General features: G+C 38.4%; 1 protein-coding gene across 3 annotated transcripts; it reads right to left on the reverse strand.

Annotated features, from left to right (window-relative positions):
• Positions 1-26653: 26653 nt before the first annotated feature.
• STAM (signal transducing adaptor molecule) lies at positions 26654-100151 on the reverse strand. Of its 3 annotated transcripts, XM_003257686.4 has the most exons (14): positions 99907-100151; positions 83202-83286; positions 58553-58628; positions 58376-58471; positions 54831-54977; positions 49617-49707; positions 47697-47889; positions 46039-46133; positions 42623-42711; positions 38400-38487; positions 37597-37651; positions 36873-37026; positions 33661-33836; positions 26654-28080 (listed from the first exon to the last, which is right to left on the reverse strand). In XM_003257686.4, the coding sequence occupies exons 1-14, from the start codon at positions 99944-99946 to the stop codon at positions 27843-27845; spliced, it is 1623 nt and encodes a 540-aa protein (XP_003257734.1). In that variant the 5' UTR covers positions 99947-100151; the 3' UTR covers positions 26654-27842. The 3 variants fall into 3 exon arrangements, with proteins under 3 accessions (XP_003257734.1, XP_030675097.1, XP_030675099.1); XM_030819237.1 differs by lacking the exon at positions 58376-58471 and having other exon boundaries at positions 99907-100142; XM_030819239.1 differs by lacking the exons at positions 83202-83286; positions 99907-100151 and adding an exon at positions 70301-70404.
• Positions 100152-121631: the final 21480 nt, after the last annotated feature.

Genomic DNA, 121631 nt, shown 5'->3' on the forward strand with positions numbered 1-121631 from the left:
GGTTTCATCCTATTGGCCAGGGTGGTCTCGAACTCCTGGCCTCAAGTGATCCACCCACCTTGGCCTCCCAAAGTGCTGGGATTACAGGTGTGAGCCACTGCTTCCGGTCACCTTTACCTTTAAAGACGACCGCAAGAGTGTTAGCACTCATGTGACGTGATCTGTGACCAGTGTTTTTTACCTTCTGGAATGCTCTGGTCACTGGCTGTGGTTTCTTTAGGAGGAAGGCTGTGATTCTCGCTTTCTGCCCACCACGAGTCCAACTCCATGTAAAGAAACTGTTGAGTGTGTTCACATTGTCCTTTGAACACTTCCTGCGTACAGATCATGGCAGTCCCTGTTAACTCACCACTGCTTAAGGAGATAACACAAGTGCCCCGCAAAGACCCGAGGACGTTGGTGGAGTAAGTACACTGGGCGAGTTAGGGCTGGGAAGGGTGACCTGCCCACAGTCCATCTCCCTTCTCCAGCCACATCTTCTTGAATGAATGGGTCCTGGGCCATAGTGTCCAGCCATCTATGTATAGCCTGGCACAAACCAGGTCAATCGGATTCTCACCCTTAGGAATTTGAACTCAGAAACATGGGGAGAATTTGGTAAGTGGAGCTAAAGAAGGTCATGAGTTTGAGTCAGAATTAGAGCAAGCCAAACTCTACGGGCTGGAACCTCCAGTCCTGGCATGTTGTCAATTCTATCTGATGAATGAACAAATAGAAGCCAGGCGGTGAGGGAATAGAAGAGTGAGTTGAGCAAGGAACCTGGGAGTGAGAAGGCTAGGAAAGATCAATACGGGGAAGCAAGCGTGCCAAGAAAGACCAGTCTTTAAAGGGGTCTGAGTGGTTGAACTTTCCAGCTCACATGTGTCCTTACAAAAGGTGGTCTTTGTTCTTTGCAAGAGAAAGGGCTTGAGAATAAGACAAAGGAGTGTGTTTATGAGCAGAGGCCAAATACCATTCAGAACCCCATGGAAAATTACCAGAAAATACAGGGGAAAGGATGGAAAAAACTCAAGAGTTAATCAGAGAAGGCTTCTCAGAGGAGGTAAGCTTTGTATCGATCTTTCTGTTGACTCAAAGCGGTAGCTGTATATTGCTACAGCAATTTTCTCTGTATAGTATAATAATATTTCCTTTGAAAAATTGTTCTGGCTGGGTGCAGTGACTCACATCTGCAATCCCAGCATTTTGGGAGGCCAAGGTGAGAGGATTGCTTGAGGCCAAGAGTTTGAGACAAGCCTGGGCAACATGGCAAGACCCTGTCTTTACACAAAAAAAAAAAAAAATTAAAAATTTAGCCAGGCATTGTGGCACGCACCTGTAGTCCCAGCTATTAGGGAGGCTGAGGTGGGAGGATTGCTTGAGCCCAGGGGTTCGAGGCTGCAGTGCACTTTGATCGCACCTGTGAACAGCAAATACATTCTAGCCTGCAAAACCCTGCCTCTAAAAATAATAATGATTTTTTTCAAGGAAAAATAGCTCTAAGAATGTTCATGATGTAGTAAGACACGGAAGATGGTGGAAGAGAGAAGCAAGTTGCGGATACTATGTCTAACAACATCAATGGTACAATCTTTTTGCTTTCAAATATTGTAGTTGTAGGTTTCTACATAAATTTTAAAATCCAGGAAGATACTTGTCAAACTGTTCACAGTGCTGTCCCTAGAGAATGGGTGAAGTGGGGTGGAGGGAGTTTAATAACAATTTTGTGCCTTTTTTTTTTTTTAATCTTTCCTCCACCAATTTGATTTCCTTACTTTATAGAAGCCAAATAATCAAACTGCACTTCAATTATCCTTTTAATGTAAGTACCTAAGAACAGTGAAATAGTCAAGAGGCAAGCAGAAGACAGGAGACAGGCTTGAACCACTGTTTTCTGGCTGGGTCTTTGGGTGGAATTGGATCATCCTCTCCTGCTTTCACAGGAAAAGGCTGAAAAGGGAAGCTTCATCCTTCTACAGACGCTTGTTTTCTCTTCTGCTCTTCTGTGCAACCTTTTCTTACTCTTCTTTTACAAGCGGAATGAAGTCTTCCCTCCTTTCTCAAAACACTTTTTTTTTTTTTTTTTTGAGACATAGTCTTTCTCTGTCACCTTGGCTGAAGTGTAGCGGCTCACTGCAATCTTGGCTCACTGCAACCTCCGCCTCCCGGGTTCAAGCGATTCTCCTGCCTCAGCCTCCAGAGTAGCTGAGATTATAGGCATCGGTCACTATGCCCAGCTAATTTTTGTATTTTAGTAGAGATGGGGTTTCGCCATGTTGGCTAGGCTGGTCTCGAGCTCCTGACCTCAAGTGATCCACCCACCTCAGCCTCCCAAAGTGCTGGGATTACAGGTGTGAGTCACTGTGCCCAGGCTCAAAATATCTTTTGGATACTTGTAGGGTAGCACAAATGATAAAAGGTTCTTATACCATTCACTTACACACTGGGTCCCTCACAAAACCGTGAGCTCCTGGAAGGCAGACAGCATCTGCCTCTGCACACAACGGTCCCTTAATACGTATTCCTGGAAAAAAGGAATGCACAAGAGAAGTATAAGAGAAGTGGAGACGGCCAGGCACAGTGGTTCATGCCTGTAATCCCAGCACTTTGGGAGGCTGAGGTGGGCAGACTGCTTGAGCCCAGGAGTTCGAGACCAACCTGGGCAACATGGCGAAACCCCATCTCTATGAAAAATACAAAAATTATCTGGGCATGGAGGTGTGCACCTGTAGTCCCAGCTACTCAGGAGACTGAAGAGGAAGGATCACTTGAGCCCAGGAGGTTGAGCTATGATTGCGCCACTGCACTCCAAAGCTGGGCAACAGAGTGAGACCCTGTCGCCTTCCAACTCAAAAGGAGAGAGAGAAGTGGTGAGTTAGGAATAAAAATTAGAAAAAAAAAATTTAAAGAAACAAGAATATGGCAGAGAAAAAAAAAAAGAGAAGTAGGCAGCAGAAGGAATGTGCAGGGATTTGATCATGGTTAACTCTTTTTTTATTCCAAGGGAGAGTCAGCTGTCTCCCATGCTGACGTTTCAGAAGGAGAAATCATGTTCTATGAGTCTCAATTCAATCTACTTACTCAGTCTACAGGCTTCAATGTCCTCGCTCACTCCTCCTTACCCTTGCAAGGCTTGGCTCCAAATAAAGCTACCAGATCTCTTTCTCCATAGCATGGCTCCTTGGGGTCTCAAGGTAAAAGAGAAAAGACAAAGTCGCTGTGGATTGCAGAATTGATTAATCTCATGATGCCTGTTGCAAAAGACTATGACCCTTTCCAAGCATTCACCACCACGGCTTCATAGATGTGAATGCTACAATATTTCCCCAGCCTTCTCCAATCTGTGGGTCCTCAGAAAATGCACACGCCCTAATGGGTTTGCACCATTAATGAAGGAGACTGGAGAGGACTGTCTGGTATTTGTCTGACCCCAGGCATGGCCTTCAATTATGTCAGTCTTCAGCCCTTTTAAGGCGTCATTTGCCTGAATTTTACAGAAAGGATTTGGAGGCAGCGAAGGTTCCTTCATGAGGGATAGAGCAACTAGCGACCTTGGCAAAGAAAAAGAAAGCTATTATGCCAACACTAAGCTACCGGAAGGAAATAATCCCAGATCCCTGACTTGGAGACAAAGACAATGGGAGATGAAAGAGGGTTTAAGATCACCTACCTACCCTTCAGCTGGAACCCGTTTACTCCAATCCTGATTCCTGCCCTTCTAAGTCCTCTGATGAGTGTGCCATGCAGTTGCACTGTGGTAACTGGAAAGACATGGAAGGGGACACCCAGATTCTTTACTTGGATTAACCCAGTACTGATTCGAGGAACTCTGTGCCTTAGTTTGCTCTTTAATGCTGGGTTTAACAGCTTCCTGGTAGGAAACAGATTTGGGTTTCTGAAGCTGGATCCGTGGTGAAAAGACTGAGCCTTGTGGTTAGAGTTCACTTCCATGTAGGAGTGTTGATGCAGTGTTTTTTATTTTAGTAAGCAGAAGATATCATTCTGTTCAGGGGAACACCTGTTCTCCACACTTCCAACTGTCATTTCCTTCCTGCAGGCAGGAAGTCAAAAATCGAGTCTCCAAAATTGTTAGGAAGATCATTTGTAATCTCAAGGTTTGCTCATTGTTTTCAGCGTAGGGTCTGTGAAACACAATGTACAAACTGCCAGGAATGTTCTGGCATATCTGTGGTTTGTTTCCTGTGATCTTATGATGTGCAAAAAGACAGGAGCTAGTGGCAGTGAAACTGCTCTTGGGATGGAGCTGAATGTACATAGAGCCTAGGGAAGAAGTGAAAGTAGGTTCTGGGGCCTGGTTTACTGATTATTTAAAATTTCCAGAGTTCCTGATCATGATACACAGGCATGACCAAATAAACCACTTGAAGTGAATTTAGTAAGATGATGTTACTATCTGATTTAAGCCCCCTTGACCAATTTTATGCTATCATAGTCCAGATTATGCTAAATATATACTATAGGAAAAAGTATTATTTCATCTGTTTGGCTATCAAATAAGCAACTTTGTAAAAGCAAAGATGACAGTCTATTTACTTTTGTAGCCCTTTTATAACTGGTGACTCTGTTGTTGCTTTTTTTTTTTTTTTTTTTGAGACGGACTCCCACTCTGTCTCCAAGGCTGGAGTGCAGTGGTGAGATCTCGGCTCACTGCAAGCTCTGCCTCCCAGGTTCACGCCATTCTCCTGCCTCAGCCTCCTGAGTAGCTGGGACTACAGGTGCCCACCACCAAGCCCAGCTAATTTTTTGTAGTTTTAGTAGAGATGGGGTTTCACCGTGTTACCCAGGATGGTCTCGATCTCCTGACCTCGTGATCTGCCCTCCTCAGCCTCCTAAAGTGCTGGGATTACAGGTGTGAGCCACTGCACCCAGCCGATTCTGTTCTTGAAATTAACAAAATGTATAGGAAATCCTTACTTAAAAAAAAAAATTACACTCCCTTAAAATGTCATTCCATTAAAATTTCCCAGATCTTAAAAGAGAAAGAAAGTGAATTAAAATTTCCCACTCCACTATGTAGCCACTATCACACAAATTGTGTGTGTGATAATGTGTAAATGAGCTAGAAATTTTTAAAAAACTATATTAAAGGAAAAAAGGAAGTCACTTCACTGTTTGCAACAATTCTCAAATTTTATTTTTCAAGGGACTAAAACAAGTTAGCCTTTTGGTATTCCGGAGTAACAAATTTAAGCAGACAAAAATGTAGGTACAGGCCTAATCAATGAGCATAAATTCATCCCAAAGTTCACAAGGATGCTTTAACCTAAATTTCCCACATCTTCACTGTAGAGGACTTGATAAGTTCGGAACTCTCCAATTCTTCCTTACGTAACTTAAAATATCTTAAAATAACTATTACTAGTCCTGCCCGCCATATATTCACAAAGTAAGCAAAAATGATAATTGTGCAGTTAATGTGATCACTGTAGATAAAAGTTAAAATAAAATTTCTAGCCGGGCACGGTGGCTCATGCCTGTAATTCCAGCATTTTGGGAGGCCAAGGCGGGCGGATCACCTGAGGTCGGCAGTGGTGAGCCAAGATCACGCCATTGCACTCCAGCCTGGGCAACAAAAGCAAAAATCAAGAAAAAAAAAAAAAAAAATTCCGACTGATCTGCCTGTATGCAGTGCTTCCTAACTCCACTGGGTGGCGCAGGTTTGGTTTTGTTCTGTTTTCACCACAATTTTTGAGTTGATATCTATATATACGTATGTATTTTTTTGAGACACGGTTTCACTCTGTTGTCCAGACTGGAGTGCAGTGGCACAATCTCAGCTGACTGCAACCTCTGCCTCCAGGATTCAAGCGATTCTCCTGCCTCAACCTCCCGAATAGCTGGGATTAGAGGCATACACCACCATGCCCGACTAATTTTGTATTTTTAGTAGAGACAGGGTTTCACCATGATGGCCAGGCTGGTCTCGAACTCCTGAACTCAGGTGATCTGCCTGCCTCGGCCTCCCAAAGTGCTGCGATTACAGGCGTGAGCCAATGTGCCTGGCCTTGAGTTGGTATTTTAAAAGATATTATAGGTTTGAAATCTTCCAACCTAAATTATTCCTTTTTAAAATGTAGGCTATTAAGTTGGGAGTCTTGTGGAAGATAATACGCCGTCTTGAACTATGTAAATTTGGTTCATTTAGTTTGATATTTAGTGAGGTACGTCAGAGCTCATCTCAAAAGCCACTAAGATCAAAGCCCTAGGCTTCATAATTTTCCAGGCCTTCCACGATCTCTCCCCTACCACCTCTCTCTCTGACTAAATTTCCTCTCTCCTTGTCCTCCTCAATATTCTTCAAACACACCAAGCATAAGGACTTCTGTTCGACTTTGCCCTGTTATTCTCTTGGCCTGGAAAACTCCCAGAGAAATCCAAAAAGCCAACCGCCTCCTGTTCTTCAGGTCTTTTCTTAAGTGACATTTTCTCATGAGACAACTTATCTAAAATTTCAACACCTCCCCAGCTTCCTATTCCTCTTTCTGCCTCATTTTTATCATTTAACACTATCTAACATAATATTTTACTTTTATGTTAATTGCCTGTCTCCCTCAAACTGAAATGTAAGTTTCTTGACAGCAGGAATTTTTACCAATTTTTTTTCCTTGTGACAGAGTTTCGTTTTTGTTGCCCAGGCTAGAGTGCAATGGCATGGTCTCGGCTCATTGTAACCTCCGCCTCCTGGGTTCAAGCAATTCTCCTGCCTCAGCCTCCCAAGTAGCTGGGATTACAGGTGCCCGCCACCACGCCCGGCTAATTTTTTTTGTATTTTTAGTAGAGACGGGGTTTCACCATGTTAGCCAGGCTGGTCTCAAACTCTTGACCTCAGGTGATCTGCCGCCTCACCCTCCCTAAGTGCAGGGATTACAGATGTGAGCCACTGTGAGTGGCCACCAATTTTTTTTGAGACAAGGTCTCACTTCTCACTCTGTTGCCAGGCTGGAGGGTAGTGGTGCAATCCTAGCTCACTGCAGCCTTGAAATCCTGGGCTCAAGTCATCCTCCCACCTCAGCCTCTTAAGTAACTGGGACTTAGGTGGTGCATATCACCACCTTAGCCACCTCCCACCTAATTGTTATTTAGTAGAGATGGGGTCTCGCCATACTGCCCAGGCTGGTCTCAAACTCCTGTCTTCAAGTGATTCTCCCACCTCAACCTCCCAAAATGCTAGGACTATAGGCATCAGTCTAATTTTGTTTGTTTGTTTGTTTGTTTGTTTGTTTTTTAACAGTTTAAGCACAGAGAATGTGCCAGTTGTTATAAAGGAAATTTTACCTGAACCTCCAGGTTGAGCACATGAGTTCAAGACCAGCCTGGGCAACATGGTGAGACTCCATCTCTACAGAATATCAAAAACTGGCCACACGTGGTGGTACACGCCTGTAGCCCAGCTACTCAGGAGGCTGAGGTGGGAGGACTGATTGAGCCCAGGAGGTCAAGGCTGCAGTGAACTATGATCATGCCACTGTATGCCAGTCTGGGCAATAGAGTGAGATCCCATCTCAAAAAAAAAAATATTACAATAAAATTCATTTAAAAATTGAGCAGACCTTTATTGCAATTCATGAATCAGGACAGCATCTCATTCTATAAAATAGGAGAAGAACCTTGATGAGTAGAGCAGAAGAGACTGGCTGTATAGACAGAAAAGGGCTGAAGAAAGCAGAAATAAGAAACGAACAGCAGATTGGTCTTTTAAAAGTTACTTTATAAGTTTACATCAGAGGGGGCTTCCTTAGCATGTTGGCTCAGGTACACTGGGCCCCTTCTGATTGGCTGCTATAAATCTCCAGGTGTTTGGAAAACTTCTCAGAGTTCAATTTGATGACATGGCACTTTCAACTTTCAACGGGTGACTGCATTTGGGTTTAGTCTGATCTGCTGGGAGCCTAGATCAAAATAATGGCCTCCCATAAATTTCATTTAACACTAGTCTAGCTGGATTCTTTCAAAGGTCCTAATCGAAATACACTAAATTTGCTACAAAACACTGAGATAACGGAAGACTAGATCTAATTATTCAGCTGCAAGCAATATTGGTCCCTATTTCTTCTTATCATACTTACATTCTAACCTTGTGCTGTAGTTTCAAATGCATATTTCTCTTACTCATTTTACTTCCTTAAAGGTGGTGACAGTATCTTGTGTTGGGGGAACCCCAAGACCACCACCCGTTTCAATAAATGTCTACGAATCACAGGAGTCAGATATGACTGTACTCAGGGCAATGATTTTTTACACTGAAAGAACTTGAAGGAAAATCAACAAAGGGAAATGGCACAGGGGGTAAAGTCCATGGGAAACGGGGTACCAGTTTGCACAGGTCCTCTCCCAGTCGAGTCAAACAGGACATGCTGAGTTTCCACAGCAATGGGCCATGACAACACATGAAATGTTGCCACCAGGAAAGCTCCTCAGCGACTCAGTGCCCACGGTTTTTACTGGGTGCTGGCTGCCAAGGCACCTTTTGCCTGCAACCCACCAAAATTCCAGACTCCCAGAAGGAAAGTAGGTGTTCAGCATAAACCACATCATTGATGCAAATCGTTTAGGCACAGTGAGCCACTCTTATCAATTCCGGGAATTGTGGGAACCCTCCCGAAATTTAAGTTCCCAGACGCCAACCAAGGGCAAACTTTGTAAACAGGCCTTTCAAAAGACAGCAGTCCAGCCTGCTCGGTGAACTGTTTTCTGTCCACTTACTCAGTGTTAGATCCTTCTAGTGCTTAAACATCTGCTCAATTCTATTTTCACCTTTATATCATTGTTAAAATGAAACAATGGGAATTAAATGAAAACATCATACATATCAACAATTAGTTACAGTTTTAAACTGTTTGCATGTATATTTTTTAAAACTGTGTCTTGCCATTTGAGTATATTGTTTGTTCCTATATTATTTAAGCATGGATAAGCCAATTTAATGTAAATACCTAGTCATCATCGTAAGTACAGAAGTAAACAAAATGTAATAGTTTAAATCACCACCACAGAGGTAGTGGCCCAGGTATGATTTCTATTTTCAACATTTATGTATGATCTGACTTAAGGTATTTAAATTAATCTATATGACCCTCCTCTGTAATAACAATAATACTTTGAACTTATAGTACAAGGCCAGTATCAGACTGTTGATAGATTGATTCAGGCTAGTAATAAACCTACTAGTCTCAATAATTTAAAATGTTTGGGTAACTGGGAGCTGGGTGTGGTGGTGTGCTCCTATAGGCTCAGCTACTTAAGAGGCTGAGGTGGGAGGATCACTTGAGCCTAGGAGTTCAAGATCAGCCTAGGCAACATGGCAAGACCCTGTCTCTTTTAAAAAACAAAAATTTTTTTGAGTGACTGGACAACTCTAATTGCTGGTAGGATCCAAGCCTACTGATGCTAACAGATATTTCAGCAAGACTCTGGTGGAGTCTGAAGTAAGCCCCTGTGGTTCACCAGGGGGTTATAAGAATGACTTCTGCTGTGCCATGACAGGGCCCAAAATGATGCTCTAAAAATGAGACACTGTGTCCTTGGGAAGAGAAGAAAGCGAAGTGAGACATCTGCCTTGGCATATCATCAGTGACTTTTATCATCTTTTTTCTCCCTGGAAGATGCTAATGACCACAATCTACAAAATCCTGCCTACTGCGTTTCCTTAACAGACTCCACTCTATTGCAAAGGCCTCGTATATGCTTAGAGGAAAGCACAGAGATTCCTTTGATTTTGACTTGGAATATAACTGGTTCCTCTTCACAGCTCCTGGCTATCATGGGAATAATGAGACAAGAGGCTCAACTGGTAGGATGGGGCAAGATTAGGGGAAGCCTTGAAATCTAGGCTGGAGAGTTTTAAACCAACTCTAGGATAGAGGTTCATAAGAAAGGCTACAGAAAAGAGTTCTAGGCCGGGTGTGGTGGCTCATGCCTGTAATCCCAGCACTTTCGGAGGCAGGCGGATCACCTGAGGTCAGGAGTTTGAGACCACCCTGGCCAACATGGCAAAACCCCATCTCTACTAAAATTACAAAAAAAAAAAAAAAAAAAAAAAAAAAAAAGCAAGGCGTGGTGGTGGGCACCTATAACCCCAGCTACTCAGGAGGCTGAGGCAGGAGAATCTCTTGAACCTAGGAGGCAGAGGTTGCAGAGAGCCGAGATCATGTCACTGCACTCCAGCCTGGGCGATAGAGTGAGAGTCCGTCTAAAAAACAAAAAAAAGAGTTCTAAAGGGTCCCTGAAGCACCTGAAATCATACGTAAAACTCTGGGCAGGAGTATTTTTCTGGTGAAAGTGTCCCTAGCTTTCTTCGATTTTCAAAGGTGACTCTGACCTCAGAATGTCTGTGAAGCTTTAGACCAAGTAGGTGAAGACACTTGCTGGAAAGGAGGCAGCTGCACAGTATCAGTGTTTCCCAAACTAGTGTGACCTAAGGACTCCTGGGGGTGGGGAGGCACTTGCTAATTATAGCTTTCCAGTCCCATCCCAGATTGACTCAATCGGAATCTGCAGGCAAAAGGCCTGGGAATCTGTATTTTACCAAGTACCCCTCTGATGTCGTTTGGAAAATAGAGGACTTCGGCATCTTTAAAATCCAAATGCCAGGTTAAACATTTCACAACTCCCGGATTTTTATGGGCCTATTTCTATTGGTAAAGGCCTGTAGTACTCTATTTCTTGAGGGTTGCTAGGAAAATGGCCCCTCAGGGGCTCACTTCTGATGTTTTCAGAAGACATGGCTCTGAAATTCCTTGCATCTAATTCTCTTCTCCAGAAAACTCAAATTGAATCATTTTAAAAATCTTGATCCATATTATAATTCATGATGTGAATCTCTAACAGAAAATTAAGACATAAAATCAACAGCTACCCCTCATCTAGCATATGGCCTATAGCATGACCATCCTTCTAATTCTGCGGAGAAACATCAGCTCCCGCTCTTTAATTGTTGAGAAAACCCAGAATGGTCCACATATTAAGGAAATAAAATTGTAAAAATCGGTGCATTCCAGATGTCATGAAAAAACAGTGAATCATAAATGAACTGTCCTGCAGTGTTATGTTTTTTCCCAAATAATCTGTCTGAAGTCTAGATCATCTTCTGTTAAATGGCTAATTTGGATTTTTCAAGAGTCAATCTCAGCAGCACCACCTACTGATAATTTAAATTCAGTACTTTACGTAAATTCTTAGCAAGGTACACAGCAAACAATTAACTCGAAAGAACCTAGAACATGTTTTGGGTTTTCATAAAATAATATGCATGGTAATATAATTGCTAGAAGAAAAATTTAATGTTTTTGCAGGTGGTGAGCTACACAATGCCTGCTTCAATTGAGTATGTCTCCAGCATGCTGGCTCTCCTCCACTTCTCTCTCCCTGTCCTCAATATTTCCCCATCACTCTGTATTCGAGTTGGGTTTGGCCAGCGAGAGGACTGGCAGGAGGCCAACGGGCAGCAGGAGAAGCGAGGGTGTTGATTCCCTTGTCCCTCTTTCCCACTCACTGTGCCAGTTTCAGCTCTGTCAGTCCGTCCCTCCTCCTAGGCCCAGCAATCACTGTACACACTTGCCACTGAACGCTTGCTCCTTTGTGCCCAGGGTGGTGACAGTTGAGGGTGTCTGTTCCCTTGGCCTTCAATAAGTTCTTTCAGAAAAGCCTGTCCCCTGAAGCTCCTGAGTGTGATTCTCCAGGGCTCTGGAGACCCAGCTTGCATACGGTGAAGTGGAACTGGACACCCACTCAACATTTATTAAGTGAATATTGCAAAAATGATTGCTCTTGGCATAATAGCAGATAATAAAGATTCCACTATTTTCCGCGAGAAGCTTAAATTTACACACATGAAGGGGATTAGGGTTGACAAAAACCATTTTTAAGGGATGTGATTCAGCATAACTACTTAAATTTCTATACACAATTGTATCAATCTTAGGTATTGAATAGGTAGAACTTTGGAGCAATTATGTCTCGATAGTTCCCCACAAGAGTCTGACCTAGTTTACTACCATCAGATTAGAACCCTAAGGTTTAGTTAAATGATCTTAAATAAGCAAACTAAAAACCTGGAACCAATTCTTTAACCTACACTTAATGTAGACTTCTGCATTCTAATGAGGCATTCTTACATGCAAATGCTTACTTTGGAGTCCTTCCGTGTGACACGCACACACACACACGGAGAGAGAAAAATACAAAATTCCCCATTAGTGCAAGACCCTGGACAACAAGGACCTGCTTCATTCTCCCCTGTGGCCTCCAGCATTCTCAGGAGGGGCTTCCCAGACAGTGGAGACTGAATCAACTGTTCAATGACAAGATGGGAGACAGCACAGCATGGCGGACACAAGCACAAAGGTTGCCTAGGTTTGTACCGCAGCTATGCCACCTGCTGGATGACCTTGGGCAGATAATCAATCTCTCTGTACCTCAGTCTCCTCATCTAAGGCAGGGGGATATTGGTATCATCCTAGTTTAAATGAGTTATTTGAAAAGCACTTACACTGGTGCCCGTCCCACAGTAAGGACAAGATAAGAGCTTGTTGAATAAAGTGATGGTATTTTTCACATCACCTGGAGCCACTGTAGCTGGAAGGGCCTTTAAGAGAGATATAATTTTCTCATTTTATTTTATTTTTATTTATTTAAATATTTATTTATTTATTTTTGAGATGGAGTTTCACTCTTGTTGCCCAGGCTGGAGTGCAGTGCAATGGCATGATCTTGGCTCACTGCAATCTCCACCTCCCAGGTGCAAGCAATTCTTCTGCCTCAGCCTCCTGAATAGCTGGGATTACAGGCACGCACCACCATGCCTGGCTAATTTTTGTTTTTTTGTTTTGTTTTGTTTTGTTTTTTAGTAGAGACAGGGTTTCACCACATTGGCCAGGCTGGTCTTGAACTCCTGACCTCAGGCGATCTACCGCCTCAGCCTCCCAAAGTGCTGGGATTACAGGCACAAGCCACCATAGCTGGCCAATTTTCTCATTTTAGAGATAAGACTGAGGCCCAGAAAAGGTGAATTCAGTAAGCCACTGCAAAAGGTGTAATCACCTCACTCCTGGGAAGACCTGCTTGCTGATACACATATTTTATACATCAATGGGAGTAATTTTATCCACCAAAACAAAAATCCCTGCCCCTGACCCTAGGGAATGAAAAAACATGGGCTTCCACCCCTATTCTGGGAAAGGTTTAGTCATAAGTGGATTAACTTCTGTTCCACAAGAAACGACTTTTTGTCTTTATTATTACTATCCAACACAACTATCAAGACCTATGAGGGCAAGCTGAAAAGTCAGCCGGCCACAGTTCCCGGAATGCTGACAGAAGGCACAGAGGCATGGCTCCAAGACAAAGAACTATGCTACTCACAGCGTTAGCAGGAGCCAAAGTATCATTTCCTGTGCCAGTTCCTCAAGCACAGGGGAGACACGAAGGGCAGGTGACAAGGGCAAAGGCAGTGAGCTGCAGAACAAAACAGGAGCCCTGAGCTAGATCTCTCAGTCTTTCATCATGGTCAGCCTGCCTGCGCTTTGCTCTAAAGAGAGACACCAACTCCATATTCCAAGGGTGTAAACAAACCTGCCCTTTGCTCCAGAAGGAGACGCTATCTGTATCTCCCAAGGTTGTGTGCTATACAAATATCTTGGAAAAGATGGCCTAGAAAAAGCACTGTCATTTTCTCTGCTTGCAAGAACTACGGAGGATTATCTCCCAACAATTTCTGCCTTTCGTTTCCACACCATTAAGTTTCTGGCAAATTTTTCCATGCATACGCCAATCCATCAGCCACTATGATTAATCTGTCTGACAGAGGCTGGGGCCCAATCTGTTCCATGGCACATTTAATTAAAACTACCACCAATACACTGCAAGCAGTAGGATAAGGCCAACTTCAACCACACCCCAGTGGCCTGGACCCAGCCACTTAACTCTCACAAACAATGAGTTTACCTTCAAAAATCAGATGAACCTGAACTCCCCTCCCTGAAGCAGACCAACGTGGGATGAAAGTAACCATCACCAAGGACAGCCAGCTAATCAGCACCAAAGCCACATCAGTCAGCACCTGAGAAACAGCTTATTCATGGGACCAGGATGCTTAAGTGACACCAACTAAGATTCACTCTCATCAGGAGAGTTCCCTTTTGCTAGATTACCTTTTTTTTACCTCCCAACATTTTTTTGTTTTGTTTTGAGATGGAGTCTTGCTCTGTCGCTCATGCTGGAGTACAGTGGTGTGATCTTGGCTCACTGCAACCTCCACCTCCCGAGTTCAAGAGATTCTCCTGCCTTAGCCTCCCAAGTAGCTGGGATTACAGGTGTGCACCACCGTGCCCAGCTAATTTTTGTATTTTTAGTAGAGACGGGGTTTCACCATATTGGCCAAGCTGGTCTTGAAATCCTGGCCTCAGGTGATCCTCCCACTTTGGCCTGCCAAAGTGCTGGGATTCCAGGCGTGAGCCACTGTGCTCAGCCTTCCTCCCAACTATTTTAGGTTCGGGAGTACATACGCAGTTTTGTTACACGGGTAAATTGTGTCAGGGGTTTGGTGTACATTATTTCATCACCTGGGTGGTGAGCACAGTATCTAATGGGTAGTTTTTCGGTCCTCAGCTTCCTCCCATCCTGCACCGTCCTTTTGCTGGATTTCCATAGTTCTCCATGTGCCCCAAACCTTCCAGGCCACGTGTTTTCTATTGCTGCATAACAAATTACTACACATTTAATGGCTTAAAACCACCTACACTGATTATCTCACAGTTTCTGTGGGCCAGGAATCTGGACAGGGCTTAGCTGAGTCCTCTTCAAGGCTGCGATCAAAGTGTTGGCCAGGGCTGGGTTCTCCTCTGGAGGCTCATCTTGGGAAGGGTCTGCTTCCAAGCTCAGCCTGCCGGCAAAACCATGACATAATGTCAGCAAGGAGTGATGGCCCATCACATTTGCCATAGTCTGTTGGTTTTCAGCAAGTCACATGTCCTGCCCATACTCAAAGAAAGGGAATTAAATAAAGGTCTGAACATCACAAGGAAGGGCTCATGGGGACCCACTCCAGAGTCTGTCTGCCACAGACACATTCTTTAGAATCACGGCCAGGTCCTAAAAGCCACAGTCCTGCACTGTCCAAGAGCAAAAGAATGCGAACCATGTGTGTAATGTTAACTTTTCTAGCACCCATATTAAAAAAAAGTGAAAAGTACATACACTACAATACTGTGCTATGGATGCAATGGTTACTATGAAATAGAGCCCCACCAAAACAGCTTACGAAATAGCTTGCACTGCTGGTTTTTAAGTTTAAATTAATTCAAATGAAATCAGATTTAAAATTCAGTCCCTCAATTGCACCAGCCCATTCCAAGTGCTCAATAGTCCAAATGAACAGTGAGTCTTAGATCCACCCTCTCTTTAAAGCAGGAAGCAATGCTTCAAATATCCCCTGGGTCAGGCAAAAGAGTGAAGTGGTGACGAGCGCTTTCCTTGACCTCTAAAACCTCTTCTCAGGCTTTGATCTTGGCCACTGTCCTTGTCAGGCCCGCACAGCCCAGTTTTAGCAAGAATCCTGCTAAGTCAAAAAGAGAAGCCCTCCTGCCCTTGAGATCTCATCAAATCCCTTGTCCTCCACCCTGGCTAACTGATCACCCTGGCTGGCTCTTAGCAAGAATCTTCTCTATCCCCAAGGTCTCCTCTTAGTGATTTTCCACCCATGAACTACTCCCCACCACCCTTGGCTGTAAGTCCCCATCTATCTTTACTGTATTCCACTGAGCCCAGTTCTGGACGCAAGTCTCTTTTCCCTATTGCAATAGTTTCTGTATAAAATCTCCCAGGCCGGGCGCAGTGGCCCATGCCTGTAATCCCAACACTATGGGAGGCTGAGGCTGGCAGACCACCTGAGGTGGGGAGTTCGAGGCCAGCCTGACGAACATGGAGAAACCCCGCCTCTACTAAAAATAGAAAATTAGCTGGACGTGGTGGCGCATGCCTGTAATCCCAGCTACTCAGGAGGCTGAGGCAGGAGAATCGCTTGAACCTGGGAGGTGGAAGTTGCAGTGAGCTGAGATGGTGCCACTGCACTCCAGCCTGGGCAACAAGAGCAAAACACCATCTCAAAAAAATAATAATAAATGTCTCTTTACTGCTTTGACGAGAGTCCGTCTCTGATTCTCCCCAACAGTTGGGAGGGCTCAGTAGCAAACTGGAGACAGCATGGATAATTCTGGGAACGCAGGCCTCACGTTGTTAGAGCTGGGATTTTTCTTTTCTTTTCTTTTTTTTTCTGAGACTGAGTCTCACTCTGTCACCCAGGCAGGAGTGCAGTGGTGTGATCTTGGCTCACTGCAAGCTCCGCCTCCCTGGTTCACGCCTTTCTCCTGCCTCAGCCTCCCGAGTAGCTGGGACTACAGGCGCCTGTCACCATGCCTGGCTAATTTTTTGTAGTTTTAGTAGAGACGGGGTTTCACCATGTTAGCCAGGATGGTCTCGATCTCCTGACCTCGTGATCTGCCCGCCTAGGCCTCTTAAAGTGCTGGGATTACAGGCGTGAGCCACCGCGCCCGGCCTAGATCTGGGATTTTTCAAGGAGCCGAAAGTCTGTATTTTTGGTGGGAAATCACCTAGACATAAAATATCATCTATTCAAAAAACATTTTTTAACTCTCTGCGAGCCAAATAAAACATGTCACACTGATCTGGCTAAGCCAGCAGCGTTTAACTTCAGCTTTAAGGTACCCATCTCCTACTGTGGTTCCTTCTCTACTATTTTGTCAATTTGAATCACACAGAGTAATCTTATTTCCTGAAAGTTTTGGGGAGCTACAGCACTGCAGTCTTTAAGAAATGACCACACACAGGGAGAATCCCCCAGGACCAAGGCCTCTCCTGGGCGGTGGGCCTTCCTCTTCCCCAGCCTGTCGCATGCCATCCCACCTACCGTTGCTTCCCATTTGACTCAAGGGACAGTTTGACAGGGAAGCAGGAAAGCAGAAGATCTCTTTTCTCATCAGACTCTTTCCCAACTCATAAATGTCCAGAAGAAAACAAAACATATTTTCCTGATTAGTTATACTCATTCTTTTCTATATTTGCATTTTGCCCCAGTTAAGAATGACAAGCAAGACAGGGCAAAGGTTTACCTAGTTTACCTTGGCGCTTCCTACAGCAGAATTAAGATAAAACATGCCATAAAATTGATGGAATCATAAGGAAATGAAAATCATAATGAAATGAACATTGACTTTCAAACCCTGAGAGAGCATTACAATGAAAAGATTGTTTAATGAGGCATTTAGGGGTGCGAAAAATGACCACCTTCCTTTCCCCTGTCCCCCTCCCCACCAAGGGCCCTGCTCCAGTAACTGGTTGCTCAACTGCCTCTAAGGATGGGTGTTGGGCTTCGGATTCCTCAGGTGGATATACAAGGTGTAGCCTCTCAGAAAAAAAAATAATAATAATAAATTTAAGGATTATCATGATAAACAGGTATCAAATTAGCCTGCCTAGGGCCTCTATCCGTTACAGTTCAGCCTTCAATCCACTGGAAAACCACAAAGAGTTGCTTCAGGGAGAGAAAAGGAGGAGCTGAGAAATTGTCTTTAGTCTCTCCATGGATCAGGTAAAGCTGTCAAAGTGGAAAGAAGGCAGGTAGATTTATCTCTGGAACTCCCAAAAAAGGATGACAGCGCACTGGCCTAGACCAGGTATTCTGAGGGTAGCGATGAGAAGCCCCACAGCTTCTGAGGAGGTGGAGGAGCCTCAGAACCCACGGATGGCCACCAGGAGATGTGCGCCTGGCAATCTCCCTTGGACTTGGTGTGCCTTCCTATAAAGCACTCACGGGGTATGAGCCAGACATATCAGTAACACTACGCTACATTCTGGTTATATCATAAATTAACTGGGGTTTGGACCCCAGCCCGGCATCCCAGTCACCAAATTCAGCACTGTTCTAAATGTTTCCTAGAATTTACTATGTTACAAATGAGCTTGTGGAACATGTAAATGAGGGAAGGCTTGTGCAAAAGACCTTCTAACATACAGTGTAACAATTAAATTTTAACACTAGAGTGGGCTCATTGCTATGTTTCCTTATTGTTCATTTTTCAGTAAGTTTACATGTCGATATCAAAATGAACTTGTAAAAAGTCCTGGATTCAAGTTTTCTGATTTCTAAAGGTACTTAAATATTTAAATAAATGCCTGCCATATTTAGTGCGATGAAATGTAAAACTTAAGAAGGCAGTTAGTGTATCTTGAAAATAGTGTAAACACTTAAGCAAATGAAGACCAAACCATCAACAGTTAATAAACAAAAATAAATTAAGGGCATAATGGCTGTGACCACTTATCTCAAAAAGTGATATTTATCCTTAATTTTCTTTTCTTTCCCTGTTTTTTTGGGAGAGGCAGGATTGTAGGGCATATAATTTCTCACAGGCTTTATGTGTTTTGTGTTTTCTTACCAGGTTTACAGGGCATTCAATTTCCCATGGATTTTAAGCATTTTAAGCAAAACACATAAAATAATTATTTGAATCTAAATGTGTTTACATGTTCAGTTGGGATCATTTCTGATCTGGTAAGGGGGAAGAAAGAGTTTTGTATCTTAGATGTTGTCCACAATTCTTATTCATTTAGAAATACCAAGACTATTTTTCTGGGTAGAAATAAATGGTAAATAGCCACTCATTCTCCACCACAAAATATCTTTTAAAGTCAATATTGATATCACATTTGTTTGGAAAACACAAACTTGTTCCAGGAAATTACTAAGGAATATGAGCAGAACTACAAGGAATATGAGCAGAACGCAAATTTCGCAGTTTGCTTATGCATGTTTCATCCAGGAGCAACGCTAGGTGAAATGTGGAAAACGACACCCAGCATCGGAACACACAGAACACGAGTGAGCAGCCTCCATTCACTGCAAGTACTGAGTCACACTTACCCACTCCTGGGATTAGAACTCACCCTCTGATTCCAGCTGACTCTCCTTCCACAGCTTCACCCTAATTCACGAGCTGCAACCCTTCCTATGCCCACTTCTACAGGCACACTTCAGGTCTTTTCCAAGGTAAAGTGCCATATTTATTAACCATTTAACATGTGTCAAACTGTGCTGCTCTTATTAGATTCTTATCTTTACTCTTGGGTATGTCACTGTTCAAGTTTTGGGGTGTTGAGCCTCTAACCCAGTTTTCCCCATATATCCTAAGGCCTCTTTATTGTGCAATTTTGCCGAGCATTCTGATTTTTAGAAGGCAAGTGTGCATTAACAACAGGATTCACTGCATTCTATTGTGAGCATCATTTCATCAAAATTATAGCAATTAAAGTCCAATATCCAAGAGGTATCTGCTGGAAACCACCCCCAATGTTCAGAATTCTCTTGAATTTAAGCATTCTGTATAGCATTTTACATTTCTCAAATGACAGCTCTTGGAATAAACATCTAGAAACAAATGAGTTATAAACAGCATTTGATTAATAAGCCATGAATATTTAGAAATGTATTTTCAAAAGACATTAAACAGTAATTTAGATCATGCTACTCAATTTTAATTTAGTGGTGTTTACCACTTGGTCTATAACGAGCACTAGCACTTCAAAGTTTTAATCTTAAAATATTTACTTGTGACAAAACTACTAAGACATATTACCTAAACACTGCTCCTTTAGCTTTTAATACCACTATCTTCGTTTAAACTTTGAAGAAAATCCCCTGAGACCATTTTAAATTACTACATACATAAAACAAACATTTAGCATAAACCAGGCACTTATTCAATTTTAAGTTTTCCCCACTGCAAGCATAAACAAAATCATGTTTCAACAAACATGCTCTGACAAATAAAAATCTGGAGGCTTTTTTTTTTGCCTTTAAAATATACAACTTAGCACAGTTAAATATCTACAAATGTTGGTGAAAAGTTAAAATAAAAATGTAATTTGCTTCCATCATGCTAAAAACCTTAAGAAAAGTATTCTTTTTCAAATACAAGAGAGGCATGAAGAAAAGTAGAAATACTCTACTACTTGGCTTAATGAAGGAAGCAAAAGCACAGTAATTTAACTCATAGCCTAATGTAATTCTAGTCTAGCCACTAGGTCTTTCCACATGGAATGCTTATTTAACTTAACCTGAAGAGAATCCACTTGACTGTCTGCCCCACACCCCATGTAAATTAATATTCGGCAACCAGCTGAATGAAATAAGACTGTTCTGATGTTTTGATATTAAAATACTTCACTAAAATCTATTAGAATCTAAGTGGCTTTTTTTAAAAAGAAAGAAAAAGGCATTAATTTTATAAACACAGAATTGGCATTTACTATAAGAATTCTTTTTTTCTTGTTTTTTGGTACAGCCCGACCAATATTCCTTTCTGTGACCATTCTTATAAAACATTAGCAAAAAATAGCAAAAAAGATTTTAAAAGGTACCTGTTTACAAAGGGAGACAACACACAATATGATAAACAACCGGAAAAGTTTGTCTTTCCCCCTCAACAAGCATAAAAGCCTTATCCAGTTTACTTAGTACTTGAAGTAAGCCCCAACTTCTTCATCAGATTCCATTAAATAATATAAACTTTTAGGAAAGCTTTTTAGATGCCAGCAAGGTATCTAATCTTCTAAAGTGCAAACAGGAAAACTAAAAACAAGTATTCTTTATTCTTGGAATTGTTTTATAAAATATATAAAATAATAGATAAACATAACTGACAACACCAGAAAAAAGCCGATTTTAAAAACAAATCAACCTTCCTTGAATTTAATGCCTACTTTAATACTTATTTATATTAATAACTTGTAACTAAGCAGTATATAATGGCATTTTTCTAGGCCAAATACTTATGATGCAAAAAAAAAAAAAAAAATCACTGCTGATTTTGCACCTTACTTGGTAGACAATTTTAGCCAGCACAAAAGATGGAAACTACTAGTTTCCACAGTACTCTAGCCTCTCAGCAATACAACAGCTAAAGAAGGGCAAGTGCAGTATACTGGTGACATTATCATTTTCAGTTCACCAAGACCAAGATGCCACTTTGCATACAAGAACATCAAGAATAAAATTTCATGTAGTCTGATGCTACTTATCTCCTTTAGTTTGAGGCAGTATACAAATACAGTATCTGTCCCAGAGCTGCAACTATTTATTTTTATTTTTTCAAATCAACACCAATGAAAGTTAAAGTACTATGGCTGAAGTGCTTCTACTTGGAATGCAGATGTTCCTGGTAAAATCACTCAGAACAAAAGGCTCACCAGATACTAACGGAGATAAAGTACCCCCAGGTTACGTTCAGAAAGTACACTGGTATAACAACATGCTAGAAATCATGCACCCAAGTTTCAGTACCATGGTACCCAGGTCCCATTCAGTGTCATAGGTGAACTATTCAGGCTGAATGGCAGGGATATTTAAGGTAGGCAGAGGTACATGGTATGAAACAGAAAATTTATACAAGCTACAAAAGATCATGATACATTAGCCCTACAATGCATAAATAAGTAGACGACCCACAAAGATACATGGAGCTGCCCCAAATCACATATCTACCAAGATATTCTTTCGACAAAAGATATATCTGGATTAAAATCTAGTTCTCTGAATTCCTAGAGCCATGAGCTGAAATTTCCACTTAATAGCAGAATGGATGAGTAAATTCCTACAACTTAATTTCGTTCTTATTCTTATCTTCAACCCCAAATACCATCACCACTATCCACCCCTTTCTTTAAAAGAAATCCATGTATTCACAAAGTATGATACATTTACAATACAAATTAATAAAACCATTTCTTCATGCGCCATCCACCTTTCATAGAAATGAACTTGTTATAATGGTTCTTCTAAGTGAATTTACCTGTATTCCTGATTACAACTTCTTCAGTCATTTTCAGCCACTCCTTTACAGCGTATTATGTTTTTAAATTACAGAATATCAAAGATACTTATATCAAACCCTTCTTTTCTCTGGAGAAACAGAAACAAATTCTGAAACAGTAAACAGATTTTTTTTCTGTTTTTGGCTCAGAGAAAAATAACCATACATGGATGTCTCACATACATTTTCCTATTTGGCATCTTACCTGGCTAACAGACAATATCACCTATAATTAACCAAAAACATTCTTAACTGTTTATACAGCGTATCTTTTTCTAAAGTAACAAGATAATGTGATCACCCTGCCGTTAAGAAACTTGATGAATCCTGCCATAGAAACAACTGATTACAAACAGTTAATCTTTTTAAATGCCATTAACCAACGGAAACAAGTCCAAAACTAGCTCTTTAATAAGCTGATGGCATATGTTACTGTAATGTGCGTGTGTTTCAAAATTGACTGTGTCTATATCTTTTATTCAGTCTGCTTCCAATTTAGTTATCAACTTGAGGAAAATAAGTAACAATAGTAACTTTTAAAAAGAAAGGACTTTCCCTCTCCTTCAGTGATTTTCGTATTTTAACAGAAGGTTATGACCAGGGTCATGAGAAGTCTTTTAAAACAAACGTACCAAAATGTTTGCATCTAAAAACATAGAACTCTATTTGCTGGTTACATTTCTAGAGTTACCTAAAAGCCATCCAAAGTGAATAAGGTGGGTATTGAATAAGTGGAGAAAAGCTGACTTGGGTTTGAATAGGGAAAGGGCACAAATTTTCTTCAGCTTCTCTGAATGCAATTCAAGATGAAGAACACAAAACTGTACTGAGCTACGGCAGCATCAATGGCCTGAGGATACAGGCTATCACACAGCAGCTACATGTTAGGGTTAACGACGTTCCTTTATGTGTGCAGCTTTCGATGCAAGCCTGAAAAATTTAATTTCATTACCTCTAACCAGAACTCATAGGGTTCTGATTGTAATTCTTTTAGGAATAAGTAATAGAGTCAAGGCAATGAGAATAGAGCATCAAGTTAGAAATCCAGAATGTAAGAAATTCTACGAGACAACTGGCAGGGGTGTTTAAAAAGTCAATGTCATGGAGCATCAGGGGGAGATGACAAGATTAACCCAGATTAGCAGAGAATCAAAGGACATTAGAAGTATGGTTATATATTCCTGGAATGGATCCTGGATTTAAAATACATACATATCTATAAAAGACAGTTTGAGGGACATTCAATAACAATATATTACAGAATTACTGTTAATTTTCTTAGATGTGAAAATGGTTTAGGTTATGTGGGAAACTGTCTAAATCCTTACAAGACGCAAGATGAAGAACTTAGAAATATGGTTTACAATGTTTATAACGTGTCAGTTCACACAATAAAGTATGTGTGTATATACATATGACCACTCCTATATATATATACACACACACGTGCATATATAAACATACATATACAAGGAGATAAAACAAACGTGGCAAATTTTTAATGATTAGCAAATCTAGATGAATAGTAATTAGATGTTCAGTGTTATCACTCTTCCAATCTTTCTGTAAGTATGAAAATTTCCCAACAATTTTTTTGAGAAAGTACCACTTATAGTAACAGATACTTACTTCAAGGGACCAACTTAGTAACATTCTACATCCCCTGCCTGTTTAATCTTAGCCTCTCAACCAAGTGGTCTCCAAATCAGGTTCATATATCCTAGGGCACAGAGAAAGCAAACCACTAAGATATAGAAAGAAAATATTTAAATTTCTATTAATAACTTTTTATCTCATCCTTTTAAGATTTCTATTTTTTGGTGTGTTTCATAATGTACAATATGCATTAATACAGTAGAACTTGTAAAATATTTGTGAATAAATACATATACATATTTTTAAGGCTACACACTCAAAAAATTTGTTACTCATTGGGGTATCTAATCAGAAAATGTGGATACTACTCTTCTATAAAACAGACATGACTTTTTGTTTTTAAGTCTCTGACCACCAAAAGACCATTAAAATCAGTCCCTTTTGCTTTTATCGAGGGGTTTACTGACTCTTAATAATTTATTATCAGAAATTCTAGGTCTAACAGCAGCAGCAAGAAGACAGTAATGACAGTGGTAAGTGTTAGCAGAAGCCAGGGAATCAGAGAATTGGCAAAGTGCAGTTTGGCCACAAGTTAGCACCAATAAAATGTTCAATTTTCTTCATCAAGGAAATCTAGAATTTTAAATACTGAGATTTAAAGCGTTCTAGAATGTCATAGGGAAGAGCATTTTTGAAGCCTGGAAATCTTCAGAAAAAGATACTATCAAGTACTAAGTAATTTCGAAAGAAGACCATTCTAAGGAAGAATACATATAATACAATGAAGGCAGCTTTGCTTAAAAACGTGGGGGTGTGGGGGGCATGTCAGTCTAAAGAATACAGAAAACAGTCTAGGTACTTGACAAGAACACTTAATGGAATCAGGATTATAAAATAAAAGATAATTGAATATAAGGCCTTTGAGAAATATTAGGTAAGTTTCTTCTATAAATTTTATTCTAAGGGGTACAAGCAGTTAATCCAAAAAAAAAAGAAAAACAAAGGAAAATGATACAAGTGAAAAATTTAAACTATAGCTTTGTTATTAAATATTTTAAAAATGATGTAACAGAAGGCAAGCTATAATTATTAGAACTGGAAAGTAAACCAAGAAAATAGATGACAAAAGAAAATAGTGACTTCAATGTATATTAAACAGATGAAAATTTGAGCAATTATACCAATAAATCTCATTTTGGAAAATAATTTCCATAATTTTTATAGTTGCATAGTTTATCATGTAGGGTGCTAATTTGTCTCATATCAACTTGAAGCTTTGGAAAAAAGATGTCTTCAAACTGAATTATATATATATATCGCATAGGAAAGCTCTATCTATCAGAGAAAAAAGATACTGGTCTATTAAGCATTTTAAATACAAAAACTATGAGGTATAGAAACAAAATGCCAGAAGTACGTGAAAAAAGGAATCTTAGGCACATAAAAAGGTCCCTCGCTGCATAGGGAAGATAGGTAACAGTGAAGGAGAAAGACGGAGTTAGAAGAGGCTGTAAAGTCACATTAGGTATGCATTAGAAATCCTCTTACAGGTTCAGGGCACTGGCATAACATCACAGGCCATGGGCCTGTTGGCTATATATGCTAGATTGTAACTGGATTAGATTTTTTCCATTTACGTGTCACTATTTTACAGAAAACCAACCTCAAATTTTATTTTTTAAAAAAAGAGAAATAAAATTTGCTTCACGGAAGTTTACGTTACAGTTATTTATTCCTCACTCTGTCTCCCAGGCTGGAATGCAGTGGCGTGATCTCCTCTCACTGCAACCTCTGTCTCCCAGGTTCAAGCAATTCTCTCGCCTCAGCCTCCTGAGTAGCTGGGATTACAGGTGCCTGCCACCACGCCCAGCTAATTTTTGTAGTTTTGTAAAGACGGGGTTTCACCATGTTGGTCAGGCTGGTCTTGAACTCCTGACCTCAAACGATCTGCCCGCCATGGCCTCCCAAAGTGCTGGGATTACAGGTGTGAGACACCACGTCTGGCCTATGTTACAGCTAGTTCATTTTACAAATTATTCTATTCTTTCAAAATAAGGACAGTTATTAATGAAAGATTTCTTGAAAGTGCAAGACCTGCAGGTTTCAGAACTTAAAAGTCATTCATGATCCTAACTGGCCCCCTCCTATTTCTACCCTCGTCATGTCATTTGAAAGACAAGCCAGTGCTTCACTTTCATTGGAGTTTTTCCCCCTGGTATTTTCATTTTTAACAACGGGAAGGCATAAACTAATACAGTAAGTTTTAAAGTACTCATCATTTAAACCTTTATAAGCCTAGTAATGTAATAGGTAAAGAAAAATGTATATGGGTTGTAATAAGGGTAGTTTTTTCTATTCACTGTCATTTGACTTTTATAGGGCAAAAATCATACTAGAGACTATGTCATTGATTTTCAGCATGAAAGATATCAAAATTAAAGTGGGAAAATGACACATTTAACATTGGTAAACAGGAATTTATCAAAAGACAAAGAAAAATTGGGGAAAAGTATATCAGTTAAACCATAATACTCAAATTGGAGTGGAAAAGATTATAATCTGATTGATGTTTATCGAAAAGTAACTTATAGTATTTAAAATGTGAAATTTGACTTCAGGGCACGGCAACATATTTTAAACACAGGAAATCACAACACAACACTTGAGCGAAACACTTAAGTTACCCTTAAGTAATCTTACAGGTGACTAATTTCACAGGCTCAGATTTAAAACTACGGCGCTTTAAATCGGAGTCTGTGAAATTAGTCACCCTTAAGATTACTGGCCAAAGATTTAATCTTCTCTCAAAAAGAAAATAAACAAGCTACCTGATTACAACAGTCTAGAAAATCAAAATCAAAATCAAAAATAAATAAATAAATAAAAATAAAATTTTCATTTATAGTAAGAAACCTGTTACATCAATTCATTAAATATGATGTTCACCTCAACTTTTCAGTTGTTTAAATAGTGTTAAAATAATAGTATAGCCCAACCAGCGAAATCATAAATATTTAAGATTACAATGTCAGTGGAAAACATTTTTCGCATGAATTAAAAGAAAAGCATTCATTCGAAAATATTCCCAAGTAAGAAGCCAAAATAATTCCACTAGAATTTTAAAAGGCCAGAAAGAGCAACCCAAAAATCCAGTTTGAAAGATAACAATAAATATATAAACTGTTAAGCAAAGCCAGGAATATAGATTACTTTGAAACATCTACTTATTTCCATTTTAATGAAGAATTAAAGGATACAATGTGTTAAAGACATATTTAAAAGACTAGCAAGGGATTAGACAGACGAATCAAATTTTGTTGATATCCCAAATAATTACAAGAGACTTCGAAAATGTAGTGTAATTCAGGTTTTCTTTCCAGTTTAAAAATTTCTATCCATTGCCTCTATCTTTGGTGTCACTGCCACCAATAAACACAGTATACAGCTTAGAAACCTAATTACTATCTTCAACTAGGAAAAGGTAAACCAGCATCATTTCCTTAAAAATAAGAAATAAAGGACATGATCGTACTTAATCTTGTCTCATGGTCCCACAGTACTCTGAAATGTCATGCCAAAATGTAAAAGTTCAAAGGGGAACATTATCATTTGCTATAATTGCACCAAAAATTTAGCTACTGTACGCTGGTGTGATGACAGCTAGTAGTATGCAGAGGCTACAGAAAGACATGTAGAGATATACATACATATATATATATATATACACATATATATACATATATATGTGTATATATATCTCTCTCTTTAGCTCACAATTAGTAAAAGGTTCAGTTTAATACGAAACTGAAACACACGACAACATAATGCGCCTTCGTGTAAATACGCTACAACTTTGTTTTCTTGCAGTTTAAAAGGATATTATAATTACCTTACATTTACACAAAACATTAAGAAACATGGTAGTTGTTTATGATTAAAATAAAATAGCAATGTAAATTAATTTAACACAGTGTTAAATATATTCACATGATCACCACTGTGATTCAAAATGGCCACTAATGCAGTTACATATCAATATATGTACATAACATTTGCCACAACAGTTTTTGTAAGTTTGATTTTCTGCAGACCAGGTTTACGAGACAAATAGCCTTGTATCAATTCTTTCATATTATGAAAGGAATTAAATGTTGTAAGTAGTTTCATTCCTGGGGGGGGAGGGGGGAAGAACCTCTAAAAAGTCAGTGTAAATTGAGGAGAGTTCTACCTTCTTGAATATTTGAACTTGTTGACCTGGAAAGATTCCTATAAGCTGAGGATAAACACATCTTAAGATAGTAATGAATCTCATAACACTGTCAGTGGCATTTAGCAGGTATCTGCCACCAAGAGGAACACCGGGTCCTATAGCAGAGCCTTCTGAGAATATGGTTGCTGTGGCTGAGGTGGCTGTTGGCTGCCTCCAGGCTGAGGCAGAGTTGATGATGTTAAGTTATAGTTTGGCACCTGGGACATATTAGGTCCTGCATTCTGGTACAGAGTGACATCAGCAGTTGCAGCAGCAGCAGCAGCGGCAGGAGGAGGACTATATACTGGCGCCTGGCTGGGATACGTGTTTCCTTGAATGGAACTGACCATTGTACTGCAGAGGAAGAAAAACACTCAGTTAGATCAATACTGATTTATAGAGCAAGTACAGATAAATGGAAAAGCTATTTATTAAGCATTCATTCATACAGTCAATTCATTTAATAATCTTTTACTAAATATCTATAATGTGCCAAACAAACATTGTTATTTTAGGCATTGTGATATCAGGCATCGCATTAAAAAAATGTGTGTTATTTAAGCATTGTGTAAAAAAAGGTGGTGAGGGGGTTGTGGAAGTAAGTCTATACCACCATGGAGCGTCTGTTCCAGTGGTAGAAAAGGGTAACAAACATATGTATCATGTGTCAAGTGGTTCTAACTGCTAAGAAGAAAAACAAAGCACAATACGGAGGACCAAGAGCAGCTGGGGCAAGGGATTCTAGTTTATGCGAGGGGCCTCTCCAATAAGGCAATTATTTAAGCAAAGATGTGGAAAAAGTAAGCGAGTGAGCCAGATAGATTCCCTAGGAAAGTACATTTCAGGCAAACAGAAAGAAGACTTTGAGGAGAGAAAAAACCCGGCACGTTCAAGGAACAGCAGGAGGCCACGAGTGCTGCGGCAGAGGGGGCCGCAGAGGGGGCCGAGGGGAGAGCAGCTAAGATCACCCGGCAGGACTGGGGTGGTGGGGAGGCGGCTGGAGAACACACAGCACCCGATGGCCACAATAAGGGCTGTGGCTTACACTCTGAGTGAGACAGAAAGACACTGGCTGGTTCTGAGCAGAAGGGTGATAAGATTCCACAGGGTTTAACGGGCTCCCTCTGGACCAGGATAGCTGACTGCAGGCTATTACGATCGACCAGGAGAGAGCCGACCGGCAGCAGAGCCACGGCGGTAATGGCGGAGATCGGAGAAAGGGTCAGAGTCTAGATAGATTTTGAAGATAATGCCTTCAAAATATGATAATGAACAGAAGAGTCCAGAATGCCTGAGGTTTAGAACCGAAAAACTGTTAGAAATAACTGGTAGAGTCGCCATTCACTGATTTTCAGAATGCTATGATGGGACTATAGTAGACTCGGGGGTGGGAAGGGTGTGGGGAAGATCAAAGTAATAATCTTAGATCTGTCAAGTTTGATGTCCAAAAAACAGACAAGCAAAGAGAATGCATAGGCAGTCAGGTATTCAAGCCTGTTGTCCTGCATAGGCAGTCAGCTATTCAAGCCTGCTGTCCTGTAGGGAAGTGCGGAGGAGAAATATGCATCTGGGAATCCTCGGCAGATCCACGGCATTCAGAATCACTGGGCTGCATGAGATCCCCTAGGGAGCGGCTGCAAACAGAGAAAAAGGCAGTCCATCTGCTGAGCACTGGACCTTGAGGTCCAGAAGATAAAGAGGCAAGAGGCAAATGAGACTGAGAAGAAGTGGCAGTGAGGCAGAAGGGAAAAGAGAATGGTCACCGGTAAGTGAAGAAAGCATTTCAGAAAAGAGGAGGGAATCACGGACTGTCAAATGGAGGAAGAGGAGAATGCTGAACCGACCGGGAGTCTGGCAATATGGGCATCACTAGGGTCCTTGACAAGAACAGTCCCAGAGGACTAGTGGAAGGGAAGGCCTCATAACCTCATTTCTCTTATTTCCGTGAAAATACAGAAGCACACGCTCCAACACCACACTGATCAACTCTCTGTAGCTGCACCCCCTCACCTACTGAGCTTGCCCACGGCTCCCACCGCTCCGCTGCCAGTACTCCCGTCTCAAGGCCCTGCACTTGTGCACTGCTCCGATTAGAAAAAGAAAGAAAAAAATCCTTCAAAGGGTTGTCTTTATCCACTGCCTCTACTTCCTGTCTTCCTGTTTCCAACCGAATACATGCGTTTCCACTGTACGACACCAAGTTTGCTATGTGAAGAGAAGTACTAAGATGCTGAGAATTCCCCCTACATTTGGATTAAAAATGTAAAACAAGCGATATAAAAAGCAACTGCCAAATTTTGAAAATATGGCCTATTTCTAAACTTTCCTCCAATATTATTTATAAATCTATTGTTGGTAAATTCAATGCTCTTGTACTCGGCACAAATTCATTATTTGATGGTAATTTATTATAAGAGATGGTAATTTAATGCTACATTTCACCAACTAATGTGGTGACCTAAGGCATTATTTGTCATCACTCCATATGTGTGAGATATAAAGTTGATTAGAAGATGTCAAATTTCATACTGTTATTTACAATGGTATGGGCTATAATATTGCCATAATATAGAGTCTATGTGCTGGGTTCTGGAGTCAGAATGTCTGGTTTAGAATCTTAGCCAAGTGGGACTTTGGATCTGTCTCCAGGTCTCAGCTTCCCCATCTATAAAATGGGGGTAATAGTTTACCAACTTCACAGGTTATTATGAGGAATAAGTTACTTTGTGTAAAGCATATAGCACAGTGCTTGGAACATACTAAATAACCCTTAAATGTTAGCATTATTGTAATCATTCTCAATTTACAGTTCCAGCATCCACTGCCTGGGGCAAAACCACGCAATTCACCAATACTTCTTTCTCTTATCTCTGCGCTACACTATCTCCCAACCATGTCACCCAATGTGTAATTATTTGCTAATCTCCTAAATAACTCTTTCCAATTGATAGCACTGTATCTTGCCAACAAATACTCATCATTTCTTGCCTAATATCCACGGTCTCCCAGCTTCTAATCTTGCCCCTACAAATCCATCTACACTACTGCCATTCAAAGCCCTTTCTGAACTTTTTCATTATCCCTAAGATCGTATCTAGAACAAGCATTCTTCGACCTTGGCAGTGTCTTCAAGTATGTCTCTCACTGCTCCCCCACACGCTTACATCCCTTGGTAAGTGTGCTGCTGGAATGCCGATACGTACCATGCCTTTCACACCTCCCATCTTTGCTCACTCCACGGGTACCATGCCATTCCAAACTGCCGCATCTTTGACATGACAGAACATCTTCCTCACTTTTTTTCTACTGGCTAAGAATAACCCTCTTGGAAAACTTCCTCAAACCCTGAGGCTCCTAAAGCACAAGGCATATATCTTTCTTTATTTATAAACCATGTTGTATAAAATTATATGTTTTTTATGTGTTTGCCCCTACTACTCAGTAAGCACCTTGAAGCTAAAGAAGACTCTCAAGTGTCTAACACAGTGCCTGGCACATGCTAACTGTAGTGAACTAAAATCAGAGACAAATAAATACATAAGCTTCAGTGGTCTCAAAATACTAACAGTAATTGTCACTTATTATCACCTTATAATACTACCATCGCTACAGGTAGCTTTAGAAAACTGTCATCAGTGACACCTTCCCCAACAGTAAGACTGTCCTAGGATGACAGAAGTATGAAAAACAGTGAGCTTTAACACCAAAATTTTATGTAACAAGAGATAGCCTCTCAGAAATATATAAACTGAGGAGTGCTAAAAAACCTGCCTACCAAAAACAACAACAATCCTCACTGACCTTGATTTGCCTCTAGAAAGCTCGAGTCAAATATGGAGGACACCTCTAGTAAGGAGACTTCTAACCCTGGCCCTCGCTCCTTCCGATTTCCTCATCCTACATTTGCTCTACCAGCAATTCCTCATTTCCCCGTTGAAACACACAAACACACATCTGTTTTTATATATCGATAAACAGATATTACACATTGTACCTTTATATATAGATATTTAAATGGTCTCTAAGCCTTTGTGAAGCCTTTGCAAGGAATTTTTTAAAAAATACACCTAACTGGTCTCATATAGCATTTGAAATTGTCATTAACACTAAAATACGTATTTATAAAATATTTACTGAGTTCCTAGCCAGTGTAAAACTGTGTGCTACATAGGATGGCTATAGAGGTGAAAGAGACAGTGCCAGCTCTCAAGATATTGTCTTCAGTGGGTATACAAACAAGTAAAAAGGCAACTACCAGCCAGGAAACAGAAGTACACACACAGTCCTCTGACAGCACACAGGAGGAACAGTGCTGAGAGGTGGAAAAGCAAGGAAGATGTCCCAGTAAAAATGCAGCTAAGCTAACAACTAAAGAATATACGGGAATGAGCCAGGACGAGAGAGCTAAATATTTCAAGAAAATGTTCTTCAAAAGACACCTGTTGAAATAAACATGAGTTCCTTGAGAGGTGACATTAACAGCTACACTCTATGGGTAGGGTTGGGCCCATGCCAGGGATTTCACATCCCGAATGTAGAAGCAGAGTCACTCACAGAGAACAGCAGCAGGGTGCCACAGCGCTACAGAACTTCACTGTTAAAGTAACAGGTTATCTCATTCATAAGGATAATTTCCCAAGGCCCTGACCTTGAAGAATGAGTCTCAAGTAATCTCTAGTAACAAGGAAGGTAGAGCAGCACGTGACATAGTCAAACAGAGGACTAGCAGGGGAAAGGTGGCAGTTCCGGCTAAAACTAAATAGCTGAAGGGTCCTATTAAGTCAGGAACCCTAGTGTCTTCTCAACAATTCCTACCTTCTACCCACTTTGTATCTAGTTGTAAAGCAACATGCTACTCTAAGAACAGCTGCTTATTTTCCATAAGGGTATTCATTTCCACCAGATTTCAACTTAAAAAAAATAATCCTGCAAGAGTGCAAGCTACACTTAACACTTTTTTCTAAGATACCTAACCAACCAGGGAATGCCCTGTTTTCTGACACTAGGCCTTGCCATCATTCCCCTTAAGGTCACTTCGGGATACTAGATCTGACAACCAAATAATGCTTGAAAATCCCCAAGCATCTCTAACATGTAACTCTTTGAGGATGAATAGTGCAAGAGAGGGCAGTACAGGAGCATTCCTGGGCAATCCTGACACTGCTGGAAAGGTTTCTAGTTGTGCCTGTGCTACCTAGAAACTTCTGTTGCCAGCTAGAATATCGTAACTTCTAGAATACATGTTGGTAAACTCTTAAAAGCCTATCCTTTATTTGCTTCAAGGAAAAGATTTCAGCTTAGAGTCCCATTAAAGCAGAAAAAAACACATAATAATCATTTAACTACATGACAGAGAGCACTGTAAGTAAATGGCAAAGTAAATGGGCCTCTGTCATCACATATTCAGCCATCTGCCTCCTGAGAAACAAGGGTGCTTATCTTCTTGTATCTTCTTGTTTCAAATAGGGTACCTTGCTATAATATAAACTAAGTTCCAAAACAGGGCAAAAATAAGAAAATATTTGTCTTAAAGAGACAGCTCAGAACTATATATTTTAAAATAACAGAATTTAGATTTTATACAAAATGTGTGGGAAAATGACAAATTATAGTCACTAAACGTAAATTTCATTAAAGACATTATCAAATATCATAGATGCAAATAAAAACAATAAAAACTTATGGTAAGAGTAGTAGTAAAAATATAGGGCTGAAACCAGATTACATGAGTTGAGCGAGTCGGGGGCAGAGGACCGGCTTGCTGGCTGGTACTGGAATACCACAGAGGCTCCACCACTCATTAGCGCGAATGGTCCAGCCGCATGACGCTGACCACAGATATTTATTAGCCAGATTTTATAGTTATAGATAACTGGGAGCACTTAAACAGCTGTAACAGCATTAAGTCCAAACAAGAATCAATAGTAAAATTACTTTGGGTAAGCGGCCGGAGTCTGCTGACTAGGAAGGGCTGGGTTTGCAGACGGCGGGACCACTGCCTGGCTGAGAGAAGACAGCTGCTCCGGCGGAAGACTGTAGCTCTGGAGGTGGCTCATCTGCGCGTTCCCTGCAACCAGGTAGGCACCACTTGGAGGAGGCCCTGCATACACCTGGGACGGTTAAAGAGAAATCATATTCAATTCTAAAATTTTAATAAGCATACTGAACTTTCTCTGTAGAGGTATTCAGTTACAAAAACAAGAAAAATTACCACTCTGGAATCCTTTTTTCTAAGTTATTTCTGTCAACAGGCATTTTGAAAAACACTTTTCAATGAAATAGGCTGTTGATGGTTTTCATTTTTAGTTAAACATATGCTAAACTCATGTTATCTCCATACTGAAGCATTAAAGAAACTTACCCTGAAACTTTATACTAATCTCCCCTTACATTAAATATATTTTAATATTCTGCATGTTGGTATTTTTTAAGGAATCCCAAAGGATATTTAGAAAGTGTATTTGAACTCACTGTTTTGTAGCCATAGACTGCAATGGATACAAGTCACAATTCCTAAACTGCAGTTTACTGAACAATAGAGCAAGCTAACTTTCTAAAGCAGGGGTCAGAAAACTTTTTTGTAAAGGACCTGACAGTAAATATTTTAAGTTTTGTGGACCACGTAGTCTCTGACACAACTACTCGGCTCTGTCAGTAAATCAGAGTGGCTGTGTTCTGATAAAAGTTTATTTAAAGCCGCCGGGCGTGGTGGCTCATGCCTGTAATCCCAGCACTTTGGGAGGCCGAGGCGGGCAGATCACGAGGTCAGGAGATCGAGACCATCCTGGCTAACACAGTGAAACCCCATCTCTATTAAAAATACAACAAATTAGCTGGGTGTGGTGGCGGGCACCTGCAGTCCCAGCTACTCGGGAGGCTGAGGCAGGAGAATGACGTGAACCCAGGAGGCAGAGCTGGCAGTGAGCCGAGATCGCGCCACTGCACTCCAGCCTGGGTGAAAGGGCAAGACTCTGTCTCAAAAAGAAAGTTTATTAAAAAAAAACAAAACATGCAACAGGCTGGATTTGTCTACTTCTGTATTTAAAAATGCATTTTTAATCTAAAGAGATTGAAGTCTTAACTACCCAAAGTCTAAAACACACAATGTCCTAATTTTCTGCGGTATTCATTAGATCCTTCCATTTAGCACTTCTGTTAAACAACAGACCCACACATGGATCCAAAGGGTCTTCATTATAAACACAGCTATACCAGTCCTCATAACTGTATTCTGTCATTCTTAGAAAATTGAACATGAAGGTTTTTTGCTTCTTTGTCTCAAACTGGTGATCAAGACTCTAAAGCAGGTGCCCTCTAGCCCCAAGTTTCTTGGGCCTAGCTGTTCATCTACAGGGTGCTGGCCCCTCAATTCTGCTAAACGTTAATCTGAACACAGTCCGTGCCCACTCTGCATGGAAAAAATGGAGTATTTGGCTAGTTTTATTTTTATTTATTATTATTATTTTTTATTATTATTGCTATTATTTTTGAGATGGAGTCTTGCTCTGTCGCCCAGGCTGGAGTGCAATGGCAGGATCTCAGCTCACTGCAACCTCCGCCTCCCGGGTTCATGCCATTCTCCTGCCTCAGCCTCCCAAGTAGCTGGGACTACAGGCACCCACCACCACTCCAGGCTAATTTTTTTTGTACTTTGAGCAGAGATAGAGTTTCACCGTGTTAGCCAGGATGGTCTCCATCTCCTGACCTCGTGATCCACCCACCTCAGCCTCCCAAAGTGCTGGGATTACAGGTGTGAGCCACTGCACCCGGCCAGTATCTGGCTAGTTATTCCCTGTAACCTCACCTCACCGTGATGAGTTTGTGAAAAGGGGGCCCTTGAAATAGTTGCTTGGGGTGAAAAGACAGCAAAGGGCTCTACACTGTATTGCATGCATTCTCATGTAAAGGAGGGAAAATTCCAGATTAAAGCAGTTTTTAAATTATGGAAATATATTTTGTTGGTTTGTAATAATAAAAACAGGTTTTTACCTCATTTTTTTTTCACTGCATTTAAGTTTTCCTTTTAAGGATAACTAGAAGTTCATTAGATGTTTAAGAGAGTTTTCTGAGCTCTAAAGCATTTTGTGTTTTTTACGAAACTACTTTACTGAGATATGTCTGACCTGCAAAAGGCTATACATATTGAGTGTACACAACTTGATGAAGAACTAAGGTTCTTAAGCAAATAATTACATATGCGCTTTTAAAATATGGGCCTCGGCCGGGCACGATGGCTCAGGCCTGTAATCCCAGCACTTTGGGAGGCTGAGGCGGGTGGATCATGAGGTCAGGAGATCAAGGCCATCCTGGCTAACACGGTGAAACCCCGTCTCTACTAAAAATACAAAAAAAATTAGCCTGGCGTGGTGATGGGCACCTGTAGTCCCAGCTACTTGGGAGGCTGAGGCAGGAGAATGGCGAGAACCCGGAAGGCGGAGCTTGCAGTGAGCCGAGATTGCAGCACTGCACTCCAGCCTGGGCAACAGAGTGAGACTCCGCCTCAAAAAAAAAAAAGGGGAGGGGGCCTCAACCCTGAGGATTCTAATTCAATAGGTCTGGAGTGGGACGGATATATCTGTAATTTGTTTAAAAAGCGTGATGGCTGATTCTGCTGCATACCCCTGTATAAAAGCAATTTCCTTTAAACAACAACAACAAAAAACTATTAGTATAATTAGTATATTATATACTGTAATTGCCAAGTAAAAAAATTCTGCTAAACTTTATTTTAATTCTAAACATTAGTTTTAGAAAGTTTCAAATAGCTATTCCAAATAATCTCAAATGCATTTGAGAATTTCTTTCTTTATTTATGTATTTTAGAGACAGGGTGTCGCTGTTGCCCAGGCTAGAGTGCAGTGGTGTGAACATGGCTCACTGCAGCCTCGACCTTCTGGGCTCAAGCTATCCTCCCACCTCAGTCTTTCAAGAGCAGGGACCAAGGAACATGCCCCAGCCTGGCTAATTTTTTTTTTTTTTTTGGTAGAGACAGGGTCTCACTATGTTGCCCAGGCTGGTCTTAAAACTCCTGGTCTCAAGCAATCCTCTTACCTTGGCCTCCCAAATTGCTGAGATTACAGGCGTGAGCTACCACACCTGACTGTGCATTTGAGAATTTAAAACAACATGGGCTTCTAAAAGCTTACCTGAGAACCAGAAACACCAGACGACTGCATATAATACGGCTGATTCTGTAACTTTGCATACATGGAATACATCGGATCTTCGTTCATTAACTTGGTATATAAGGAAAGGGCCTCCATCACTTTCACATTAAGTTCTGAGAGTTCTGAATGTTTTCTGAAAATGACACAATAATTTGAAGCATAGCTCTTACTAAAATGATATAATGTTCTAAATAATGATACATCAAAATGTCAAAAATAGCAAAAAGTAGTACTAGTAGGCATTATTAAAAATTTCACTTATAACAAAAATATCCTGCATTTTAGCCCTGAAGCAACTCAAACTGTTTGTAAGGTTTACGTGCTGTGCTGAGGGAACTCCAGTTTATTGGACCTGACTGTACCAGAAATATCTTGGTTTCCCTAGTTACTAACATATGGGTCATTTGTGAGCTCTGATAATGCCACTTCAGCAAAAAGGATTACACAGCTAGCCCTTGTTTTTAAAAAGACCTATCTATGCTGGTCCTTTTGACTATATTGTAAAGGTCAATCAAATCCTCACTTTAAAAAAAAAGGACAAATGAGTCTAATTCTCCACATCTAGCACAAGACACGTGAATGAGAGTTGGTTCCTCCACAGTATTTTTTTTTTTTTAAAAGGCAGTTATAGCCCACTTTGCAGTTTATAGTGATAGCTTCAGGAAAGAAGGTACACAACATAAATGCACCCATTTTCTTTTACCTATCAATATCTTCCAGCTTTTCATCAATGAGAGGTCCCATCTGGTGACACATTGCTAAAATGACAAGATGTGAAGAAATATAAGAAAGTACAAGAAAAAAAATGTGAACCTTTGATAGATATTTGTATACTTTAAGGAATAAAAGATTTAATTTGGAGTAATAAAAATATACATTCGTTAACCTTAGTCTACAGAAACCAAAATTGATTTTCTTAAAGTTATAATGGTGACAACTTAATCTAAAATATTAATCTCGAAATCTTAAAGTGCCATTTTTCATTTTACCAGATTCTAAAATGTTGAACAGAACACTTAGTTTGGATAGAAAATCACAAGAATTCAAATTCTGGCTGGGCGCGGTGGCTCACGCCTGTAATCCCAGCACTTTGGGAGGCTGAGGCAGGCAGATCACGAGGTCAGGAGATCGAGACCATGGTGAAATCCCATCTCTACTAAAAATACAAAAAATTAGCCGGGTGAGGTGGCGGGCACCTGTAGTCCCAGCTACTCGGAGAGGCTGAGGCAGGAAAATGGCGTGAACCCGGGAGGCGGAGCTTGCAGTGAGCCGAGATAGCGCCACTGCACTCCAGCCTGGGCAACAGAGCGAGACTCTGTCTCAAAAAAAAAAAAAAGAATTCAAATTCTACCCAAGATTTCAACTGCGTATGAGAGTGAGCCTGGGTCAAGGAGAAATGAGAAATGTTCCATTTTTAATATTATCCTCAAAACCCATTCTTTAACAGGACACCAGTTATTAACCTCTAATTATTCTTTATTTGCAAGGTAAATAGAAAAGTTTTACCTTCAAGATGAAGTAGCTCTGGTAGGTCTGGCTGATCATCACTGGGGTCTGTACTTTGCAGCATCTGTAGCAACTGGTCCATTTTATCCTACAGGAATGAAGTAGTTAATATAAAAAGCTACCAACCTTTATGCAACTTTATGTTTTCACTTTATTAACTAGACAAACTTTTGAAATTCATAGTTATGGAGACTCCAATTTTGCTTTTATGTTTTCAGTGTCCCATGTATTTATTCTCTCTAGTATTGCATGAAGTCAGAGCCTTGAAAGTGCTTCCTATATATTTTTGAGACTGCTCAGGAGGCTGAGGTGGGAGAATCACTTGAGCCCAGGAGGTCAACGCTGCAGTGAGCTATGATCTCGCCACTGCACTTCAGTCTGGACAACAGCGCAAGACCCCGTTTAAATAAATAAATCAACCAACCAATCAACTGCTAACAGAGATTCTCTTAAGCGAGAAGAAATCAAGCCACATTTAAACCTACAATGCGTGAGTTCTTCCACCTCTTATGTCAGGCTAGAGGATTTTGCTTTGTTTCGAAGCAGCTTTAGCTTAGCCATGCCAACAAGTGTACTATCCATCTCAAGATGGCATTGCTTATGACTAACAACTTGTCATTCCTTCTTGCCCATGGTGAATACAGCAGCTGTTTCAGTAAGGCAGAGCTCAGCTGTATCACAGCTGCTCTTCTAAGTGGGACTCTTAGGGTTTATTCTACATTTTCTTTCTACCAGTGTTTCAGTTAGTCCTAAAAGGAAGGAGGAAGACTAGTGGTTTCTCTATTTTCCTATGTGGGAAAGGCTGGAAGGTACCTCAAACCAGTGACACAGATCTATTTCAGAATCTTTTGTTATACAGACCAACGGAATGAATGAAAGCATCATCACATACACACGTCTACACGATATATAAGTATATATGTATTTATGTTTTTTAAAAAATCCAAACAGATCTACTCTACCATGACTACTACTAAAATAATTACAAACCTTTCTCCATGCATGGTTTTTACATGGTTATGCTACTATATACAGGTACGTAGGGCAAATAAAGACTAATTCTAAGCAAAGTAATTATTTAAAATTTAAAAACTACGTTCTGTGTAAAAGGAAAATAGCTTGAGAAACGAATTAATCATCAGAGAGTGAAAGTGACATATGTATGCTAAAAAAAAACTCTTCCCAAGTCAAAATAATTCTGTTTTTTTTTGAAATGGATACCAATTTTCAATGTAAATTATTCACAATTTTCATTTTAAGCAGTCTTAAAAAACAAAAGCACATGTCAAGAAAGTTTGCGTACCACACACAAAAAAAGGTCAAATGAAAGTGAGAGTCCATTAACATGCAGATGGTTTCCGGTTTGTTTGCTTACAGAATACTATATAATATTTAAAATTACTTAGTGTCAAGGAAGTAGGGTTTCTAGATAGATGACTAGTCTGCTTCTGCAAGTATTTTCTTTTTCTTCCTTTTTTTTTTTTTTTGAGATGGAGTCTTCCTCTGTCTCCCAGGCTGGAGTGCAGGGAGTGCAGTGGCATGATCTTGGCTCACTACGACCCTCCACCTCCCAGATTCAAGCAATTCTCCTGCCTCAGCCTCCCAAGTAGCTACGATTACAAGTGCGCACCACCATGTCCAGCGAATCTTTGTATTTTTAGTAGAGACGGGGTTTCACCATGTTGGCCAGGATGGTCTCCATCTCCTGACCTCGTGATCTGCCCGCCTCGGCCTCCCGAACTGCTGGGATTACAGGCGAGAGCCACTGCGCCCGGCCAGCATTTTCTTATATCATGCAATCAGCCAAACATCACTTCTCCTAGCCCAGGTGGATTCCTTACCCTTAGCACAGTCTTCCACAGTGTTTCACTCTTCAAATTTTGTTTCTGCCTCCCATAAAAGATTGCTAAAAGCCCATAAACCCCTTTACATATTTCAAAGATAACATCTCATTTCTCATACGTTTAAAATGTTACAAAGGATAAGATTTCCAGGACATTAAGTGTTCACATTTTAAAATAAAAGAGTCAAAAATTCCGTTAAATATAGCCAAAGGAATTTAAACACCAGAGCAATCTGCACTCACCATTACCATTCAAACAAAGTCTCTGTCACATATTTCAAATTGTTTTTCTCCTTGAACTTATCATATTTCCACTCAATTTCCCCTCCAAAATTTTATCCGAATATACTTGAAAGTTTTCTACTGATGACCATATGGGATTTCTTTGCACTAAAAGTATGTAAACTGATAATACTCTCAGTGTTAGATTCATTCATATGTATAAGGTAATGATTATTATTATTAATATATAAAGGGTCAAAACAACATTAACTATATTTCAAGTTTTGAAAAGTAAAATGAGCCAGGATTCAGCACTAGTTCTATTCCTATTTTTCGTTTTTATAGCTGAAAGTGAGGAGAAATTTTGTTCATATAATCAAGCTATTATAGCAATTTCATTAAGTTCTTTCGGTATCTTCTGAAAGATGGAATGGAATGATAGTGGTCTGTCATTAAAAATTATTTTTAATGATCTACTAGCTGAAAATTCATTTTGGTCCTATTTTTTAAAAACAAAAAATATGGAACCATCTCAGCTGTGTTAACTAGTCATTAGAGCCATTACTTTCTTAATACCAAAACCAATATATGGAATCATCCCTGGTATTTCTTATACTCTGAGGCAATGTACCACGGTAATCTTCACTACAGGCAAGCGGTAAGCCTTTCTTCCATAAAGTGGGAGAGAAGAATTGAAAAGGGAGAGGACGGGGGTAAAAATGAAAAATGGTAGGAGAGAATGCTCTTGGGCAGATCAGTTTAGGAAAGAATGCTATGGTAACTGAGGATCTGAAAAGATTCTCTTTAAATTATCTACACCAGGGGCCAAGCAAACTTTTTCTGTAATGGCCAGCCAGTAAATACTTCAGGCTTTGCTGGCCACATGATCTCTGTTGCTACTACTCAATTCTTCCACTGCAGCACAAAAGCAGCCAAACAATATATACACAAATTTATCTGTGTTCCAGTAAACAGGCAACAGGCTAAATTTGGCCTGAGAGTTTGCCGACTCCTGATCTATATACAATGTGACACTTAAAAAATCCTTAATGGTTTGCTAGGTGCATAATTTAATGTATTATTAAGTTAACTCAACAGTTATGTTAATGTTATTTTTAAAACAAGGCAATAAGTTTGAGTAGAAAAAGACAACCACAAACATACTTTTTATTTTTTCACAAACATGCTTAAAGATGAAAAAGATAGCCAGTTTTAATCTTTTCTTTACATGCAGTAACAGCAGATATTTCTATAAAACTTAACTAAATAGGAATGATTAACTTAATCCAATAAATCTCAAATTTAAATCCCAGTAATACCAATTTGGATACCACTATGTGGCTCCAAAAAGTGTGGTGTGTCACCAAGTTGATATTACATTTTTGAGCATAATTACTAAAAATATACTTTGTTTCAGGTGTGACAATGACATATGAAGACATTTAATATAAAATTAGCATAAGCTTTTCCTCAAATACTAGAATGTGTTCAATACAAGGAGGAACCATGAATCATCTCCAATGATATTCAATATACTAGCACTGCTTTTATGCAGTGATTTATGTAGAAGTAATTTAATGACAATTTTATTTTTACAACAGTAATTTATTTGTTTCACTAGACAGTCAATGAGTGTCCCTTCCTCAGTAATGTGCAAACAATCTTAATATCCTTGTTGAGTATGCCGGGAAACAGGAGTTCTCGCATGATATGAATAGGAGTGTAAAAACCTGTTGTGCTCAACAATTTGACAGTATCTATTAACATGGAAAACACACAAATCCTTCAACTTGATAGTTTCACTCCTGAATATCTACCCTAAAGAAACACAAAGATACATGTTCAAAAACAAAAATCTCACTACAACACTGTAAAAACTGTAAACAACCTAGGAATTCAACAATAGATTAAATAAATCATGGTAAGGCCACTCTACAGAATATTCAGCAGGAATTTAAAATAATGAGGCTCTGGCACGGCAAACAAAGGACTGGAGAGGAAGTTTCAAAAACAACCTGCATCGTCTATATTGCTTGAATTTTTATAAAAAAATACAAAAATTTTTACAACAAAAAAACTCAATCAATTTTTTCTTAAAGCAAAACCATTTAAATTTCAATACAAAGTACCAACTCCTATCACCATGGAAACCACTTACTTCATCAATAAAGGCTGGTTCCGGCTCTGGTTCTATTGTCTCTACCTGAACATCATCACTAAATTGTACCGTCTTCTTCTCTGTTTTAACTGTAAGATATGTAAAAGTTATCTTTTTTTTATAATACATTTAAAATTCTACTTTAAAGCACTTTAACCTCCAAGAGGGATTTGGGGATTTTTCTTATATTCCCAGCAAGCTAAAAGGCGCAGTTTAAGAAATAACTGAGTTGCAGATTTTGGCAGTAATAACAGAACATTACTTTATGAAATTGGATTTCTTAATTTTCTCTTGTAAACATTTTCCATTTTCCATAAAAAGAGATTTCACTAATAATAAGAGTTGTATTTCTGAAAAAAGGTTAATCACCTACTACACATCAGAGTTTAGTAAGCTGGAGGACAAAAGCAAAGTTTTACAATGGCCTAAGTGAATTCTGCACTTTAAAATAAACTCTCTTTTTAAATTACCAATCCTTCAAGAAAAAATTTCATTTGGTAGAAAAAAAAATCTGGTTTGATAAAAAATCCACACTACTCCAATGTAATGAATGGGAAAATCAGCTATATATTATCTGGCATGCCACTTAGGCGTTTAGAGAATGACATCCATGCCAGTGGAGAACTTTACAAGTGGCCTTGGCAGGGATCTCAGTCTTCCAACAAATCAGCCTATATTTTCTAGTTATATAATATTATCATTTGACATTAAAAAGTGGTCATTGAGGGATCAACAATTCATTGGCCAGAAGCACATATTTCTCCTACTCACCAAAGCAATCTTTAAAAACAATTTAACATAACAGTAGCTACATAACAACCTCCAAATACTACCGAAAGGCATATACGACTCTACTAAACAAACTTCCTTTCTATATTTTTAATTCTTACATCAATGTGGTCAATCAATTCATAAAAATATTAAGAATCATGATGGAAAGGAAGATAGGAGGGGGCAATTTAAGGAAGGGAAATAATGTTTATTAAACTATTGAATATGCTTGATGGAATATTACATTTCCTCCAATGAATCTCCAAAACAATCTTATGAGATATGCCCTTTTTATAAATAACGTAGTTTGGAAAGATTAAAAACTCTTATAAAAGAGAAAGCTAATAAATGACAAAGCCTGGATTTGAATGCCAATCTATCTTGCTCTACTAGCCCATACTACTGAAATCTGGCCTGTGCCGGTGATTTTACCCCGAGAACATGAAGTCCAATCACTTGGGTACTGTGTTGTGTGCTTCTGTATAACACAGAAATAGCTTAATTTCCAACCTAAGAAATATAATCATTCCATTCAAGTCACCAAAAGCAAAATTCTACAGCTGATTCATTTTCCTATAAAGGAAAAGAAACATCTGCTGCAGACATTTTGCTTTTTCTATCTTGAGCTATTACAAGTAGAAAGCTGGGACAGCACTGCATTGGCCATTACCCATAAGAAAACACATGGCAGACTTCATACTCTAACAGCTCTTGACACACAAGTTTGCAGCCCCTTTTCTCATAGGAACTAATACTATGTGTGTGTAAAAAAATATATTATTTATATACAATATATAACAAAGGGATTTCACAATATTTTACTGTATCTCCAAACCAAAAGCAAGCTAAATAGGGCAGCTATTTCTCTTTGACAGGCTAAGTGAAATAGACTTCTATTTCCTCAAAAGAATGATGCTCTGGGGATCATGCTAGCACCTGCTCTCCACGCTTGAGAACTACAACCCCATTACATAGGCTCTGATGCTTCAGTTTCTCTTTTAGATCGTCCAGAGTGAAAAATATGAGAAAAACTAGAAAACTCATATTGAAGCTGCATTGCTATATGACTAAAAAAAAAAAAAAAGATGAAATGGCTCCAGGATCTACATGAGATCCTTGACCTTATCTTGAACAGAACTCCAAGCAATTCTATCCTCTCCAGGAACTGATTCAGGACAAAAAAAAAAAAAAAGTCCAAAAACAAACAAAACATCATTACCAGCCCAGGTTATTAAAAAGTCAGCACACTATGCAATGCCATTTAAACAAGGTTGACATGTTTTTGAATTCTCACAGACATAGAAAACATCATTGAAAGACTGGGTCTCACTAATCTGTCTCTATAAAAATGACACCAGACACCCTGGCAATAACTATGACAGCGCATCATTTTCTTAAAGATCTGTAATTTCTGGTTTGCTGTTCAAGCCTTCTCTTGAAAGAGAAGTGAAGTATCTCTTTATTATTAACATATATATTTCTGTATCATTTATTCTATAAATACATAGTGTGTATTATAAGATTCACTATTAGGAGCTGCTGGAAATAAAAAGATGACCAGGACAAAGATTTTTTTTCTAAAAATTCTTATAAACTAAAAAACACCTAAGCATCTTGTGGTTTGTAATTTTCTTTGATCCCTTCTATCTAGCATTAAAAAACGATAATGAGATATTTTGCCAAATAACTGTAGCATATCAACCTATATACATAAGCTCCTTAAAAATTTTAAACATTTTATTACAAACACAAATTTTTCTAGATTTGAATATATTTTTCTGTCTTCCTAAATAGAGGGGAGATTATGACTTAAACTTTGCTTGATGACTAAACTCATCATTATGAAGATTCATTAAAGCACAATATTATGTAGAAATATAGTAAACTGTCTCTCACTACTTAGACCGACTATGTAGCTATGTCTCCTGAAACTGTTAAGCCTGCCACTAGTATCACTTTTTCTCCACGGCCCCACTTTCTAGTTTATTATCCTACTCAGCAGGTTTGTAAATCAAACAAAAAACTTTTATATGATTAGTAAAAATGGCTCCTTCTGAATATCTGACATGTTGCTTGGAGACCACTGCTTTCAAGTCTGAGACTACACACTAGAGAAATGGTCCCAACCTTTGAAAAGGAAAAATCATTCCTGAGGTTATACTGTACTTGTCACACTGTAATCAACTGATAAGAAAAATATGTAATGTATAAATTCTGTAAGACTCCTTAATGAATTTGCATTTTAACAATGACCTCTACATAGATACATATGAAAAACAAAAGTCAGGCCAGGTGCAATGGCTCACGCCTGTAATCCCACCACTTTGGGAGACTGAGGTGGGTGGATCACCTGAGGTCAGGAGTTCAAGACCAGCCTGGCCAACATGGTGAAACCCTGTCTCTACTAAAAATACATACACATACAAAAATAGCTGGACGTGGCGGCGGGTGCCTGTAATCCCAGCTACTCAGGAGGCTGAGGCAGGAGAATCACCTGAACCCAGGAGGCGGAGGTTGCAATGATCCGAGCTCGCACCATTGCACTCCAGCCTGGGCAACACTGCTCTAAAAAGTTCAGTTAACTCAACTTCCATTAAGAAAAGGATTAGAAAACATCATTTATTGGCAGGCTGGAAAATACTTACTCATTTCTGGTTCAGCAGTGAGATCTGCAGTCACAAAATTAGAAGGAAATAACCCTATGCCTTGATGGGTTTCACCTTTCCACCAGTTAGGATCACTATGACAAACAAAAAACAATGCTTTACCATAACAAATGTATTTATTTCTGTAAATCTTTATCTTTTGTAGTATTTAACTTACACTACTACAAAATTTGAATCTCACAATAACCCACTGAAAAAGCCAATGAATCTTCCTTTATTACAAAAGAAGAAGAAGCCTCAGAAAAGGTAAGAAGCTATTAAACACACGGTTGCTTATCTTTTTGACTGCCAATGCATGCTTTGCAGTTATGGACTCTCTCCCAAAAAAATAGGCACCCATACGAAGAAATTGTCAGCTTCAGGTGGTTCACAGGTTCCAGAGTAAGAAGTCTTTGTAATGAGCTATAAAAACAGGCCCTTACTTTCAGTCTCCATTCCTAAATCATTGCTCTTTCTAGTACACAGGAGCAAGGTTTTTTCTTTTCTCCCAGCAGAACAAATATGAAAGATGACACTGTTCACAGCACACAACATTTGCAAAGAGTACACTCCTAGGTGTAAACTCTGGTATATGGAAAGCTAGCAAGCACTCAATACATGTTTTTGAAAGAACAGGTGTAAGGTTTTGTGCAATTTCCAGCTAACCAGCTCAAACTTTATTTTCTTCCATTAAAAAAAAAAAAAATGTTAAAATATGTCGGAATGTTTGTGTCTTCCCAAAATTCACAGGTTGAAATCCTAACCCCCAAAGCAATGGTATCAGAAGGTGGGGCCTTTGGAAAGCAATTAAGTCATGAATGAGATTAGCGACCTTATAAAAGAGACCCCAGAGAGCTCATTTGCCCCTGCTGCCATGGGAGGACACAGCAAAAAGACAGCCTTCTACAAACCAGAAAGTGGGCCTTCAACACACAGTCAATATGTTGGGTCCTTGACCACGGACTTACACTCCAGAACTGTGAGAAATAAATTCCTGTTGTTTATAAACCAGTTAGTCTATGGTAGTTTGTTACAGCAGCCCAAATGGACTAAGGCAGTAAGAGAGACACTACAGGAAGAACTTTAAATCAATTTGAACTGATTTTTAAAAAACACCTGCAAATTTTAATACTTCATTATCAGTAACAAGCATCAGTAACAATTCATTTTCAAGTGAAACATCACAAAGCTATAGTAAAAAAAAAAAACTGATACACTGTATCACCTCCTGAATAAATGTGTAATTCCACATAAAATAAATTTGTTCCATATGGATATACTGTTCTGTGTAAAAAAAACTCAATAGATTATATATTTCTTACAAATTCCATTAAGTACATATACATACTCAGTGTTTTTCTAAAACTGTAACTTTTTAAATAATCTAACAATCTATATTATTAGGTGGAACCAAAAATGAATAGATTAAACTAGGCCTCCAAAACAAATTATAAACTAAGTAATAAATAAGAAAAAAATTAAACAACAAAATAAGAATCCACCCAGTATAACACAAGCAAATCAGCCAACTGTCATACAGAGAAGCATCTGGGTCAATATTTATTATTGTATTTGGTAACTGCAATCAACAGGAATAATATGAAACACAGAAGCCATACATACTTTCATACAAATTTTAAATGTAATATTAACATTACCTGTCATCAAGAACTGTAATAATTTCTCCAGCTTTAAAAGTAAGTTCATTATCTTCAGCAGCTTCAAAGTCATATATAGCACGAACTTTTCGGCCTTCATGTTGGTGGTTAGTTAAGAGATTGGATGTGCTTGGATACAAAGTGGAAAGGGTGGTTGACTGCTGCCTTTGTTCCTTGAGAGACAACTCAATGGCTAGAAAACAATGAGTTTTAAAGACCCAAAATGTTATTATATCCAACAATCCGAAGAAGTAGAAAAAGACATCAAGATAAAAGGTATTCTTCCTTCAATAGTATAGTTAGAAACTAGAACATATCCTGATATACTGAACAAAAATCATTTTGTCAGTTTCATTCATTCATTCACAACTGAAAGTTTAAAAATAAATTAACAAAATTGGAACAGCATAACTCCTATTTTTACTGAACAAATATAATGTAAATTATTCTGGGTAATAAAAAATACAAACTCTTAGATCTACTTTTGTTTTTTAGCTGCAGATATTTTCCTTGACCTTTTTTTCAAAATAATCATCAAAATTGCCTGGAAAGTCAAGAACATCAAGCTTCACTGCAGACTTACTAAATCAAAGCCTTAAAGGCAATCTTGGAGAATCCAGATTTTATTGCTCCAAGGGTAATTCTTATCAGTCTAAAGACTCAACCTAACAAATCCTCCAAAACAGATCTCAAATGTGTCTCTATCTCCACCACTACTTCCCAAGTGCAGACCATCACCATATGTCACTCAGACTTTGAAATGTAATATCAGTACATTGATTATCCTGCTTTCAATTCAACCCAGAACCCTTTCTGCTCTTCCGCTCTTGTTTTAGAGTAATAAAAGAACCAATACGAAAACAAAACTTCAAAGCTACTAAAAGTCAATACAGAAAACTATCTTTTAGGATGTTGAGGTAGGGAACAATATTTTTTTAAAGCCATTAAAAAGTAAAAATCATAACAAAAAAGCAAACAACACTGGCCTTCTCAAAACTTAAAATTTCTACTTGATAAAATACACCATTACCAAATTTAAGGTCAAAAACGAGGAGGAGATATCTACAATAATTACAACAGATAACAAATTAATATTTCAAATAAAGACTTCTACACATCATTATTTTATTTAACAAAAGACAATTTACCCAAGAGAAAAACATAATGACCAGTGAATATACAAAAAAAGAACTGTCTCACTAGCAATCAAAAAAATTAAAATTAAAATAACAGGACATCATTTTAAACCTACCAGATTCACAAAAGTTAAACTCTTAAGACTACCAAGGGTTGTCAGATTAATAATAATAGCTTTCATACACTGCTAATGGAAAAGGAAATCATAGAACCATTTAACAAAACTGAAGATGTACCAATGCCATGATCCAACAATATTGCTTTTAGTCACACATAATAGAGAAAGTCACATATATGTGCACAGAGAATATGTACAAGAATACTCACTGCAGCTTAATTTTAGTAAAAAAAAAAAAATCAGAAATAATCCACAGGTCCATCAGTAGGAAGACAGAAAAATATGGTACCCTCATTAGTACACTGGATAGAACAGTTAATGGATATGCCACATGAATAGATCTCAAACATAATGTTGCATGAGAAAAGCAAGCGGCAAATGGCACTTCGAGTGTACTATCTACAAAAAACAAATTTGTTAGACACAAAAAAGCACTTGATATTGTTTTTGGATACACAGTATAGTAAAAAACTGTCATAAAAACATAGACTGAAAGGATACATGTGACAGTAATTGCCTCTCAAGAGGAAAGGAAAGAATACTGAGGAGGGCAAGAAAGCAGATTTCAGCTTTTGCTATAAAGTTCTATTTATTTTACCTTTAAATATCTCAGAGAAAAAATAAAGGCTTATGTTATTCCCACCATCAGGGACTTAAAAACGCACCTTTTGCTAAATCTTCTTCTTCTTTTTTGTTAGCCACAGTACCAGGATCCTTGGCTACAAGAGCTGGGCTTGCTTTTGCTTGTTCTGCAGCCTAACAAAAAAGAGGAACACAGTACTTGAGGGTTGTTATCAAATTCTCCTCCTCTTATCTACCCTAAGAATTTGCAAAACCTTTTCATCAATCTAGCACAGATTTCTGAAAGAAGAAATCCCAACTGCAGCAGCTTCCACCTTAAAAGGGAGAGGGAAATGAATCAGAATTGGAGGACACAGAGAGCAACTGGACACTTAGAGGAGGCAGCCTAGGCACACCCTCCCAGGTTTGTGCCAAGAGGTTCAACTAAAAGCATATGGTACACAAGTCAGAGAAGACAGACTAGAGAAGATTTCAACGTGTTTAAAAAAACTCCAAAACCAGAAAAGGGGATGGGAGACAGAAAGAGATAACTACTTTAAACATAAATAGTCAAAAAAAAAAATGTAATATCTATTAATAGTTAGATTTATCATTTCCTTTTGGATCAAGTGTCAGGATGTTATCTTCAGGAACTCAGATATATATATATATATATATATATATATATATATATATATATATATAAAACAATATAAATGTTCAAAAATCCTATTTTGTAAACCAAATTACAAGTAGTTAATTCTGAGAGTATATCACTGCCTCTATTAAATTGTGTAAATAAGGGAATGCACAACAAACAAACATATAAATCAATGCACACTTCTGGAATTACAAGCTTCTAAGCCTATGGGCTCTGTGGCCTCTCAGTTTTTGCCTAGCATTCAAGGCAAATCAGAATTTAGCCTATCTTACCAACCTCATTTCCAACCATTCTACCAGTTACCAGAAACTGCTAGCAGTTCCTGAGCAGTCTCTATACCGGTACTTTACAGGTCTCACACTCATTTGCTTCTACTTACAACGTTCTCCCCCTTTGCTCCATTCACTTTTTCCCTTTTGAGTTTGAACACATCAGTCAGTAATCAGCTAAAATATCACTGTCAGTGAAGCACCCTTAACCTGTTAATTACACATTCTCTTGTTTGTTCTTATGATAACACCTTTAAACAAGGTACTGTGATATGAGTGGTTAAGAATGTAAGTTGTGAAGTCAGACAGACATGAGTTCAAATCCCAGATCTACCACTTTCTAGCTGGATGACACTGGGCAAATTAGCCTCTTGGTGCCTCAAATTCCTCATCAATAAAATGAGTACAATATTAGCACCTACACCTCATGGGCACCTCACAGCCTATTTAAAGTATTAAATTAACACATGTGATTCCAAAATCAGATGAGATGGGTTCATTCAGGGTTTAAAACAAAAAGTATGTAACACTACCTCCGGGGCTTATAAGGTATGTAGAGGTAATACACATGACAACTACAGCGTAAATAGAGCTCTACAGATGCAAAGTTGCTATATTTTACATCAAATATTAACTCAAAGTAGATCACGAAAAGTTATGAATGTATATTGTCACTCCCGGGACAAACAATTTAAAAATGAAATTCCAAAAAACATTCAAATTGCCACATGTACGGCACTTAGAACACTGACTGGAACATTGTAACAGGCAATAATCTCAGCTTTTCTTATAATTGTCTGATTACATGTCTGTCTCCACAACCAGACTGTATGTTCCCTGAGGGAATGTGCCTAAATATTACAAGCAGTCAATCAATGTTTGTTGAGGGTATGAAAGGAAAAATATTCGACATTATAATAAAATACAGTTCTACATTCCTCACTTACTGGATTTCGTATTGTCAAACAAATGCACAGGCATTTATTTATTTATTTATGAGACAGAGTCTCGCTCTGTCGCCCAGGCTGGAGTACAGTGGCGCGATCTTGGCTCACTGCAAGCTCCGCCTCCCGGGTTCACGCCATTCTCCCGCCTCAGCCTCCTGAGTAGCTAGGACTACAGGCACCCACCACTATGCCTGGCTAATTTTTTGTATTTTTAGTGGAGACGGGGTTTCACCATGTTAGCCAGGATGGTCTCGATCTCCTGACCTCGTGATCCTCCCGCCTCGGCCTCCCAAAGTGCTAGGATTACAGGCTTGAGCTACCGCGCCCGGCCAGTCATTTATTTTTAGAAGAGCTGAGAAGAAAAAAACTTTTTGGTGTTCACGGAATACAACTTTAAACACTCTCAATTCTGACCTATCTCTAGTTGTAATTTTCTTTAGATGATGTTTTAATTATCAGACATTTCTGAAAACTACAGGTATGCCTGGTCAGAAATAACTTTTATGGTTTATATAAATTTTTGTTCACAATTTGGCAAACTTCACAATTAGATAGATTTGAACTTCTATGGTGTGTGAAGAAATCTCTACCAGTCGAGAAGTGCAGAAATAAGCTATGTGAAGCCGTATGTTTCTGAACTGCACTTTTTATTCAAAGTTCCTTTCTATCATCAGGTTCTAAATGTAACGATAACACTTGCCTTATTAAGCAGCCAACTACGGTAGCAGTGCTGCTAGCCTACTTCTATCTTTACATCAAAAGTTAGTGCTAACAGAACTGCATCAGCAGGAGTCTGGTGACTACCACTTTTCTTAATATTTTTACATTATTTTCTTCTGTACTCAGATGAAAAAAACATACTTAGAAAAATATATCTTCAGAGGTTTTTGTTAAGTATGCCCTAACAAAAATCTAGTCTGATGAAAACACAGTAATAACTTAAGTAACTAAGTGGCTTTAAAATCTACAGGGAGTTCTGCAGTTGAACTTAGATGATTTATTTTTTTCATTTAATGTGAAGCTCTTTACATGTAGGGTTTCTAATAAGCTTTTCAGAAACCACTAAAAAAATCATTCTACCTCATCATATTTTACTTTATATATATATTTCTTGTAGGTGAAATACAGCCACTATGATAAGATTAGCTGTTACATACTTTATAATATCTAGATCAAAGGATGAAAATTAAGTCCTATGTTTACTATTGCTCTTCTATGTCCTGAATCTCTTGAACAAGAGAATAAACTAGTTTCTCCACCAATCAAGACATAATGCTCTTGCCAGTGTTCACTCCACTGTTAGCCTGGTCTAGACAGACACATATTCACTAACCTCTCTATCAAAGAAGGCAGACTCGGGCAGTGAAAAGAACACTGGACTGAGAATCAGCATGCCTGTGTTCTAGTTCCAGCTGTCAACTATGAGTTGTGTCCCTGGGCAAGTCACTTAACCATTCTGAGTCTCAGTTTCCTCATCTGTAAAAATGAGCGGATTAGATTAGAGGCTCCCTAAAACTGTTTCCCTGGCTAACATTCTAGATTAACCAAACAAAGGTACATACAGCACAATCATTAATTCTTCCTTTTCTTACAAGATAAGTCCCTTTGTGGACTGAAATGCAGTTTTCACTTGCACTGAAGGCTGTCCTCTAGAGCAGCAGTGCTTCTCAGACCTCAACGTGCATATAAATCCTCTGAAGATCTTGTTAAAATGGAGATAATGAACCCATAGGTCTGGAGTGGGTTCAACCATGCTGCATTTCTAACAAGCTTCCAGATAATGCCAGTGATGCTGGTCAAACCATGTTTTGAGTTAACAAGAACCAAAGACTCTAGATATTTAGTGGGCTTGCATTTTCTCTACCTAGTGTAGGTGGGTTCTCTGCAGTGAGTCTACTCTTTGATAAACAAACATTGTTTTTGTTGTCAAGGAATGTATAATGTCTTGGATTATTCTGCTTCAGATTTTTCCTTAATTATACAGATTCTAGAAACTATACTGTGTAGTAAAACCCAGCTATCAGTTATGAATGACTAAATTTTCAAAGACATAATTTATCATTGTAAAGCCAATCATAAACCAAAATTTTTTTAAGAAGAAAAATGTCCTTTGCTCCCTTCCTCTCCCAGATACATTTTTGAGTCTTCACATCTCAAGAGTGCTCAGATAAACTGGAAATGCCTTGGGAAGAAAGCACATGTAGGTCTGGATGAATGTAGATAAGCTACATGACTCCCTGAAGTGGTCAAAACATAAGCCCTCCACACTCACAGATTTCTGTTCATGGTTTCACATCGCTCATTACAGTCTGTCCCAGTCAATAAACTGGAGAAAGACAGTGTAGTAAATCAGCACATATTTTAAGCCTCTTGATTAGTTGGGCATCCTAAAGGAAGGTTACCCAAAATAGAAATAGGAATAAAAAAGACATTTCTTGATTTTTTTTCTACACGACATAAAATAGAGACTGAATTTTTTTGGCACGAGGGCGGACAGGAGAGGAAAGTTAAGCTATTTAGCCATACCCACTGGGGAAAGGAAGACTTATGTACTCGTTGGCTCTTACTAAGGAGAAAATGCTTCAGGTGCTTCTCTTCCCATTTACCCCTTCTAGAGTCCTCTCATTGTTAATACAGGAATTCATAAATTTCCTCATCAATAGAATCTCTCAAGTCATCCCTAACTTTTAAGGATATCCTGATTTCTGAGCTGTCATTCTTTGTAGAAAATTATAGCATTAAGAGCATTTAAAAAGACAATGTTACCTAATTAATAAAGCTATTTTGTGTATATTATTAAAACTGTACTGGCCGGGCCCGGTGGCTCACACCTGTAATCCCAGCACTTTGGGAGGCCAAGGCGGGCAGAACACCTGAGGTCAGGAGTTCGAAACCAGCCTGGCCAACATGTTAAAACCCACCTCTATTAAAAAAAAAAAAAAAATTTCCAGGTGTGGCTGTGCGTGCCTGTAGTCCCAGCTACTCAGGAGGCTGAGGCAGGAGAATCGCTTGAACCCAAGAGGCAGAGGTTGCAGTGAGCCAAGATCACGCCACTGCACTCCATCCAGGGCGGCAGTGAGCCGACATCATGCCACTGCACTCCATCCAGGGCAACAGAGTGAGACTCCATCTCAAAAACAAACAAAAACTATATCAAAAAATTTCAAAAACTGCAAAATGTTAAACCAATTCATTTACAAAGAAGTAGAGAGGTTGGAGGACATTAATATTCCATTATAATACTTTTCTGGCACCTTTGAATGCCAGAAAACTAGTATCACTAACTAGCAATACAACTAGTTACTAATACAATTAGTATTAATAACGAAAATTCCTCTGAAGTAGTAAAAATTACCTGGGAATGAAGAAAAAAATTCAAATAAATATATCTATTTAAGAGAAACAAACTGTAGCACACACACAACTTCATTCCCAAAATACCTGAGAGCCAATAGCTGGGAATGTAACTCCTTGTTCCTTAAGGTTCTTAATCATTGCTGATATTAGACTAAGCTGTGGATCATTCTTAAATTCATCTGTCCATTCAACCATAAGAGCCTTTAATTTTTCACATACTTTAGGATGACCCTGTAAAATAGAAAAAGAAATAAAAGAGCACCGATTTCCTAGCCAATGATTTAATACAGACATTTTAAATAGTAAAGTTATAAAGTGATATTTTTTGAATCACAAGTTATGCATAGCTATAGACAAATAAGAAAATATAGTTATTAGAAATAAAACTAATGTTCACACTATGAAAAAACCCATCATGTATATCTCACTTCAAAATTAAAGCATTAAATAGGTAATAACATTTTGGAGATCTGAAAGGACTTTTCAGAATATTTTACAATGAAGCAAGGTTTGTACATCAGTAAGACAAGGAAAAGTGTTTGCTTTTTGCAAAGCAATAAAAAAGTTGGAAGGAGAGAATAAATGATACAGTTCCTTTATTCCGAATTCCTGACTTCTTAATGTTCATGACTATGCATTTTTTCCATGATGCTTAATTATCTGGGGCCTAATTTGAGGTACATTGCACGTTAATCATCTTAAAAATTTAATTTCTTCAAAATAACCTCTTTTTATTCTTTTTTTTTTTTTTTTGGTTTGTTTTTTGAGACAGAGTCTCACCCTGTGGCAGAGGCTGGAGTGCAGTGGCTCACTCTCAGCACACTGCAACCTCTGCCTCCCAGAGGGGGGTGGGGGGTGGAGGTTCAAGCGATTTTCCTGCGTCAACCTCCCGAGTAGGATTACAGGCGCGCACGACCATGCCCAGCTAATTCTTGTACTCTTAGTACAGGCAGGGTTTCACCATGTTGGCCAGGCTGGTCTTGAACTCCTGACCCCAAGTGATTCACCCGCCTCAGCCTCCCAAAGTCCTGCGATTACAGGCATGAGCCACCACACTCAGCCCAAAATAACGTAACTCTTTATGGTTGATGTATAACAAAGATCCAAGTTAGTCTAAGGCAGGTGTACAGGGCATTATTCTTCTGTATTAAAGAAAGAGATAAATGTAGTGAGTTTTCAAAATAAATTATTTTACTCATTGCTTATTAAGGAAAAAAACCTGGCCAGTTCATTAAAATACTAATGTATCTTCATAGTGGCAATAATTTGAAGTCTTGCTATTTGATGTAATAGACATAAAGAAACCTTCACAGATACCAGAGAAGAAATAACTCCTCTATGAAATGTCATGAATGTATTTCAAATCAATACTTACTAAATAATTGGCTAAAGCTTTTAAAAATGGAGGTTAGACTTTTAGATTACTCTATTAGAAGAAAAAGAATTCTTCCTAAGTGTACATGTAATCTGTATTTTGGTCAGGGAGCATATAGTGGATTTGTAAATGCTTTATTGAGACTATACATGAACTTAATTTGTTTAATTTTTAAAAATTTAAAAAATTTAAAAAATTTTTAAAAAGGGCAGGATGTTGGCTGGGCGCGGTGGCTCATGCCTGTAATCCCAGCACTTTGGGAGGCCGAGGTGGGCAATCACGAGGTCAGGAGTTCGAGACCAGCCTGACCAACATGGTAAAGCCCTGTCTCTGCTAAAGCTACAAAAACCAGCCAGGCGTGGTGGTGCATGCCTGTAATCCCAGCTACTCAGGAGGCTGAGGCAGGAGAATCACTTGAACCTGGGAGGCGGAGGTTGCAGTGAGCTGAGATCACTGTACTCCAGCCTGAGTGACAAAGAGAGACACTGTCTCAAAAAAAAAAAAGAAGGCGGGATGTTATTAAGCACAAAACCAATATGTTCATTGTAAAACATTCAGAAAATAAAGAGAAGTCCTCTTGCCTATAGGTAGTCGTTTTTGGAAATGGCTGTTTGCACTATTACACACAGGTAAGTATACCACATTTTTCACCTACATTACAAAAAACATGGTATTAGAATCTCTTCATAAACAGTTGTAATCTCGATGGACATTCAGGACATTAAAAGACATAATGTTTATTAATTAGGAGAAAATAAATATTAACTGCATAAAGCAGGAAAGGGAAAGAATTATCACTTAAACATGATGATTGAAAAGTACAGAATTTTACATTCTTACTATATTTCTATACTGCTTTTTTTCTACTGTAACCTGGAACTACTCATTTTTCCCAAAAACATGAGGCATTTTCCATTTTAACATACAAAAACTTTTTCTTGATTTACAATACTCCCCCTAAAAGAGCCAAAAATAATTACCTTTAGAATGCACAAATTTTTACTGGGGAAACTCACATATTACTAAGTGAAAATTTAAAAATGTCCTGAATTGTGTGACTGGAATTCTACAGTTGAGTGGGCAGTTGTAGGGTCCCCAGTTCTCCCTGCTTTCTTTCTGTGTCCCAGTAGAAAAACAGAGTGCCTTGTCCCGCTCTGTGACTCAGCCAGCTGCATGTTTTCCACCATAGGTTTGGACCCAAACTGGGGCCTTGAACATTCTCAGGCACTGATACAGTTGTTCAGGTTGTGGCCCGAAACACTAAAAGATCAAATATGTTGCTAAACACGTAGAAACCAGCCCCGACCCTGAGCCAAATTCCTTAAAACCTCCTATAAACTGCAGCCCTACTGTGTAAGTTCCCCTAATAAATGCTTTCGACTGATCACCCTGGCATTTAGTGCCTCCTTTTTTGGACTCTCATCTGGCCCTATCTGGAACAGTTTAGGGTAGTCCCTTGTGGGAACTCCCCCGCCACCACTTTTGAGGCAACTCCAGCTGTGGGTTCGGCCAGTAAGAACAGCAGTATAGTATTAAAATCCTGTGATGGGGCCGGGCGCGGTGGCTAACGCTTGTAATCCCAGCACTTTGGGATGCCGAGGCGGGCGGATCACAAGGTCAGGAGATCGAGACCACGGTGAAACCCCGTCTCTACTAAAAATACAAAAAAATGAGCCAGACGTGGTGGCGGGCGCCTGTAGTCCCAGCTACTCGGAGAGGCTGAGGCAGGAGAATGGCGTGAACCCGGGAGGGGGAGCTTGCAGTGAGCCGAGATTGCGCCACTGCACTCCAGCCTGGGTGACAGAGCGAGACTCCGTCTCAAAAAAAAAAAAAACATCCTGTGATGGCCAGGAAGTGGCCTTAATGATAAAGATAAAAACTCAACGGTGCCATAGACTTTTGGCAGTATTTCTGAAAGGTTCTCCATTAGGAAAATACCTTGTGCCTACAAAAACAGTACCTAAAATAGACTGATATTATTTAATTAGATATAGAAATACCTGTTTTCTTATCAGATGAAAGTATGATGGAAAAGAACAGGTTAAAAATACTCTAATATGGCTTGAAAAAACTAACTCAAAGTTACATGAATCCACAGTCTCTTCAACAAAACATAATATTTATTTATATACTGGATAGACACAGCCTAGAAAGGATTTCTTAAAAAGCACAGAATAGTCCTTTGTGAAGATTTAAACAATAAAATATGTGAAGAAAGAAGACTGTCTTAATTTCTGGAAATAATGCTCCTTACCTTATTTAATACGTTGCTTACTTCACTAGCAAAATCTCTTGAACATACTTCTAAATGAAAAATTTTGCCACAGTTTGATACACATGCTCCTAGAAGCTAAAAGCACAAAATCAGAAGTTAAAGAGGCTCAACTGTGGCAGATAATTTTGCGGTACAGGTTAAAACAAAACCACTCACAGTCAAAGCTTGCATAGCAACGTGAGGATCTTTGTGGTTCACTCTTCTCATAATAGACCGAAGACAATCCTTAGGTCTAAAAAATAAGAAAAGTAAAAATTACTTAATAATACATCTGGCTTCCCCCTGCCCCTTAACTGTTATAGACCAAAGACTACGATAAAAAGGGAGACTACGATAAAGTAGACAAATTTAATTTTCATTAATAACATGGTTGAAAAACTGTAAACTAGTTCCTTTAAATTTTTCAAACAAAATTAACAGGCTCTCTTATTAGTAATCGTAGATGAGGCATTTCAGGCTAATTCTGGGTAGGAAAAAAAAAAGCGTTGAAAATAAAATGGTAGGCCATGACTTCCACTTCCAACCAGGGTGGAAAAACAGACCAGACTTACACTCCCATTGTAAACAATTAGAAAACTGGAAAAATAGATTTAAAATACACACTGAGGTTAACTTTTTAAAGACATGAAGCCATAGGCAGCACTGAATGATAATCCCCAAGAAGGAAAATGAATTAGATAAGCCAGAAGTTTGCCTCAACTTTCTGCCTAGAGGCACTTTCCAAGTATCAGTGAAGACTTTCTGAAAAACCCACTCATGCACAGGTAAAAAACTCCATGAAACTGGTCAAAAAGTGACGAGGGCGATATGCTAAAGAGATCCAAAGCTCACACAGTTGTCAGAGATGAGACCACAGTGAAGCATCTATTGAAAATCCAGAGCATTCAGTGGATATACAGGGGAGTTTAGACCCTAGCAACGCAGCTCAACCATACCTACATACCGCCTAACAACATAAGCCACAGACAAATGTAACAACTTCTGAAAAAATAAAGTCCAATACTCCTTAACAGGAATACAACACCTGATGCTCAACAATGTAAAATTCAAAATATTAAGCATTCAATAAAATGATATGACGACATGATATGAAGAAGAAAACTACCATACACAACTAGCAGAAAATTCAGTCAACTGAGAATGCAGAAATAACAAAGATGATGAAATTAGCAGTCAAGGACTTTATATAAGCTATTATATATATTTATAAATATATATTTATATAAGCTATTATAAGTATGCTGGAAATCATCCACATAATGATGAAGAAATGATATATTAAAAAGGGCCCAGAAAAAAGTCTAGAGACAAAAAATATGAAAAATTAAAAAGTAGATGGAATTAATCAGGTAAGAATGAAAGATCAGTAAATTTGAAAATATGCTGAAAGTATCCAAACTGAAGTACAGAGAGAAAAAAAATGAAAAAATTTAACAGAGAGCCACCATTACAAATACTTTTAAGAGAGAAATGAAAATAAAATAGCTTGGGTGCAGTGGCTCACACCTATAATCCTAGCATTTTGGGAGGCCTAGGCGGGCAGATGGCTTGAGTCTGGAAGTTCGAGACCAGCCTGGGCAACACTGTGAAACCCCATCTCTACAAAAAATAATACAAAAATTAGCCAGAAATGGTCCCAGCTCCTAGGGGCACAGTGAATGGCCTGAGGTTGGAGGTTCACTTGAGCCCCAGAGGTCAAGGATGCAGTGAGCTGTGATGGCACCACTGTACTCCATCCTGAGAGATAGAGTGAGATCCTGTCTCAAAAAAAATGTTTTAAATTAAAAAAAAAAACCATAAAAACTATTTGATTGATACACAAAAGATAGAAAGAGAAAACAGAAGAAACATAACCAATCATCTAGAAAAATGGCAGATTAAGATTGTAAACCAACTACACTTGTATCAATTCACTACTGTTAGCAGTTTTCATAACAAGGAATACTAACAGGGATAAAGAGAGACAGCACATAATAACAAAACGGTTAAGTCCCCCAAGAAAACATAATTCTAAATGTGCATGAACACAAAAATAGAACTTCAAAATATATAAAGGAAACATCGATAGAGCTGAAAGGAAAAACAGACAAATCTACTGGAAACTTCAACATGGCCCCTCAATGACTTGATAACACAAGAAAAAAAAGTACTGATATGGAATACCTGAATGACACTATCATGCAACTTGACCTGACTGGCATTACACAACAATCCACTCACTCATGGCACTATACCCATTTTTTTTCATGCGCATGGAAAATTCAACAAAATGGACTACATTCTGTCCTATAAAACAAACACTGATAAATTTAAAAGGACTAAAGTCATACAAAGTACATTCTTTGACCATAACAAAATTAAACTACAAATTGATAACAAAACGATAGCATAAAAATACCCAAATATTTGGAAATCAAATAACAAGTATCTAAGGCTTACATCAAATGAAATCACAGAACCATAATCTCCCTTAAGGACATGAAAATGAAAGCATACTATCCAGTACTCTTTATAAGAATGTTCACAGAGGCTCTGTTCATAGAGTCAAAACCTGGATACTATCCAAATGCCCATCAACAGATGAATGGATAAATTGTAATATATTAACACAATACCTCTTCCCCAAAAAACAGGAATATTGATACATACAAAAATTTGAATTCATCTTAGAAACATACTTAGTGCTAGTCACAGGAGTACTGACAATACCATTTCATTTTATGAAATTCTAGAAAAGGAAATTTACTCTATAGTGACAATGCATATTAGTAATTGCACAAGTGGAAGGAACTTTTGGGAGTGATTAAATCCTATCTTGGTTGGGATGATACTTATATAGGTGTATATATTTGTCAGAACTCATCAAACTATCAAACCATACACGTACAAGGGATGCTTTTTGTTGTAGATAAATCATAGGTCAGTAAAACAGATCTATTTAAATGACAGGCCAAGCACGTAGCAAACATGCATTTCATGGGCATGCTTTATGGTAATTAATGATAATAGTAAAGCAGAGTAATCATCCATATAACCTATGAAACATCATGTGCTTAGGCTCTCAAAAATTATAATAAGCAAAGGACTCATTCAGTATTCAAAACATTCACAGCAAACCAAGTCCTCCATTTACTGAAGTTCAGTTCCTTGCCCATGATGCCAGTTACCGGGCAGTAATAGGCACTAACAAGATTCATACCTGTCACTTAAACATGCTATGTTCTGGCCACAGAGATGCCTCCCAATAAATTGAGATAACATAAACAGGGAGTTATTTATATAAGTCAAAAGGATAGCCTCAAAGTATTAAATCATCAGATGAAAACGACATATATTTTCCTCTAATAACACAATACATTATCAACATCTATAAATTATTTCAACTAAAAATAATACAATATATTATTCTCAAGGGCATATGGATATTACCCAGGATAAACAATGTTAAGCCATAAAACAAGTCTCTACAGATTTGAAAAGATAAAAATCATAGAAAGCATGTTCTCCAAAGACAGTAGAATAAAATTTGAAAGAACAAAGAAATGTAGAAAATTAAAATATGTGAAAATCAACATCCTCCTAAATAGCCAATGGGTCAAAGAAAAAAAATCACAGGAGAAATTAGAAAATACTTTGAGATTAATGAAAAGGAAAACATAACCCAAGAAAACTTAAGGGTGCAATAAAACAGTGAGAGGGAAATTCACACCTATAAGCACCTACATTTTAAAAAAAAAAAAAAAAGACGATCTCAATACCACCTCACACCTATCAGGATGGCTATTATAAAGAAAAACAGAAAAAATGATAAATGTTGACAAAGATGTGGAGAAATTGAAACACTTGTGCACTGTTGGTGGGAATATAAAACGCTACAGGTGCTGTGTAAAACAGTATAATGGTTCCTCAAATAATTAAAAATAGAATTACCATATGCTCCAGCAATTCCCCTTCCGGGTATATACTCCAAAGGACTGAAACAGGCAGGGTCTGGAGGAGATAGTGGTACACCCATGTTCATAGCAGCATTATTCACAATAGCTAAAACGTGGAAGCAACCCAAAGTGTCCACAGACACACAAATGGATAAGCAAAATGTGGTACATACATACATGGAATACTATCCATCCTTTATAAAAAGGAAATTCTGAGATATGCTACAACAGGGATGAACTTTAAAGCCATTACGCTAAGTGAAATAAGCTGGTCACAACAGGGCAAATGCTGTATGATGCCCCTTAGATGAGGTACTAAGAGTAGTCAAAATCAAGGCCGGGCACAGTGGCTTGTACCTGTAATTCCAGCACTTTGGGAGATGAAGGTGGAAGGATTGCTCCAGCCTAGGAGTGAGACCAGCCTGGGCAAAATAGTGGGACCTTGTCTCTACAAGAAATTTTTTAAATTAGCCAGGCATGGTGGCACACACTTGTAGTCCCAGCTATTCGAGAGGCTGAGGTGGAAGGATCACTTGCTGCAGTGAGCCATGATTGCGCCACTGCACTCCAGCCTGGGTGACAGAGTGAGACCATATCTTCAAAAACAGAAAAAAAAAGAGTAGTAAAAATCATTGACAGAAAGTAGAATGGTGGTTGCCAGGGGGCCTGGGGAGCAGGGAATGGGGAGTTACTGTTTAATTGTTTAATGGGTATACAGTTTCAGTTTTAAGGAGTTCTGGAAGTAGGTAGGGACTATAGTTCACAACATTATGCAGGTATTTAATACTATTAAGATGGTAAATTGTATGCTATGTTTATTTTGCTACAATCTAAAGAATTGGTGAAAAAGATCTCAAATCAATAACCTAAGATTATACCTTAAGAAACAAGGAAAAAGAGCAAGTAAACCCAAAGCAAGCAAAGGAGAAGGAGGGAAACAATAAAGAGAGGCAATAAATGAAACAGACAACAGAAACACAATTGAGAAAATCCAATGAAAACAAGTTGTTTCTTTTTTTTAAAGGATCAACAAAACTGAAAAACCTTTGGTTAGACTGGCCAAGAAAGAAAGGTGACTCAATTTATTAGGATCAGAAAATAAAGAGGGAACATTACTCTCAACCTCACTGAAATAAAAAGGATTTTAAAAAACACTATGAACAACTTTATGCCAACGAATTGGATAACCTAGTTAAAATGGACAAATTCCTACAAAGACAGGAAACTATTGAAACTAACTCTATGATATGCTTAGGTGTTCAAAGAAAAAAAGAAAAAAGAAAAGAAACTGACTTAAGAAGAAACAGAAAATATGAATAGACCTATGTAACAAGTAAAAAGACCAAATTACTGATTAAGAAAAGCTCCCATAAAGAAAATCTCAGAAACAGAAAGCTTCACTGGTGAATTCAACCAAATGTTTAAAAATTAACATCAACTCTTCATTAAAAAAAAAAAACACACATACAAATTAAACACCAAAATTAAAAGTTTTGTGCGTTAAGGGATACCATCAATAAAGAAAAGTCAAACCACAGAACGGGAGAAAATAATTCCAAATCATATATATGACAAGGAATTAACAGCCAGAATATATAAAGAACTCCTACATCTCAACAACAAGCAACAACCCAATTCAAAAATGGGCAAAGGACTTGAATAGACATTTCTCCAAGTAAGATACACAAATGGCCAATAAGCACATAAAAAGATGCTCAACATCACTAGTCATTAGGGAGATGCAAATCAAAACCACATTGAGATGCCACTTCACACTCACTAGGCTGGCTATTTTTTTAAGAAAGGAAAGATACCAACTATTGGAAGGGATGTAGTGAAATTAGAACCCTTGTACATCCCTGGTGGGAATGTAAAAACGGTGTAGCTACTGTGAAGTGTGGTAGTTCCTCAAAAAATTAAGCATAACCACATATAATCCAGCTGGGACTCTAACCAATATCCGTACACCCATGTTCAGAGTAGTATTAATAGTATTCACAACAGCCAAATGTCCATCAACAAAAGAATGGATAAACAAAATGTGATATACAATGGAATAGTATTCAGCCTTAAGGAAATTCTGACGCATGCTATATACAACGTGGATGGACCTTGAAAACATTATGCTAAGTGAAATAAGCCTGACACAAAAGCACAAAAAATTCTGTTTCCACTTCCATGAGGTATCTAGAATAGTCAAATTCATAAAGATAGAACATAGAAAAAAGTATCTAGTGGCTAGGAGGGGAAATGGAAAGCCATTATTTCAAAGGTGTAGAGTTTCTACTTGGGATGATGAAAAAGTTCTGAAAATGGACAGTGGTGTTGGTTGCATAATACTGTGAATGTACTAAATGCCACTGAATTATACACTTAAAAAGGATTTAAATAGTAAATTTTGTGTTAAATGTATTTTACCAAAATAAAATCAGTACTAATACAAGCTACAACATAAATGAACCTCAAAAGAATTACACTTACATGAGGTCGGGCACGGTGACTCACGCCTATAATCCCAGCACTTTGGGAGGCCGAGGCAGGCGGATCACCTGAGGTCAGGAGTTTGAGACCCGCCTGGCCAACATGGTGAAACCTCGTCTCTACTAAAAATACAAAAACTTAGCCAGGCACAGTGGCATGTACCCAATCCCAGCTACTCAGGAGGCTGAGGCAGGAGAATCGCTTGAACCTGGGAGGTGGAGGTTACAGTGAACTGAGATTGTGCCACTGCATTCCAGCCTGGGCAACACAGCGAGACTCTGTCTCCCCCAAAAAAAAAAAAAATTAAACCACATGAAGAAAGTTGGTCACAAAAGAACATGTATTGCGGAGCTCCATTTACATGAAATGTCTACAACAGGCAAATCCATACAGATAGAAAGTAGATTAGTGGTTTCCAGGAATGAGGAGAGGTGGGAATGGGAGTGACTGCTAATGAGTACAGCTTTCTTTTTGGGATGATGATTGTTCAGGAATTAGATACTGTTGCACAAACTTATGAACATATTAAAACCCACTGAACTGAATATTCTAAAATGGTAAATTTGATGGTATGTGAAATATATATACATTTATAAAAGTAAAAACATTTATCGGGCAATTTGAACTCCAATGAGCCCTGGAAAGTAAAGCGATATGCTTAAGGATAATTAGTTAGCACTGTAATAAATACAAAAAAATCCTTTTTAATAATTATATAGAAAAATTAGGATACAAGGTAGGATTCCTGATTTTAAGGATGCTCAACTGCCTGTGAGGCTGCTTCCACCTAAAGAGCATGGTGAAAGGAGAAACAACACACAAAAGAACTAATAGTGACTGAATGTCTATTACGTGCCAAGCATTCAATTTTTTTATTCTAAAACTTTTTTCTTCTACTTTACTGATTTTGTAAGATATTAAAATTTTTGGATAGCAGCATCATTAAACTGAAGAAATTAGGTACTTTAACACTATTATTTAGATTTTGCCTTTTTCACAGTTGGACTTATTTTAGGAGCCAGGGTCCATGACCCCATACTGACTTGCAGTTGTGAATACCATGCTGACATAAAAACACAAAACAATCATTTCAAGGCATGGTAAAGGCCAGATATAAAGAATTATTTGAATACTAAAATTAAAATCAGTATAAAATAATCTAAAGATGATTCAGCTCAATATTTTAGAAAATAATCCTGTATACTTTCTTTACCAAATGTTAAATAAAATTGATTATGTATTTTGTTTATAAACCACTTCTTTTTTAAGGTAAGAAACCTAAACTGTGACTTTTGGAAAGGATGGTGGGGAAAGGGGTGTTGAAATGAAACTATTCCTTTTTATTTTAGACATTCCTATGTCGTTTTACCACAGCCAATTGTAAAAACCAAAGCAAAGATATCTCTGGCACCAAAATAAAATTGGCTACTGAACCACTAAAAGGACAGAGCTGCAAAGCCAGTAAGAATGAAGTGCTGATGAACACCTTGTTTGTGCAAACACAGCAGTATCTTTTTACACACTAGCTTAAAATCCCTTCAGAATTGTCTACAAAACAGAACTTACCCACTATTACGAACTGTCTCATTCTGTCCCAGGCATTTTTAATTCACTTTTTAGTATTTCCACCAGATAGATAATACTGAACTTTTATATATATATGTACAATTATTAAATCTTACCAAGTAATTAAAAGTATGGTTAAAATACTATTTTTTAAAAAGGTTCGGGGATTATAAGTGAATTTAACGTGAGTATACTTATGGCTATTATCCTTCCAATGACAAATGAAAGTTGATTACAAGCATGGTGTCTATATAACTCATTCTCTACAGCAGTACGCTTTCGAGAGTGAAAGGTGGTGCTAACTGGACATAACAGAGGAACAGCAGGCATAAACTACAATCGTCCAAGGCAAATTGGATGTTATGGTCACAACGGCCAAAACTATGTTCATCCACAAAATCATCTTTTTATGAATAGATCTGGGTCATATAGTTCATAAGAGGGTAAAGGAAAAGTAGGCAGTATTTCTATACCGTTGCAGCTTCCAATGTCTTTTTCTCAAATCACAGACCAGACAGAAAACAGACTTTGCAGGAATGTACATAACTGCCTACACAGCATATGTCAGCTGATGAACTGAAAGCATCAAATTCAATTTCATTATTTACCAGTATTACTCCTGTCTCAACAAACTGCACTGTCAGATTCAAAGAAAGCAGATTTAAGATGGAGCTCCTCTCTATCACATCCTCCCTACACCCACTCCTGCCCCATCATACCACTCTCAACCATTCAGTTTCTATGTGAAGTCATAACTATTAAAAACAAGTCAGCTCATGCCTGGAAGTAAATGAAAATTAAGGCGTGAACCTTCCTTAATCAATCAATCTTCACACACAAATATCCAAACTGTGCTACTGTGCTTTCTTTTGCAATCCACCTTTCTAATTTCCCAAACAAAACACAAACTCTGCAGAACTTGAAGCTCTTAAGGCAAACGTGCAAAGGACAGATTTTTTTTTTTAATGAATTCTATCAGCAGTCACTTCTCTGATCTAATGGTAAATTAGGAAAACTTCTCATTTTTGCTCATTCATCGTGTTGGAAGTACTCAGATAATCTGATTCCACCACATGGAGTGCTATTTGTATATATCAGTGCGAAAGGATACCGGCCCTTTGGATTAATCTCATTAGGAAAGCAAGACTTTCAGGGTGAATCACCTCCATAAAAATTAGAGAGACACTGTTTAAAAAAAATTCAATAGGTACCAAAGAACTCTGTTAATAATACTTTCCATAACTAATGTTCATTAATTACCTTCTAGGTGACAAGCATTATGCAAGGCTTTAGGAATAAAGTAGTGAACAAGAGGAGACTGATTCTGCTTCATGAAGTTCACAGTCCAGCCTAGTGTCTTTTTCTAAAACTTAAGTGAATCCCTGTATAAGTTAAAACTGTGACATAAACATAGTTGTCCAAACTTTATATAAACTATAATACCATGTTTAAAACCATCAATTTCAGAAAATGCTACTATGTTCTTTTTTTTTTTTTTGAGACAGAGTCTCACTCAGTCTCCCAGCCTGGAATGCAGTGGTGCGATCTCAGTTCACTGCAACCTCCACTTCTCGGGTTCAAGCAATTCTCCCACCTCAGCCTCCCAGCTAGCTGAGATAACAGGCGGGCACTACCATACTCAGCTAATTTTTTTATTTTTAGTGGAGACAGGGTTTCACCACATTGGCCAAGCTGGTCTCGAACTCCTGACCTCAGGTGATCCACCCACCTTGGCCTCCCAAAGGGCTGGAATTACAGGCATAAGCCACCGTGCCCAGCCGAAAAATGCTATTATCTTTAATTTGGCTTTTATGAATTTTCACAAACTAAAATCTTTATCAGGCCATGTGTCTAAAACCAAGCCATGAAAAGGCACCACAAAAGAAAATCTTCATGACTACCTAATCAGTTAAGATTCCCTGTCAGCTGTTCATATTTATAAATACACACAAATGGGTACATCTTTCAACACAGAACAATTTTCTCCATGTCAAAAGTCATAATTGTTAGATTTAAAAATGAAGAAACCCTTGTATCACATTTTGTCATTCCATTCTTGAGGATTGAGTGTCTCAAGTATCAAAAGTGGAATTTATAATTTTGTTTATTAGAATTGTTTTTTTCTAATGGTATTTTTCATTGTTTTGCTAAGTTCACAGTTCTGATTCAACACTTATGGAACTAACAGGCCTCAGGCAAATTATGTATTCCGAAGATAACTATGATAATAATTCCCTTGACATCAACTTACCATTTCCCATCAAGAGGTGACATCTAACCACCCTCCCCTTGAATCTGGACTGACTTCAGTGACTTGCTTGACCAATAAAATATAGTGGAAGTGACATTCTGAGACTCATAACTTACAAGAAGCCATGTGGAGTACATTTGGGTCTCCTGGAGCACCGGCTGTTAGGATGCTCCAACTGGGAACCCACCAGCATTCTGTGAGAAGCTCAAGCCACAAGCAGAGGCCTTGGGTAAGAGTTTCAACTGATAGCCAGGTGAGGTCCCAGGTGATGGTCGACCATCACTGCTCACCATACTAAGCATCCATCCCAGTGAAGCCTTCAGATGACCCTAGTCCCAGGCACTATGTGACTACAACTTCATGAGAGACCCCATGCAAGAACTGCCCAGCTGTTAACCCACATAACTTTGAGATATGATAAACTGCTCTTTTAAGCTAAGTGTTAGGACGGTTACGACTAAGAGTTGTGTAGTAAGAGATAACTAGAACAGCCTCTAACAAAGGAAGCTGACGGCTGATAGGTTTGAATAGTACTAAGTCATATTATTTAGAATTGTTTGGGTCTTCTTTTAATCTCTGTTTAAAACATAACTTAAACATAATACGTATTTAAGTAAAGTCACTTCAAGTTTATAAAGCCTAAATTAGGTCAGGCTTACAAAAGCCACCCATGAATCTCATCTCTGGATCACTTCTCAAAACCACCCTGCTCTCTTGGACCTCCAGTCCCTCATGAGGACACTCCCGCCCTGCTGTTCTTAGTCAATGCTTACTCATCCTACAGATCACAGCTTACACATCTCTTAAACTGAGGAACTTAGGCCCTTGATAGCTCCCCACATCAAGCTGTGCTTGGAATGTTAGGCATTCCACCTGCAAACTCAAATATTGAACTAAATCTGTCAGATAATAGTTGTAATACTAATAGTTAACACTTAGGGAGTGCCTGCTTTGTGTTAGATGCTGTGCTAAGAACCTCACAAGCAGACAATCTGACTCCAGAGTCTGTGCTCTTCACCACCACATGATAAAGCTTTGGTATTTAACACCTCTCTTTTGTTGGGTTGGTTTGTGAGGTTTTTCTCCCTAACTATTTATCTCCCCATCATGAGGGCTGCTGAAGGCAGGGCCCAGGGTTACACAGCTCATCCTTGGCATGCCACTCCTTAACCATGCCCTCTGGCACATAATAAATTCTCAACTGAAATTTGAGAAAATGAAAATAAGAATTATTTAGCAACTGCTGTTGCTCTCCTGTGACTGAAGTTAAAACACCGTAATTGTGAATGGGGCCTAGAATTGTGCCTTTGACATGGCTGATGCTCAAAAAAAAGTCACTGAGCAAAACACGAAAAATACTACTTTTCACTATTGTACAACTAATATTTAGAATAAGTCATCTTCCTTATAAAGCTCTATTTATTACCAAGTTCTGTGTATCTTCCACTGAGTTCGCTAAGTGGAAAACGTACATCCTTTCATAAAATGTAGTTAATAGAACTATAATAAAACCATAAGGGGGAAAACGCACAATAAGTAGTGCTGGGAGGAAGAGAGGATGTCAGAAAAGAGATGGGTGGCAATAAACGCAAAATATTTTGTAAAAATACAAGGTAAGAGAAAATCTGCACGTGCACTTAGAAGAGTCTACCAAAGGTTTCCATCACCTACCTGTTTAAAGGGTGGGCAAATCCTCATCTCTCTCAAAAAGCTTCTTAAAACCCCATTTTGGTATTTTAAAACTTTTTGTAAGACACATCCTCTCTTTTCCTTATCTTGAGATGGGAAAAGAAAAAGATAGGGGTCAGGGACAGCGACAAAGAACAGGGAAAGGAGAATTATCTCTCACCTTTCCCAGTTTTCCACCTAAAAATACCTCCTTCTCTTATCATTTGATAAATGACCATAACATAAATCACACTGCTGTAAGATGTCACAGAAGACCAACATTCTTAAGGTCAGTTTCCAAAGTCAAGGTGTAAGGCCAAACTGCAGTTAATCCATTTTCTTTGATTAGGGATTTAACTATTGGAGAACTCATGAACCGTCTCTCAAATGTGTCCAATACAGCCAACTTTTCCTCAATTACTAAAGCAAAACTGTTACTTTGAGCAACAGCTGAAGAAGCTGGCTTGCATACAGGACTATGTTAAATAAAATATGCATGCTCCGAGCAAGAATGGCCCTCAGCACAGCGAGGTATAGATGCTATGAGAAAACTGGGAATTGTAATTGTGAGACAGCGCATATAAGCTCACTAAATGAATTGGCAGGCACTAGTTTTTTGGGAAAAAATCTGAGGAGGCTGGAAAAGAATACAGTAAAATTCAGTAGGTTAAACATGTATATGATACAGCTCAATACTACAGTCAGAGGATCAAGGAAAACTAAAAGCAATTTTGCATTCTTGCAATTCTCTTTTCCAAGAAAAGTGAAATTTCAAAAGTCTTTGAATGGCCCACAGTAAGTTTTCAACAATGTCACTATATAATTTACAAATGTCTATCTACTTAAAGGTATACTGCTGTGCAGTCATGAGAGAACTATAGCTCAATGTTAGGCGCAGTCACCAGTTAGTGAGATTACCTGAAAAGGTATTCCCAATACTATATAGGAGGAAGCCAAGAATATTTAAAGCTATTGTTGGAAAAAGAGTCAAGATTTGTGACACCCTATGCTGTATAAAACTTTGGAAAGTCTCTTATTTCAAATAGCTCTATATCTCAGTTGAAAAGTACTCTTTAGTATCATAAAAACCATATGCCGAGCAGTGACAGGAAGATTTTATATTCTTAAGGAAATTATTGTCATTGAAAAGACAGTAAATTTAAATTCTAATTCCTGTATATATTACTAAATTAATAAATGATTTTTAGACCAATCAACTTTTCAAAATGAGGCTATCACCTCTTCATTATCCCTCTCTCAGGACATAACAAAATAACAGGGTATTTGCCTAAAAGTATTGCAAATATAAAAGAAAAATGATCAAAACAAAAATTATCAATAGCAATAATAAAAAACATGGTTAACAAATATGTTTGCATGGTTAACCTCTAATAACCTATGAAGTCAGACTAAAAACGTACAAGGACACTAGTGAAAGACTATCTGGCATGTTGCATCCCTGATCCCTGCTAGTTACTACATCAGTAACATCAGTAGTAATGCCCCTGTCATGGGACACCTGAAACCATCCCTAATGGAGCAATACCACCCAGGCTGAAAACCATTACTAAACAAAAGAAGCATTGTGATACAGTAGAAAAACGATTTGAAGCTTTGACAGACCTCACCTGTAAAAGAGGAGATGTCTAATATCTCCTTATCAGAAAGTTAATACAAAACTCCTAGACTCATGCCAGGGATTTAGAGACTCTCAACAATGTTCTTGAAAGCACAAAAATGTCTCATTCTTTATCTTCACTTTTACAACTGTAGCTTTCAAAGTTATTTTAGAGTGATTTAAACTTTACATCTTCATCTAAAATGCTACGAAAAAAGCTTTACTGTGGTTTACCATTCAAGGACATACGTATGTCTATACTGGAGGAAGGAGGAGTACGTGCATGCATAGCTTTTTTTTTTTTTTTTTTTTATTATACTTTAGGTTTTAGGGTACATGTGCACAATGTGCAGGTTTGTTACATATGTATCCATGTGCCATGTTGTTTTGCTGCACCCATTAACTCGTCATTTAGCATTAGGTATATCTCCTAATGCTGTCCCTCCCCCCCTCCCCCCACCCCACAACAGTCCCCGGAGTGTGATGTTCCCCTTCCCGTGTCCATGAGTTCTCATTGTTCAATTCCCACCTATGAGTGAGAACATGCGGTGTGTGGTGCTACACCATGGAATACTATGCAGCCATAAAAAATGATGAGTTCACGTCCTTTGTAGGAACATGGATGAAACTGGAAAACATCATTCTCAGTAAACGATCACAAGGCATGCATAGCTTTCATAGGACTTAGTATACCAGGACCTAGCAGGCACGTAGGAGCTAAAAGACATGGGAACTCAAATCTTTGCTGAATGAACTAAATATTTTTAGAAATTAACAGATAATATAAATGCTCCTTGAATATTGAGTAGAGCCTTATTTAGATGCCTTTCATAAGCATGAAGGCATGTCACAGACTGTAAGAGAATTCTAATATAAAAATACAAAAGAAATCACAACAGAAATAATGCAATCTTTATATACTGAACATATTCAAAATGCAAATTTGATTTGTAACATACATTACATAAAACATAATCCAGACAACATATAAAAAGGGGCAAAATACAGAGTACAAATATCAAATTATTCCCTTAATGTTAAGCTTATTAAGTAGGCATTTCTTATGAGATAATGGAACATGAATATAGATAAATATATACAGTGATGTTATTTGACTATTATTTAACAAACATGTTCATGTAAGTCCCAAAGGACTTCATTAGAAAAGGAGGTAAACTAAACTTCTACATGCTGAACTAAAATATTGAGGATTAAGTTCAATATGATGATATTTTGAGTTTCCCAGACCATATAACACTAAGGTATATTTCAGTCAAACAAAACACAATGTAACATAACGTATGGGGAGAGAGGAACCACCAAAAAATTTAATGTAAGATTGGTAAGTCTTGATTCGTAATTTTAACCTTCAAATATAACTGCTCATACAAGCACTTAGGCACACAGCACAGTGAAGGTAGAAAAAAACATAAAATGGGAAGTAAAGAAATCTGACTTCTAATTTTGCCTCTGCTCACTCCTTTTAGACAAGTCACATTAAAATCTCAGGGCTTTACTTTTCTCATCTGCAAAACAAGTGCAACAGTCATTAGAATTCTACAAGTCTCATTCTATAAAATATATGGTGTTTTTAAGACTTAGTAAAATAAAAAAGTAGAATCATTGTCTAGGCAAGTAAAGACTGAAAAATCAGCTCGCATCGGATCCCATTACCTAGTCAACAACTTGATTTGTGTTGTTATCCCGATTCTCTCCTGAATCATCATCTCAATTTCCCCCTCACAGTGCATCATTCTCTTCCAGACACACAGATGCTACAATCTTGACTACCCTTTAAGAAGGGAAATTCCCAGCTAGGCACAGTGGCTCACGCCTGTAATCCCAGCACTTTGGGAGGCCAAGACGGGCAGATCACGAAGTCAGGAGATCGAGACCATCCTGGCTAACACGGTGAAACCCCGTGTCTACTAAAAATACAAAAAAAAAAAAAAAAAAAAAAAGAATTAGCCGGGCATGGGGGAGGGTGCCTGTAGTCCCAGCTACTGGGGAGGCTGAGGCAAGAGAATGGTGTGAACCTGGGAGGCGGAGTTTGTGGTGAGCTGAGATTGCACCACTGCACTACAGCCTGGGCGACAGAGCCAGACTCCATCTCAGGAAAAAAAAAGAAAAAGAAGGGAAATTCACAGTCAGTGAAAGAAAACCCCCACTGAAATAGCAGCAAAAAGGACAAAATACCTCATAAGAAACATTACAAAAAATGTACAAGACTTTTAAGAGGAAAACTTAAAAATACTACTAAAGGTTATAAACAAAAGGAGATGCTATGTTCTTGGATAGGAAGATTTAGAATCATAAAGACATAAATTTTTTAATTTAAATCTAGGCCAATTTAAACAGAAAGTTTTGTTTTTAAACCAGTCAACTCAATTTGAAAGTTTATCTAAGGAGAACAGGAAGGGGAAAGAATATCTAAAAAAACACTTCAGGAAAAAAAAAACCTCAAGACCATGTCCTACCAAATGTCAAAACATATTAATAATTAAAACCACGTGGTAGCAGAATGTGTTTAGACACATACCAACGGGTCATAAGAGAAAAACAGACTTAAATACATATGCAAATATAATATATAAAAGAAGTATTTCAAATCAGACGGAAAAAAAGATGAACTAGTCAGTAAATGGTGTTGGGATATTTGGTAGCCAAATAGAAAAGAATAAAGTTAGAACCCTACTTCATACTGCCTAACAGGATAAATTCCAAATAGATCAAAGACTTGAATGTAAAAAATAAAACCATACTGAGACTGTGGGGACAGTCTGGTGGCTTCTAACAAAGATAAACAGTCTTACCATATGATCCAGCAATCATGTTCTCACATATTTACCCAACTGAACTGAAAATGATGTCAACACAAAAGCCTGCAAATTAATGTTTATAGAAGCTTTATTAAAAATCACCAAAACTGGGAGCCATCAAGATGTCCTTCAGTAGGTTAATAAACCATAGAACATCCATATAATGGAAGAGTATTCTGCAATAAGAAGAAATGAACTATTGAGCCACAAAAAGGCACGTAGGAACCTTAAATGCATATTGGTAAGTGAAAGATGCCAGTCTGAAAAGGCTATATAGTCTGTGATCCCAATTATACAACATTTGGAAAAGATGAAGTTGTAAACAGTAAAGAGATCAGCGGCTGTTTAAAGTTCAAAGAGGAAGGAAAGGAATGAACAGATGGAGCACAGGTCATTTTAAGATGATAAAACTAATCTGCATGGTACTGTAATGACAGATACGTGTCATTACATAACGGTAGATACATGTAATTATATACACTGTCAAAACCCACTGACCTATACAAAACAAAGTGTACCTTAATGTAAACTATGGACTTTAGTTAATAGTAATGTATCAATACTGGTTCATATCTTGTAACAAATATATACACTAATGAAAAATGTGAATAATTGGGGAAATTGTGCTGGGGTTGACTTCTGAACTATCTGTTCAATATGCATTATGCTAAGCAATGTGCATTCATTTCCCTTGCTTCCTCCAAACCACTCTCCCTCTTTCCTAAAACTGCCCAGCTCTAATCACGTCAGTCCCCTCATGTTGCAGTTTATTTAAAAATCTCAAATGCCCCTTCACCTGTCAATTATTTTAGCTACTGGATCACTGCCTCTCTCTCCAACATCACTCCTGTCCTAATTCTTGGAGTGTAAGTGATGCTTTCAACACCCTGGCTTTTCAACTTCTATCACATCTTATTAACTCCGATGGACCTTGGAATCATTAGACCTTGTCATTACCAATAATTGAAAACCCTCTATAGTCTTAATTTAAAGCATCCTACATTCCAACCATCATCTTCTATTTTTCTAAATCACTCTGAAACCCAACTCTGCCCTCATTCAGGGCAACTGACTTCTGCTCCAGCTACTCTGTAACTTTCAAGTTCTTAGAAGGCATCAAGTTTTCTCTACCTTGCAGCATTCAGCATTCACCTACAGGCTATTGCTTCTTTCTGGGATGCAGTGCTTTCAACTCTTTGTCTCTTTTCAACATTAAAATTACAGCATAAATGTAACCCCCTCATACCAGTCTACCCTTTTATTTTCCATTATAGCACTCTGGTTACTAGCTTCTTAGCTATTGACCATCATCTGTTTATCTGTTTATTTCACATCTTCCACCATTAGAATATCAGCACAATTGATGGCAAAGGCTATGCCTGCTTTATTCACCACTGTATAGCCAAAGCATGATACTCAGCATTCAGTGTTTGACAAATAAAAGAAAAAATGACTAATGCAAAGAGAATGAAATGAATTAAAGAAATTCTGCCATGTTACGAAACTGAGCGAAACATGGAAATCAAGATCATATTTTAAAAAAAAATTATATGGGCTGGATGCGGTGGCTCACGCCTGTAATCCCAGCCAGCACTTTGGGAGGCCGAGGAGGGCAGATCACAAGGTCAGGGGTTCGAGGCCAGCCTGGCCAATACGCTGAAACCCCATGTCTACTAAAAATACAAAATAGCCGGGCATGGTGGCGTGCACCTGTAATCCCAGCTACTTAAGAGGCTGAGACAGGAGAATCATTTGAACTCGGGAGGCAGAAGTTGCAATGAGCCGAGATCGCACCATTGCACTCCAGCCTGGGCAACAAGAGTGAAACTCTGTCTCAAAAAAAAAAAAAAAAAAAAAAAAAAAAACTATTTAATTCTGCTGGAACACTTCACCTATTTTAAGTTATATAAAAGAATACTAAATATCCGTTAGATTTCTTACTTGAAAAGTTGAGAGAATCTACAGTACCTAAAACTGCTGTGATAATCAAACAAAATGTTCATAGGACACTGTAACAGGGTCTGGCAAACAATAAGTAGTCAATAAGTGACAATTATTCTTAAAAGAGCATTTAAAAGACTTTGAAGATAAAGTCCTGTAAAATGAGGATATGATCATAGGAAGAAAAAAAGACTTGAAAGAGGTCTGTTTCTGTACTGATGCTGCCCTTTCAACTCTAGGATATCCAGCTCAGAGATTATTTTTCCCTTACAGAAATCAGGAAATATTCTTTCAACTTCCTACTGAAGGCCGGAAATAGTCACAGTCCAGTCCAGGACAAAGCAATACAAAGCCAAAGGGTGGGCAGGGTGGCTCACACCTGTAATCCCAGCACTTTGGGAGGCCAGGGCGGGCAGATCACAAGGTCAGGAGATCAAGACCATCCTGGCTAACACGGTGAAATCCCATCTTTACTAAAAATACAAAAAAAAATTAGCTGGGCATGGTGGCAGGTTCCTGTAGTCCCAGCTACTCGGGAGGCTGAGGCGGGAGAATGGCGTGAATCCAGCAGGCGGAGCTTGCAGTGAGCTGAGATCACACCACCGCACTCCAGCCTGGGCGACAGAGCAAGACTCCATCTCAAAAAATAAAAAAAATAAAATACAAAGCCAAGGAAAAACATTTTTAACAAACACCTTCCCAAAGGCTTACATTTGTATTTTTCACAAAACACCAGTAATGACTATCATATGATCTTTCTCATTCTGTTAGAATAAATTTAGTACCAAAATATATCCATTAGTCGGGTAAAGAAAAAGTTACATGATGTTTTCCACCTTCAGTCAACTATATCTTTGGCTAAAGCTAAGCAAAGACAGTTAACATATAAAATAATAGCAAAAATTAATCTAGAGGTCAATTACAGAACTTTAATTTTAACTTGTTATTGCAGATAATCAGTATCTATCCTCACGTCTATGTTTACATATGATAATATAAACCAATCAATACTAACACAGAAAAATTATTTATGTGAAGACATGTTAAAGAAAACTGCTATTATCATTGTGAAAGTTCTCTTGATTTCTAAACAAATGAAGGCTGTTCAGCCCATCATATGACCTAATTGGCTGAGCATTCTTCACTAGTTACTCATACACTGGAAATCGCACACTAAAAATCATGTGAATATCTTGAGACGTTAGAAAAAAATTTCAGAATGTTAAAGTTTTAGGTTTGGCATAATCAAATATTTCAAGATTAAAAAAACTACAATCTAAATGAAGTTAACAGGGATTACATCTAGTAGATTTTCTGAAATTGAGATAATTACTAAAAATTACTAATTTTTATTCAGTAATTATGTATATGTATTAGATATTCTACATGCCACTAACCAAAATTAATGTTAAACTAGAAAATCATTTCTAAACTTGTCCAATACTAATAGACTTAAAAGAAATACATTTCTAAGACTGACAGGATACAATAAGTAGTCAATAGGTGATGATAAGTAATTAAGTAATAAATGCAGAAGAATATATACAATATGCTTATTACATGCAAATGGAGGAAATGTATTCATGTTTGTGTAAAAGAATAATGGAAAGATACAAAATATACAGAAGTGGTAACCTATAGAAGATCACAGCAATGAAACAGGGATAGGAATTAGACTTGTCAATGTCCATCTTTTTAAATTGTTTTAACATTTGAGCCATGTGAATACATACTTATTTTTAAAAGAAGTAAATACTTTATATAAGCATGTGTATCTCTTTAAATCAACATAAATATATATGCATATGCATATGTATATATGAGTTTAAAGAACAGAAAATTGGTTTGTCTGTTTTTTTTCTTTTTAAGAGAACGAATTAAGAAAAATTTTTCACAACACCACTGAGAGCCATGTTTCCAGGTCACAGTTCTAACTAAATGAAACTTCACAATAATAGCTCTTTTCTCCCCCTTTAAAACCCAAGAATATTTTTCAAACTACCACAATTCTAAGACAGACGACTTTAAAAAAAGAAACCAAAAGAGAAAAAAAGGTTAAAATAATATGAACTATTTCATTTTATTTATCCTCTAAATAATTCTACTATATATTACTAGTTACAAATCATTTTGATTTTAAAAATATAGTATTACTGAAAGTGAAATGCTTCTCCTAAAGTCCTTCCACCATCTCTGAATCTGTCCTCTTAAAAAGATCGCTGCACTTTACAAAATTTCAGGCTAACACCAAATAGCAATAATAATTTTTTTTCTAAACCTAGATTGTTGCCTGAAACACAAATCACTTCTGAACTGCATTCCAATCTACAACATCCCTCTGCTTCAAAAGACTCTATCTGAAGTTGTCTCTGGAAAACTCATGTCCTCTTTCCCCTCTCATCCCACTTACATGTTATAGTCTTCTCTAAAGCACATCAGGTATTTAGAATACCTCAATGGCAGCCTGTAATACTGTTCAACATTCTTATGCTACCATCAGCAACCCATACCCAATCACAGGTTCCTACAAAACATAAACCAGATTTCTATAAGTTGTCCATATATACTAATTATAAAATGATTTAAAATATTAAAGACAAATTATAAATGTTTAAGACGAGCTGGAGGAAAGGGGAATGAGTTATTGTTTAATGGGCACAGGGTTTCAGTTTGGGATGATGGATAAGTTCTGGAGACAGACATCGGGCATGTGAGTGTACTTAATGCTACTAAAGTGAACACTTTAAAATAGTTAATTTTATTTTATATATATTTTACCACAAAAATAAAAACAAATGACATATTAGGAATGCCACCATAAGTATCCCACAGTTTAGCGCTCACCTGAAACAAACCTAACAATTTTCTATTACTAAGTTCATCTGTGAATATATAACTCAATTCTGTAAATGCTTATGCATTAGGCATGTAGGCACAGGGCCTATGACTCACTATAATTTTAGAAGTACATGTAAATGTTTTCATTTCTTTTAAAATAAGAAGAAAAAAGTGAACTTTTGCTTCAAAGAAAATGTTTTAATATATAATACTAATATATTTTTCCTTAAAACAATGTAGTCATAAAATATTTTCAATTTTTTTAATAGAAAGAGGGGCCCAAGAAGGCAAAAGTGCCTAGGGCCCATGAATGTCCTAATATGACCCTTATGTTTACCATTTCCTAGTATGAGATTATCAAGCGAGAACAAGAAAGAAAAAACACAACTGCAGATGTATGTTAAACAGTATTATTGAAAGAAACTACATACATGAGCAATTATTGAAGGCCTGACATTTTTTTAAAACCTCAATAATATTAGAATGGTATCTCAATTATTGTTTAATCCTTTTCAAACAACTCTTTATTAACAAGAGGTAAAACAGGATATCCCATTTATGCACACAATAAATGCCTGAAGATTAACCTAATGGGGATTTAAAAGAACCAGAGAGCAGTAACTACTAAAGGAGTCAAAAGTAAGTGAATAAGTGGGAAGAAAAAAGAAGAAAAAGGAGGGAAGGAAGAAGAAAAGGAAAAAACACTGACTAAAAGAACAAACAGATCCACCTTCTTTATCGAATTCGAATTCACTGAAGTTGAAAATATTTCCTAAGTAAATCCATAGGCTTAGTATAATGTCAATTAAAATCCCCAATTGACAATTCAAATATTGAGGAATATACTGAGAGAAAGTATGTAGTTTAAAAATAAATTTGAAAAACTAAAAAAAATGAGCATCTATCTAAACCTATTGATACTGGATAAAAACAAAAAGACAAATAAAAAATATTGTTAAAGCTATAAATTAGTAAATTTCAAATATGAAAGGAAATAAAATAGGGAAAAGAATAATAAACATTTCCGGCAGAATAATGTTAACATGAAGAAAAACAAATTGATCTCTACAGCTTTGTGCTACAACATACAGAATTTCAGATGCATTACAAATTGATTTTTTAACTGGAAAAACATGGAATATTTATAGTTGTAAAAGGGGGTTTGTCTTTTGACAAACAACTTCAAGCAACTGACCCAATTATTACAGAAAGTATCTACAAAATGAAAAACACCAAAGTAAAGATAAAAAGGAAACCAACAAAGGGAAGAGAGAGAGGAGGGGCTTTGCAGCTGTAACGCTAGATAAAAATTTTATCTCCAAAATACACACGAAGTGGTCTAGTTTGGTGCCCAGTCTTCAACAGAAACTGTCACAAAATATGACTTCAATCAAAAGCGGGCAGAGTTGCACTCATTCAGCCATGTGTCAGGTACTGTTATAAACACTTGATACAACTAATCTCAAAGTCACAACAACTCCCCTTAAAGATGATACTATTATTATTCTTAGGTGGTAAACTGGAAAAGTAAGGCCCAGAAGGGTAAGTTACTTACCCAGTATGACATAGCTAAACGGCTAGAGCCAAGATTTGAACTCAGGCAATCTCCCTCTAGAGTACATGATCTCCAACACTAAGCTATTTGCTTCTTTCCCATGCGCAACAAAAGTTCATGGACCATTCATTCTACAAATCTACTAGATTTATATCTAAGAAACTTTTCATTAGATATGTTACTAAAATGCAGGAAAAAACACAAATAAGAATAGTTTTGATAGAGTAATTTGAGGATTCAGAGGATCATACCATTGTCAGTAAAGGGGATAAGGAAAGGCTTTATGGAAGAAGTGGTATCTACATTGGGTATGAAAGGATATGAGATACAGAGACGGGAAATTAAAGAGGAAAACCCTCCATACTCAAGAAACAAAAGGACCAAAAGCATCAAACTAAGGTAGAAAAAAAGCACTGGAACTCAAATAATTGAGCTGAAATGAATGTTATACAGGAGGGAAAAAAATGAAAATGAATGATTCAGAAGACTAAGGAGTTTAAACTGAACTCTGTATGGAAGGTAGGGGAGTAACATGAACACAGGTTTTATATGGCAACTGGATATAAGAATTAGAAAAGAGATGGAAACAGAAAAAAAATGCCAGTGGGTTAATTCACTAGCCTGGGCAAGGTAAGGAATGTCCAAAGTAAAGTAGGGCAAATAAAAATGGAGAAAAGAGAACATGATATGTAACACACAGTAGTTAAAAATTTTAAATTAAATTAATGAACCAGGTCAGAATATACTAAAATGTAAATACAACAAAAGGGATGGATGGGACCACATTTGGGAGTTTCTTTGGGAACCTCATAGTGGGAGGACATTAGGGGCCAAAAAAAGCTAGAGTGGAAGGTAGACAGCCCATGAAGAAAACTGCCTCTGCACCATTTGGCCATGCTCAAAAACTCGATTAATGAGACTTTAAAACATCAACATTTTGAGAGAGATTATGAAGGCAGATGGACAGAATTGAGTAATAAATGTGGAGGTGACTCAAGTTTTAGTGCAATGAAAGAATCATCTTGTCATTAACAGAAATGGAAAAACTGAAGGAAAGTAGGTTTAAAGCAAAAAGAGACAGGAGTTCTGGTTTCTAGATGGTGAGATGAAGGCTTATATAGAACAATATCCAGAAATAATGCAGTGTCCACAAGACTAGTGCTTGAGTAAGAAGAGCTGAAAATACAGATGCCATCTACATAAAGACAGCTGGAAGTTGTGAGACCAAAAGAAAAAATCTTAGAAATAAAAAATGAATAAGGGAAAGTTTCAGGAACGTCTATATTTAGGGGTGAAGGAAGATGAGGCAAAGAAGACACTGGCAAAGGCTTAATATTACCACTGCAAATATCAAGTATAATGCAGCAGCGCTTCCTAATCTTTTTAACATGAAAGTGCACAAATAAGATAATACCATTTGTGTGGCATAAAGCAGTAATCGAAACTGCTAAAGGCTAATGCTGTTAGCCCAGGAGCTGAAGAAATCACCCATATCCACACCAATTAATCCAATTATTGTACTGTTTGGAAAGCTCTGTAATACATGACAAAAAGTTTAAGATTCTATTCCCCTAATCTTTCAATAGAAAGAAAAAATTTCTTTTCAATTCCACCTAACTGATTCATTAGGTGGAATGTTGCAAATCTGACAAAGGAGAAAAGAACTCAGAAATAACCATGAAACTTGGTAACTGAGAAATCACTAATAACTCTAAAATCAGTGGAAAAAAATGAGATTCCAGAAGAAAATATGAAGGAGGGTGATTAAAGTAACAACTTTTTACCAGTCATGTTACCCTAACTGGTTAAAAGCTTTATAACCTAAATGGGATGATTCTTCAAATCTTTTTAATAAAAATATTCTCTTTTTAAACTAAATTTAATGGTAATATATTTTACCTCCTGATCCTTCTTTTTTAAGAGACAGGGTCTCACTATGTTGCCCTGACTGGAGTACACTGGCTGTTCGTGGGTGTAACTATCACACACTGCAGCCTCTAACTCCTGGGCTCAGGCGATCCTCCCACCTCATCCTACCAAGGGGCTGGGCCTACAGGTGCAAGCCACTGCACCTGGCCTTTCATTTTTTTTAAAAAGGAAGAATAAAAATCCTTTGAAACGCTAAATACTTACCCAGTGCGAGACTGACCAACTTTATCACAGATATCCAAAATGAGGCCCCAGTCCTCAGCAGTATTCATCTCGCTGGTTGCTTTCTCTGTAGATTGTAAAAGGGATTGCAGAAACATTATTTTTTAAATCTTTAAAAGATATATAATCACATTTAAATCACAAAACTATAGTATAATCAAGTCTTAACAACAAATCAGAATAGTTGCCAGCATTCTAGTTATTTTCATGGCCATCTTGAAAAGACGTACCCTCATTATCTCTTGCAATTATTTTCCCTATTGACAATGCAATTGCTTCTTTACTTAGTATAAAATATAAGGCATTGATTTTTCTTTATAAAAAATTATATATAGGTCTACCACCATCTGCAAATAGAAAGACTAAAATAAGAAATATTATTTTCATTAACAAAAGATTATTTACTTGCTAGTAAATCTTTATAAAAATGTTTCAGGTAATTAAGTTAATTATTTAGCTAGTTTTGTTGATTATATTTTTGATAACATGGAGAGGGGACTGAAGGAAAGAAAACCAAGTTTTGACTGAATGTATTTCCTTAAATAAAAACTTACTTAAGTGTTCAGAGAAAATAACTGCCTGTTATTTATCCTAAGAAATTATTCTTCAAAAGTGAAGAGGAAATAAACACTTTCTCAACAAAAATTGAGGGAATCTACTGCAAGTACACCTGCCTTGAAAGCAATGTTAGCAGAACTTCTTCACAAACAAGAAAAATTATGTAAGTCAGAAAGTTGTATCCACATAAAGAAAAAAACAGCATTAGAGGCTGGGCAAAGTGGCTCATGCCTGTAATCCCAGCATTTTGGGAGGCTGAGGTGGGAGGTTCACTTGAGGATGGGAATTGGAGACCAGTCTGGGCAGCAGAGCAAGACCTCATCTTTAAAAAAATAATTAGCTGGGCCTGGTGGCATGCACCTGTATTCCCAGCTACCGAGAAGGCTGAAGTGGGAGGATCACTTGCGCCCAGGAGGTTGAGCCTGAAGTTAGCTATGATCGTACCACTGCACTCCAGCTAGACAACAGAACAAGAATCTCTCTTTAAAAAAAAAAAAAAAAAAAAAGAGGAAGAGAATAGAGATGGAATACCTGAAGGTAAAAATAAAAATAATAACTTTATTTTTATTTTTATTTTTCTTCTTACTCTAACAGAAAATAGTTTATTCTAAATAATAACATCAACAATGTATTCATTACCTATGATTTCATATATATTCTGATATTCTTATGTATGCTTCCATGTAAGTAGAATGAATGACAGCAATGATGCAAGGGATGGGAAGGAGGAATTCATAATATTTTTATTTATTATAAGGTACCTGCATTACGCATGAAGTGGTACAGTGTTATCTGAAAGCAGACTTGGATTAGTTGTGAACGTACATTGAAAACTCTTGGGCTCTTGGGCAATTACTTAAAAAAAAAGTTTTTAAAAAAGTATAACTGCTATGCTAAGAAAGGAGATAAAATGGAATCATGTAAACTGCTTAATTAAAATCACAAAAGCCAAAAAAAGAGTGAAATAGAAAATGGGAACAAAGAACATGGGCGATGAATAGAAAATAGTAACAAATATGGTAAATATTAACACAAGTATATTAATAGTCACTTTACATGTCAATGGTCTACATACTACACCAATTAAAAGGCAGAAATTGTCAGAGTGAATCAAAAAATAACACACAACTATATGTTGTCTATAAGAAACTCACTTTCCACATAAACACATAGAGATTAAAAGTAAAAGGATGAGGCCAGGCACAGTGGCTTTTGCCTGTAATCTCAACACTTTGGGAGGCCAACGTGGGCAGATCACTTGAGCCTAAGAGTTCAAGACCAGCCTGGGCAACATGACGAAACCCCTTCTCTACAAAAAAATACAAAAATTAGCTGAGCATACTCAGGAGGCTGAGATGGGAGGATCACTCGAACCCGGGAGGTGGAGGTTGCAGTGAGCCAAGATTGCATCACTGCACTCCAGCCTGAGTGACAGAGCGAGACCCCGTCTGAAAAAAAAAAAAAAAAAAAGTAAAAAGATGGAGAAAGATGCATCATGCTAAAACTACTAAAAAGAAAACGCTATATTATTTTCAGACAGATTAGACTTCAGAGCAATTAAAGCTATCAGAGATAAAGAGGAACACTACATAGTAAGGGTTCAATTCTCCAGAAAAACAAAACAATCCTTAATGAGTACGTGCCTATCAAAAGAATGCCAAAATACATGTGGCAAAAATTGATATAACCGCAAGGAGAAACAGAGAAGCCATTATTCTACATGGACACTTCAACATTCCTCCATCAGAAATAGACAGGTCAGGCTGGGCACAGTGGCTCATGCTTGTAATCCCAGTACTTTCAGAAGCCGAAGCGGGTGGATCACAAGGTCAGGAGTTCAAAGACCAGCCTGGCCAATATGGTGAAACCTCATCTCTACTAAAAATAGAAAAATTAGCCAGGTGTGGTGGCAAGCAACCGTAGTCCCAGCTACTTGGGAGGCTGAGGCAGAAAAATTGCTTGAACCCAGGAGGCGGAGGTGGCAGTGAGCCAAGATTGTGCCACTACACTCCAGCCTGGGCGACACAGTGAGACAAAAAAAAAAAAGAAATGGACAGGTTAGGTAGGCAGAACATCAGAAAGGACGTAGTTGAACTCAACAACACCATCAACCAACTGTATATAATTGATAATTGACATCTATAGACTACTTCATCCAAAAACAACAGAATACACATTCTTCCCAAGCTCTCATGCAGCATCCACCAAGACAGACCACCTTCTGGGCCATAAAACGAACCAAGACAAATCTAAAAAAATAGAAATCACATAGTGGTTATAATGGAATAAACTAGAAATCAATAACAGAAAGATGGCTGGAAAATCCCAAAGTATATGGAGATTAACACACTTATAAATAAGAGTAAAAAAAAAACTTAAAAGAAATTTTAAAATATTTTGAACTAAGTGAAAATACAACTTCTCAAAATTTGTGGGATGCAACAAAAGCAGTGGCTAGAGGGAAATTTATAGCATTGAATACATATTTTTAAAAAGAATCAAGATCTAAAATCAATAAGCTTCTACCTTAGGAAACTAGAAGAGCAAATTAAATCCAAACTAAGCAAGCAGAAGAAAACAAACAACAAAAATTAGAGCAGAAACCAATGAAACTGAACATAAGACCAACACAGAAAATCAGCATAACCAAAAGCTGGTTATTTTAAAAGATCAATAAAACCGATATGCTGCTAGCCAAGCTAAACTATGGAAAAAAAAAAAGGGAGAGAGAGAAAACACCAAATACTAATATCAGAAATGAAAGAAGGGACATCACTACAGGCCCCATGAATATTAAAAAGAAAAGGAAGGAATATTATGAACAACTCTATGCCCATAAAATTGGTAACCTAGATGAAATGGACCAATGCCTTGAAAGACATAATCTGCTGAAATACATACAAGAAATAGACAATCTAAATGGCCCACATCTGTTTAAAAAATTGAATCAATAATTAATAATCTTCTACAACAGGAAGCACAGGCCCAGATGGATTCACTGGTGAATTTTACCAAACATTTAAGGAAGAAATTATACTAATTCTGTGTAATCTCTTGCAGTATATAGAAGCAGAGGGGATACTTCCTAACTCATTCTGTGAGGCCAGCATTACTCTAATACCAAAACCAGACAAAAACATTACAAGAAAACTATAGGCCAATATCTCTCATGAACATAAATGCAAAAACCCTCAACAAAATGTTACAGGTAGTAAGACAGGTATGAGCAGGGCAGGAGAGGGTTCTCCCACACCCACTAGGAATGTTGGGTGATTCAGCAACTATCACATTGCCTCTCTAAAAGTGATAAATTGGCAGCCTGCACCAGGGAGAGAGAAGCTCCTAACAGTCCACAAGTGTTAAACATTAAAGTGTTAATTGAATGCAGGCACCAGGGAGAAGCAAAAAAGGGGGCTCCAATAAAATCTCAGGCACTGGGTGAGTGAGCCTAGGCATGTGCATTAAGAGACAAAACGGTAGTATATGACCTTCCTGGGGCACTCCACCGGAAAAAGAAGAAAGCGTCCGATGGGCATGCATACAACTTTCTAAACACACTGTGCATGCTCACCTCCCAAGTATAAGGAGGGCACTGCGCATGTGGGCCGCCCACCCTAAGAGAAGAATCACAGGAAAGGGGCCAACCTATAGAGTCCTGGGATCAAAGTTAAACACCGCACTTACTCTTCAAGTCGCCCACTTGGATTTCTTCCAACTGCACTTTCCTTTCTTTCCTGCTGTAAAGCTTTTTAATAAACTTCCACTCCTGCTCTGAAACTTGCCTCATCTCTTTTTCTGCCTTACGCCCCTAAGATGAATTCTTTCTTCTGAGGAGGCAGGAATTGAGATTGTTGCAGACCTATACAGACTCACTGCCAGTAACTCAGATACCTTCCACCGATAACAAAAATATCAGCAAACTGAATCCAACAATGTATAAAAAGAATTATATACGCCATGACCAATTAAGATTCATCCCAGGTATGCAAGGCTGATTCAACATTTGAACCGTTACCCTCCAAGAAATTATAAGACTCTTTTCTGGGGGCTCTATGTCAGCCCAAGAGGAAAGACCTAAAGATAGTAATTATTGCAGGGGGAGGAGTGAAGAGGCAGAATTCCACAGTCAGTGGCCCACCAGACCAACCTACAGTGAAGTTAAAAGTCAATGAGACCTAACCACATGATCAGAACTTCCAATGTGCTTTTGATTTCTCCAGTATTAGCCATGGGCAAACAAGCAAGCTATTTGAAACTATTTTTTTTTTTTTTTTTTTTGAGACAGAGTCTCGCTCTGTTGCCCAGGCTGGAGTGCAGTGGCGCAATCTCGGCTCACTGCAACCTCCACCTCCCAGGTTCAAGCGATTCTCCTGCCTCAGCCTCCCGAGTAGCTGGGACTACAGACGCGTGCCACAACGCCCAGCTAATTTTTTTGTATTTTTAGTAGAGACGGGGTTTCACCATGTTAGCCAGGATGGTCTCAATCTCCTGACCTGGTGATCCACTCACCTCGGCCTCCCAAAGTGCTGGGATTAAAGGCGTGAGGAAACTATCTTCTAATGTGGAAGATAAAGAAAAAGACCAAAAAAAGAAAAAAGCAACTTAAGAGAAAAAGAATATGCGTAGGAGGAAAAAAAAAACTTTAAAAAAATCATTATATTTCAAAACAACAGCTGTACAGAAGCAGAGGGTAACCAGTCTTGACTGGAACACTGCAATTCAAAGAGCAGATATGCTGAAAGATAACATCGCCAAGATCTTCAATAGCAGTCTCCATTTTTTAAACACAGATGGGTTGGGGGGAGGGTGGAAATGACTCATACCAAGATTCTTATCTATAATGGTTCATCTTGACCATGTGATAATGAAATTCTTGTTTCCATACTCTCCTCCATGCCCTGCTGCCTAGATCAATAGAGTACATTTATTTCCTCATTTTGACCTACTACTGAGAGTGGAAGTAGGTCAAGTGAGTTTAACTGCAGAAAATAGAAAGCAGTCAACTCTGACCAAATATTTTACAGGTGTATAATACCTGCTATATATCACGGCATCACCTGCTAGTTAGTCACTACCACTGGACAACTAAAATAAGCATCTAGTAAAGACCAATTGGATAATAACCAATGGGTATTGGTTAGGTAGGGTACCTACCTAGCTACCCTACAATCTTCTAACATAGAAGATAGCAAAAGCAGATTATTCACACAAATTAATTCCTTGCATAAGAATTAATACAAAGATCCAAACAATTCGTGATCTCAATAAAGCGATTTACTTGCAGGCAATTATAAAATTTGAACACATATTCAGCAAAATGGAATAGCCTTCTAGTCCATGCCATACCCTGCCAGAAGTAGCTTACAATCTAAGAAAGGAAATGAAACCAGCAGATAGATTTAAGACTGAAAGGGTTTCAAATAATGCAAAGCCCAAAGCAAATTGAAAGAAAGGTAAAGAGCCTGGAGAGAGAGAAGAGGAGAATCAAGAAGGGCTTCCTGATGTATTTAGAAAATAAGAGGACAGAATAATGAATTCATCTGTTTCTAATTAAGTGAATAAAGTAAAAAGTAAAGTCATCAAAACAGAAAAGAAGTATAATAAAGAATCTAGGCTGGCTGAAATACAGACTACTTTGTGAAAGTTTGGAATAAGAGAACAACATTAAGACCTAAAATACTAGCTCAGGTGTTTGTACTGCTTCGAAAAACATCAGAATGCCAAGAGTTCTAAATAAGAAAATAAAACAACAAGAACTAGACTTTTTTGAAAAACATTAATCACCAATATGTAAAAGTGGTTTGGAAGAGAGAAAAGAGAAGAACTAGCTCAAATTTACCTATCATTGTTCAAGTTTTGGTAATATATTGTAAATCCCTTGAAAATAATAAGGTTTACTTTGGGGAATTATTTCAATAACCATGCTCTCAGTCTAAGTGCTCAAAAAAAATGATAAGACTACTCATGTATCTGCAATATGAAGCCACAAAAAGTCATAGTAACACATTGACCTTAAATAATACCTAGTTTAGCCGGGCGTGGTGACTCACGCCTGTAATCCCAGCACTTTGGGAGGCCGAGGCAGGCGGATCACAAGGTCAGGATATCGAGACCATCCTGGCTAACACAGTGAAACCCCATCTCTACTAAAAATACAAAAAATTAGCCAGGTGTGGTGATGGGCGCATACAGTCCCAGCTACCTGGGACGCTGAGGCAGGAGAATGGCATGAACCCGGTGCAAGGTGGAGCTTGCAGTGAGCTGAGATCATGCCACTGCACTCCAGCCTGAGTGACAGAGCAAGACTCCGTCTCAAAAACAAACAAACAAAAAAAAATAATAATAATACCTGGTTGAATGGTTTTCAAACTGAACTTTCAAATGCAGAAACCCTCTACAATGCACTGCTAACTACCCAGAGGGCCAGCATACTTCTGATGCTAACTACCCAGTCAGCAAAGACTTCACAGGTTGACGACACAGCTCTCCATAAGACTCCCTTCACTTCAAACCTCAGACACAAACTCTGGGGTCCCCAGGCACTTCAGACCAACTGGATACAAACTGGGAGTTCCCACTATCCTTCAGGATTGATAATTCACCATAGCAACTCACATAACTCAGAAAGTACTACACTTACAACTAGAGTTTTATCATAAAAAACACAAAGCAGGACCAGCCAATCGAGATACACAGTTGTCTCTTGGTATATATGGGGGATTGGTTCCAGGATCTTACACAGATACCAAAATGTATGTATGCTCAAGTCCCTAATATAAAATGGCATTGAATTTGCATAAAGCCTGTGCACATCCTCCTATATACTTTAAATTCTCTAGATTACTTATCATGCCTAATTCAATGTAAATGTTACGTAAATAATTATATTGTATAGGGCATAATGACAAGAAAAATGTCTCTATGTGTTCAGTACAGACATGATATTTTTTCCTCTACAAGTTTTGATCCACTGTTGTTTGAATCCATGAATGCAGACCCCCAGATACAAACAACCACCTGTACAGAGCTAGATCTGGGAGGGTCCCAAACATAAAGCTTCTGTGCTAGGAAGCTTCATCACCCTCGGAGTACATCAGTGTGTATCACCACAATGTGTATCACCTACCAGAATGCTCAACTGAGCTTCAGTGTTCAGAGTTTTTATCCTGTTTTACCAAAACAAATGTTTAACTCTGTGAGATGAATCTACACAACACAAAGCATTTTCACAAATAGCTTGTTTCTAGCTTTTATCGCGGAATATTTGGTTTTTCAGTGTAGGTTTCAATGGACTGGGAAATGTACCTTCATGGATTCTACAATTGGGGTTTCATTATATAGGTATGATTTATGAAATCTGACCACATAGTGGAACTCAATCTCCAGGTCCCTATCCTTCCCAGGAGGTCCTGTGACTCAAAGACCAAAGCCTTTAATCACATAGTTAGTCCTTCTGGAGTGGCCGGCCCCCAGACCCAGTCATCTTATTAGCATAAACTAAGCCTTTAGCCCAGGGGCCCACCGTAAATAACAAAGATGCTCCTATCACTCAGAAAATTCAAAGGATTTAGAGGCTCTCTCCTAGGCAACAAAGACTAGTCAAATTATTTATCATTCAACACTCTATAAGAGAATTTTTTCTTAAAAGAAACCCAATATATATGGCAAACCCAAGTAGAAGTGCTCTGATTGAGGAGTCCCAGAGCTCCCTAGGTACTCAACCTCTCTAAAGCCCAAGAATATTGAGTGAGTCATTCTGAACAATATCACTTCCTTCATCTTGGAAAAGGAAAGCATCTTATTACTTTGGTCTGGTAATCCATTTTAATAATTAATACATCATTCTTACTGACTGGTAGCCAAGCAGGCATTTTTTTTTAAAAAGTGCATTTTTTAAAAGAACACACTTAAATTCTACAACCTGCCACCTTATTTAAAACATAATAGCTAAGCATATTAAAGCTTATTAAAAAGTTAACAGTTTATCTGATCAAATATAAATTGCCTACTATCATAGTTGAGTGCCATCTTACAGTTCTTGAATTAATGATACACCCAGGAACACATGATAGTTATCAGCAGATATTATGTTGAACACTCATGAACTACTTTATTACTTTCCTACACATAAATAGAATCAGCATCTGACTCATATTTGTATGGATGGATCAGAAACACAACCCACTTCAGAAATCTAAAATTGTTCACGTCATTTATTGAGGCTGCCTCAAAATCATCAAAATCAGTGGCACAATTCTTCTCAGTTATAAAAGAACAAGTATTTTTTTTTAATCAGAAGGATATAAACTACCTACAACATGGTTCTGTGAATAGCAAATGAAGTCAAAACTATTTATTTTCTAAGACAAAAACAGGGTTTGTGGGAAAAGGAAAAGCGACAAAAATAACAGACTTGCTTCTAAAGAATTCAAAGCTTCATAATGATCTCATTTTATCCTGAGATTATCCTTACACTAATACTCAAAAAGAAGAGATTCAGAAATCTGCCCAGCAGTACCCAGAAAAAACACACACAGAGCCTCATTTGAATTTCAATAGTCTTTTCAAAAGATTAGAGAACTTTTTTCTGATAAGCAGCTACTTTTGATTTTTCTCAAAATTTATGACTGTCAAACATCTAGGGAGGTAAGAAATGCTGACAGGATGACTTCACATCACATTTAGGGTGTGAGGAAAGGACTGTCATTCAGTCAGCCCGAAGATGTAACAGTTCATTAAAAATGGCCAATGGAAAAATAAGTCTGAAAGAAATTATCCAATTTGCAAATCAATTCTTCAAAAATCTTTCATCTAATGTCCCTGATCCTCCTGGAAACTGTATCTGCAAAGAAAAGTAATCTGAAGCTCTGCTAACCAGAAAAAGAAGTAGGTATCAAAAGAACAGCATGGAAGCATTTCAGGGAGGAACATAAAACAGAAATGATAACCTAAAGGCATTAGAAAAAACAGCTTAGAGGAGAGGTAAAATAGGGACAGAAGAACCAAAGAATACAAGCTCTTAATCCAGTGGATATCAGACGGTTAACATACTTGTATTCTGAATTTTCACATTTATCTCCTATGTTTGACAGTAACTGATTGCACACCTTAGAATCCAATAGTCCCCACATCTATTTCTAACTTGATTATAAAAGGAGCTAAAACGTATCCATTGGTTACTACATGCCAGGTGCTATGCTAAGTGCTTTACATACATCATCTCCTCAAAACAAATCTACTGAGGATTAATGAACAAATAGGCATGTCAAGCCAGAGGATCCACATCTGAAGAGCACAGTGGCATAAAACCAACAAGGAGTGAAATACACCTGTAAGAAAAAAGTGGAAGGTGAGGCTGAAGAGTTACAAAGAAGCCAAATGTAAGAGGCCTTACATGCCCTGCTGAAAAGTTCAAAGTACTGTGAAAGCTGTAGATTCTCTAGAAATTTTTTTTTTTTTTTTTTTTTTTTTTGAGACGGAGTCTCGCTCTGTCACCCAGGCTGGAGTGCAGTGGTGTGATCTTGGCTCACCGCAAGCTCCGCCTCCCAGGTTCAGGCCATTCTCCTGCCTCAGCCTCCCAAGTAGCTGGGACTACAGGCGCCCGCCACTATGCCCGGCTAATTTTTTGTATTTTTAGTAGAGATGGGGTTTCACCATGTTAGCCAGGACGGTCTCGATCTGCTGACCTCATAATCCGCCCGCCTCGGCCTCCCAAAGTGCTGGGATTATGGGCGTGAGCCACCATGCCCAGCCCTCTCTAGAAATATTTTAAACAGAGGGGCCACACGTACATTTACATTTTAAAAATATCATCATCAGCCATCTGGAAAATAAATTGGGAAAAACTGGAAGCAAGGAAGAACAGCTGGAAGCTACTGTACTAATCTGAGAGAGTGGTGCTCTAAACCTGGAATCCTTGAGGGCATATTCGGTACCAGGGTATCTGGCACAGGGTAGACAGGATACATTTGTTGTTTAGAATGTAGAAAATTACAACTACAGAAGTCAAGAATTACTCCCAAGCTCTCGACCTGTATGACTAAGTAAACTAAGGTACCAACTATCAAAACAGACAAAAAGCATAATTGAGAAGAAAAATTTCAAATGGTTTTGAACATGCTGAACTTGAGATATCTGAAGCCTATTCAACTCTGGTAAAGAGACAGAATGTCATGTGTTTTCAGAAGTAATCCTCATAGCACCCGCATGACGTATAATGGATATTTCTATCCCTATTTACCAAAGTAGAAAGTGAATTCAAAGGGGTCCTATACCTATCCAACTATATATTGTGTCCATTTACTAAGAGTAAATGCTGCAGGTGCAATTTAAGCCCAAAGCCCAAGGTCTTTCTATCATACCACACTACAGGAGAATGTGACATTAACATTTAAGATTCATCTGGCTTATGATTTATGAGGCTGAATGGACTAAGCAAAGCAGACTAAGACAACGTCCAAGTATGTAGGACGTGGATCGGCCCAAAGCAGTCTGACTGGGAACACAAATATTCTATTATAGAAACAAACACATATGATGATTTAGCAGAGGCAGGGAAATGATTCAAAGATGCCTCTTGGGTTTCAAGTCAAGATAACTACAACACTAAAATATTACCAAATTGGCTGGGCCCGGGTGCCTCACATCTGTAATCCCAGCACTTTGGGAGGCTGACGCAGGCAGATCACTTGAGGCTAGGAGTTCGAGACCAGCCTGGCCAACATGGCAAAACCCCATCTACATTAACGTAAAAAAGATTTAAAAACAAACAAAAATGTTACCAAATAATGAATGAAGAGTCAGACTGAGAAAGATAACTTCAGTTTTCTGACAGACGAATTTGTTTTGGAGGGAAAAAAGAACACCAAATAGAAATACAAGACTAATGTTCTAGAAAAATACCAATAATTCACTATTTGATAAATAATTCTTGAGTGCTTTCTATGTACCAGACACTATCCCTAAAGTATTAGGGGAAAAAAATGAAAAGTTCTCATCTTGATGGAGTTTACATTCCACACAAAAGATAATCAATCAATTAATGTCAGGTCACTAAGTACTATAAAGAAAAAAAAGGAACAAAGAAACAGAGTGAGAGGGTAAAGATGCATTTTTTTTAATTTTATTTATTTATTTTTTTAAAGACAGGGTCTCACCCTCTTGCCCAGGCAAGAGTGCAGTCATAGCTCACTGTAGCCTTGACCTCCCGAGCTCAACCAATCCTCTGGATTCAGCATCCCAAGTAACTGGGACTACAGGCATACCAACATGCCAGCTAACTTTTTTATTGTTTGTAGAGACAGGGTCTCATTATGTTGCCCAGATTGGTCTCCAATTCCTGGCCTCAAGGAATCCTCCTGCCTCAGCCTCCCAAAGCGTAGGGGTTACGGGCGTGAGCCACTGCATTCAGCCCAAGAAGGACACTTTTTACAGAAGATTATTAGGGAAAGCCTCTCTTAGAAAATGACATTTGAACAGTCCTGAATGGGTGTGATAAACATCCAGACCTTCAAATAACTGGGTGAGGAGTATCCCAGGCAAAGAGTACCATATAGCTACAGAGGCTGGAATGAGCTTGGAGCGTTCAGATTTAGGAAGCCTGGAATTCAAGAGAGTGAGTTTGGAGATCATAATCATATCAGACACACAGGAAGGAGCCATATTGTGAGCCACGGTAAAAAAATTTGCATTTCCCTTTAAGTAGGATAGGAAGCTACCAGAGACCTCTGAGCAGGTAACATTTTTAAAAGATCACTGACCTTTGTAAATGAGAACTGACTGTAGAGGCAAGAGTGGTGACAAAGAAACCTACCAGAAGGCTCTTGCCACTGACTATGAGAGACAACAATGACTGAAGTAAGGTAAGAATGGTGAGACAGAAAAAGGTGATGATGTGTCCAGAGTTTGTTCCCTCTAGTGGGTTTGTGGTCTCGCTGACTTCAAGAATGAAGCTACGGACCTTTGTGGTGAGTGTTACAGCTCTTAAAGGTGGCACGGACCCAAAGAGTGAGCAGCAGCAAAATTGATTATGCAGAGTGAAAGAACAAAGCTTCCACAGCATGGAAGGGGACCCAAACTGGTTGCTGCTCCTGGCTGGGGTGGCCAGCTTTTATTCCCTTATCTGTCCCTGCCCATGGCCCGCTGATTGGTTCATTTTACAGAGTGCTAATTGGTCCATTTTAAAAACCTCTAGCTAGCTACAGAGCACTGATTGGTGCATTTTACAAACCTCTAGCTAGCTACACAGCACTGATTGGTGCGTATTTACAGAGCACTGATTGGTGCATTTTACAATCCCCTTGTAAGACCAAAAAGTTCTCCAAGTCCCCACTTGACCCAGGAAGTCCAGCTAGTTTCACCTCTCAATGAGATTCTGGATATGTTTTTAAAGTATAACCAAAATATCTCGCTGATAGGATGAATGTGAAGTGTGAAGAAATAAGAAGAATCAATGATACAGCTAGACATTAGAGCCCACTGACAGGAAACAGTAATCATGTTGTCTACTGAGAAGAGCAAGGATGAAGGAATGAGCAGGTTTGGGCAAAGAACTAAGAATTGAGTTTTTGAATGCTTGTTTTTAGACTCTAAGCAGAATCCAAATGTAGATGCTCAGTAAGGAGATGGATATCTAGGTCGAGAGCTCAGGCAAGAGGCTGAGAGTAAGAACATAAATCCAGGAGTCACCAGAATACGCTAGGTATTTAAAGCTAAGAAATTACATGAGGTTCTTTTTAAAATCTTACTAAATAAAAAGTACAGAAATTTTTCTAAGTGCTTTACAAATATTAACTCAACCCTCTTAACAACTCTCTAAGGTAAGAACTATTATTACTCTTATATTCCATATTAAAGATAAGGAAACTGAGACACAGAGTATCTAAGCAACTAGCCCAAAAATCACACTGCCGGTAGGCAGCAAACCTGGGATTGAATCCAAGCAGTGTGGCCCCAGAGTCTGAATTCTTAACACTAAGCTAAATTGCTTCCTAATACTCAAAGGGAAAAAAAAAAAGTGGAAGGAAAGAAGAGGCTCCAGAACTGAGCCCCAGGGCACTCAACTTTTAGAAGCTGCAAAAAGGAGAAGCAAAAAAACTTAAAAGGAGCTAAGTAGAAAATGAGAAAAAGTTTGGTGTCCTGAAATCCCATGAGTAAAGGACTGTATATCAAAGAGGAATGCTTAAGAGATCAACAAAGAAATGGACTAGAAAGTGACCATTGGATTTGGCAAGGTGGAAGTCACTAGAGACTCTGAAATAAAAACTTGATGAAATAAGTTATCTTATGTTTCTTCTAAATTCAACGCTTGAATAATAATGTCAAAAATGAGATTCATTTATTCCATAAATGTTAACTGAAAGTTCTTTAGCATGCCAAACACTGGTCTACAGCTAGGGATACAGCAGTGAACAAATCAAATAAAAATCCCTGTCCTCACAGAGCTCACATTCTAGTAACATCTTTCGGTGTTTCTTCCAAGGGAAAAGCTATCAACAGCATTGTGTCTCTTTATAAAAAGTTATATTATATAAATCAGTCAGTGAATTTCTGATTCAGCTTCAGATTAAGACTGAAGACAATTTTGAAGACCTGCAAATATATAAAGTGTTAAGTGATAAATAATTGTATCAAATGAGTTACTTTAATGTTATGACATACTTATTGGTAGATATGGTGAAAGAAAAAATTGTTAAGTGTACTCTATACACTGTATTCTATATGTTATACTATTAAAAAATAATATAGGAGTCTACTGGACTCTGTGCAAGGATTATGTACTGGGAATCTCTGAGGGGTCTTCTTAGATAAACCTTTTGTAATATTTCAATACAAGGATTGTGAGAAGAGAATTGGTCCAATACCAAAACCTGAGCAACTTTAAAAAGTAAGCTTTTCTGGAGCAAAACAATGTTGCTACATTGAAGAAGTATACTGTCTAGCAGGCTCAACTGACACATTCTCAACTCAACGAACATTTATTAAACACCTCCTATGTAGCAACCACTCATTAAGGAGGAAAATACAGTATATAACTATCTTTAATGCTAAATAATTTGGTAAAGGCAAAAATGCTAAAATAAGTTAGAGAATTTTCTAAGAAAGTGGAAATTAGACTGGACTAGTGCAGCGGTTCTGAACTGGGAGGTATTTTGTCCTTCCAGGGGGCATTTAGCAATGTCCTGAGACTTCTAAAGTCATGAGTGGGGGCTGGGTGTCACTGGCATCTAGTGGATAAAGGCCAGGGATAAGGCTGAACACCTATTGCACCGGACAAACTCCTATGACAAAGATATTTATCTGATCCAAACCGTCAATAACGTTGCTACTGAGAAACCCTTTGCTACAGTAATCAGGAAATGATTCAGGTATAACGAGTTGGATTCTGAGTTGGCCTTAACACATAAGGATATGTTGAAAGATAAAAGAAAGCGTAAGCATAGGACGAAAGCATAAAGGCAAGAAGGTGCCTGTGTTTGAACTGGGTGGTACAGGTACTAGGAACGGGTTTGACATTAAGAAATTTACCTGAATCCAGTGCAAATACGTGTTCACAAAGTCAGTAGACTATAAAGATGACTCGGTAGTTGCTAGCTAAATTATACAGGACCAAGAAAACTAGACAAAGGTGCTGTAAACAGAAGAAGCAAGTATTAAGAAGCTGTTTTAAGTATTTCCCCTAGAGATTCATGTAGTGAGATGTAAAACTGCTTGAGAACAGCAACTAGGCCTTGCTCATCACTGTATCTCTTATGTCACTGAGCCGCTGTGTCCTTTAGTATGTGCTAACTGCTTATTAAATTAAATGTAATTTTCCAATTCATTAAGCATAATCGGTGATCTCCAAGGTTCCGTCCACTGCTAAGATTCAGGACACTCATTTAAGGTGGAACAAAAAAGGTAGCACCTAGTAAGTGCCTACCATACTGTAGCAGGCCCTCTAGACATATCATTTAACTGCAGAACGTAATGATATGTTTTCCCCTCTTTAAAGACAAGAACACTGGAACTCAAAGAATTTAACTTGCCTATGATTTCACTGTGAGTTGCGAAGTGGTGGAGGTAAGGAGTGAAGCTTTTTCTACTCTTACATAAACCTCCAAGTTTCAGTGACCTGCTTTTAGGAAGAGTTAAGCAAAATTCAACATCCACCTTTCATAATTAAAATACACAAAGACGTATAAAGTAACTTCATAAGGTTGTCCTTATTCACAGTAATGATTACATTCTGCCATAAGGGATTTGGAAATGCTGTTTGTCTTGCTTTCATTCCACACTTGTGTGCCAAGGTAGTTCCTACGTGCGTTCAAATTAAACCAAAATTCTCTCCCTGGAAACTCAAATTCCCATAATCATTATCTTCAAGTCAGAAAAAAGTAAAATAAAATAAAAAACAAGCAAACCTATTGAATTGACATGATCAGTGTCTAACACCAGTGATTCAGAAAACAACAAAAATGTAGCATTTAAAACTCTTTCCAGATTCAACAACTTCTTCCACACTTCTTTACACCTTTTAAAGTGCAGAGACCTAGCCTAAGAGAGACATCCCAGAGGCTCAGGTCCTCAATTCAGTTTCAGTCGTTGCCAAGTATTTCATCTTCATCGCTCCCCACATTTTTAAGAGTCTACCCTTAACCAGAGCTCCCTCCTTCAGTTACCGTTATAAAAGATTTTAAAACCCTCTAAGGAACCTTACCTAAAACATTCTGCCAGTTCCAGACGCTCAACATTTATTTGTCTAGGCAAGCACTTTTGGTGTAGGGTTTACAATCCTAATGTAGCCAAGATACGCCTTAAGCCCTTCGCTGTTCTTCCAGAAGCACAGTCCCTGCACCAGATGCTACACCAGCTGCTCCTCCCAGGCCCTTTACACCAACCCCTTCAGCAGTTCTTTGGCAACCTACAGTCCTAGCTCAAGGCCCATTTCACAGGATGAGTCCCATTTCTTTCAAAGAGGATGCGCCAAGCCCTCAACCTCCTCCCAGCTCTGAAGGAAGGAACCTCAGGAAAGGGGAAGAGCGAACTCTTCCTCGGCCCTGGCCCGAGGGTCCTGAATGCAGGCAGGGGCTGGCAGAGAGTGAGCGTGCAGTCCGGTGAGGAATGGGCAGGGAGAGGCAAAAACACTTACCAACATCCTGATCGAAGGGATTGGTGGCAAAGAGAGGCATCTCCACTGCGTGCCGAGGTGTCCGCGGGGACTCCCCCTCGACAGCACGGGAGTCAGGGTTCGACGTAGGAAGGAAGACTCCTCAGGCAAAAAGAGCAACAGAGACTGACTCTACAGGGTCCGCGACAGCTCCTCCTCTCACCCAACCCCAGCAACCGCGGCAGCAGCGGCGGCGGCGGCGGCGGCAACAGCAAGGAGCCGAGGAAGCCCCCGCGGGGAGCTTGTCGGGAATCTGGGCGACCTCGGCGCTGCCTGTCTCAAAGCTGCCCCGAGCCTGCCCCGTCGGTAAAGACTGAAGAAGGAGTCCCCTCTGCCTGACTCCTCTTTTAATTAGTCACACAGAAGAGTGGAATTAGTACTTGTGTCTTCTGCTTTTCCCTTGGCTAGGAGTCTCCGGAGGACAGGGTCCTTCAGGCGTGCTGAAGCCTACTAACAACCCCAGGAGTGACTGGGAGACCCAGGAGAAAGAAAGCAGGTTGAGTTTGGATCGAGCCGTGCCCCTTTTTTCCTCTCGCTCTCTCGGTTATCATAACCTTTTATCCCCTCTGGAAGGAAATGGAAATTCCTTTGGATCATCTTCTAGGTAAACAGTTTAATTCGCTGTGTGAGGTGACAAACTTGCTCGGATGAAGTCATGGGAGCTGAACGGATTGGCCTGAATCCCACGAAGGGAGTGTTCAGGGCGCGCGGCTCCCTCGGAGAGGCTGAGGTAACGCTGGCTCCTTCCCGGGAGTCCCTGAACGCCCGGCTTCGGAATCTGCAGACAGCTCTTCTAGTAGGGCGTTGGCACCTACTGACTAACCGTGCAGTCACTCAGCAGCTGTGATGGTTGGTGACATGTCTTTCACAGCCCAAGATAGGCTCCCTAGACTGAGCAAAAAAAAGAAAACAGAAAAAAACTGGAGCTAGAAGTTGATCAGTGAGTGATTCCTAGCAACCCAAAATGTTGATTTAATTATTTTACTTATAAGTTTAGTTAACCAATAAAAATTATTCTCTGTGTCATGGAGAAGTTTTAAGGAGCAGCTACTAGAGATTTTGCGTCCCACTTGGAACAAATTTAGTAAGCTCATCTTGTACATAATTTGAAATTATGGAAATTATCCCCCAAATTACGGCACCTCCAAATGTACCATGGAAACTAATATTGACATGTCAACACAGGATTAATACATAGTAATCAAAGAGTGCTTTAAAAATTGATTAAAAATGAAGTCCCACCTCTAAAAGTGAAATGTTCTAATTAAAATAGCAGTTAGATAATGTTTTGTCTTTTAGGTAAAAATTACAAAGAATCGGCCGGGCGCGGTGGCTCACGCCTGTAATCCCAGCACTCTGGGAGGCCGAGGCGGGTTGATCACCTGAGGTCAGGAGTTCAAGACCAGCCTGGCCATGGTGAAACCCCGTCTCTACTAAAAATAACAAAAAATTAACCGGGCGTGGTGGTGCGCGCTTGTAATCCCAGCTACTCGGGAGGCTGAGGCTGGGAATCACTTGAACCCAGGAGCGAAACTCCGTCTCAAAAAAAAAAAAATTGCAAAGAGTCAGGGATGTGAGGAATCAGACATTCACATACTGTTGGATGAAGTGTAAATACTGTATAATTTTTCTAAGGGAAATATTTGTAAGCATGTAACAAACTTTTTAAAACCTTGGGACCCAGCAATTCCATTTCGGCAAATTAATCCTAAAGACATTCTTTTAAAACATGAACAAAGGTATACGTGGCAACATTGTCTGAAGGATCAAAGCATTGCCAACCACTAAAATGTCCCACGTTGTGATTGGACAAATTGCTTCACCTCTTGGTGTCTCAGTTTCCTCATCCGTAAGAAACAGGAATAATAGGGTTGTGAGGATCAAATGAATTAGTACAAGCAAAACGCTTATTGCAGTGCCTGGCATAGAGTAAGCACTAAATAAGTGTAACTGATCATTGTAATTTATATTGGTCAATTAAATCATAGTACACAAGATGTGAAAACTACACAGCCATTTAAGGTGCATAATACAGATTGATATTTGCATAGACATCTGAATACATAAGTTTTCAGAAGGAAGTTACAAACCTTATAAAATTACAAATGCCCACAATTTTAAAAGTCTGAAAGGAAATACATGAGAATATTATGACGTGATTGTCTCTGAGTGGCAAGATTCTAGACAATGTTTTTGTTCTTTGTGCATTTTATTAGTCAAAATATTTTGATGAGCATGTATTTCTTTCAAAAGCAGAAAAAATGTTAAAACACAACAATGTAAACAATGATATGTTGGTACCACGAGTTTCTTAGTATTTTGAGGGGCCAATACCAAAAGCGTGCTTGTGTTTCATTATGACAAGTATAGAATTATTCGGAAATATCACGACTGATACGAAGTCAGAACATTGCCTCTCGAAAATGTGCTTTGATTGCTGGGCTGACAGAATTAGGTGACAAATTGTTTACCTTAAGATCCTGAGCAGTGCCTTGGGCCATTATCATAAGTGCCTGAGCCAGATATTGGTGGCTTAGACTGGCTGTATCAGAGCCAGATATTGATGAAAATGCATTTGGACGTGCTCTGTACTCCGGACTGAATTACTCTGTTGCCAGCAATAAGCCAGGGCACAAACTGTTCAAGCCTTGATTATCAATATGTGTGCACTGGGTATAATACATAATAGTATTGAGAGCAGTATCCGTGTATTCTGACCTAGAACGACTTTAGCTATGGGGGCAGGGGGGTCTCGATGATTAATGTGCTGTATAAATAATGAATTTTTTTAAATATAAAATTTTTAATATTTAACTTAAAAGACAAACATAAGTGGAATGCTTTGTATTTTGTGGTTAACGTCCCTTATTATCCCTTTAAAATACTGAAATACTATGAGTTTCACTTTTAGTATTACCATAGTTTTTAAAACGTTTTGAAGACTACAGAGAGAGACTCTGTCTAAAAAAAAAAAAAAAAGGATATGCAAATAGAGTTACTACAGGAAAAAGTCTTAATTTTCGAGTTCAGGAAAAGGAGTATCCTAGGAAGGTTTTTAACAGTTTAATAATTCCAACCCAAGTAGGAATGATTACTATTTCTCAGTCTTTCCTCTTCCACTGCATTGTCACTACTTTAGTTTATTCCCTCATCTCTTAGGCAAGTTATTACATTCACCTCCTGCTGTCTTTTCTGCTTTCCTACAGCTGTGGACTGAATTGTAGCCTCAAAAATGCAAATGCTGAAGCCCTTATGCCCAATGTGATGGTATTTGGAGACAGAATCTTTGGGAGATAATTAGAGTTAGATGAGGTCATGAGGCTGGGGCCTTGCTAATGGGATTAGTGCCCTTATAAGAAGGACACTGGATTGCTTGCTGTCTCTCCCTCTCTGCCATGTGAGGATATGGCGAGAAGGCAGCTGTCTGCAGGCCAGTAAGAGAGCCCTCGCCGGAAACTGACCATGCTGGTACCCTGATCTCAGACTTCCAACCTTTAGAATGGTGAGAAAATTAATTTCTGTTGTATAAGTCACTCACTCTGGTATTTTGTTATGGCAGCCCAAGCTAGCTAATACAGCTATTACCTCTAAACCATTCTCTGTCTTACTGCCAGAATGATTTTTCTAATAGACAAATCTGATTATATATCATTTCCTTAAAATTCTTACAGGGTTTCTTCAGTTACTCAGTCATTCAGTAAATGTTTATTAACTCCCATGTGTGCCAGGTAACATTTTAGATGCTGGAATTATAGGGATAAAAGCTCGGTGAGATTTAGCCTTTTTGGAGTACAGCCTATGGGGAAGATAGTCATTAAATAAAAAATTACTCGTATGATTACAAGTGTGCAGAGTAGCCTTACCTTCAGGATTAAACCCCCCTTCTTTAGCATTACCTCCTTGATGAACTGGCCTCTCAGTAACTCATCTCTTCACAGTTTTTTTCTCCTACCCTCTAAGTTAGCCTTTCTGAACTAGTGGCATTTACCCCCATGCTTTTTATATCTTCAAACAAGCAACTGTATCTGCTTTTCCTGCTCTTACTCTATTTAGGTCCTAGATCTCCTCTAAACTTCCGCTTTGATTTTGCTTCTTAAAAGCCTTTCCTGACTCAGTACCTGACTAGTAATAGGCACATAATAAATATTTGTTAATCCATTTGTTAATTGACTACCTCTATTATAGCACTTAATGGTATGGTATGTGTTACAGGTGTCTATTATACCTGGGCACAGTGGCTCACGTCTGTAATCCCAGCACTTTGGGAGGCTGAGGTGGGCAGATCACCTGAGGTCAGGAGTTCAAAACCAGCCTGACCAACATGGAGAAACTCTGTCTCTACTAAAAATACAAAATTAGCTGGGCATGGTGGCGCATACCTGTAATCTCAGCTACTCGGGAGGCCGAGGCAGGAGAATCGCTTGAACATGGGAGGTGGAAGTTGTGGTGAGCCGAGATCACACCATTGCACTCCAGCCTGGGCAACAAGAGCGAAACTCCATCTCAAAAAAAAAACAACAAAACACTGCAAATTGCAAATTTAGTATCTTAGGGCAACAACAATCATTTCTTTTGCTTACAAACAGAAATTTGGTTAGAACTTAGCCAGGACCACACAGTCTCAGCAGGGGTAGCTCAGAGGCTGGAATGACTACAGCCAGGGCTACAATCATTTCAAAGTTTGCTCAGTTATATGTCTGGCAGTTGGTCCTAGCAGTTGGCTGAGTCATTGGGGTTACCAACCAGAACAACTACATGGGAGCTCCTACGTATCTGCTTGGTTCCTCTCAGTGTGTTGGATGGGCATACGACTGAGTATTGCAAGAGCAGGGAAACTGCCAGTTTCTTAAGACCTGGGCTAGGAAATAAGCACAGCCTCATTTCAGTCATATTCTTTTGGACAGGCAGTCACAGCATCTACACTTGAGGGAAGAGGAAATAAAATTTACCTCTTGGTGGAAAGAGTGTCAAAGAATTTTGGGGTCGTACTTAAAAGCTACCACAATATTGTAACTTTTTAATTGTATAAGCATTAGTCTGAATCATTTTTCCCTGTTTTTGGGCACTTCACGGTAGATATTCCATAAATGTTTGTTAAATGCAGTAAATAAATAAAATTTATTATGATTAAAATGGCAAACCTCCATCACTGGCCATGAGAGAATAACAGGATCCAGACTTATCTTTTTACAATAAGCAAATAGGACATTGGACAAAATATATGGAATGATTTCAAACATGGAACAACAGGCAGCACTGGACTATGATTTCAAGAAGAAAGGAAGCATATGCAGTGAGCCTAATGATTACAATAGCATTCTGCCTGGAATCAGTTTCTAGGCTGTGGCACAGGGAGGTGGGACCCCAAAAGAACCCAAAGGTCTTATTGCATTGAAGAGACAAAAATCAAAGTTTGAGGAGGCCAAGAGACTAGAATTTGGAGGGCAATATATTAGGAGGGTGCTATGCAGGGAAGAGCTTCAGAAATCTGCACAAGGGGCCGGGTGTGGTGGCTCACGCCTGTAATCCCAGCACTTCGGGAGGCCGAGGCAGGTGGATTGCCTGAGATCAGGAGTTCGAGACCAGCCTGGCCAACATAGTGAAGCCCCGTCTCTACTAAAAATAAAATAAATTAGCTGGGCGTGGTGGCAGTTGACTGTAATCCCAGCTACTTGGGAGGCTGAGGCAGGAGAATTGCTTGAACCCGGGAGGCAGAGGTTGCAGTGAGCCAAGATCATGCCATTGCACCCCAGCCTGAGCAACAAGAGCGAAACTCCATCTCAAAAAGAAAGAAATCTGCACAAGTGTTCCCCTTGGGGCTTTGAATGCTCATCTGGTCATGGGTACGGTAAAGCTCTACAAGTTTGGGCAAAGCGCTTTTAGGCAAAGACCTATTACCAGGGAAGCAAATTCTGAAAAATCCCAAGAGTTCATACAAGTCAGGGAATCATTTCAGTTCTCAAAGCCAGAAGGAAGAAAATTAGTTGAATACACTGAGTGTTAAGTAAATACCCAAAAGGCTAATGTCTTAGTAGTGGGGAGTGGCCTGACATGGAAGTCTACCTCTACCTTTGCTCTAAAAAAGCTTCAAGAGTAACTCCTGAAAAGTAAGCTGGGCAACATAAATTAGGGGCAGAACAAAGTATGAAACTCTTAACAGGAATGCATATATTTATCCACTCAAAAATATAAAATTCTTCAATGGCCAGACTCCAATAAAATACTACTGAACACATAAACGAGCAGGAAAATGTGGCTAACAACCAGTAGGGCAATCAGTCCATGGAAACAGACCTGGAAATTAAAGAGATGATTGAATTAACATAAGAATGTTTAAAGAGTTCTAACTGTGATCAATATGCTCAAGGGCTTACAAAAAGATGGATATAACGGAGAGAAATAAAAGGCATCAAAAAAGAAGCAAATGGCAATTCTAGAGATTAAAATTACACTATCTGACATAAAACTTCCACTAGATAGAATTAATGGGAGTTTAGCCGGGCACGGTGGCTCAAGTCTGTAATCCCAGCACTTTGGGAGGCCGAGGCAGGTGGATCACAAGGTCAGGAGATCGAGACCATCCTGGCTAACACGGTGAAACCCCGTCTCTACTAAAAATACAAAAAATACAAAAAAAAAAAAATTAGCCGAGTGCGGTGGCAGGCGCCTGTAGTCCCAGCTACTCAGGAGGCTGAGGCATGAGAATGGCATAAACCTAGGAGATGGAGCTTGCAGTGAGTCGAGATCATGCCACTGCACTCCAGACTGGGCGACAGAGCAAGACTCTGTCTCAAAAATAAAAAATAAAAATAAAAATAATTTTAAAAAAAGAATTAATAAGAGTTTAGACACTACAGTAGTAAAAATAAGTGAATCTGAAGACACAGCAACAGAAACTATACAAGAGTGAAGCACAGAGAAGAAAAAGACTGAAAAATAAAAAATCTCAATGACCTATAGAAAAATATAAAGCAGTATAGCACATGGGTAATTGGAGTTCTATTGAAAGTAACAAAGAGGGGTGGGGAGGGCTGGGAGCGGTGGCTCACACCTGTAATCCCAGCACTTTGAGAGGCCGAGACGGGCGGATCACCTGAGGTTAGGAGTTCGATACCAGCCTGACCAACATGGAGAAACCTCCTCTCCACTAAAAATACAAAATTAGCCTGGCATAGTGGCACATGCCTGTGATCGCAGCTACTCGGGAGGCTGAGGCAGGAGAATTGCTTGAACCCTGGAAGGCAGAGTTTACGGGGAGCTGAGATCCTGCCAAGCCAAGATCGCGCCATTGCACTCCAGCCTGGGCAACAAGAGTGAAACTCCGCCTCAAAAAAAACCCCAAATTTTCTCAAATTTAATGAAAACTATATTCTTACAAATCTGAGACTGTAAGTGAACGCCAGTCATAATAAATAACAACAAAAATGGCACTAAGGCACAGCATGATCAAATTACTGAAAATCAGTGATAATGATAAAATTGTAAAAGCATCCAGAAAACAAAAAGACACATTATATATAGAGGAATAAAGATAAGAATTACTGTAGACTCCTAATAAAATTGCAAATTTTTTTTTTGAGACGGAGTCTCGCTCTGTCGCCCAGGCTGGAGTGCAGTGGCGCGATCTCGGCTCACTGCAAGCTCCGGCTTCCGGGTTCACGCCATTCTCCTGCCTCAGCCTCTCCGAGTAGCTGGGACTACAGGCGCCCGCCACCGCGCCCGGCTATTTTTTTTTTATATATATTTTTAGTAGAGACGGGGTTTCACCGTGGTCTTGATCTCCTGACCTCGTGATGCGCCTGCCTCGGCCTCCCAAAGTGCTGGGATTACAAGCGTGAGCCACCGCGCCTGGCCCTGCAAATATTTTTTAAAAGATAGTGGATAGTACCTTTAAAGTCCTGAAATTTAAAAATTGTCAATGTAGAATTTTATACCAGCAAAAATCTTTTTCAAAATGAAGTTGAAATAAAGTGACTTGAGCATCTGTATATTTTGGTATCCTCATGGGGGTCCTGGGGCTACATCCCCTGCATACAAAAAAAGCTGAAAGAACTCATCATCAGCAAAACCTACACAATAAGAAACGTTCAAACAAACAAACAAAAATCCAAAATTCTTCAGGCAATAGAAATATGGTGTCACTTGGAGATTTGAATCTAAAAAACAAAATGAAAATCCTCCGAATGGTCGTGTGAGAGTAAATATAACAGACACTTCTTTCTCATTTTAAAATGTATTTAAAAACAAAAATAATTGTATTATGGGGTTTATAGCATAGGCAAAAGCAAAATACATCAAAATAATATCACAAAAGATAGAAGGAGACAAATAGAAATATAATACTGGAAGAGTTCTTACATTATACATGCAGTGGTATAAATATTATTTAAAAGTAGACTATGATAAGTTAAAAATGCATACTCTAAGCTCTAGAGCAATACCCCCCAAAGGAAAATCAAACAAAAAGATATAGAGAGACAATGGTGGAAATACATAAAAATTTTTAAAATTCACATAATTCAAAAAAAGGCAGCAAATGAGGATAAGAAGAAAAAAGAACAGAAGAGACAAATAGAAAACAAAAGTAAGATGATAGATTTTGACCTAGTCATTAATAATTATATTAAATACAAAAGATCTAAACTGCAGTTAAAGGGCAGGAATTGTCAGTCTATTTTTTAAAAACAAGACCCAACTATATGACGTGTATAAGAAAGTCACTTTAAAAATAAAAACAGAGAATATAACAATTTTATACATTTTTGCATATAATAACGGAGCTTCAAAGTACATGAAACAAAAACTGATGAATTTCAAGGAAAAATAAACAACTACATCATATAGTTGGAATTTTAACTTCCCTGTCTCAATATTGAGAGGACAAGTAGAGGAAAATCAGTAAGGCTATAGAGACGAACAGTACTAACAACAAACTTGATTTAACTGAACTCGTTAGAACACTACATCCAATAAAGGCTGCATATATATTATTTTCCAGTGTACATGAGGTATTTATTAAGACAGATTATAGTCTGGGATATAAAACAAATCTCAATAAATCTAAAAACATTCAAGTCATACAAAGTATGTTCTCTGACTAAAATGGAGTTAAATTAAAAGTATATAGCAAAAGGCTAGTTGAAAGTCCCCAAATATTTGGAAATGAATTAACATACTAATTAACATTTGGAAACTAAATAACAACTAATTTACTATTCCAGGGTCAAAGAGAAATAAAAATGGAAATTGAAAAGTATTTTAAATAGGATACAAATGAAAACACAGCATATCAAAATTTGTGGAAAGCAATTAAAGCAGTATTTACCGAGATATTTATAGTATAAAATAGCACTTACATTAGAAAAGAAGAAAAGTCTCAAATCAATGATCTCAGCTTTTACCTTAAAAAACTAGAAAAAGTAGCAAATGAAACCCAAAGTACACAGAAGAAAGGCACTAATAAACATCAGAATGGAAATCAATGAGAAATAAGACACAAATAGAGAAAATAAAAGAAACTAAAGCCAGTTTTTTGAGGAGGTTAATAAAATTGATAAAACTATAACCAGACTAATTAGGGGGGAAAAAAGAAAAGTCACAAACTATCAACTTCCAAAATGAGAGAAGTGGCATCACTACAGATGCTATAGATGTTAACAGGATAATAAGAAAATATTATGACTAATTTTAGACCCATAAACTGGACAACACGGAAGAAATGGCAAATCCTTTCAGTGGCACAAACTAATAAATCTCAGTGAAGAAATATTTATTTATTTGTATCATTTTTTTTTGTAGAGATGGGGTCTTGCTGTGTTGCCCAGGCTGGTCTCAAACGATTCTCTTTCCTTGGCCTCCCAAAGTCCTGGGATTACAGGCGTGAGCCACCATGCCCAGTCCCAAGAAATATTTAATGTGAAAAGCTCTATTTGAATTTCTTGTTAAAATTTTTCAACAAAGTTAACACCAGGCCTACATGGCTTCACTGGAAATTTTTAAAAGAGATAGGGTATTTTGGGGAGGGGAAAAGGGTGGGAAGGGGTGACTCTCTATCTTCATTATTTTGACTGTAGTAATGCTTTCATTACTACATTTTCAATGTATGTTGGTATATATGCCAATATTTATTTTTAAATATGCACGGATACTGTATTTGAATTACACCTAAATAAAGCTGTTAAAATTCACCAGAAATTATATCTTTTGCAACTGTTTAGAGCTATGATTAAAAAAAAAACTGTAGATCACTTAAAAATATGAGAGAAGGTATATGTTTCAAAAAAGCAAAAATGTTTGAAAACCACAGCATCAGTCAGACCCTTTCCCAGCAACTAGACTGCAGGCCTGTCCCTACCCCTGTCGCTCCTTTGTTCCTAATGGATATTCTGGAATAGCTGCTCTATCATAGTCTGACATCTCTTGTTTGGAGAAGTTTGAACCAATCTATATAATGCCAGGGTCTATAAATAACCTTTTCATAACAAATGATAGTATGATATAAACTCATCCAATTCATCATAATTCAATTTATGACTTCTTCCACTTTTGCCTTTCACTATTATAAAGATCATGTCTTTTTCTTTTATGAACACCTAGTAACTACCACACACCAGGTAACTAGATTAGCAACACTTACCAGCTGGTCTGGGTTGATGCTGATTCTGCTGACTCAGCAGCTGATACATCTTAAGGATCTTTGAAACTGAAGACCTCACAAAGGAATCTATTCCTTCCCATCATTTACCATTCAAAGATTTTTCGAATAGATGACTCCACTTTTGAAAGCAATTCAACATTTAGCACAATGAAAAATGCATACGCTTACTCTATATACATATACATATTTACAAAATGAAATTTACATATTTACAAAAGGAAAAAAGGTATTTTCATTCTAAAATTCCCTGGACTACATCTGTGCCAATGTAGAAAATATTCCCCAAAGGAGCATTTAAAATACTACTTTTTATATTGTTTTTAGTCTTACATAATTAATATTCATAATCGCATATGTGTATGTTTTGTTTTATTTTCATAATCAATTCTGTAAGGTATGAAATTGTTCTTTAAGAATGAAGTTCTTATTTACAATAATATACCTACAGAACAGAAGGATTTTACTTACAAAGTCTTGACTTTCAACTGTCAGCCTGGAACCAAATTTGCACGATTGATTCTGTTCTAAAGAAGATTATAGATAAGCTCTAAAGGAACTTCCTTGTCTCTCAGTTTTCACATCAATACAAAAAAATAAGGAGATTGGGTTAAATGAATTCCAATATTCCTTCCAAACCACAATGCGCAACTTATCATTTCCCAGATCAGTCCTCTGTGTTCAGAGGTTTCTTGCTCTTCACGTTTCAGTTCTCATTCCCTTTCTTTGTATTTGTTTCCACTACAGCTCACTTCTGCTACTTTTTTTTTTAAATTTGAGACTCAATCTTGCTCTATTGCCCGGAGTGGAGTGCAGTAGGGCAATCTCGGCTCACTGAAATCTCCGCCTCCCAGTTTCAAGCAATTCTCCTGCCTCAGCCTCCTGAGCAGCTGGGACTACAGGCGCCTGCCACCACGCCCGGCTAATTTTTGTGTTTTTAGTACAGACGGGGTTTCCCCATATTGGCCAGGCTGGGCACAAACTCCTGACCTCAAATGATCCACCCACCTCGGCTTCCCAAAGTGCTGGGATTACAGGTGTGAACCACGGCGCCTGGCCTTCTGCTACATTTCACAAGTGTTCTCCCAAATGCACCAGCTTTCTTCCTCACATTCCTTCCTATTGTGATGCCTACAAATAGAAAAACTGGTGAAATTTTAGTGTTTCTTTTCCTCTGAAATTAATGCTATCACTTCTCTCTAGTGGTATCATTGCTCTCATCCTGTTGAAGTAACCACACCATGCCTAGTCAAATTCTGTCATGATGTGCTAAGAACATATACATTACAGATTACTAACATCATTAACCCTGTCACTGTCACAAACACAAATCACGACTTGATTTCAAGATTTGTTATGAAGCTATGGCAATCAAGACAATACAGTACTGGCATAAAGACAGACAAGAAGATCAATAGAACAGAATAGACCTAACAGAAATATATTCATATGTAAATGGACAACTGATTTTTGACAAGGTACAGAAGCAATTCAGCAGAGAAAAGATAGGTTTTCAACAAATGGCCCTGGAACACTTGGATATTTATAAGCAAAAATAAGAACCTCATTTCATACCTCATATCATATGCAAAAATTAACTCAAAATGGATCATAGACCCAAATATAAAACCTCAAATATTAAATTTCCAGAAGAAAATAGGACAAAACCTTTGTTACCTTGGGTTAGGCAATAATTTCCTAGATATAACACTAAAAACTCAATCCTTCAAAGAAAAAAATTGATAAACAGAACTTCATCAAAATTAATAACTTCTGCCCTTTGAAAGTTACAGTGAAGAAAATTCTCCCACTGGCTTATGCCTGGAATCACAGCACTTTAGTGGGAGGATTGCTTGAGCTCAGGAATTCAAGACTGGCCTGGGCAACACAGTGAGATTCTGTCTCTAAAAAAAAAAATGAATAAAATTCTCCCATGAACTGGAAAAAAATATTTGGAAATCATGTATCTGATAAAGGATTTTTACCTAGAAAATATATAGTAGTCTCAAAACTTAATAATTAAATAAAGCAATTAATGCACCACAAAATTCAGCAACAGGCCAAGTGTGGTGGCTCACTCCTGTGAATCCCAGCACTTTGGGAGGCCAAGGTGGGCGGATCATGAGGTCAGGAGTTCAAGACCAGCCTGGCCAACATGGCGAAACCCCATATCTACTAAAAATACAAAAAAATTAGCCAGGTGTGGTAGCAGGTACCTGTAATCCCAGCTACTTGGAAGGCTGAGACAGGAGAATTGCTTGAACCCGGGAGGCAGAGGTTGCAGTGAGCCGAGACCACACCACTGCACTCCAGCCTGAGCAACAGAGCAAGACTCTGTCTCAAAAAAAAAAAAAAAATTTAGCTGGGTATGGTGGCTTGCACCTGTAATCCCAGCTACTTGGGAGGCTGAGACACGAGAATCACTTGAACCAGGGAGATGGAGCTGAGATCGTGCCACTGCACTCCAGCCTGGGTGACAGAGTGAGACCCTGTCTTAAAAAAAAAAAAAAGAAAGAAAGAAAGAAAGAAAGAAAGAAAGAAAGAAAAAAAATTGGCCAACAGATTTGAACAGTAACTATACCAAGGAAAATATACAACTGACAAATAAGCACATGAAAAGCAACAGCATAATTAGTCATTAGGGAAGTGAAAATTAAAACCACAGTGAAATAATACATCTATTAGAATGTCTAAAATTTCGAAGACTAACTACACCAAGTGTTGGCTAGGATGTGGAGCAACTGAAACTCTCCTGCACGGCTGATGGGAACGTAAAATGGTGCAACCACTTTAGAAAAACTGGAAAAATTTGAAAGGTGCACGTATGTGCTAGCTGTTTCCTTTCACCTCTTACTCTTAAGGGCAAGATGGGTCTCCAGCAGCTATACTAGAGCCACCTGTGAAATTGGCCAGGGTTCTTGTTCAAACCAGCATGATGTAATCCAAAAATACAGCCTCAATGTGTTCCCCAGTATGCAAGGGATATAGGTTTCATTAAGTTGGACTAAGTGAACTTCCTTGAATGGATTATCCAGGTCATCCATCCCATGAAAGAAACCATGCTGACTCTTTGTGCAAAAAGTAAAAAATTTGTAAATCTGTTTAAAAAATTAGAAAACAGGCCAGGCGCAGTGGCTCATGCCTGTAATCCCAGCACTTTGGGAGGCCGAGGCAGGTGGATCATGAGGTCAGGAGATCGAGACCATCCTGGCTAACATGGCGAAACCCCATCTCTACTAAAAATAGAAAAAATTAGCCGGGCGTGGTTGCGGGTGCCTGTAATCCCAGCTACTCGGGAGGCTGAGGCAGAAGAATGGCGTGAACCTGGAAAGCGGAGCTTGCAGTGAGCAGAGATCACACCACTGCACTCCAGCCTGGATGACAGAGCGAGACTCCGTCTAAAAAAAAAAAAAAAAAAAAGTTAGAAAACAGTGTGGTTTCTTAAAAAGTTAGACATACACTTACTATGTTCTCAGTCATTCTGTGTTTCAGTATTTACCTAAAAGAAATGAAGGCGTATCTTTTGTTTTTGCTTTTTTTTTAAGATAGGGTATTGCTATGTTGCCCAGCCTGGCCTCAAATTCCTGGCCTCAAGCTATCCTCTAACCCTGGCCTCCCAAAGTACTGGGATTATATGCATGAGCTGCTATGCCCAGCTTGAAAGCATATCTTTATATAGGCTTATACACAAATGTTCATGGATCCTTTATTTGTAACTGGAAAAAAACCCAAATGCTTTTGGTAAATGAATGGATAAACAAATTGTAGGATATCCATACGATGGAACAACTGCTCAGCAATAAAACAAAATAAACTGTTAATCTATACACACATATGGATGAATCTCTATTTCAGGATCAGCAACATGATGTGTGGGGCCCAGTGCAAAAGGAAAATGTAGGTCTTCTTGTTCACAAAGTATGAAGAACTTCAAAAAGAATGACAGTGGAGCATTCAAACAACCACAGAGCCTTTCTCTTTTTTTTCCTGAGACGGAGTCTCGCTCTGATACCCAGTCTGGAGTGCAGTGGTGCTACCTAGGCTCACTTGAAGCTCCACCTCCTGGGTTGAAGCAATTCTCCTGCCTCAGCCTCCCGTGTAGCTGGGACTACAGGCGTGTGCCACCACACCCGGCTAATTTTTTGTATTTTTAGTAAAGACGGGGTTTCATCGTGTTAGCCAGGATGGTCTCGATCTCCTGATCTCGTGATCTTCCTGCCTCGGCCTCCCAAACTGCTGGGATTACACTCATGAGGCACTGTGCCCAGCCCAAACAAGCACAGAGACCTTCTAAGTGCAAGGCTCTATGGACTACACAGATCACATGCCCATGGGCCAGCCATGGACCAGCTCAAAGTAATTACCCCAAGTGAACAAAAAAACAAAGTCAACAAAGAGTACGTCATGTATGATTCTATTTATACAACTTTCTTGCAAATGCAAACTACTCTGCAGTGATAGAAAGCAGATGAGTGGTTGCCAGGGGAGGAGGTGGGGATTACAAAAGAGCAGGAGGACACTTTTCGAGGTGATGGATATGTTCTCTGCCTTGATTGTGATGAAAGTTTCACAGAGGACACATTTGTTAAAACTTATTAAATGGTATACTTTAAATACATGCAGTTTGCTCTATGTCATTTATAACTCCACAAAGCTGTTCAAAATTGCAAAACACTAATGGGTTTTTGAAAAGGATTTTTAAAAATATAGTTTGTGATCTCTCATATGCATTTCTTCTTCACAGACAAAACATACACAAGGGTAAATTAAGGAAAAGCAGAAAATGACATATAATTAAATGCCAAAAGAAACGACACATTATCACCACAAACTATTGGTATCACTACAAACTATTTGTGTCCCTACAAACTATCGGAAAAGCAGAAAATGATATATAATGAAATGCCAAAAGAAACGACACATTATCACTACAAACTATTGGAGAATTTAATGTACGTTGAAGTGGTCAGGGAAAGACACTTAAAAGAATTGGTATTGAAAACATCTTTGAAGAATGAATGAGATTTTCAAAACATTCTTATTTGTATAAGGGAAAACGGCAGCTTGGGGAGCAGTTGGGAAGGGAAAACAACAGGTTGGGGAGGGTGAACAGAAAGGAGATTTGGATTAAAGTCTCTCTAGGTCACTTTTTGGACAAGGAACAGACCTGCCTGGCTGGATCAGAGGATTTCAGTGGCATGGACTAGGAGGTAATATTCCATTGGCCCCTGTGGGCTCAGGTTATAATAGAGAGTTGTAAATGCCTTTATTCTAAAGGCAAGGTCTATTCCTTAGACTGGGAAAATAATATGATGTTTTGAGAAATAAAATAAAGTTGTATATAAGGTGCCATTCCAAATCTTATTTGCCCTCAGGACACCTTACTCTCAGTGGAACTACTTACCTCAACTTTCTTTTCCCTACTTTAAAATATCTGTATCTCCATTTTCTTTATTCCTGTCTGAGAAAGAAGGATTTTTTTCTCTTTCTGAAATGGAATCCAGCCAGGCATGGTGGCTCATGCCTGTAATCCCAACACTTTGGGAGGGCGAGGCAGGTAGATCACCTGAGATCAGGAATTTGAGACCAGTCTGGCCAACATGGCAAAAACCCGTTTCTACTAAAAATACAAAAATTAGCTGTACGTGGTGGCGGGCGCCTGTAATCCCAGCTAATCGGGAGAATCGCTGGACCCCGGGAGGCGGATGTTGCAGTGAGCCGAGATCGTGTCACTGCACTCCAGCCTTGGAGACAGAGCTAGACTTCGTGTTAAAAATAAATAAATAAATAAAAATAAAAATAAATTTAAAAAAACCTAATCTTTCCATCCATCTTCATAATCCCTCATCTTTCCACTGCCAGAGACATCTTGCTTCATAAAATAGCCCATTCCAAATAGGTAATCAATCTCTCCCTCTTTCATGACACCTTCGGCAAATAAAAAACAACAAATAAAAATCTTATTTTGATTCTCTTGTTATCTCAATATATCTCCTTATTCATGTCTTTTGCAGCAACTTGGATGGAACTGGAGGCCATTATTCTAAGTGAAGCAACTCAGGAATAGAAAACCAAATACCATATATTCTCACTCATCATTGGGAGCTAAGCTATGGGTATGCAAAGGCACACAGAGTGGTGTAGTGAACACTGGAGACTCAGAAGCAGGGAGGGGGCGAGGGCTTTGAGGGATAGAAAAACTACATATTGGGTACAACGTACACTACTCAGGTGACAGGTGCACTGAAATCTCAGACTTCACCACTATACACTTCATTCACGAAACCAGAAACCACTTGTACCCCAAAAGCTAATTTTATTTTATTTTAATTAATTTATTTATTTTTGAGACAGAGTCTCGCTTTGTCGCCCAGTCTCGGCTCACTGCAAGCTCCGCCTCCCGGGTTCACGCCATTCTCCTGCCTCAGCCTCCCGAGTAGCTGGGACTACAGGCGCCCGCCACTACGCCCGGCTAATTTTTTGTATTTTTAGTAGAGAGAGGGTTTCACCGTGTTAGCCAGGATGGTCTCCATCTCCTGACCTCGTGATCTGCCCGCCTCAGCCTTCCGAAGTGCTGGGATTACAGGCGTGAGCCACCGCACCCGGCCCTTTATTTTATTTTTTAAGATATCTCCTTATTCATCCTCCTCTTCAGCTGAAATTGAAGTTCTCTTCACCATCCACTTTCCAACGACTATTGCCACCAACCCAGTTCTGGTCTTTCTTACTTATCTCCTAGACTACAGCTGTCATTTCTTGCATCCCCTCATACCAATTTATTTGATACACTGCTGCAAAATTAATTGTTTTTTTTGAGACAGAGTCTCCCTCTGTCGCCCAGGCTGGAGCGCAGTGGTGCCATCTCCGCTCACTGCAACCTCCCCCTCCTAGATTCAAGCGATTCTCCCACCTCAGCCTCCTGAGTAGCTGGGATTATAGGTGCACGCCATCACGCCTCGCTAATTTTTGTATTTTTAGTAAAGACTGGGTTTCCCTTGTTGGCCAGGCTGGTCTTGAATCCCTGACCTCAGGTGATCTGCCCACCTCAGCCTCCCAAAGTGCTGAGATTATAGGGGTGAGCCACAGGGCCTGGCCCAAATTAATGTTTGAGAATGGAGTTTCTTCACTGTGGTTTTCATACTGAAAATCTTTAGAAGCTCATACTGCCTTTTAAAATAGAGTGGTTCTCAGTATGTGTCTATTTTATCCTTCTCCTCTAATACCTCTAACATTTCTTTAATCTGCACAACTCACTTCTCAAACCTGTTTGTTCTTCCCGCCCCCGTGTTCATGATCAGCTCTCAGCCTGCAATACCCTCTGCGATTTGTTGAAATCATACTCATACTTTAAGTATTTAAAAGTGATTTCTTGCATGTTCTGATTCTCCAGACAAGTTACATTTTTCGACAGCTCTTTAGCTCCCAAAACACTTTGTAATTTATTATACTCTGCAATTTATTATATTTATTTACTTTTTATATATTTATTATACTCTGCAATTCATAATAGAACATGGGCTTTGGAGTCAGTGGTCCCTGAAAATCACTGCCCATTGGCTGACAAGCTTGGGCAAGTTTCTTAACTTCTCCAGGCTTCAATGAGCTCATTTGTAAATGTGGATAGAAATACGTACCTGAAAAGACTGTGTGGATTAAATCAGCTGAAGTGTCTGGCACATGAGAAGTGACATGTTAATAACATATCTTAGAATATATTAATTTGTATTATTTTCTTATCCATTTTATAACAATTGTTAGCTTCATGAAAACGGGCTCCATTTTTCATTCATTTTGGTATCACCTATTTCTACATAGTACATGGTAAATTCACATTTTATAGGGACGATTTTACAAATCTGTTGAAATATTATTTATTCCTAGGGCATTTAAAAGTTTATTTTTCAAAATATTATTATATTGAACTTTGTACCATGCATAACTGTTGTGAAAATGAGTTATATCTTGTGGCCAATTCGATGCTTTAAAGGAATATTTGGTAGGGAAACTATTAACTGCAAAATACAAAGGCATTCTGCCACAATATTTGGGTTTCATGTTAAACATAACAATATTATAAATTTTATACGTTAAAATATGTAGTGTTCATGGCATTTATAAATCTATTCTAATAATTTATACTCAGCGAAATGAATCTATTTTATGTGTTCAGTATGATGAGGTTTTTTTTTTTTTTGAAACCAAGTCTCTGTTGCCCAGACTAGAGTTCAGGGACATGATCTCAGCTCACTGCAACCTCCGCCTGCAGGTTCAAGCCATTCTCATCCCTCAGCCTCCCGAGTAGCTGGGACTACAGACATGCACCACCACACCTGGCTAGTTTTTGTATTTTTAGTAGAGATGGTGTTTCACCATGTTTGCCATGCTGGTCTCGAACTCTTGACTTCAGATGATCTGCCCGCCTCAGCCTCCCAAAGTGCTGGTATTACAGGCATGAACCACTGTACCCGGCCAGTATGATGAGTTGTAACAAATATGTAAAGTTGTGTAACCACCACGATCAACATGGCGAACATTCACACTACTGCAAAAGGTTTCCTGTATTTATTATTAGTCTATTCTCCCTACAGGCATCCCCAACTTCAGGAAACAACCTTTTTTGTTTTCTGTCCCTTTAGATTAGATATTTGCTTTTCTAGAGTTTTATATAAAAGTAATCATATACTATATAATATTTTGTGTCTGGCTGCTTTTGCTCAGCACAAAGTTAATGAGATTCATTCATGTGACATGTACAATAGTATGTTCCTTTTTATTGCTGAGTAATATTCCATTGTATGAATACACTACAGTTTGTTTATTCATTCACACATTGATGGACACATGAGTTATTTTCAATTTGGAGTTACTATGACTAAAGCTGCTATGAACATTTGGTTTCAAGACTTAGTGTAGACATATGTTTTTATTTCTCTTGGTTAAATACCAAGAGTGAAATTACTGGATCATATGCTAAGTAAGTGTATATTGATGTAAGAAATTGCCAAATTATTTTCCAAAGCAGTATTCTTTTTAGCCTTGTATGAGAATGCCAATCCTTCCTAACATTTTAATATATTAGCCACTTGAGCGGTTGTGTGGCACTATCTCATTGTGGATTTAATTTGCATTTCCCAAATGACTACTAAGATTGAGCACTTTTGCATGTGCTATTGGCCATTTCTTTTTTACTTTTTTTTTTTATTGAGATGGAGTTTCGCTCTTGTAGCCCAGGCTGGAGCGCAGTGGTACCATCTCAGCTCACTGCAACCTCCGCCTCCCAGGTTCAAGTGATTCTCCTACCTCAGACTCCCGAGTAGCTGGGATTACAGGGGCATGCCACCATGCCCAGCTAATTTTTGTATTTTTAGTAGAGACGGGGTTTTGCCATGTTGGCCAAAGTGGTCTCAAACTCCTGACCTCAGGTGATCCGCCTGCCTCAGCCTCCCAAAATGCTGAGATTACAGGCGTGAGCCACAGTGCCTGGCTGGCTATTGGCCATTTCTATATCTTTGTGAAGTGTGTATTCAAATCTTTTGCTCATTTCAAAAAATTGAATTGTTTTATTAAGTTGTAAGCTTTCATTATATGTTCTAGATACAAATTCCTTGTTAGAGACATCTGTTGTACATATTTTCACTTTTTTAATGTTGTCTTGAAAATACAGATATTTCCCATTTTGATGAAGCTCAATCTGTCTTTTATTTCCTTTTTATGATTAGTGCTTTTTTCTACCTCCAAAATCTTCACCTTCCCCAAAGTCACAAAGATTGTTCTATATTTTCTTAGAAATTATGTAATTATAGCTTCATGATTAGGTCTGTCATTCATTTCCACTTAATATTTGTCTATGGTGTGAGGTAAGGGTCAAGATTTATTTTTTGATACGGGTATCCAGTCATTTCATTTATTGAAAAAATTATATTTTCCACATGGAAATTACCTTAGCTTCTTATGAAAATCAATTGACCATATACATATGGGTCTATCCCTGGACTTGATTCTGTTTCACTGATCTATATGTCTCATCTTATGTGTACCACAGCGTGTTGAAAACTAGTTTTATAGTAAGTCTTTAAACCAGATGTATATGCGCTCCAACTTTCTTCTTCCTATGCACCTCTGTATGAATTTTATAGTTAGCTTGTCAAGTTAAAAGAAAGTCTGCTGGGATTTGGAGATAATTGACATTTTAACAGTATAGAGTCTTCCAATTCATGAACAGGGAACAGCTATTTATTTAGATCTTTCATTTCTCTCAGCAGAGATTTATAGTTTTGCGTAATGATTTATAATTTTCAGTGTATACGTCTCACACATATTTTGTGAAATTTATCCCTTTATAGTTCATGTTTTTGGATGCTGATTAACATTGTATGGTTTATTTTAAATTTCATTTTCCAGTTGTTCTGTGTAAATATGTAGAAAAACAACTGATTTTTGTTATGTTGATCTTGTATCCTGCCACTAGTACACAGTTCCAGTAGGTTTTTTTTTTTAGGATTCCTGGGATTTTCTAGGAAACACATTGCTCTCATTTGCAAACAGTTTTACTTCTTTCTTCCCTTTATTTTATTTTTATTCTTTTTTGAAATGAAGTCTCGCTCTGTCACCCAGGCTGGAGTGCAATGGGGCAATCTCAGCTCACTGCAACCTGTGCCTCCTGGGTTCAAGCGATTCTCCTGCCTCAACTCCTGAGTAGCTGGGATTACAGGCGCCCACCACCACACCCCGCTAATTTTTGTATTTTTAGTAGAGACGGGGTTTCACCATGTTAGTCAGGCTGGCCTCAAACTCCTGACCTCAAGTGATCTGCCTGCCTCGGCCTCCCAAAGTGCTGGGATTACAGGGGTGAGCCACCACACCCAGCCTTCCTTTTCTTTTTATTTTATTTTTTTGAGACAGAGTCTCACTCTGTCGTCCAGGCTGGAGTGCAATGGCCGATCTCTGCTCACGATTTTTAAAAATTGTTTCCACTAAGGAAACTGAGGCATGGATAGGTTACGTTGTTCAAGTTCACACAGCTAATAAAACGGGAAGAGTCAGGAATTTGGGG

This window comes from Nomascus leucogenys, chromosome 9, assembly GCF_006542625.1.
Source record: "Nomascus leucogenys isolate Asia chromosome 9, Asia_NLE_v1, whole genome shotgun sequence".
Lineage (NCBI taxonomy): Eukaryota > Metazoa > Chordata > Mammalia > Primates > Hylobatidae > Nomascus > Nomascus leucogenys.

Excerpts from the sequence above, each read along its gene's own strand:
- STAM (XM_003257686.4), bottom strand. The coding sequence starts at position 99,946 with ATGCCTCTCTTTGCCACCAATCCCTTCGATCAGGATGTTG. Across the intron at positions 83,287-99,906 it reads TCCCTTCGATCAGGATGTTG|AGAAAGCAACCAGCGAGATG; the intron begins GTAAGTGTTTTT and ends TACAATCTACAG. Across the intron at positions 28,081-33,660 it reads ACTCCGGCCGCTTACCCAAA|TACAATGGTCAGTTCCATTC; the intron begins GTAATTTTACTA and ends CTTCCTCTGCAG.